General features: G+C 42.1%; 1 protein-coding gene and 1 long non-coding RNA gene across 6 annotated transcripts; one reads left to right on the plus strand and one right to left on the minus strand.

Annotated features, from left to right (window-relative positions):
• Positions 1 to 64,350: 64,350 nt before the first annotated feature.
• Positions 64,351 to 107,302, minus strand: LOC127389957 (core histone macro-H2A.1). Of its 5 annotated transcripts, none has more exons than XM_051631035.1 (9): positions 107,199 to 107,302; positions 99,559 to 99,759; positions 87,185 to 87,291; positions 85,486 to 85,683; positions 82,861 to 82,968; positions 75,177 to 75,267; positions 71,277 to 71,366; positions 67,991 to 68,165; positions 64,351 to 65,083 (listed from the first exon to the last, which is right to left on the minus strand). In XM_051631035.1, the coding sequence occupies exons 2-9, from the start codon at positions 99,728 to 99,730 to the stop codon at positions 64,918 to 64,920; spliced, it is 1,107 nt and encodes a 368-aa protein (XP_051486995.1). In that variant the 5' UTR covers positions 99,731 to 99,759; positions 107,199 to 107,302; the 3' UTR covers positions 64,351 to 64,917. The 5 variants fall into 5 exon arrangements, with proteins under 5 accessions (XP_051486995.1, XP_051486993.1, XP_051486994.1 ...); XM_051631033.1 differs by lacking the exon at positions 75,177 to 75,267 and adding an exon at positions 76,750 to 76,849; XM_051631034.1 differs by having other exon boundaries at positions 82,861 to 82,971.
• Positions 107,303 to 107,439: 137 nt separating this feature from the next.
• On the plus strand, positions 107,440 to 121,523 carry LOC127389879 (uncharacterized). The gene is made up of 2 exons (XR_007890731.1): positions 107,440 to 108,095; positions 120,808 to 121,523. It is a non-coding gene; the product is annotated as an uncharacterized LOC127389879 (long non-coding RNA).
• The last annotated feature ends 22,250 nt before the right edge of the window (positions 121,524 to 143,773 follow it).

Genomic DNA, 143,773 nt, shown 5'->3' on the forward strand with positions numbered 1-143,773 from the left:
AAAGCCTGGCTTTCCTGAAAAGAGCAGCCACAGGAACAAATGGGATCAATTTTAATATCTCTGACCCCTCCCATTTTGCTAAGATTTCTAGCTCAGATGGAGGAGACAGGGGATGGATCCAGCCCCAGCCCAGGACCTGCAGAAGAGGGGCTGCTCTCCAGCTGGGATGCCCGCAGCTTTGCTAGCCTTCCTTTTTTTTATTCCCCCTTCCCAGTTCTTTCTTTCCACCTGTGGGATGCTGGTGTGATGTTTTTTTCCATCCACCCATCCTTCCTCACAAACAAGGCACCTCAGGTACATGTGGGTGTGTTATTTAAATCAATGGTGTAACCCTAGAATATACCAGTGCCTTTTGGGAGATGCTTAGGAGAATAATCCCACCAAAGCTCTGTCAGAAGTGTTTCCAGGATCAGACCTGGAATGATTTGGGAGAAAATTTCTCTGTTTTTTGTTTTTTTGTTTGTTTGTTTCTTTTTAGTCTTCGAGTGACATATGATGGGTAGGAGTCAGTCCCTGAAGATGCTGTGTGTTACAAACAGACAACAGCCATAAAATCATCCCTTGCCTACAGGTCTCTGAGCTTTGCTTTTCCAGCAAGGCCTGATTTTGTGCTTTTAGTGTTTGGAGAGAAGCTGCAGGGGGGCTTGAAGAACTCTTTCCTTTCCTGTATAAAGAGATAAGGTTTTGGAACAACTTTTTAAGTGTTAAACTATTATCGGACAGAAGAGGACATTTTAAGACAGAAAAATACAACAAAAAAAAATCTTAAAGCTGCACCAGCTTCAAAAAGAAACCTACAAAGTTTATTAAAAAGGGCTGGATTTACCTCCCTCCTTCCAAAGAATAATGATGCTAAAATGTATTCTGGGTGCTTTTCAACAGAATTCAAATGGCTCTTTCTCACCTGTCTCTATTTTTTCTTTTAATTTTATTTCTTTTTTTAACTGCAGATAAATTGGTTTAAGTCATTTAGAGCACAGAGTGTCTTGTCTGAGATGAGCGTACGGAGTGGCCAGTTGTTTCTGTGCCTTGGTTTATTCATTGTTCTGGAGAAAAGTAACAAATATTGGCTGCCCACCAATAATTGTTTGAGAAAAGCAGATACATGCTGCAGATTTTGGCTGCGCCGCGAGTCCTTATATAAGCAAAATGGGTTGTTTCTAAAACACTGTGCTCGGCTGAACCAAACCCACAGATGGGATTTGTACTCATCAAGCAAATTCTGCCCTCCACAACATCCGCGCAAAGGCCACTGCCAAGTTTGCAGCCAGACACTGTGAATTTATCCCACTTGGGAAGTGTGCGTGTGGAAAGGGGGAAGTTCTGGTCACTGGTGAGGTACACGAGAGCCTCATTTCCCCCCAAAGTTTCCCTTTAGGGAGCAGAAAGGAAACCTCGTAAATGCTCCAGTGGCACACAGCATGGCTGAGCCCTCAGCTCCAAAACCCTCCCCAGATCCCTCCACCCTCCTGACTGAGCCACAACATGCAGTATCCCACCTCTTTTTCATGGGAAGGGAATCCCCACATAGGATGAGGGTCCTCAGAGCTTCCTATGGTTTGTGACCGATAGGATCTCCTGCACTCACAGCAATCCTTGCAACCGCAGCTGATGCACTGGCATGTCCCAAACATCCCCATGGCCAGCTTCAGAGGGAAAACCAACAATGGTGCACTGTATTCAACACTGTGTGCTGTGGGAAATGGAGAGAAGACAAATGGACTTTATTTTACAACATAAAGTATGTTACACCCTTTGGTAATACGTAACTAATAACTTAAATCCATTAAAAAACTCCATCCTCTACCGTACTGCTCGCAAATGGAGCCAAAGCTGTAAAAATTCATGAAGGAGTCAGTAGCAGGCTGGCTGGGGTTACAAAATATACAAAAAACTGCTAGAAGTCACAGTTTGCTGCATGAAAGTCATGGCCATAACAAATATACCGCACAGCTTGCTCTCTAATCCATTCCCGGGAAGCTGCATTGTGTGAGGCTGAGCGGCTCTTAACATCCAGCAGGCTTGGGAGGCAGCAAAGGGCAGAGAGGAGGGTGTGTGGGGACCAGGCAGATGTGGGGTTCCACTGAGTGCAGGCTGGCAAGGCAAGAGGGGACCCCGAAATGTCCCCGACACTCTAGACCTGGGTTTGCCCGGCGCTGGATGACGCAGAGCTGGGGGTTGACTGATCACGCTGGAGAACAAAAGCTGTGCCTGGAAGAAAAGGGCTCCTTTTCATTCCTGTTCCCTGTGTCAGGCAAAAATTAATGACCAAATGCACCTTTCTCTGATGTTGTCCATCATGCAAATAGTGGTGGCCAGGAGTCAATATGAACTTTAAACACACCTGACACAGGTGACTCTTGCCTTTCAATGCTAAAATGGCCACTGGCCAACAATTCACAGGGCAGCATAAAGGAATCCTTGTGGTGAGCAGCCTTCCCTCTGTTTATATTTGTTATTCCAGAATGAAGCTATTCATTGGGGCCGAGGTGAAACTGCCCAGGTGAATAACTTCCTGAAACCCAGAGCTCCTGCAGGAGTGGGACCAAAATCAACTGCAAAATGAATGTGGTGTGTGAGTTTGAACCTTGGGGAGAAAGCACAGGAAGGAGAGAGATGGTGGGCAGGATGCAGCTGGCAGGAAGATGTCCAGTTGGCCAAGACTCTGCTGCTCCATCCTCCTCATGGTGGTGGCTCTCCAGGCATTGGTCAAGTTGAATTGTTGCCCTGGGGATTTTCACTTAGCCAGTGGGTCTTCTCCTTGTCCTCTGGGCCACATCCTTCTGCTAATGGAACTACATTGACACAGGACAGAAAAAAATAATCAGGGAAAGATATTATGTTTCCTGATGTTAGCAGTCATTCTGTGGGTTTTCCCAAAAACATCAATCCGAAATAAAATTCAGGCCCTTCTCAGGAGAGGTTCTATGGTGCTGCTTTTTTCCTATAAAGCAGTTGCAGCTTATCTCCAGGAAAACAGACACAACTCCCACTGGCTCTACTTCATACTTCTGCAATTTCAGTGCAAGCCTGTGCATATTTTATTTTATTTTTTTCGTTTGGATGAAGCACATCCTATTCTAATATCATTTAATCAAAATAAAAAATAGATTGCACTGTATCCAAAAAAGATATACAGACTAAATATTTTGGTGTGTAGTCACCAAAATAGCTGCAAAGGGGAATTTATAAGCAGTTTGGGAAGTTTTTTTCGGCTTATGCAAAGAGAAATCTTTACATTCTATCAGAGTTGGGATTAATTTATCACCAAGCCCAGGAACTGTTCCCAATCGGAATTAGCCACACTAATGTCTGGAGCTGACAAGCACAGCTGCAACAAGCTCCCTCATGTTTATTATTGTAGTTTTTCTTGTCTTTTAACAGTTTGTAGACTAATGGAAGAGAGGCAGTTAAAACAGCTCATCTTTGCTCTGCTATTGCAATTAGTTCACCAAGACCATAGAGCACCTCAAGGGCTGGTTTTTAAGCCCCTCTGGGGTCAGCAGTAGGCACAGAAAATATCTGCATGCTCCTATGTCTCTTCTGACCGTTCTTTTAGAGAATCTCTGAAAGCTGAGTACAGAAAATTGCATTCAGCTTCACTTTTCTTTGTTGCTTGACTCCTGTTCTAAAACCTGCCTTGGAAAACAGTGGTGTATAGCAAAGGACTGTAGGTACAAGCCTTTGCTGAAAGAGCACACAGGCAAAAAGAAAAAAAGAAGGAAGCTTGAATTTAACTGGTGTGTATATATATTTCAATTATTATGAGCAGTAGAAAAAGTCTATCAACTGAGGAAGCTGGCAGTGATGGGATATTATAGCCCCAAACGTTTTCTTTTCCTTGATGCTTGTGCAGGATGGAAGTCATTCTTCCTCTGAAAAAAGAAATGTATTGACAGCATGAATCTGATTTATTCAAGAAGAAGTTGTCAAAGATCAAAGTGACAGGTTATCAACTGGTGTGTATTGAAATTTCCATCCAACATGCACAATCAAATCAGAGTTGCACAGGGGCTGTGGGCAAGTCTCTGGACTGGGACTCATAGCCACATGAGTTCCTTAGGGGTTTGCTGTGGCTTTGGGCCTGTGCACATCATTTTTCCCCCATGGAAACATGGGAGCAGGGCAAGAAAGCAGGTCTGACATCTGCCTCACCTGCCATAGAGCTGGGATACAGCCAGGACACGCATCTAGACTGAGGACTTGGAAGCGATTCCAGATCCTGTATTTTAGGCATCATGATAGGTCAGTAACATATTTCTGTCCTCAAGTTAATTGTGAGCATCGTGTGTACACTAATTCAGCTGGAAAACATCCAGATTATCTATCCATTTATACAAGAAAACAGCCAGAGGCAGAGCAGCAGAACAGGCAGTGCTGGTGACTGCCAGATGTCACGTATCCAGCAAGTCCTCACCTGGCTGCGGGCCCTCACCCTGCCTGGTGGCACCCAGGCACCTCTGCCAGGCACCAGCTGCAGGACCTGCCTGCTCTGCAGCCCCTCTGCTCCCCACCCTCCTTCCCGGTCCTGTCCTCTGCAGGGCTTTGGGGTGCTGCAGAAGGGAAGAAGAGGTGGGGAGGGATAGAGAGGAAGAGTGGGACAGTTTGCAGAGGGATAGAAGTGGAGGGAGAGGAATGGGGACTTCTCCCCGTGCTTGCATCCTCTGGATGCTCATCAGAGCCCCGAGGTCTTTACCCTGTGTTATCTGTCTCGACCTCTCCTGGGGGCAGGAGCTGGGCTGGCAGGCTGGCTTTGAATCTCTGCTGCTCCCCCAGGTGGGAAAAACCCGAATGAACTCCGGAGCAGCCGGCAGAGGTAAGGAACGCACTTGCCCACAAGTCGAGAAGAGAGACAACACTTCCCTGCCTGGTCCTGAGAACAAATCCATCTTACCAGGCTGTGTGTGTGTGAGCTGCTGATACAGACCGATGCTACAATTGCTCACCATTTCCCATCATGTGTAACTACGTTTTCCCCTCAATGCCCCAGGTTACTGCCCATGGGGATTAGGATACTCCAAGGATATTTTTAATGAGTTTAGGAAGCCCTTTACCTGCAGCTCATCAGCAGTCCAGCTCAGTAAAGCTTAAAGGTTGTTTGTATTTATAACTACAGAAGAAGGAAGAGGGCAAGGCATTGTTTTCAACAGGGAATCAACTTGGAGGGGAGCAGAGCTTAAAATATATTTTGGTGGATGTTTTTGCAGGAAAGCTGTGAGGGAAGAGGGATGAAGCATTCTGGCAGAGCAAGGATAAGGAAAATAATTACATGAGGCTGCTCATTAGGGAGCTGGGGAAGGAAATTAATTGCCTTAACACCTTTGCTTCTTTTCTGCCACCCTTCACTATTCCGCTTTGTCTCTGGCAGGTCATTGCAAATAGGTCAGTGAGGTGCTGTGGATGTAGACATGCAGGTTCTCAGTGCCCCGGGTGGCTGTAGGGTTCAGGCAGCTGTTCATATATACCATATATATATATATGCCATTCCGTATGATATCCTGACTGGCTTGCTGGCCTCGTTCCTCATTATTTGTTCCCTCGTCAATTTTGTGCCCTCCACAAACTTTGACAGTTTGTGGAGATATTTTCATTCAAGTCATTTGCAGGTATTATAAATGAGGGCAGCCACTCAGTGTTCTCGTTTGTTGAGCCTTTACAATGCAGGATTACCTTTTCAAAGCAGTACGTAGGGGTTTAGCAGCATGACTAGTAGTTATTAATAGATACCTCTTGGTACAGATCCTCTGACAGACACTGCTGCTGTCACACAGGCTTTCTCACCTTTGCATGGATGAAGGCTGCAAATCAGAGCAAGGGCTCATGTCTTTTGCTAAAATTGCTCTGGACTGTAAGGTCTGAAAAATGGAGAAAGAAAAAGGGAAAGAGAGCATTAGGAATGGCAGCTGATGAGGGAGTGGGAGCTATCATGGGAAAACAGGAGTTCAAGGCACCTGAACTAATGCTCTGAGATGCAAAGGGGAACCTGGATGTGAAATATGGACAAGGCTGGAAAAGAAACATTTTCCCTCTGTCGATGCATTTAGTTGACCCTGTGCATCACAACTGCTGTCAGCTTGTAGCCCTGCCTCCTGCCTTTGGTCCTCTGGCAGGTATCTTCTCATGTTGCAGTTGAAAAAACTGAATTGTAAAACCAAAAGCTGCAAAAGTAACTGGAGCCCTGAGCCTGGAGTCCTGTCCCCAGCCCAGTGCCACCGTGGGAGTAAAGACACAGCACAGCCTGCCAGCCTGGCCAAAAACTAGGCTCGAGCCCAGATTCCTTATGGATATTTGCAGCCACCTTGGCACCACAAAAGGAAACAACGATGTTTCCGCCTGAACTGTGCAGGTTTTATTAAACATGTGTTTTGGTTTGAAGCCAAACTGTGCTCACTTGTTTTATCACTGTTTATTCCTGTCTTTCGCAGCTTTTATCAGTTATCCACATCAGACCCGTGAGCACTGCGAGGGCTGGGTCACACAAACAGTACTTTTATCTGCAGTCCAATCTATAATCAGGCAACCAAACTGCCCTCATCTCACTTGTATTTAGAGTCCCAACTTGGGCTCTTAAAGGGACTTCACAAAGGAATTTCAGTAATTATCCTCTGCCCTCCATCCCCCAGATGTTGTTGTGTATGATATAGGTACCTGTGGATACTTGAAAAGAGTGTTCAGAGCTGCCGTCTCTCTAATGGAAGACTTCTAGGAAAGTGAACTTTAACTTTTAAACTTCCCTATGAAAAACAGATCCAAGTTAAGTTTGATACCATTTGCCTCAGGATGATCTCAGCTCTTAAAATATGATGGTTTTAGTTGGATTAAGAGCCTATATTGTTGCTGAAGAGAAGGAAGGGTGCCTCTTTAATTGCGGCTCAAATCTACCTAACAATTGCCACATGTTGAACAAGATTTAAGAGTTATTAAATATGAAAGCCACTATTGCTCCTCCACCATGATCAGCCTTTGTTTTTTAAACCTGGAAAGTACTAAGAAAAAGGGGGAGGGAAATGAACGAAACAAACCAAAAAATACCTAGTGAAAAACTGCAGTCTGAAGAAGTGTGTTTATTTTCAGTGAGGGCTGAAGCTGCCGCAATGCATTTCTCTCTGCAACAGCATCTGCTGCATTAACTGACACAAACTGCTGTCATTCCTGATAGTCTTGTTGCTAGGAAGACTCAGCACAAATTCACAACAGTTGTGGGTTTGCTGCCATCTATTATCTGAGGTTATTTACAAACAAAGGGTTGATAACTTGACCAGAGATGTGCTAAGCAAAGTCTCCTCTGACTGTGGTGTTGGGTGTAGCACGCGAGGCTCATGATCTCCACCAAGTCTGCCACATTCTTCTGTTTTCATGTCAGGAATAAACTTCCTGTGGACAGAAGCTCTGCTGGGTTGTGGTGCCTCTCTGGGAATGTCCAGCATGTCTTCAGTCCCAGCTATCAACTTCAGTCCCAAGGCAACAAGCCAGCATGTCTACTCAACTAAATGAGACCACAGGATACAATTGTGTAGGAGGCAAGAGAAGATGTAAAACAGGTTTAGGCAATAAGGAGTATTTTTATAAATTATCTGTTATAATTTGTAGAAAGTTAATTTTGGGTCAAATGGAGAGTTACAGCTACTGCCTCTGGAAAAAAAAATAAAAATAAAGAAGAAAGAAAAAGCTAAACCATGACTTTCAGAGGCCAGTCATTAAATTTCTTTTCAGATGTTTGCCTTCTGCTCCCTTTCCATTCTGCTTGATAGTATTTCAGAGAGATCTTCAGCCTCCAGCAGCAAGATTTTAAAGTTACAATAATACAGTTTTTTGTACAATACATGATTCATTTTTCTAGGTTTCCATTTAGCAATCCTGGCAGCTAAGTAGGATGGTATAGTTTAGGGCAGGGGCCACTGCAGATCTTTGCAATCTGGCAGGAGAACTCAGCTCAGCCTCTCAGGTTACAAAGGAAAAGCAATTTTCATTTTCCCTCCTACTCAGCAAAGTAAAACCCAGCTCCTAATTTTCAGTGAAGAAATCACAATGGTTGGATTTTTTGTGTCTGATCTCAGGCACACCCCTGTAAATCTGGAGACGCTTACAGAGCTGGGAACCCAGTTCCCCCTTTGCCAAGGTGCAGGAAAGGGGAAAGCAATTGGCTTTCCACCATGTTTTTAAGCTTCCCTTTCTCTAGGACTAAGAGAAGCCATTTATTCCTCCCAAGCATCTCGTACTGGCTCAGCATTGCCCCTCGAGATAGGTGCTGGAGAATGCTCCTGCAACACTTTTTCCAGCCATTTTCCAACCCCTCCTTGCCACAGGTTGATGTCAACCTCTTTCCTTCCCAGCTCTCCTGTTGCAGACTTCCCTTCCCATTTGTGCCAAACGTCAGACCAGCCACTCATGGAGCTGGGTCCTTAGCTGAGGAGGCAGAACTTTCAGAGAGATTAGTAGGGATGCAAACCTTTTCCCACTGCTTGAAAGCTCTCCAACAAAGTACAATTTGTGCTTATGAAGCAAAATTAAACCCCTTCATCCTTACAGTAGGTGGAAGCATTGTTTAGAGTATGGGATTGTCTTCAGGAATCCCAGGTTCTGCCTTTGTCCTTTGTGTTTCCTTGGATTGCACTTTTCCAAACATGATCACAATGTTTTGGAAATTTCTTTGATGAACAAGGCCAAGCCCAAACCTTTCTATTCTTATCCATCCCCACGACAGAGCTAGAAGGCTGGAAGAAAAATTTCTGGACTAATTGCCACGGGAAAGGAGCAATGAGGGCACTCAGGGAATTTACCAGCTTTCCTGAACTTTTATTCTTTGGCTCCACCCTTTGCCCCAACAACAAAAGAGATCTTTGTTGTTGCACTAACAACTGTGTGGACAGGGAACTGGCCTTGCTTCTTGTTCTTTTCCTTCCTCTTAGTTTTCTTACTTTTTTAAAAAATCTTTTAAACTTTATGATAAAATTCCAACTTCCAGCTGACCCTTGAATAATTGGTTTTGTTGCAAGGGTTATTTGAGGTCTAAATGAGCCTGATGACATCTGTTTAATTTTAGATGCCTGGAAAATATTCGAAAATTAATGAAATCCAAATGGATGACAAACTAATAGAACAATTTTTCTTTACTAAAAAGATGGTTAAAAATAATTCTAAGCATTTTAAGAAAACAAAAGAGGTGAATGGGATTTGTCATTGTTTAAATTGTACTTATTATATTACATTTCAGTGAAATGCCCTCTTGACCTTCCACAGTTTGCTCGATTTCCTCGTCAGGCTCCTTCCAGCTAATTTGCTTTGACATAAACAAAAAGAAAAGGACTCAGGAATCAAATGCAGTCCTCCAACATTTGGGTTCTTGGTGCTGATTTTAGCCAGATACAAATAAGAATGAATGGAACTTGCTAAAGGCAGGACCATATTATTAATTCTTCATGAATATTTGGATGGTCATGGGAAATGTACGAGGCTACACAAATTCAGATGTGTCACAAAATGTAGCTTGTGTGCTCATTCCTTTTAAAAATGTGTAGTTGAAATGCATGATTTGCCACTTTCCTTTTTTAGCACGTTTTAGTCCACCTCTTTGGGCTGCAGAAACACTAGATGACTTAAGTAAGCAATCACAAATCATGAGTGAGGAAAGGTGATTTATCCATTTTATACACTTGATTTGCTACTTGTACTCTTTTGAAAGGAATGTTTAGCCAGAGGAATTGCACAGACATCACGGGTCTTCCAGGAGACAATTTCCACTCACATTTGCAATATTCTCAGTGCAACTGGTGCTGGGATTCCCTTTAACTGTTGCCACTTTTGTGGCTTAAAACCCTCCAAAACAAATCTTCATGGCCTTTTCTGGACTTTCTCCATGAGCTCTGTGTCCTTCCTATGCTGGAGTTCCAGAATTGGCCACAGTACTCCTGATGGGGTCTCACGAGAGCTGAGTAAAGGGGCAAAATGACCTCCCTGGCCCTGCTGGCCACAGTTCTTTTGATGCAGCCCAGGACACAGTTGGTTTCTGGGCTGCAAGCTCATATTGCCACCTCATGTCGAGCTTCTCGTCCACCATCACTCCCAAGTCCTTCTCTGCTGGACTGTTTTAGGAAATAAAATAGAACACTGTATGTTTATTTACAGTACTTTTGTACACTATGGTATTGTAAAGTGAATGATAAATAGCAAGTTGGGTGGCACGAGTGACTCTGCAGGGAAACATGGCATCAATGAACAAAGGGGTAATTCTCACACATCTCCACCTTTTAAAACGAAATGAAACTTTATACTGTGGATAAAGTCCCCCTCAGCCTAATGGCACATGTCAGGAATATTTAAAATAGATTCTTTAGGAAAGTTTTTACTACATAGAAACAGAATGTTCCCAGGACAGACTACGTGTTTGTCTTTAATTTACAGCTCCACCAGAAATCAGAGCAACCTACTACTCTAAACTCTACTTTTGGAATAGAGAAGTTTCAAAAGCTAATGCTAGAGCTAAGCCTCTGGGTGCAGAAATGTTCAGAAAGAGGATCAGTTTAGTTATCCCCTTTTGTTTGCACCAACCATTTTTCTGAGCATTTTATCTTGTTGAAGATAAAATTATGAATGATTCTGAAGGGTCTTTTGCACTGACTACAAACCTTGCATGGAGGTGATTTAGTTCATGCATGTAGCTTGCTCTTCTTCTGGTCTGCAGGTTAGACTTCTACCCTCCATATTTAGAAAAAAACAATGAACAATCAAGATTGTGTCCTCTGACACCAACCATATATCCAGTTATCATGTCTGAGGTCTTCTACTTTGGTGGGCTTTTTCTGGTTGGTCTTTACAGTATCTTTTTGCATTGGCTTCTCTCTGCTGAGTGAATATTTGACTTTTTTGGTTGAAGGTGCTGGACAAAGGTATTAATATCACAGGTCTGCTTTTGTACTCTGGCAATTTACAACTGTGGTTGAAGGTAACTTTGCTTTCTAGGTAAAGGTTACCCTCAAACCATAACTAGTTACTGCCACCTACAAGCCAAAAGCAGTCTGACCAGTTCCCAAATTCTCAGAATTCTCTTGTCATCTAGTTTGGTGCTTTCTCAAATAGCTGTGGATATTTGAAAAGAATACCCCACCTTCCATAGACACTGCAGGCAACTTTTCATGAAACTCCAAGATTTCTGCAGGGGAAGGCAGAATCCATCCTGGTGCCTGTGAAATCTCCCAGGTTCTTGAGAATCAGTGATGGACTGTTAGCAGTAAATGAGGATAAAGCTGACAAATACAGAAAAGATTGGTGGAATCAGAGTGATCAGCATCATTCTGGAAGCGGGTGGTATTTGCTGTGCTTAGATCTGATAAGAAAGTAAAACTATTTAACCATAGTTTATTGGACATTTCTCTGTAGTACAGGTGCTGAGCCCCAGATAACTGTGTTACGTGGCTCAGTGCTTAACCTTATCATTCAGTCATTTTCAGCTCAGTTGACAGAAGGATCACTGCTGTAGCTGTAATTGGAGTTTACAATGTTTGCAAGTATTAGATGACTTGTAGCTTAATGCCATAACTATAGGGACAATAAATTACATGGTCATTAGAGGGCTTTAGCTATTCATATAGTATTAAGCATAAGGAGGACAGTAACGTTTCTCTAATAACACATAAAACGTGTATTCCAATTAAAACCATAATAGGATAGACTTGGCATTAAATTACAGCCTCTCATGAATTTCACTGCTTAGAAATTATTACCGTTAAAATCATGGCTTCAAAGACTTGCACACAGGGGTAATAAATTCTCACAAGCAGGTTTAGGCAGCAGCATTGTGCCCCCATGGAGAAAAACTGTGTTTTAAAGCAGCAACAATTCTACTAGTGAGCAAAGGTTTGAGGGGCTGGATTTCTTGCTTTGCTTTTTGTTCTCCACATTTGGCTGCCTCCCCAAACCAAGTGAGGCTGAATGAAAAGCAATTGGCCAAACAAACAAACAAAAAACCCCAAACAAAAAACAAAACAGTAAAAAAATGATATTTAGAGGCTTTTCTTCTCCAGAAGCAGTTATGCCCCTTTCTGCCCCTATATGCTACTGTATGTTTTGCTGTGCTCTTGGGAGACTTATTTGAAGAGATGTTGAAACAGTCTTATTTTTAAACCCTCATCTGTTTTCTGCCCTTGGTATGTGCAGGGTTTCTTTTACAGCCCAAAGAAGGTAGTCAGAGGTAGACTTTGTCTCATCTAATATATTCTCCAGTGCTCAAATACAACATTTTTACCTCTCTTTTTTGCTCAGCATTGATGTCCCCAAGGACAGCACACAGCTGCTCTGTGTGTGCATCCAGACATCAGGGCTTGGTGTATTCATTATCCCAAAGGTATGTTTAATTTATGTTGGAAGGTGTTGAGTCCTATGAAAGTCAAGCATCTGTCTCACTGCAAAGAAACAAGTATGTGCTTATATGACCTTCCAGAAGAAGGCTGCTGGTTGTAATGGGATCCTCTTTCTTTATTTGAGATTAAGCATCCTTATTTGTTCACCAGCCACTTCATACTTGTAAAGCTGGAAGAGATACAGAGATACTGTTTGGAAGACAAACTCAACTGCACTTCCTTGGTAATTTCTTCACCCCTCTCTCCCTGCCCATCCTGCAATAACTTCCTTAAGTCTTGGTTGTTAAAATGGTTATAAACTTGCTTTGGGAGATAATGGGTTTGCATCACAGTTACACAAAGACTATTTGAAGTGTGGTTAACATGGACTAGGAGTTATCTCCCAAAGCTGTTTCACAACAAGCAGAACTACTAAAGGCCTCATTCCAGATTGTTAGGAGATTAGAAAGGAAAGTTAAATGGGTCCCCAGAGGGGGAAAACTAAACACCTTTTAGAAAATAAGAATGTTTCTTGAAACAGAGTTGCAAGAAATATTTAGAGATTAGTCGACCATTTTCTTCAGGAATCTTCAGCACCAGACAAAAACAAATAAGCAAAGCTTAAACCACTATGAAGATGAAGAAAGTATCAGAGTCTTGTATGGATTTGGTTGAAAATGCTTCTTTCTCTGCAGCTGTAGCAGACCACTAAACGGGATGATGAAGAGGACAAAGTTGTCCTCTGCTGTATTCTCACCAGGTGCTTTCTATTTATAAATATGAAGTATTGGGTGGGATTGTTGCATCCTTCCTCCATCCACAATCTCCTGTGGGAACCTCCAACAGCAACCTACTCACTGGGAACTAGGAAGACCACCTGCACCTTCTGCTCTTCTTAGCCTAGACCATACAGCATCACACTCCTAAGCTTTTACATGTAGGAAGAGGACTTTGTTCTTTGTCTGTACTCCCTGCACTCAGGGGATTCATCTCCTGACAGCCCAACTTTCTGTCATGGAGGACATCTCTCCTTCAGTTGAGAACAGTGACACAAGGGGCAACTGTGCCTCAAATCTCTGCAAGCACCAGTCCATGCTGTAAAAATTATCCTTCTCGCACTGTTGAGGACTTGGATGAACAATGCAGACTGGATAACACCAATCAGCTGTGCATTACATCCCTCTGACACATACCTCCATAATGCACCTCTCCTCATACTTTAGAAGTTGAAGAGCAAGTTGCCCTGCTCTTCTGTACGAAAGTTTCTGGGACATAATACAAATAATCAAAGAATAGTCTCCAGTGCACAGGCCAGAGATCTTATAGTTGCTGTAGGAAACATACACAAGTATCTTCCAGTGGAAACAAAGTGATGTCTTCTTGCGTATCCAGAAATTTGTCATTCTGTCACAACATTGTAGTCTCTCCACTCTTCTTCATAAGCCCTTCATCCCTCTTTGCTAATGGTTTACAATATAGAACAATTTAACTGTATATATTGATGTAAACCATGTCACCTTCTCTGTGAATTATATAAAATAATTTATACTGAAGAACTCATGGAAGAGTTTTCAAGGCTGCAATTCATCTTCTCTTTTCCATTACCCTGGGCAAGAATAAAAGCCAGATACAAATTTGGCTTTTTCTTTTGGAAAAGAAAAAGTGTAGTTATTTAATAACTGAAACTATTCCACTTATTCATAAATTAGACTGGACAAGCTCTGAGGAAGGTGCATTAGTCCAGGCTCTTCACTGAAATCAGTGGAACTACAGACAGCAGACAACACAGTTTATGATTGTAAAGTGCCGGCTAGTTAATAATACTCAAGTTATTACAGATAAAGCAGCTTCTTATCAATTTTTTAACTTCCTATCCAGTAGGAAAATTTTTGAGTCTAATCTATTGGCACCTGTACACTTGGAAATCACTATTGGATGTCTCCATGGAGAACTGTCCTTTGTCCTTGTACATCTGTGTAGTACAACAGACACCAGTGAGGTTGTACCAGGCTGCATTCTTTGCCTTGCCCTGGACTGGTATCCTGGACTAGCAACCACTTCTCTCCACCAGCTCCCATGGCTATAAGCAGGAATGATCCTGCAGGTTCCCCAAGCTGAGAAGAAACAATTTTGTAATCTTCACATCCTTGTGGTTATTTGGAAAGCTTCCAGACTTCTTCTAAAGGACTCATATTTTATTTGACTTGTACTTCCTCAACCTCCAGTTGCCAACAGGAGCCCACAGGGCACTTCAGATCTGCTGTTGAAATACAGGCACTTAAGCAAGTATTGGGCATTTAAATTGTGCAATTTAGGTATATGAATTAAGACTTTCATACATTTTTTCTCAACCTCACCACTCAAAAGTGAGATTTAGATATCCATTTAGGTGGCCACATCTGAGAACCTGCCACTCAAAACATATACAAGCTCATTAAGCATGCAATTATGGTCACCTAATTGTGGTATTCCACACAGAGGCAATTGCTTGGATTTCCTGTGGGGAAAAATGAGCATACGTCCGCTGTGGAACAGGAGAACTTTCAAACTGTGTGCAGCTGTACTCGTGTGCACAAAGTGCATGGGAAAATCCTTGATGTGGGGCATCTGTCTTAAAAACAGACAAGAGCAACCCCAGAAACTCAGATATTTGGAGTTAGCATTATAAGAGCACAACTTCTGAAATCCCCCCTAGTACTGTCACTTTAAATGTTTTATTGATTGAGGCCTAGATTACTTAACCTAAAGCCCTATATTTATATTTAGCCAAGGTAAGTTATGAGTCACGAGTAATCCTTTTGATCCAGAGGTTGCTATGGGTCACCAGAGAAATGAGTTGAGTTATAATATCCTAGCAAACTAGCTATGTGTACAGAGGAATAAATTAAATAAACTCTCCTTTAGAGAGTCTCAGTGATTCCATACTCTGTTTCTGTTTAACCAGAAAACGTTGTGTTTGTTTTCTTTTCTCCTTCCATCTAAAACCAAAATACAGTTGTGATGACAGATGCAAATATAGTCGCTGATGTTTGTAACCAGTTGAATTGTCTTTTCACAAGGGGTGTCAGCACTTCAGTCCTGATCCTTGGCTGCTCCAGCTGAGAACTGAAGCTTTTAAAAACATATGTGAATAATTTTCACTCAGGTGACTTAACTGTGCTAAACTGGAAGTTGAAGTGGCCTTACTCAGGTGTGTTTGCATCTGTCCAGCCAGATCTGCTGTTTCCTTCTGCAGCCAAACAAAACTGATATTCATAATGTTCAGAACCTGTGAACTACATGAAATACAAACAAGGGTCTAAGTATTCCCCTGTGTGCAATCCAAGTCTGGCCACATGCAGTAAGTTATTTCAGTTCTCAGGCAGGCCAAGTCTGCAAACCCTAAGGAGAACAGGAATTATTTTTTTTTCCTTGCTTTTTATAGTCTTGGACCCTGTGAAACAATGTGGTGAGTACCCAGAGCTCCCTTTCAAATCCTGCAGTCCTGTTTTTGCATTAGCATCTCTGTCCCCCAGGGATTGCTGCCTGTGTCAGATGTGGATGCAGAAAGCACCTTCAGGGAGGGTCTTGAGTGTGTTATGGGTCTGCACACCCACCCCCTGTCCACACAGCTGGACCTTGCACACTCTGCTGGACCCTGAGATCTCAGAGGGCTGAGATCTCTGCACACTCTGGGGAAGGATGTAGAGTTACTCCATAGCCCTGCATGAAGCTGTTGTTGCACGTTCCCTCTTTGGACGCACAGGAAATTTTGTCTGACACTGGCCTGCTGGCAGACCTTGAGATTTAGAGCAGACATAACCCAAGCCATAGGTCTGAATTCACTTTGAACTGAAATTGGTATCATGAACTAGCAGAGCCTTTTGCTTTGTTTGCTTTCTTTGGTGTGGTTTCTTTTGAAAATGTATGCATATTTCCAAGAAGCATCTTGAAAATTTATTTTGATTGTGGAAATGGAATGCTTCCTGACTTTTTTGGGTGTCTTTGTGTAAGCTTATGTCCTAGATCTTGTCAGTGCTAGCAATTGCATACTGAGACCATGTAGCAGAGATTGGAATGGATATGACTTCCTACCCAAATCAGGTAGACTTTGCCCGTGTGAAGCTCAATGACCAGAAACTCAGGAAACTGTCCACTGAGTTCTTTTGACATAGTTTAATAACCTACTGGGCAGTACACTGAGATTTGCTGGGCTTGCTCAAAAGATATCTCATAGTCAGAAAACAGATTACGAGTCCCAGATGTTCAACACTCGTGGATTACTAAGGAAACTAAAATGAGGGAACAACTTTTAAGGACCTAAACAAAAAATGTCTGGTCTGGTTTAGGTTCTCAGTTCACTGAGTGTCTGTTCATATCCAAATAAATGGGGGAGTCCTAGGGCTGTAAAACCATTACATTAAAAACTCTCTCTGAGCTGGGACAATAGATCACATGCAAGTGTGGCAGCTGGCTGTGTATGACTTCACCCTCTGAGTCTCCTCTTAACAAGCACTCAATTTTTATAGAAGAAAAAAACAGATTCATGAAAGATCTTCATCCCAATAACAGGGAAACTGGAAAGAGTGTTGGTCCAAGGGCTTCAAATTGCGTGATTGTCAAAACTTCCATTTTTAATTTATTTGGTCTTCCACCCATACAATATGTGGTTGTGTAATTCACTGGGCTTAGTTGCACTTGAACTTTAAGTATAACTCAATGAAAGGTTTGACCTTGAGAGATTTCCTGTTTCACAAGTGGCCTGTTTCTGAAACAAGAGGATGATAAACAAAGGAGTACTTTACTATCCCAGTTCAACAAATGGTTCCATATTGACAGACTCCAGCATCCAGTGATAGAAGGTCAATTTGCTTCTTCTTCTTTCCATGTATCACCAGCATTTTCTTGTTCAGTCCACAGGAATATGAACATCCATTTTAACCAAAAGTGAAGTTAGTCTGGTAAAAGTTTCCTCCACTTTTTACTTTTGTGTATACCTGGGAAGCCACTCTTTTTCTCAACTTTTATTTCCTTTTGCCTGACCTTGTTTCTCTGCATTTGGTGCTCATTTATTGAGTGTAAGATTAAAATGCAGAGGAAGGAATCAAAAGATCTGATCTGCAACTCACAAAACCTCCCACTTGCATACTTCAGTGAAAACTCGATTCCAGAGCTGAATTCCTGTATTGCAATGCTCAGTTTCACAGGTTAATAGTTTGTCATTTGCTTGAACACACAGGAACTCACTGGCAATTCATCATTCTGCCTTAGCTCCTTTCCTTGAATAGGCAGGTCGTGGTAAAGCTGACCTTTGCACAGGTTTAACGTCTCCCCTTCACACCTTCAAGGCTGAGGAGTTTGACTGACATCAATAATTAATTTTTGAACAAATATGACACACCTTTTGCTATGGTCCCTCTCAAAGATATGAGTCTTTGTGCAGTGCAACAACACGCACGTTATGAAGGGGGGAGTCCAAAGGACACCAGTGGGGATCAAAGTCTCAGATTCAGCCTGTCTCAGTGCAGTTGTTGATGCTGTGTCTCACCTCTGCTGTGCTGACATGCCCTTCTGAGTGCCATAGACCAGACAGAAAAATGTATCTGTATTGAACCTGCAAAGTTCAATACATTCAGGACAGGTACAGGCAGTAACCACCTAGTGGTTCTGGGAGCAGAGTCACTTCAAGTGACTGGGTGTGCCAGAAAAGTTAAAACCAAACAAATAAACAAACAAAAAATCATCAGATTCTGCCCAAGCAAAAAGTTCTGTGGGGAAAAAGCTCTAGCCATAATAATTTACTTTGTCTCTACAAATTTTGACTTCAATTATTCTATTCCTGTATACCCCCTTGAAAATCTGGGTAAGCAACCGTCCCCAATGCTTTCAGCTTGCAGAGTCCTGTGACCTGAATCCTGAGCCATGTTAGCCATGACTTGACCTTGAGGGAGACTGGTCTGGGGAGAAGGGAGGAATCTGGACAACAGGTGCTCTTGTCAGCATCCCTCTCCTTTGAGGGCAGCATAACTTACGATGCAATTTGTGTTGCAACATAAATCATGGCTGCCTCAAGTCCACATAATTCCTCTGGTGCAGTCTGCAGTTCATGTGATACGGTGGGGGCTGAGGGCTGGTGCTGTGACAGATGTTGGTGAAGAATCTAGGTGATCAGTGATATTGTCTCCATAGCTCCCAGCTTCCAAAAAGAAGTCACGAACAAGGGTGATTTTGTGATAGAGGCAACCCCTCAATGGAAGAATGGCAAAGGGTAAGATCTGGAGAAAGGTTTAAGGTCCTTCAGTTATAGAAGAATGTACATAGATACTTTGGAACAGTCAATTCAGATTTCTACTTCCATCTTGAGAAACTGATACACTAATGTTTCTGAACATGCAGCAGGTAACATTACAGGTTCTTCTGGAAGATGCTCAGTCAATCCTATCGCAGGTGGCTATCTAACTCAGCCTCCCTGTGCAGGAAGTGAGATAAACTTTCCAGGTGGAAGGAGCCTGGGCTGAACAGTCTCTGGGAAGAACTGCAGCTGAGTCTGGTGGGGAGATCTGGGTATTATTTCGTTGAGATTCCATGCACACAAACCTGCATTGTAGCAGAGAGGTCCGGATGACGGTGCAGTATCTGTAGCTGCTTAGAAGTGCTGAAGGAAAAACATCTGCTTCCAAACAATGCTCTATATTTCCCTATTGTCAGTGCATCTGTGTGAGTTTGTAGATGCTCAGCACCTGGGGAAAGCCCAGCAACTTCATTCTAAGGATGAGCTGGAACACGCTATCCCTTTACATCTAACTCCGAGGTGCTCAAGTCTTCTTGCACAGCAACCTCAGCACGAAGCCAGACCACACCGGTGACTTACAGAGCCCCAGATCCCAGTGCAAGAAATTCAACCATCTCCATTTTCTTTACTTGAGTATGACAATGCAGCTGTGCCACAAGCTCATGCAATCAAGGGTTTTGAGTGCTGAGGCAGAAAATCCCCCTGAATCTTGTCGTCATGGTGCTTTGACCTTATTCTAGGTTAACTCTTGTATGCTGCCTGAACATAATGAGCTGTAATGTCCAGACACCAAAAGAACAGCAAAGGTTGATATCTCATGGCCTTTGTAGGCAAACGCAAACATATAGGCTATGGCTACTTAACAGTGACTACTGTTATTTTGTTTCTTAAGAATATAATGCCAGAAGGCTGGGGAGGAAACTAAGAAGTAGCCACTACTCCTCTGGATATGAGTGGATACTTGATCTGAAACAGCTGATAAAATAGTTGAGTGTTCTTATAAAATAAATGCTGGCTTCTGAAGAAGCTGCAGAAAATGGATTTTTCACAGCTTCCACAGTCTTAGAGCAAGAATCCACAGGATGGAGGTGGGACATGTTTCTCATCTAGTCATGCTCTTAAGTAACGTTCTTGTCACAAAACCCTCAAAAAATGGCGGTCACCTGGCACTGGAACAGATGTAATTGTTCTTCAGCCAAACTCCACTTCTAATCCTCTTCTTTTTCGTGTGCGTGTGTGTGTGTGAGGGAGACTGTAACCCAAAAAGAAGAGGGTGAAGAAAGTCTGTGAGAAGCTTAGACCTTTACTGCACATACCATGAAGAGGCACCACAGCAGAAAGCACTGCTGAGCTTTGAGGAGCTGGCAGGCTTTGAAGCTTGTAGGAGCATTGCAGGCAGCTTCCCCTTTTATTGGGACTTGGAAAATTCATTAGACCTGAAAATTGCCAAAACTACTCTGAAGGGAGCAGGATCATGTAAAGTTTGGAGAAAATTCAAACTGCTTTCTTTTTTTTGTTGTTGTTGTTTGTAGATTGCGAAAAATTACCCAAGCTTCCAATTGTAAAATTTTGTCTAATAATAAATTTGAGTGGAGCTGACCCAGCCAGGAGATACAGTGATGAAGTGTTGGGTCTGGGCAGTTTCCACTGGCAGAGATCTTCTGGAATCCAGACTGAATTTTGAAGTTCCCCACAGGAGCAAAGCTGGCCACCAACACTCATTCTGTTCTGCTTCTTTATTGGCACTTATCCACTTATGTAGCAGCACCCCAGTTATTTATAGTTGACCTATATTCAAAAGTTGGTTATAATTGTGCATCAAAAAGATGCAGAAGGCAATATGGAGGATACCTAAGCCAAAGGGAGGTGCAGAATGTGTATCCAAAGGGAGAGGGCAGGGGTAATAGTAGGGAGCAGGTTGATAATGAGTTTTGAAAGCTGGGATTTGTTGGCCGCTGATTAACAAAATGAGAAACCGAGGTAGAGTGTAATTAGGAGGATTACTGTGAGCTCAAAACTCCTCCTCAGCTCCTGAGAGAGTGGTTTGTTAAACTGACCTTTCATGGAGCTGGGCTGGAAAGATATGAATTAGCTCATAATGCACGAATATTTTCATTTAATAAAACTGCCTCCAAATTTGTTTGGAGTTCCCAGGCTCTCAGGAGAAAAAGAAAGGGAGCTATTATGTTCTACAAAAACAATGACATTTTACCCTCTGTATTTACTCTTCCAATAGAAAATCTGCAGTAGGCCAAGGTCTCTACCAGAGCAACACTTTGGCACTTCTGCCGTGCATTTCACATCCCCTTACAAACAAATAAATATATTCAGAGAGGGACTTTATTTCATCCACCAGTCAGTGCTTCACCTTCCCTGCCATTAAACAGATTTCCTAAAAGCCTTCCTGACAAATAACCCCTCTTGCCCTGATGAAGGATGGGTCAGAAACAGCTGAGAAACAGACAATCACTCAAAGACACATGAAACCTGGGAGCTGTTCAAACTGCCTCTTGGGAAATCCCGCACGGCACTAGAGGCAGACAAGACCTGGCCAGCAGCTCTGAAAGCTCCACGACAGCTCAGAAAGGTTCATTTGGCAACACCAGCAGCACCCCTTGTGAAACGTTCCTTGGATGAAGCTCTCTGTGCCCTCCCTTTCAGCAACGGTGCCAGGAGGGTCAAGTAAAAGCAGCACCAGGGTGGGGGGACATGGCACGGTGTGAAGTGACCTCTTCCCTCTGCTCGACTCAGCTTCTTTGAGCCAAGGTAGGAGTTTTGGGGCAGACACTGCCCAGGAGGCACAAGCCAGAAATCGGTCCATTGCTTTCTCAGTATTCCCAGTTAAAAACCTACAGCTGCTGGTATGGTCAGGCACGTTCCTCAGTCCCCAGATCATTTTGCAGAGCCTGAGAAGTGGATAGGCATGATCTCAAGGGAAAGCATAAAAAACGAAGGGGCCGTGTTATACGAAGAGGAAAGGGGAGTCCCTAGGCAAGACGCAGGCTCCGCCATCTTGAGGGTCCTGTCTGTGCTGGGAGAGGCCATGAGGTGGCTGTGGTGGCCGTACGGGGAGGAGACGTTTTAGCAGCTGTGTGACTGACGGGGGCCTTGGTGCTAGATTTTGAGGGCAGGGTTGGGCCCTGAAACAGGTTTCAGGAGTTTAAAGTGCTGAGACGGGCTTCGGGGGGGCACTGAAGGCCTGGCGTTGCCACGGCAACCACGATCCTGCCAGGGCCTGAGGCCTGCTCGCCTGCCTGCTGCCGGGGCCTGCCTCCTCCCGCCGGGGTCTGCCTCCTCCCGCGGACTTTTAACACTCATTTTCCCCTTCGGCTGTTTTTTTTGCCGTTATTCCTGCACTGTAGCTCAGTGCCCCGTGGAGGAGAGGTTGCCGCCGATTCCGTTTCCTGCACCATACTCCTCCCTGGCCTGCATCTCCTGGGCTGTTAATGGGGAATGGCTGCCTTTACTGAGGGAAGCGAAGGAAAACTGAGGAGAAATGGGGCCACTGATAAGTCGCTAAAATATCTACTTCCCTTTGAAAACCTCCCAGTGTGGTTTGCTTGAGTACCAAGCAACTTAGTCGTTGGACGTATTTAAGTAATATTAAACTCTGCCTTTTCTTCTTGATGTTCAAAGGGAAAAAGCCTATATCGGTACAACTCATTTTTTAAAGCCTTTTAAAAGTTCTCTTTAGCAACACCTCTTTGAAGTCTAATCCAATCTGCAATATATATCTTCAAAGTTAATCCCAATTTTTTCAGGACAACCAGTAATGTTACATAAAGGCCTTCCAAAGAATAACAAGAGTACAAGGCACAGTATAGTTAAATCTCCTGATAAGGGGGACAATTCTGCTGTTATTTACAACAGCATAAATCCACAGTCCCTCTGCCAGTGGGTTGACTATGCAGGACCAGGCCCCTGGAAACCAATTTACTTCTCGGCTTTGGTGAGTTTATTCTGTATTGGCTACTCAAACTGAGCTTTAAGTTTAAAATGTTAATTTTTAATAAGGCTGCAGTTTTATTTTAGAAGCCTTCAGGAACTGGTTCTGGTTTGTGTTTGTTGCAGAGCTTTATAGCTTTCTCAAGATCTCTATAGACCTTCCATATGCATTTTCTGTGCAGTCTGTGCTGTGCTATGTTTGATCCCCAAATAGTGAAACTGGGGACTCCTTCTGATACAAAAGAAGGCATTGGATTTAAAAAAGGATGGAAAGACCCTTAAGTGGAAGGGAAGATCTGTAAGTGGAAACGAAATTCTCGGTTACTTTATCAGTTCTTAAATATCACAAATAACAATTTGTTTAAGGTTGACAGACAAAACGCCTGGCTCAAAGCCAAAGATGGGGGCATCAGAAAAACACCAGAGCAAAAGCAGTGTCCGGCCTGAGCTGTTTTAGGTTTGGTTGTTGTGCTTTATGTCCCTGGATGGTGGATGCAGTGATATGCTATGCTCATGAGCCAGCTTTTCTGAGCCACAACTGCTTTCCAGGACTTCCATTATGTGATGCAGGTGTTCTGCATTATAACTCATTTTTCACTCAGAGGGCTGTAAGAAGAGAGGGCAGCCCTGCTTATTATTGTCTTTTCATTTTTTAACAAATCATCTGTAGTAGTGTTTGCTGTCTGCTGATGGCTCATTCGGACCTGAATGCTATATGCCTAGTAATATGACCCAGCAGATTTACTGCACAACATTAGAGCAACCATGAGGCATCAACCAGAAACCTACAAGGTCCAGAACAGATTAGGTAGATTGCTATTGCAGATACAAGATACTTCTACAACATCTTTCTCAGGATTCATTTGGATACTGTTAAGTGCATTTGGCTATGGACCATACATCTATTTCCATCTGCATTTAGTGACCTTTCTGCATGTTTATGCTCTTTGTGTGTGCATGTACGTCTGCATACACACATGCCTGTGTGTTCATATGTATGAGTTTACATACAGAGTAGAGTGGTGACAAGGGGTAGTGGCTTTGAACTGGAGGAGGGGGGATTTAGGTCAGACATTGGGAGGAAGTTCTTTGTCGTGGGGGTGTTGAGACACTGGCATGGGTTGCCCAGCGTAGTTGTGGTTGCCCCATCCCTGGAAGTGTTCAAGACAAGGTTGGATGGGGCTTTAAACAACCTCATCTAGTGGGAGGTGTCCTTGCCCATGCAGGAAGGTTGGAACTAAATGATCCTTGAGGTCCCTTCCAGCCCAAACCATCCTATGATTCTATGATTTACCACTGAAGTATTTTTCAGTTCAAGAACCTCACAGGTTATTCCATCTGTTCCCTTTTACTGATTTAAAAGGCGTGTCCGCTGAAAACAGTTAATTTTCCCTTACTCTCTTTCCTGAAGATGTGCTGTTGGTCTGCAAGAGTAAGACAATATAATAAAATTTACTGTTTATATAACAGAGACATGAATGAAGAAATGTAGCATAAACTTCGCAAATGTTTATTATTTAGTGGTTATTTAGAAATTAGTGATGTGTGGAGCTGATAAAATATTGGGCAAGAATTTTCTGCAGAAAATGTGATGAAAACAAAGTTTCCATTAAGAGCAACTTGTTGGCAGGAACTAATGCATAAAATTTGCACTTGTCAGCAGATACTTTTCAGTGCCCTGGCTTTCCATTTTCCAGTGAAAAGACAAAGTTTTTAGCAGAAGGAAAGGACTGTCCATGAATTTCTTTTAGTTGGAACAACAATTTTCCATTGAAAAAAACAGATTTGAATTTTTTTTTTCTTAAAATAAGGCCTAGCTGTGTGGTTTTTTGGCTTTAGACAGTAATTCCAGAACTGGCTTAAACTAATATTTGGCTAGATGAGCAAACCTCAGTTAGAATGAGGTCATGTGTTGAACACTTGTGTCCCAAATTATTGCCTTGTGACTGGTATGACTTCATAATATTTCACCAGCACAGTCTGGTCCCTTTGTCTGACTAATAAACAGTTAATTAGATCATGTCATCTTTGCAGTGGACTGGTCCCTTTTTCTGATCAAAAACCTGCTCACCCCACTTGTGATAAGTACAGGACTCACCTCATTCATTAGTTATGGAATTAGTAAGTTTGTGCAGCCATGGTGGGGATGGACCTAACTCCTACTTCAATGGTTGCAGAAGAACACGGCACAGTTAGGATTATAGGCTGAGAAATCCCAAGTTTCTGTCCTGAAATTGATTTTGCCAAGTACTTCCTGCAAGGAGATCTGTGCAAATCCAGCAGCTGCTGGTGAAGGTCTTTTGGGCAGCCAGTGTCTGCAACAGCTCTGAAGAAACTAAATGCATTTAAATGTTGAAGTCGAAGTAAAAAAGAAAGATTAAAATGGCCAGACCCCAGCAGTAAATATCTGTGTCATTGTCACTTCCTTCTCTAACCTCTACCTCACATGGAGGCTTTCCCAAAATCAAAATGCCTATGGTTCTGGGTTTCTTTTTCCTGGCTGCAAAAGACTTGGCCTTACAGAAAGATAAGTGAAAGAGTTTGGGCAAAAATAATTGCTCTGCCTTTTCCAGAGTTGTATTTCCAAGAACACAGTCCCCAAAGAAAAGAGAAAGCAACTTATTATTTCAATTTTAAATTGAAAACTGAGATTCCCCTTCATGTTTGTGGGTCTCCTCTGCCAAGAAATAAAAGTTAGAAAGGCCAGTGGCTTTGCAGACCTACAAAATTCACCCTGAGCTGTTCTGAAAATAAACAGCATCAAAACTAGATAGTTTTGCTGAAATATAACCCTGCAACAATAAAACAAATGACTAACACTTTCTATTGGTCTGCATAACATAGTACATGAAACATACATGTAAGCAAGTCAAGATGGATGACTCATCTTGTCTTAATAAAGCTTACAAATACTTGCTAGATATTTGAGAAGTCACATGCCAGGAGCCTTCATCACTTGTTTTGTTAGACTCCTGCTTTGCCAAGTCAAAACAGTCAGAAATAATAAAAAATAATCTACCCAATCTGTCTGCAAATGCAGTTTTTGAGCATTATTTTTCTTGGTTTACAGCAGCAAGTCCTTCATTCTGCCATCAACATTTTGCAATTGAGAGCATGACTTCCTCTTCTCATAAGGTAAGCAAATGTTTTGCATTTATCAAGTTCCCAGAGTCTAAATGGAGATAGAGAGTCAGCAGACCTCACATGTTTATGTTTCTGCACTGGCAATGAGCCACAGGAAGTTGCAGTTAAAAGCTGCTGTGTCTTGGGGTTCAAGGGATGCAATAGACTTCAATGCCTTGAACATGGCTGAATATCTGACACCCTGTTTACCTTAAATATGAATTATTAGTGCTCAGAACCTCTGTGAGCAGGGCTAGAAACCAGAAACCTGCATTTATTCATGAAGCCCACTACTAGTTCATGGAGCTGTGTTTTCCTATTGAAAAATCACTAATTACAGCCAGCCGAGCCCACCAACCTGAACACCATCCAATCTAGAGCTTCTCTTACATCTGGCTTTCCCTGGACATATTTTCCCTTTTCTCCTGGAAATTTTGTCTGTAGTTTGGAGAACTTTTTCTTTTTTTTTTTTTTCTTTTTTTTTTTTTTTTTAATGTTAGAGTTGGATATCCAGATGTTGTGCAATCCAACCAGGTTATTGACCCAGTTAAGCTGCTGGTAACCCTGAAATCTCAGCTCTGTCCATTGCCTGTGATTATATCAAGGCAAGCACAGATGTGCAGTGAGATAAGTGCTTTGGGGATAGTCACACCTACTGATCAGGAGCTGGAGACATAGTCTGTGCTAGGGATAAACATGATATAGTCAAGAAAAGTTTGGCTTAGTGTACCAATGCATGCACTGGTACGGGTCTTGCCAGAAATGTCAGGCTTGTTAAATGTGCCTAAAAGTGAAAACACTCGGTGTCTGGAAAGAAATCCTGCAAGGTAACCCAGCTGGGCATGAGAAGTCTGCACAGGCAACAAGAAAAACCTGTTACTTGGAACAAAAGCAGGGAATGCAATTGGACAGGTGGCAGGATTGAAGATTCAGTTGCCAATTTCCCTCCAAGTTAAGGATGCAGGTTGAATCTGTTAGTTCTTAAGCAGAAATGTAATAATCAACAGCCTAACTGGCTGCTCTTCACTTGCAACTGTGCTCCATAAATCAGAAGTCAGGTGTGGCCCTTTGGCAACAGAGATAAATAAGTGATTGAATGTCAGTGGAACAAAACAAGCCATGCGAAGGGCTAAACACTATACATGGAGTTGCTGGGGAATTAAATTAACTTAATTGACCACAGATGGATAAAATTTCTCTTGTTACCTGACAGTTGTGTTGCATTTGCCATCTAGGGGCTTAATGCAGATTTAGTTCTCAGCTGTACACATGCTTAGTGCCTGGGAGGAGCTGGTGCAATGATGAGCCAGAGTTCTGCAGTTATAAACAGGAAGAAATCTAATTTGGCTTTTACTGTAAAATTTGTGTCCCAAAGCCTTCTTTCCATTAGAATCCATCATTTGTCTCTGGTACAGAGGAGGGGCTGCAGCATCATTGGAAAAAGGACAAAAGTTGCTCCTTTTTGGAGATAGCCTGTTTCCAGTTTTGCTCCAGCTCAGCCTTGCAACTGCAGTTACTGAGCTCCAAGGCAGCTGTAACTACAAAAGACAAATTTCTGACTGATTAATCATCTTTCCCCCAAATGGGCCTAACAATAATATGTTCATCACCTTTAATAATGGAGATAGTAATTTGTCCCACACACTGCACCTTCTTTAGCTGCCTTCTGCAAATGAAGGTGGGATGTACTCCACAGACAACCTGTTGGGGGTTTGTCTGAGCACTATAGAGGGCAGTTCTGGAGCAGTGTGAGAAATTATACTATCCAAACCCTTATTCAGAGACAACAAACAATATTTTCCACTGTATCTGTTTATTGCTGAGGTGTTGTTGTGTTCAACATCTTTTGTCTGTTTTGGATCCCAAAGGAGACCATTGATTGTGAATTGAAACTAATTTCCCAGGTCCTGCTCTTCATGGTGCTTACACAGAGAAAACATGCAAAGTTAAGCAACCTGTAACTAGAAGAAAATGTACTGGCCAAGGGAATTTTTTTTTTTGTGGTTAAATGAGTAGGACATCAGAGATAAATTTTCCTGTGGAGCTGTAGGATCACTGACTACTGTCCCTGATGGCTCTGATCCGCTCCACTTCTTCAAAGGCTGATTGCAAATACATGTTTTCAAGCAGCCAATGACCAATATACGCAGAGTTCCATTATTATTATTATTATTATTATTATTATTATTATTATTATTATTATTATTATTTTTCCCCCCATCAAAACCAGAGTACTGTGGATGCTGGGAGGACAGCCCTGATAATCTGTGCCCATTGCATGTCCTCAGGACCTTGCACCTTTCAGCACACATGGGGTCTTTAGTCCAAAAATCAGCTGGTTTCTGACTATCTTTCTTGGGGGAGGTGACCAATGATACAGAGATCTCTGCAAGTCACACCTATTTAAAAAAAAAAAAAAGAGAGATTATATTGGAGGCAATTGTCTGTGGATAATGCCCAGTTTGTACTGTAATTTTTAGTTGAATAATGCAAATTGCAAGTATATACTAGAAATTACTGTTGCCTTAATTGGTGGTTGACTCTTAAGTAAAATTCCTTTTTTTTTTCCTGAACCCTTTGCTAGTGTCTGAGTTAGTTACCTTCCCAAATCCTTGCCTCAGGCCCTTTAAAAATTCATGTTTCTCTATCAGCGGGTAGGTTTTGTATTCTCTTCTTTTAGTTGCAAAATTTCATAGGTGGGAATGCAAAAAGAAAAAATATGGAAACTTGAAAGAGAAGCACTTTTCCCTCCACCAGTGGAAGAAGTGCTTTAAACAATTGTGTGTATGAAACAAAAAGAGCACAGAACTCTTCTACAACCTATTAAATTCCTAAGTTTTAATTTTAATTGCAACAGAAATGAACATAATTTAAACACCACTGTACTGTGAATATCTAAGGTGACAACCAACACTGGCTAATTTTTCACAAGCTTTATGTAAATTATTGTAATTTTTCTTAGGTAAGGTTGCTTGTGTATCAGTGAACGTTCATAAAACATCTAGAAGAGGAAGAGATTTCATTAACTGTATAAAAAGTTCATATGAGCATGAAAAGTGATTTTAGCAATAAGCAAAGTAAAAAAGGACACATTTTATGGGAGATCTACCAGCTATCTGGGATCAGCTGGCAGATTCATAGGGCTCTTGAGGCCCAGGAATGCACCATGTTGTTTCTTTAGTTCTAGTTGTCTTCAGGAAAATCTGTATCTCCCAAGCAGACAGTACTGCTTGTGTGAGGATGGGAAAAAACACAATGATTTAGCCTCTTGGAGAGGAAAGAAAATGTGTTCTTACTTACTCCAGTATCTGTTTCTCAACAGTTAGTGATGCCAGTTCTACTAACTCTTTCTGTTACTTTTAAAAAGCTTATGTACAGAATATGCAGACAGTTATTAAGTAATTTGTCTGTTGCAACAGAAGATTAGGAAGGGCTTACTCTTCACTCACGTAAGGGCATTGTCTTCACTGATAAAAGCTCTTCTTTGAACAGGCAGAGGTTCCTAAACTGGATCTGTATTGCACCCCCACCCCTCCCCTATTAAATCCTGGAAGTGATTTTCCCTATGGATTTTCCCATACATCAGGCAGTCAAGAGGGCAGTAGTTGCTGCCCTCCTCTTTCCCCAAATCCATCATTTTTAATTCCTTCATGGACTGCACTGTGTTTTGCAAACTCCAGGGATTCCCTGGGATCCAGAGAGGCCTGGTTGTTCCCCTGGGAGACCTTTTTCTCCAGATCACCTCTAGACCCTCCCTGCTGCCTCCTAGCATCTCTTTCCTTTGGAGCTGACTGCCAGAGGATGCTCCCTGGACCACTGAAAAGTTTCTCTTTCTGCCCTGGTCAGACAATACAGCCCCCCATGTGGTAAGGTGGAAAAACAGATGCCCTCTTGGGAATTCCTTCTGGGAATTTTTCAGGAATACCAGCAAGTTCAACAGTTGTTAAAAACAAGTAATGTACCCCCCCAGCAAAACAACTGCAACACAGGGATGTTTAAACATCAATTTTGGAATACTTATATATTTGTTGGCTGCTTTCAAGGAAATCACTCAATAATACATATCAATGACAACAACTTCACTCCATTTATTGTGTTTTTAACTACAGAAATTCAGTAGCCAAGCCATGGAGAGTAAGGTTAACATAAATAGTTATTTATTAGTGTTGGAACTGTAAAGAATAGGACTCTCTTTCTGTTGCTGGAAGACTTCAGTGGAATGACGTTTTCCCTTTTTGAACATATCTGCCCTGGTGTCTCCTTCACTTCATAAATAGGGACACATCAAAGATTTTCTACTACTGTAAAATAGTCTGAGTTATAGTAATGTACAGGGCTCCTAAACGCCTGCTTTCTTGTGAGTTTCAGAATATGGAACTTATTTTCATTTCTGAGTATCTTAAAGGATTTAGCACCCCTTGCCTTCCAGTAATCTTTGTGTTTGCTATGCACTATGTTCCTCCTAATAAAACAAAATATTCAGACTCCAATTTTACAAGCTTTTAAAAGAACACCAGACTCCAGTGACTTGGTAAAATCTCTTTTCTACCCAAGGTTAAAAAACCCAACAGTCTAGATAACTTGGGAATGTGTGGCATTCTTATTTGCCTTGAAAGCCTTTGATTTGACAGCATTTGCAACCACGTTTTGTCCTCAGTTGTTCAAGACAAGCAGTAACTGGACTTGCTTATCTTGGGGCTGTGCAACTCCTCAGTGGGAATGACTCTCTTTCTGTATCGTCTTAGATATTTAGCAAAGTGTGCCTTTTCTCCTGTTGTTTAATTGGACTCAGAAAGCTAAGTAACTCTGTCAGTTTTTATATAACCATGGTGGGAAGGGTGTCTTTTTAATTCAACTTTAATATTTTCTTTGTGTTTGTTTGTGAGAAAGATCTTTGTCTGGGCCTGAAGGGGGAATGTTTTGTCAGGATAGCATTATTACTTGTAATGTCAGAGTTTCAGGTTTTTACTTCAAACTCATTTAAGACTGAACGACTTACAGCTTTGCAAGGCTTTAGGATGATCTCAGTGAATTCTGAATCAGGTCCTAAAATGCTTCAAATTAACTGGAAATACAGTATCAAAAAAGACACAGAGCAGAAGACTGGTCAGAAAATTCTACAAAATCTAATGTCAACGTGACACTGAAAGTACATTTTCCATTTTCAAAAATGTATTTAAACAATTTCTAAAATATTTTTTTTTCTTTGAACATTTTATTTCTACAAACTAAACCAAGAAATTTTAAAATATAGGAGTTTATTATCATTTTCACAGAGACACTTCCTCAGGTCCTACATTTCTTAAGTCAGTAAATAAAAAGCTTAAAGTGAGCTGACATTTATCTTCTTTCTTCTGCATGCAGAAACCTCACACAATCAAACAGGCTTAACTTTTATAACTAAAAATGGAAAGGGGTTTTGAGCTAAGGAAATGTTTTTACTACGCAACGGCAGAAATAAAAGACACAGAAACAGCTTAAATATCAGTGGTGGATCCTAAGACCCTTCTTGTGTTAGTTTGGGCAGTTGAACTGTATGATAGCAGCCTGTGAGTCTATAGGATTTTATTGAAATGCCTATTGAGTAAAACATAATTCATGCTGCTGTTCCCCCTTAAAACAGGAAATAATATACCCATTTAACTTAATCACAATTTATATTACATGTGCATATTTCTAAACAAGTGCTGTAGATGGAGAGTTTGGTAGCAATAATATTTATGAATTACACTTTTAGTTAGCAAATGAAAATGTGTGACCTCTTACATGTTGTTTAACATTTGAATTTGGTATCCCGTATATGTGACAGGGGTGATGGATGCTTATTAACACAGTGTATAAACAGGAAATGCTTCTAAGCTGATTTATGAGCACAGTATGTGCTCAGACTAAAATTTGAATTTCAGTTGCAGGGTTTCTCCTCTGATGGCTGCAGAGCTGAAATATAAGGCGGGTTTTCCTTTTTTTTTTTTTTTTTTTTGGCTTCTTGCTTCCTTCCCTGTAGAGAATGGACATATTTACCAGGGTATAATTTTGATATCTAAATCAGTCTTCCACATGGAGCCTGAATAAATATATAAGCACAAAGGCTTTCCTATGAATTGTACAGAATAAGAATCATAGGAAATGTCTCCAATGGAAGGATTTTGTAGAATCCATAGTGAATTTTTCCTCATTAAATAGATAAATAAATGCACCCACATTCCTCGTCACCTCCCGATGTATGGAATAAGCCGTTTTCCCCATTACTGTATTACAGCAGACCTGCAGGGAAGAATGATCACTGACTATACCAGAGCTCTTACAGTTGATCCAATTTGATCTGTCCTTTCACAGGACTGGAGACATCATAATTTTTCATTCCCACTTCATTGCTCTTTTCAAAAAACCCTAAATTACTGAAAACTATCTGAAAAGCTTTTTCAGTTAAATTTTCAATGCTTCATCTTATCAAAGCAGAACTGAAGAACTCCACATATTTAGAAGGATTCTTCCAGCAGAGAGCAAGAATATAGGTTTTCTAAAAAGCAACCCCTCCTCTCCCATTTTTCTGATGATTTACTGGGGACAATATAGAATAATCCAAAGAATCTGTTTCCCTTTCTGTATCACATTTAAAGCCAGGAGACAGAACATGAATCTACTTTTCCTAAGCACAGGGTTTATATTCCAAAGCATTTTGATAAAAAATATTTTTTTCAACAACAGAACTGTGATGAACTGGTAAAGTATCTCAAAGGGAAGATTTCATTTTAAATATCTCTGTCCAAAGAGTTGTACAGTGTAGGTCAAGGAAATTATTCTCTATTTAAAAGTTAGTAGAGAACCTCCATCTAGCTGTTATAAGTAGCAGGTATAAGGCCATCTTGACTGTTACTATTAATATTAAATTCCTTCACTAAATACACAGCTTTCCACATTTCAGGACCCAATCACAGGAAGGTTAGCAACCTGGAAATTGGAACTGGCAGATCTTTAATCTAACATTCTGCTTTTCGGTGGAAAAAAAAAGTAACGTCTTTATAGATGAGAGTCAAAGGTTAAATTTAGTTTGTCTCAAATTACAAAAATATTCTTTTGGTGAGGTTAGATTCTCATGCTCAGAGCAATTCAAACTGTAATGAAAGCAAACACTGAAAGAGATAATCCCATTAAAGATGAACTATTCACTTTAACCTCAAATATTTGGTAACTAAAATAAAACCATCCTAGTAGGAGGATGAAGTTCAGCTCTTAAGGGAAACTGGAGCTCAGTATTATACCTCAGATTGCACAGGGAAAAAAAAATAGCCCTCCTGTTTCTAAAAGAAAATCTTATTTTGGGGGAACAAATGAATTCATGTTCTCCTCTTGAGGTCTACACAAAACAGTGGTGACCCTTTTGATAGCTTGTGCTTGTACACTGCAGGGGAAATCATGCTTTCCTCCCAACAGCAGCTCTTCCAGAACCAGTGAAACCCTGTTGCACGGTGGGAAGTCAGGAGCAGGGGATGAATGTCACAGCTGGGAGCTGGCTCAGACTCATGTGCGACATCCCACAGCAAAGGTCTGTCCCTGCTCCTCCTCAGTGCCTTCTGATACTGACACTGGGATGTCTTTCTTTCATGACAGTCCCCTTAGTCACTCATTTGGTTTCTGAGAGGAAGATAATTCTGCTAAAAAGCTCAATTATTAGTTCAGAAGAAAATCTCAGACAAGCTTAATTTAATTGTCCCAGCCCCTTGTCCCACCCCAGCCTGGCACAAAGAGAGAATGCAGTGGGAAAACTTACCCGGGGCTTGGTCAAGGTACACAGTGCGATTTGGAAGTCCTGGTAGTATAAAATTATCCACTTTTTTAAACTCAAAGGGGAACAAGAAATATTTTTGAAGCCCTATCGCTAAAGAATTGAGCTCTTCATGTAATATGACAAAGCTTTTGACTTTCAAGAAATACCAAAAAGGGTTTTTAATCCCTGAACTTCGGATACCCCTATGAAAACCCACCCCTAAATGCAGCCATAGCCAGAATCTTTCTTCATTCCCAGAGGCCTTGAGGCTGATTTAAAGAATTTGGGAAGAACCTCATATTCTTCCCTTTTACAACTTAAAATAGACTGAAGAGATTTTTTCGCCAAGCTTAAAAAAAAGAAAAAAAAAGGAAAAAAAAGAGAAAAAACAATCATAGACTGATATTTCTTTTTTATGCCAAGTTTCAGCCTGGAGAAAATTTTATGGCTGAGTTCTAATCCACCCCAACCCCTGGTTTATAACAGAAATGCTGACATAATGATAACTATAGCGTTACGAATGCTGGTGCTATGATATTTATTGCTCCCTCGTGCCAGCAGGGGTTAATCCTTATTAAATGCATTCATTTTCTGGCCTTGTGGAGAACAGATCATTTAGTGATCAGGCAGAGTATGAGTCCCTGGTAGAGTTAATGGAAGATACCACACAAGACATAGTAAGTGGGGAGACTCTAAGGGGGCTACTGTAGGTGTTTGTAAGGATTAAGTGGCCTCCTCTGGGGGCTTGACTTCAAATCCAGAGTGTCTATATCCACAAGTGTCTTTGCTGCAACAGAACAGCACATACTGAGAGCAACTTGGTTCTTCTTTTCCACTTCAGGGAAGAATATGAAAGGAAACATGGCATTATAATATATTTCCACAATCAGATACAACAGATTAGGAATTATCAATCTCTCTCACACCTGAGCATTGAAAATCCTCTTCTGCATTGAACTGTCCTGTTTAATAGTGTTGGAAGTGTGGAGAGATAGCCAGATTCCTGGCAAACATCTGCCAGCTGACCCCTCTTTATTTACCAGTGAAAGTGAAACCTGCAGTTCAGTTGCATTCAAAAGTTTTTCACATCCTGTCCTCATAAACGTGTCTTTTAGTGAGTCTAGGAACTGAGAACCTCACAAAATGTTCTCCATAAAGTGATGTGGGGTGATGGGTAGGTTTCACACAGATTGTAACCCAGACATGGTGCTTGCTGTATCAAGGTGACAACCAGGGAAAGGTTCTGATTTGGTTTAGAAAAGAGTAGGATACAGTGGGAATTTCAGCGTTTTGCTCTTGCTCCAGGCTCTCCAGTAGGAGCCTGAAATCACCTGCCAAGCTCCCAGCCTTAGAAGTCAGTTTGCAGACTTTAAGCAAAGAGTTTGCTTGCTATGGAAAAAAAATCTCAGGACAAAAGGAGCGAGCTTGCGTACAAAGTTCATGATGAGTTCAGTGAACGATCATATTTTCCCCACAATAATAAATACTTCTATAATTTATAAATGCCTCAAAAGGCTGAGATACGTGGGGGATGCAGAATCAAAGTGTCTTGACAGGAGAGAGACAAAGGAGTGAGCCAGAGAGTGGACTGACTACTAAAATTCCTCATCTCTGATTTGTTTCTTTTAGTACTTGTCCCCAGAGAAAGAGCTGCACTTTCTAGAGAGGCTTAAAAAATAAAAAGAAATCCTCTGGGCTTGTGAACAGCCAAGGAGAATTTAAAAAACCTTCAATTTGACCAAAGAGCCCAAGAATGATATTCAAGATTTTCTCCTCTTCTTATTGATTTTTTTTTTTTTTTTTTTTAAATATGAACAATGAGACGGGGTAAAAAGGAAACCTTTTATTTAAAAGACTAAAATCAGAGATTTGTTTTCTTCATTTCAAGGCAATGTTCTGCCTTGCTACATGGAAGGTCTCTAGGAAAGGAAAACCAAATTAATTTTTATCAGAACTACTTCAAACAAAACCAAGAGTGTTCAAGAGAACAGAAATCCATGTCTTCTGTGCTGGGAAAAATCTGTTTTCATGAAAAAGTAATATTGAAAGAAAAAGAGGCTACTGTACATTCCCTTGATATTCAGAGGAACTGGAACTGAAAATAAAAATAGCTTTAATTTTGTTTAAAATTTCCACGGGGCAAAAGACAGTGTATGACCTCCTCTAACAGAGAGAAAATAGAGAAATGCTCATGTGAAGGAAACAGGCAGTGGAACATTCAGAAAGGTGCCTCTAACAAGGGGGCAGAGAAGGTTTGTTTCCATTTGTCCTTCTGTCAGGTACAAAGGGTATGCCTTGAACTCTGAGCTCCAGGGAAGCTGGCCAGGTGGAGCAGAGCACTCCAAGGTCCTGAGCATCCCCAAAACATACTGATCTTTAATGGGAAAGGAAAATGAAAGTATAGTTTGAGCACTATGTGGTTGACTTGAGTGGTAGCCTGCTTCCACGACTTCACAAAGCTTCTGGCACAGAGAAATGATTAAAAGGAGAAAAGAACAATATTAAACCCTATTGAAATATTTGCTGGGATGCCAAGAGCTTTCATGGCCTCCTCTGCAGAGTGGTGGGGAAAATTCTGCATTTCATTCCTTACTTCTAGGGTTGCTTAGCTTCACTTGGCTGCATTCATTTTGAAGAAAGATTGAGCTCTACAACTGGGAGAAATGTTTTCTCACCCATTAGCCATTTGACACAGAGATAGATTCTCACAGAAATCAAACACAGCCCCTTATTTTCTGCCCCACCAGTGGAGACTGGTCCAACACAGCTCTGTACATCTTTGAAGTTAGCAGCATAAGTGAGCCAGGTCTTTTTATAAGGTTGCATGTGAAATTGTCAGAAGAATGAAACCATTTGCAGATGGTGGAGTGATAAAGATGGTACAGTATCTCACTTGTGTTTGCCCTTAACTTCCTTGGGAAGAGAAGTAAAAGGGGATGAGGGGGGGAAAAATAGCAGTGGAAGGAAAGAGAAACTCCAACAAACAAAATTCTTTTGACAACACAGTGGTGAAGGAGTAAGTGAGATTTCTGGCAAAACCACCAGGATTCTGAAGACAAGCTGACTGCTGCAATATTTATTACTTTGCTTTGATGAAACCTCTGACATCAAGGACTTTCTTAGTGACTGATTTTTGTCAGAATAATGCTGCAGGAACTGGAAGTGACAGTTGATTTCTTTTGGACATGAAGCCTGTGCATAATGGCATGAGAAAGGGGACATAAAAAAGTCTGCCCTGAAGCAGCTTAACGTGGCCCTGGAGAAAAGAGCTGTTATCACTGCTTACTGATGTAGTCACAGCAAGAGAAACTGTTACCAAAAAATGGATTCTGAAGTCAGACAGACCAGCATGAGGCAGATTTTCTAAGAGTTGTGCTCCCTTATCACAGACTCCTGGAGGCTGGGACTGGCAGGAGGAAATCTGGCTGAGGAATGCATCTCCAGAAAAAATGTACTTCTAGAAAAGAAGCTTCCAAACCAGCCATAGGATTATGTAAGCTTGTGTGCAGCCAACTTTTCAAATAGAAGTTAGTACTAATTACTACAGAGCATGTAGGATTATGTGAGTGTGGAAAAGTTAAGGAATAATTTCAGATGTAGTCTAGATTAGTAGAAGATATATTTTCAAAGCAAGAAATTGATTAAAATGTTAACCATCCTTTTCTCAAGTGCATAGATCTTTGAGATAGCAGTCTTGAAGAAACCTGCAGATAAGTCCTTAGCTTAGGGAAGATACCTGTTCTGCTTTTATTCCCATCAGAAGGTTCCAGCTGAAAATCAGAGACAGAATTACTGTGCTTAGCAGCACAACTGCTGGTTTTCAACCTAGAAACCAGCATGGCAGCAAAGTGCGAGAATCTTCTCTGGGTACCTCAGTACATTTCTCTGTGCTGTACAAACACATCTTTCTGCTTTGATGGCACCTCGTGCAGTGTAATCAAGCTTGATTTCAGTGGTAATATTGTGAGGTGTATCATTGGTGTTTATATATTTTGGTGGAAAAAAGACAAATTCTTCTCAGATCCCAAACTGTGCATTGACTAGATCAGATGTTTTTTTTTTGGACCTGCCTAGTATTGGCTGTGCATTGGCTTGTGAGCTTTATTCAAGGCATAAATCTGCCTGAATGAAAAATAGAACAAAATGCTTTATATTTACTTATATTGTAAGTGTAGAAGAATACCTTCCTGAATGGTAAATACAACTCCAACTAGCATAGGCAAGTAATGTCACTATCAGGCAATAGGTTCCTCTGGAACATGCTGCCACTCCTTCTGTCTCTTTTGTTACACAGAAGCATCTGTGTGTGTGAGGCCTTTAGTGGGAATTTATAATTCATACATTCGTGAAGAATGTGAGAAGATTTCCAAGCACTGCAGGGGCAGACACTTGGAGATGCTGCAAATTAACCCACATGTGAAGCTGCCGACTGTCATTCCTGTTCATTGGCTCATTTCAGTGGAACTGACAAGCCAGGATTTCTCCCTGGATCTTGGTATGTTACATACACCTGTCAAGCAGAAGCTTCAAGCCAGCCGTGGGGGAACATCTTTAAAAGACACTTCTGCAATACCAATGAACTCACCATCCATTGGCAGCCTGTTCCTTTATAAGGATCATCGATTTAAGAACACACTGCACTTCTCACAGCATGCTCTGGGGCAGAGTATGATAATACCTGGGTTTGGACCCACACCTCTTCTTTCACACCCACAAGCAAGGGTGGATCTCAGCAGAAGCCAAAGGACACCAACCTGTTGCAAAAGTGGCGTGAAAAGAGAGCAAGGTCCCCTGGGCAGGCAGCCGCTGGTGTGTTTGCACCTCATGCCAATGCCTGAGGGAAGTGGTAAGTGTGCCCTGAAGGAGATCTGGTTTTCAGTTATGTAAAGCTCCAAGTCACTAAGATTTGACAGTAACTCTCTTGAGTGTTATTGATATCTCCTAGACAATATTGCAGTATTCTGGCCCCACTGCTGGGATAAGAGCTGAGCACGGAGTGCAGCCACCGGTCCTGCTCCCAGGGCTGCCACAAACATCCTGCAGGTTGCTCCAAGGATCTGCTCCTCTGACTTCTTTCTCCCCAAAACCCTTTAAATGTCTCTCAACACTTCAGACACAAACTCGCCTGACCTACAGCAAGGGATACACTAGGGTTTCAGGGACTCCCTCTTGTAGCTGCTGCTCTGAGGCTGGCTTCTCCTGGGCATGGGTGTGAGAAACAAGGGCACAGGGAGCCCAGGCAAGAGGTCTGCATGTTCAGCTGTGTCCAGGGGAGATTCTCTTCCCTCCTCTGGAGGTGTGGAGATACTGGGTCTGCACATGGTACCTCTTTAAATGCTGGATGCCTGTTCAGGGATGTGGATACCAGCTCAGCTGCGGGATAACAAAGCAGGGAAAGTGTTGCCCTTCACTTCAGAAAGAACATCTTAACCTCCACAGGACTTTGCCTACTGCTCTTATGCAAAACCTCTTTTTTTGCTTTGTACAAGATGGGAGAATTCAGCTAACAGCTTAAACTGTGCTAAAATGTGTGACTTTTTTTTTTTTAATTGCATTTTTGCAGTGTATGTTGGCTCATACATTTACGAACTATTTTTAAAGGACTCCTTACAAAAATAAGCATATTTGGGTGGCCTGAATTTGTTCTTAGTAAGTGGAAAGATTTACTAAAACAGGCCTGATGTGATGACTTGGGAGGGATTATTCAACATTGATGGCAATATATTCCAGACAGCCTGAAGAATTAAGGACTCTTGGTGTCGAAAGCAATCTGAATATCACCTAAAACTTGTGCTGAACAGAGCTCTTGTCTGCAAGGAGTGAGGGTGTCAGGAACCCAGTGTGTGTGTCAAGGAGCTGCAGGGCAGGTGAAGGCAGGTAAGACCTAAATTTGCATTTTTATGTGAGCTTTTGGGATGGTGATATAGTCAAACTATGCAAAGAAATCTGTCTGATAAAGCTGTGAGGCAAAGCAGAGCTTTGATAAATGGTGTGCTTCACAACTGCATTCCTACCAAGTGCTGCTGTCACTCACTAAACAAATTTATCCTATTTTATTCCAAAATGTGCTGGACTCCAGGTGTTAGGAATTTTCTCCTGACCCTCTTATCCCACTTGTGGTTTCACTTTTCTTTAAGGAAACAGATTTAACCTCTTATAAACAGAATTTGCTAACAGTTTTTAATGATGGTCTCTCAGAGGGGAAAGGAATCCCAAGGAACTGCAGACTTTCCCAATGGATCAGTGCAAGCAGGTAGCACTGGCATAAGTAGAAACCCTGTGAGAAGGACTTTCCAGTGAAATCATTCAGGCATTGATGTACTGACAAACATGTCAAAGGGAATGCCAGGAATTATTCTCTAGGATGAAGTGTGGCCAAAGCCGGTGTTGGGGTAGGATATATTTTTGCAAAACAAGCAAGCTCAGTTCCATCTGTTGTACCTGCTTGGGTAAGTCTAGGTGCTCTGCAGAAGGCAGAGGTGTCAACTCACTTCATGGCCATGTCCTGTCTCTGATGGATTTTTCTAAGTGAATGTTTTCCCAGATCACAATCCATGGACAGCTGCCAAGCAGCACAAAGCTTATTGTCCAGCAGTGCTGGCTTTCTTCCCCATGTCCACCTGTTATAATGGAATATAGACTGTTAATACCTATTTAAATGTGAGCTTGAGATGTTACTTTTGCTGTAATAACTACAAGGATGTTGTATTATTGTGAATAGAAAGAGGAAAAGTTTGTTTCATTGCAAATGAATAGACTCATTCAATAACAGAGCCTTGAAAATCCTCTTTAGACCCAGTGTGGATTCTAATTTATTTTATCTATGTTGGAAATAATTCTGTACATACCCAATTCTTTGTCTATTCATGAGCTTGTGTAGGTTTCCTGTTATTCTTTTTGATCAAGTGGTCTTGCCATTCCAGACCGCACACGGCCCTCATCACCAGAACAGCACCAGAAATGATACTGACCCTTCAGTTCATCCGACTTGTGCAAAAGTAATAAATTACTGATGTTCTGCTGGCAGTATAAAGGTGCATGGACTCCCTTCTTTTTACCATGGCATTTTGCATGTTTTACTAGTGAGCAGGTGAAAAGCTACACTTCAGGAACCAGACTTGGATGATTATTAAAACACTTGTTTCCCATTAAACGAGGGGGCAGTACCAGGCTGCAGAAATGTGAGTTGGAGCATTACTTGGACTTATGACCAAGGCCACTCCAGTTGATTGCACCATGAATAAGCTACATGATGAGGCTAGAGTATCAAACTTTTCCAAAAGTGTTTCTAGTGGCATTGCTCCCTTTTATTTTCTTGACAGCAGAAATCAGGAAGTCTGAAGTGTGCCAGACTGGGGCCGAGATCTCTCGGTGATCTGTAGAAGGGTGCTTCCTGAGGAGACTGCAGAAAGTTGCACTTGGCACGTCCTCTTGGATGACATAGTTAGTGATCAAAGCACAAATTCCCCAAGTAGTATAACATCTTTCCTTCTGTAGTTATAAAAAGTGAGGACAGTATGAAGTGCTAGAGGTCTTACCCCAGGAAAGAAGACAAGTTTTTTAAACCAAAAGCATGGATTATTTTTAATCTTTGAGGGGGAAGGAGGGCTAGTGTGTTTGTGAGGGGTAATTAAAAGATGACTTGACTACAATGACTAAGAGCTGCTAAGCTGCAAGACAGAAAGCACTTTGACATAATTTGTTGTATTTCCATTTTTCTATATCAGATAGTCACCTTTGAAACCAAGACCTGGAAAGTGTCAGCTAGGGAAATGGTGCCAATTCCAAATCTGGAATCTGCCTTCTGCTACACACACTGTTCTCCCTGTTCCAAATTAGGGGCTTGCTTGGGCTTCCCTACAGCTAAACACTAGACAGGAAAGTTGAGATCCAGATGCCCATTTAGATTACAAAGAATTATTGTCACCACTGTACAACATACAAGGATGTCGAGATCCCAGTTTACAGTCTGGGGAGCAGGTACAGCTGATGTCATTTCATGCTAAGCCCCCATTCCCAGTGTTCCCCCTTGGCAATGCATGATGGAAGACAGGCTGCCAGGGTCAGGACTTTGGTGCATAGGTGTGTAAGGACTCTGTCTTTGGGAACTAAACACTTCAGCTGGAGCTAGGTCTGACTGCAATCTTTGGATCTTCCTGTCTCCTCTCTTGAACATTAAACAATTTTATTAGCTTTGCTTACCAGCCAAATTACTTTGTTCTACGTTATTTCTTCATAAGAAGTTTTTCCACTTAGACAATATGATTCACATTCATCCATTATGTTAAGCATCCCAAAAGAGAAGTAAGTTGTACAGCTGTTTTATAGTCCCTGCTGGTAAGAGACAATCAGCCTTTCCTTCTATCCCAGTCCTTAGGTACTCCAGCCACTTTGCTGCAGGAAAATGAATTGGCTAGAACCACATGAAGCAATTCTAGCAGGGAAAACCATACTCAGCTGAAAGATCCATTTTAGCCTTTTGGAAATAGTTTCAACTTTCAAGATACTATTCCTTTGAGGGGCTCTAACTATAAATCCCAGAGTGCCCGCAAGCATTTGGGAAGCAGCCAAAAATGCCAAGTCAGAGGAAAATAATTGTTTTCAAATGGTGACAAACCTGCAAGGTCGGCAGAGAACAGAGGGACTGTGTTGCTGAACAGAGATAGCCAAGTAACTCAGGCCTGTGAGCTCTGTACACTAAACAGAGCCTAACATCTCCACAGGGTGTTCAGCTGCTGCAAATTCAGAAGGCAACTGATCTGCACTGGTCTAACTCATAGGGTAGAAATGGTATTGAAAGAGAATCTAAAGTCACTGGGTTTAGACAGATTGTGCACTGCTAGTGCTTTGGCTTGTTCAGCTTTTGTTTCCCAAAGGTGAAGAAAATGACAGGTTTTGCATTTTTAGAATTATTGCCATGAAAATAATTTGACAGCATGGTCTGGAGTTTTCTGTGTCATTATGAATTGTTGTCTGGAATTGTGCAAGGCAATACAAAAATTCGACAGCCAAACATGTCTAAGGATGAAGGATTCTTCAAGTGCAAGCTCTGGGTTTGCCACTGCTGTTGATCTGAATTCCTTTCTACCCTGGACAGATGCCCACACAGTATGGGAACATACTGCCAGGGATGCTGAAGCTTCAGGAACAGCACTGCTTTTGAAACTGCCCTTGCAAGTCATGTAGAATCAGCTTGAGGGAGCCTGGTGATTGCTGTCTGAGGATATCTATACATAAAAAAGTATGCCTGATGGTATAAATCAGCATAGCTCTGCTGACTGCAACATAGCTGCATCCATCTACTCCAGCTGAGGATCTGGACAAAAGTACTTAGGCAACACAGAGGGCTGAAAACTACCAGAACACCTTCAAACTAAGGTGCCAGCCAGCAAGTGAGGCTTTCAGCTGTGTGGAGTAGACTTCTTTCATCTGTGGTAGTTAAAGCAGAAAAGTGAACTTTAGATTCTCACCATTTTACTGCATCTGTTAAAGCAGTATTGGCTTTCAACAATGAAATGAGTATTCAGGCCAAGTGTCTCTGCAGAATTTCGGGCAGTCCGTGAACGGATAAAATTTCAATTGCAGAAACAAGAGAAAGTACCAGACACAAATGCACCACGTATTACATTTAAGGAAAGACAGTGAAATGGGCAGGTTATAGCGTGGGAATAGGCAGCAGCTGGTGGCTGACCCTGGTGTCATGACTAAGTCACAAACAAGGCCACAAAAACTTAAGAAAATTAGTAAGTAAGGGCAGTCTGCATTTCAGAAATCCAGAAGGGCTGGTCTGTGGGTTAGCAACAAGGAACTGCTAATATCTGGGTTTGAGCTCCAAGCCGAGTCCCTTGTTCCCAGGCAGATGGGGTTGGCAACAGCCCGTATCCCTCTCTGGTGGCCCCTCGGGCCAGAAGAAGGAGGTATATTGGCAGCCCGGCGAGGGAGCAGCAGCCAGCTCTCCTTGCCAGGACTCAGGTTGCTGCACTGGCGGGGAGAAAAAGGTTACGGCAGGGCCCCTTCCATGCAGCAGGCACGGGGCCTGCAAGGAGACGCAGGGAAAAGATGTGCGACTGTGCCCTTGGGATCTGGGGCCAGGTGGGACTCACCAGTCAGGCTCCGTCCCCGGCTGTCCCCGCTGGCTGCCGGGCAGCAGGGCCGGGCTCTGGCGCGGCCTCGGAAGTGACTCACTCTCCCACCTGGCCAAAAGTCTTTGGGGCGCAGCGTGGAGATTTCCTGAAGGCATCTGTGCTTCAGCGGCTCCTGCGTCTGGAACAGGCTGCAGCTCTGCTTTCCCCATGCACGGGGCTCTCTGCACAGGTCTTTTTCCACTGCTGCTCTGGACAGGCCTCCCGCTCATCCTTTCACTTCATTAAAAGGGGCTCAGCCCCTCCTCCAGCATCCTAAACAGCAGTGCTGGGAAATTCAGCAGTGACAGGAGCAACAGGCAGAACCACACTAACTGCTGCACCCTTTTATTTAAAGCCCCTGCAATTACCATCTCTCTAGGTTGGAATCTCTCTCAGTGATTAGTTGGCTCTTCTGATTTTCATCAGCTGGAGAGCTGCATCTTTGGGATTATCCTCTCAGCATCCTTGCATACCCCTTAATGTCACAGGCTTTGGTCAGCTAGTCCAGTTATAGCTTCTCTCAATTCCAGCCTGCAAGAATAACTCACAAATAATGCGAAGTGGGAGTTGCCATGTTAATGTGCTCTCCTCAAGCCCTCAGGGAAAGGTCCTGAACATGATTTCTTCTGCTTGGATGGAAAGAGGAATTTCTGTTAGAGCCTCCATGAAATTAGTCTTTTTATTATTATTATATATATATTTTTAAATGAAATATAAAACGAAGTAATTACCTTAGAGTCTCTTAGTTGTGTTGCAATAAAATGAGATACTTCCTTGGAAATAAGTTTTAAGACATGAGTCTTGTAATGTTCATATTTATTGGAGTGGAGTTCACAGCTGACCTGAGGTCTGAAGGGTTTGGAAGCAACAGTCTGTGTGAACTTCCAATTCTTTCTCTCCTTCTTCAGCACATGAGGTGCAAAACTGGTCAGTTATTCAGAGACTTCCCCACCCTTTCTAAGCTCATGTGCTCATATATCTCTCATGGTACATAAAGAATGACATATTGCAGTGAATCTGCTGAGAATAGCTTGTAAAATACATCATTATATGAATCAGCCTCATTAGAAGTCTCCTTCTCTCATGATTTAAAACAGACACAGTACTTGCAGGAATGGAAACCAGTGTGGGTTTTTTTTTCTCTCCTGCTGGCGTGTTGTGCTCAACCAAATGTTGAAACAGAAGAAAATAATTCTCTGAACTCAAGGCCAGAAGTAGAAAGCAAGTACTGCATTACCCTGATGCCTCTCTGGCATAATTAAGGTCTTGGGTGTTTCCCTGGATATATGACTTCCCAGCTTCATTAATAAAATATTATATTGCTCTTCTAAACAGCACGAAGCTGCATGCTTTGCATACTCCAAATCCCCTGACTCAGGACCCTGCAACACCTCACATTCAGCATCCTTAGCCATTCCAGGCTTTTCCCTCCCCGCTGCTGCTGTGTTTATGAAGGGGATTATATGACATGGTACCTGGGATAGCAGGAGACAAGGCTTGGTAGCCCAGGAGGCCTCTCTCAGTCCTATTTTATGCAAGGACTGGTGTACCAGGTGCCAGAGCTGGATGACTCAGACCTTGCTCCAATGGCTTGGATGCTGGTGCAGCTACTTGCTAATGACCTCAGTGAAGTTATTTCTTTACCTTAGACAAGACTAAGGCAGATGCAATCCAAGTGACACACCACAGATGACAGCAGCCCTGGGCTAGTGGCCATATCATGCAGGACTCGTGGTGGAAAAGGGATGGCTTTTTGCTCCAAGGCAATTAAATAAACTCTTTAGCTCCCATACTTCCTTGGCATATTGTAGACCTCACTGAAAAACTGCAGGTACAGCAACTTTTTACTGTTTCTCTCTTGTCACTGCAGAATCGGAGAATGTAGTACTTGCTGTTATTTCTTTTAAACTATGCCAACACAAGTTCTCCAAGCCATGTTTTGGCTTATAAGCCTCTGGCTGCACTGTTCCAAGTCACAAGGATTTTTAATTAACTGTAGTAAGCACAGTTACTCAGCTATGCTTGGTTGTTCTATCCTTGCTCTATCTCCTAATGCTTCCAACCATGGAACCCATGATCTCTCTTGTGCAGCTGCACCTGGGTGAGGTGGTGGCATTTCAGGGCATAGAATGAACACGTTTCCTTTCTGTTTCTAGATCTAGACCTGATCATCTCTTCCCACACATTTGCCTTATTTGTCATTATTTGGAAGATTCTTTTTAATAGCAATGGACATAGCCTTTGCATCACTGGTGGTTTTGCTCCTGACAGAGGTGGGTTTAGTTTATCACTCACTTTGTTGGTCAATAACAATTTTACAAGACCAGTCGTGTTCTAGATGTGATTTTTGTCTTGGGACTGGACATCATTTGCAGTCCAAGTCTTGCCTCCTGCCCCTTGGATTTGATGGGGAGGATCTGGTTCCCAAAGCTGGGATTTCACAGCTGTGGTCTGACTGGCTTCCTATCAGCACGTACAGAAGAAGTGAGCACACAGCAACAGCTAAATACCCACTTCCAGCTTCAGACTTCACAGCTGGAACAACTGTTGTGGTTTGAAGCTGTTTTGTTAACTTCTTTGGTTAATTGATAACATCTGCATCTCACCACCCTTCCCTCTGTCTCAAGCTACTTCCAAATAGATGGGACAGATAATACTGTGGCAGGTCTCAGTTTCTGGATTAGTGAGACATCGTTACGCTTTCAGCAAATTGTGTGAGAACTAGGGGGTGTCTTCAAATAATGCCCCTTTCATAAAGGTTTCTTTCACACAGTCACAGAAACAAGCCCAGAGACACTAATAAAACCTCATGCTTTTCATTTGAAATTTATCTCATGATCATGTTCAGATAAAATAACTTTTGATTTCACACTTTTTTCCTCTTTTCTTTTCCCCCCTACCACACTTTTTCAGTTTGAAATTTACATTTGGGCTTTAGAATACTGAAATTAGCTTTCATGTTTTGGTAGTTTTAATTTTCTTTGTATTCCAGTAGATGGATCAGGAACTGGTATACGTGATATTTTAGTAAATAAAATCCTTGGATTCAGGATCACTCTTGAAGTCTGGTAATACAGAGTGACACCATATAGGTCCCAAGGAGACATTATGGTTGTAATGGAAATATCATATATCTCATATCCCAGGTCTGACATATCAGCTCAGCAATAAAAAGAAACAGGATATTTGCAACTATATTTTAACAGGGATTTTGCTGTTACCATGAGAACATGGATTACTCAGAAATTTTGGTGAGAAAACTCTTTAATGGTTTCATCAATGTCTAACCCCAGGAGATTTCAGTTCTTTCAGTGCTGGTGAAATAGCCATTAATGCAGTGAAAATCAGAAATGTGTGTGTGTTTCACTGGTGTCCCACTGTACATCTACATGTGCCTAGAGACACATGTCCACTCTGAGCTCTCTGCTTGACACCTTTCCAGTTTTGGCTGGGAAGAGATTCCCTCCTCCACCTCTCCCTTGCTGTTAACATGGTGAGTGAATTTCTTAGGATTCAGGGAGACTTGTGTTACATACTCTTTCAAAACCAGTATGTGACACAGGAGAGGTTTATCCCCTCTACAAAGTCCCCGACAGAAACTTCAAGATGCTGTGAACACTACTATGATTGCAATGCTTTTATTTTGGGCCATTTCAGCCTCATTAGAATCTCCAAAAGAAGTCAGAGAAAATCCCAAATACAGATCTCTCATGATTTCAGCTCATTTGGTCGTAATCTGAGTGCCTGGACCAGGATGAGTTCTGCAGGACTGTAATAAAATAAATATTTTCCTGCACTGAGAACAACTCAGCAAAAGGTTCAGAGTCAGGTCAGCACAACAAAGGCCTTTAACTACATTTTGCTACAAATGGACAAGGACTTCACCTAAGGAACTGGCACAGCTCCATAGGAGCAGGTGGAGTTAAAGTAGTTTCAACCATTCACTTCTTGCTCTTTTTAAATGTTTGGTTTGGTCAGCATTTGAGGAAAGCTGGGCGGTGGGTACAGCCCAAGAAATAAAAATGTTCCCACCAGAGAAGGAAAAACAAAAGGAAAAATGAGGGACTTTATGCAGAGTTCCCTTTCCTGCTCAAATTGGGTTACTTGCAGAAAGAAAGGGAACAAGGAGCCTTGTTGCAGCAGACTAGTCCCAGGTGAGTAAGTGTGAGCTACTTAACAACTGCCCACATAGTGAGACCTCTCTTAATTGTTCTTTTCAAAAAACCTGAAGCACCTGCTCTGCCATTTTAGTGCAGGAACCAAAGGAAATGTGATTCACAGGTATGTTATAAAAAGGAAGCAAGGGAGGGGTGCTGGGAAAGGGAATTTGCCTTTTTGCTGCAGCATGAGACGGAGCTTGAGGATTTAGTAACTGACTATTTTATGTCATTGTATGGTTAGGGCAGAAGTAACGTGAACACCAGAAGAATTTGCTAAGGTTAGTAGTTTTACATTCCTTTGCAATTGTGTTGTCTATCAGTACACCAGAGATGAGCAAAAAAGCCTAGCCCCCTTCCAGGTCATGCCAAAAGCCATTCCTAATGTCACTGTACTAAAACTTTTGGTAGCCGTGTATTTATTTTTGGCCTCTTTTCCTATAGCTGGATGCTGCTGCAAAATCAAGCTAGTTGCCTTGCTATTTAGTGGGAACTGATTATGAGCTCTATAGAGAAAATTCAGCTTTTTAGGTGGTGATTCCTTAGATTAAACTGGTTTGTTGAGTAATTTTTTGAAAGTTTGATGCTTTTCTAATGTAAGAAGAGATTCATCTTCTGCCCAGCTGTGCATTAGTTGCTGAATTTTTAATTAGTTGCTCCTTTGTGCCAGATAGAAGCATTTTTCTCATTTCCTAACTCACAGTAGCCTATAAGAAGAGCTGAGAGCTTTGACCAAGGTTGTAAAGATGGCTATGAGTAGAGCTAGGAATGAATGCAGGAGTTCTGGCTCCATGTCTTGTATCTTTGACTAACTCATTATTTACTGCTGGGAATCAGTCATCAGAAATACACAACACAAGTTAGCTTAGCTCAAAGCCAAGGTATTGGATTTATGTCTCTGGATCTTGGGCAGCAAGGAAACCAACATGTGCTCATAACAGAACTGGATGATGCTCTACACCTGGGCCTGCAAGTTTTTATACTCAAATTCAGCAAATACATTCAATGTCATTTCATACCTCTTGGTAGAGTTTAGCTCTCTTTGGTTAGTGAAATAGTTCTGAGAAGCCATAGAGGTCACTCTAGGCAGACATGATGTCTCTTTTGGCTGGACTTACTGCAAAAATCTTTTGTGATGTATTTTCAGGAGTGGACTTTTAAGGAAAATTGATCCAGGTATGTGTTGTCTGCTCACTGGCTGCCAATAGAGAGGTTGCTATGATGTGTCCTTGCAGAAGCTGGTTAAGTGAAAATATTTCTTGATGGCCATTGCCATCTATCCTCTCATTTTGGAGCAGTGCTAATCTCCCTCCTTTCAGGGTGTGTCAGTACATTTACACACCCTGATAAGTTGCCCTGCAGTGAAGGGTTTACAACCTTATATATATTTTTTGATTTTTTGGGACACATATAGATCATGTTAAAAACCAGAAATCCATTGTTCAATCAATCACATTAATCCTAGTGCTCCTTGATAACTATAGCTATCACATTTCAGAGTGATTTTACTGGATATTACTGGGATTACTTGTAGTAGCCACTCAGTCTAGACAGGGGTTTCTATTACAGTGAACACAGACAAAAGGGTAAGAAATATTAATGCCCAACATCCATTAACCATGCAGAAACTGCATCTCAGAGAGTGGATCCTGTTCTCTAGGCTGTGGTTCCCCTCCGTTTTGTTTATCTCTAAGAAGGGCACTGGCTTTTTTCATTAAAAAGAAACAGGTTGCCTTAAGAAAGGGGAGAAAAAAAAGAGCTGTGTGAAAACTTTGTCATGTAGAGCTAGGGGCAGTTAGAGGTCTTTTGATGAAGTGTCCCAATATGGAAAGGCCCAAGTATCTTGGCCCAAGAGCTGCCATCAGGATGTCTTTCTCTTCTGACCTGTCTGCAAGATGGGAGTGAAGTCAGGGTGATCTTGCTGAAATGAACAGCTTAGAGACTTGGATCTGAGATCCCTATTGCTGGCAGAAATATGGTAAAGAGGATCTCAAGGCTGTCATTAGGGCTGGATAAAATTCTCCTCCCCCTGGTTTCTGAAACAAAGCCATTCAGAATGACAAGCATTCCAGGAATGCTGCTCCTGGAATACAAGTAATGTGGCAATGACGAGTAGTTCCCACCATCCCCATGAAGACCATTCTGCTTCAACTAAATTAGAACAGTTGGCTGATTAAAATGATGCCTCGTTAACAAGGCCCTGAGTGAGGTAACAAAGTTAAACTCCACAGCATTTCAAATTCTCATTTTTTGCTGCTCCATGTGTTCAAACTTGTAACACATGGACAAACACTGGATTTGCTGCCTAGATCGTTTGTTGTGTCACAGATCTTTTATTTTGGATATGACATATTTCAGATTGTTGTCAAATTGCCCATCATAACTGCAGCTCCACCAGGTCTCCAAAGCACATTAGGAGTCAGGGTAACAGTAGAAGCACTTAAGTTGCTTACATATGGCTTGTCATCCTGTGTTCATTCACCCAAGGGCCCTGATATCCTTTGATTCTTAACATCCTTTAAAGGTTTTGGGAATCATATTAGGTGCTGTTGGAAAGGTTTGCAGATGCTATGGAAGCAGAAGGTTCCAACACCCTTTTTTTTGGGGGGGGGGGGGGGGGCTGGGTGGGGAGAAGAATTAAAAAAAACAAAACAACCACCTCAGTTATACAAGAAGTTTGCAATTCTTTCAATATTCCTGTAATCCCTGGGTGATGTGATTAATTCAGCACTATATAGATACACAAATCAAGGTTTCCCTGCAGAACTTTACCTTGGTATAGACTTGGAGAACATACTCTACATGCCAGTGCTCTGGAACCCCTTTGAGATGACAGCTGATTTCAGTATGTTTGAACATGCTACAGTGGGCACAGGGAGTCTGTCCTACTGCTGCTGTCAGGGTGTCACTCAGTTTCTGAGCCTGGGCCCTGTCTACCTCCAACCTTCCACAACACATTTGCCCAGGACCAGGAATCTTGTCATTTGGCAAAGCCCAACAGTGGGTTTGGTGGGCCCAAGGTACCCTCCAGGCACAAGGGAATAAGAAAAGTGGTGGATTTGGGGATTTTTTTCTTTTTTTTATTGTAAGGCACCAGATGTGTTTATATCCCTGTTTACAAAATGGAAATGCAGGTCAGCTTGCCTTGGTACCCCTCCTCCTCTGAACTCTCATGGTAACAGAACAGGAGTTTCTAGGATATTCCTCAGTGCAGTGTGAGAAAGGAGTGGACAGCACACATTTCTGCCCTCATTTCCAGGAAGTTCATCATGATTGGAGCCTTTCAAATAAGCCCATGGGGACAGCACTCTTCAAGCATCAGCTTCTGCTTGGAGAGTAAGACCCAGCCCTCTTTGGAATAAGTTTCCTTATCTTCTTGTGTGGATGGAGTGTGGTGATTCTTGCTCTATACTGGTGTAAGGAAGGTGTAGGGTGATCCAAAGAAAACACATGGTGTGCTGTTAAAGTCCAGAAGGAACAAGATCAGAAGGTCTCCCCTATGGAAAAGTTGCTGTTTTCCAGGGTGTTTTGCCAGGCACCATAACTTGAGTCTATTGAAAGAGCTGAATTATTGTTATATAGCTTTAAAGACAGCATCAAACTAAACATATAATTTGAGGCTTTTTTTAATAAGCATTTTGTTTAGTCTGTGGTTCCCTCTGGTTTAAATGTTCTCAACTATTTTCTCCAATAAATAACACCCTAGAACAGGATTTTTAGGAAAAGATGCTTGTCTGTGGTGGGGGATTCTGTGGCTTTCACTGCCCTTCCCAGGGCTTGGGCTCATGTCTGTGCTTTTCAAGAAAACAAAACAAAAAAATCAACAACTTGGGAATGTTTTAGCTGGAACACTATCCAAGGCAACTTGTAACATTTTCTTTGATTGTGTGAGTTGATGTGAGGGTTTTTCTTTTTTTTCCTCACCATAACTGAACTTTCTGAATCCCTGTACAACCACCTCTGTTTTTACTTCTCGCTTTTTTCATACTTCTAATTTTTTTCTTCCCCCTTATTTTTCCTTCATGCTTTCCTTTCCCTATGTGTTCCTCCCACTGCTTTTTCCTATTCTGTTAACTTACCTTCCCAGTTCTGCAGTTCAAAACCACCTTGTCTTAAACTGTTCTAACCAGTCCTGGCACAACTCAGCTCCTTGTCTAGGCCAAATTATGCTTTTCATCTAATGTTGGGACCACATCAGAAATGTGCCTAGATTAAAAGGCAGAACATTATAGAAAGGCTGGAGAAGAGAAGGTGGCAGGGAAGCTTGGAGAAGTGCCATGGAAGGTCCCAGGACCCTTGCTTTAGTTCAGGCTCATATCCAGGGGCTATGGACAGCCAAGGGAGGATGATGAGGTGTGAACAAGAGCTGGAAGAATCCATGCAGAAAACAGCACTGTGTCTCCAATCTAGAAATAGAAGATGAGTCTGTTGCTTTGAACATGTAGGATGTGCCAACTCAAAACCTGGATTTTATTAAAGTTTTCTTAAAACATACCTGGGCAGGGGGAAGTGACTGAGCCTATGAAGGCAGTACCAGAGAGGTACTTCCCAAGGAGTGTCTGAAGGTTTTTGGCAGATTCCCACTGGCCCGCGCATGAGGTCAGTTTTGCTGAGGAAATGTAGGAGGCTTCGTCCATGTGCCGGATCCTCTGCAATCTCTTCTGCCTGCTGGACACCTCACAAAGGCTGGCCCTGTGGTTTCAGTGAATTACAAAAACCACCAGGAACCACTTGTAGCTTTGTGGGGTTAACCATTATGAAGGATGACTAAACTCCTAGGATTTCCTCTTTGCCTTTTCTTCCCAATTTCTGCTTCTTGACAAATCCATGCCTTGACTACACTGTCACCTCCCCTTGGTCCCTACCTCCCGGCTACACAGCTCAGGTCTGCATTTTGAGGGAGCAAAATGTTCTTCAGATGTCAAGACAGTGAAGAGCTGCCTTGATTTATGTGGCCTGAGGTAGCAGCCTCGGGCTGTCCTTTGAGCTTTTCCTTATTCTCCCATTACTTCCCAAATGCTGCTCAGGTTCTTGCAAACTCAGCAATCAATGGTGCTATAACAATGCCATTAACTTTGGATTAAACCTTTTTTTCTTCAACTTGGTCTGTGATGAGGATGTTTTGGAAGTTACAGGCTATGAAGGAGGTAATTGGCAGTGGGAAAAGCTGGCTGATGCTGCTTCATTAGCCATCTGGCTGGGAGATCCTGAGTGTCCTACTTCAGACAAGTTTTGAAAGACTGCTGAAGATGTAGATATTTAAATTATAATTAATAACAGTATTCCTCTCAGTGATTCTTTTGGCAAAACTCTTGCTTTAACATTAGCTTTCAATAAAGCTCTGCCATTTTAAACTTTCATTTTAAGCAGAAAAATGCTTTTAAAGTTTCAGATTGAGAAGCTTTTGCAGAGCTTAATAAAAGTTCACTTTTTGGGCAGAGTGCAGTTGACAGCTGTGTTGGTACTGATGGTTTCTATTTAAAAAACATGTTCCTTTAGTTTGCTGCCTCTTGCAGCTGCTGAGATTCTTTGTCTTGCCTCCTCCAAGGCATCAGAGAGTAGGCCAAGTGCCTTCAACAACACCATGGGAGAGATTTAATTCTCTCCCACATGATTCAGCTCTTGTGTTGAAGAGGGAAGGAGCTGAGCAAGAACCAGAGACGCTGGGGAGAAGATTTTCTGTGACATGCAATAGTTGGGATGGTCAAACACTCCTCTGTGCTTTACAAACAGTCAGGAGATGTGTAGGCAGTAGGGTGGCCAAGTGCACCAGTTCTTCAAGTAGGAGAAATACATCTTTAATCCTCACACCAGCTCTGTGACCAACCTACCAGGTAACTGGGCAAAATGCTCCAAAAGAAACCTGTGAGTACAGAGGTGAATTGTTATTGATAAGTCATGTATTTGCTTGACCAATAAGGTGCCATAGAGACAGCAATTACAGTGCTGTGGGAATCCTGCTAAATGCTGCTGGCTTTGGACAGAGAAGCAACAGTGAAATAACAACCTGAGTAAGATGGACTATTCCAAGAAAAAATATAGGGGAAAAATGCACAAATTAATTTAGTAAAACATCTGTCTGGAGAGTCTGGATTCTGGCTCATCCCACTGCCTCATTCCTGGATGCTCTTTCTTTCTAGAAAGAAGTTAGAAACATGAAGAAAGGAAATAAAGAAGTTAATCTTTCTTAACTAGTAGTTGTATCTCTTTACCAGCTTGGCACTTCTGGGCCATATATCCATGTAGGAACCCCAGTTGTACTTCTTTTTATGTGTATTGACTTAGTGAAGTGCAAACATGTTAAAAAGTTCACTTTCTCCTTTATACGAGTCTATAAAAAAGCTCTTAAAATGGAGTCATAGGGTTTCAATGAGACAAATGAATGATCAGCCAAGACCCAACAGTCCTTCCTGATGGATTTAGGTACTTTAGTGGGAGAAATTTTAAGATACTAATCAGCCTGGAGACTTTTCATGCCTCCAGCACTGTGTAATGACCCCATATCTTACAATGCCTCCAAGTTCTGATGGAGCAGGCAAGTAGGATGCAGGAATAGGTATCAGTCCTGATACTTGATTCCAGTTAAAACTGCCTTTTCAGAAGTCTCTGGGCAGCAGAGATTTCTTGTGCATTTATGGGAATTTGAGTAAAACTAAACATACACACACTAGCCTGGAAATTTTTCTAACAGCTATTTGGACACAGCAATGTACAGAAATAATTGTAAACATATGCACAAGTAGATCAGTGTGTGTTTTCAGTGCCTGCTTTTAGGAGAAATAACACATTAACATATTTTGATTTTTTATTTTATTTTTTTTGCAAATGCACTGCAAAATTGCAGCTCAATAAACTGAACTTTATATGTTCTTCTAAACTGATGACACCAGTATAATACAAAGATATTTTCCAGTTGGGTTTTAGGAGGATATGACTGAAGTGTTCATAATAGGGCATTTCAGCATGGATTTTAACTCACACAGAGTTGATCAAAACCCAGCTCTCCAGCAAGGAATGTATCTGTTTACAAGACTGACCGTGGATGGGATCGATCCCACTGCCAGAGCAGTAAAACACACATCAGCTGCAACAGCACAGAGGCAGGTCCCAGTTTACCAGAAGGAACCATTTGTTGCACACAGTTGTCACATTTTGTTTATGTACGTTTGGAAATTTTGAGCTACATCCTGTCCCTTACGTTTGCAGGCATGTAAGGGCTGTGGTTTTGCTCCATGTTGGTCGCTGAGATTACAAACATGATCAATCACTGAGGAAAGAAAGGAAAAAAAGCAGAGTATTTCATCTGCTTTTTTTTTTTTTCTGGGAGTGGTATTGTTTTGAGAGATGAAGAGCCAAGTGGAAGTGATTGAAAACAGTCCCCAGGATAGTCTGTGCTCTGCATGTTCACTGAGCATCAAAGGGATGCACCTGAGCTAGGGCTGATGTTTGCTAACGATGCAGACTGGAAGTGGTTAACAAATAGCATGGGACTTCATTCCTGGCACAACTGCTTCAGGAATCTTGCCAGGGACCAGGAGCTGCAAGCCTCACTAAAACCAATAGGACAAGAGTCTGAAATGCTTAGGGGTTTGTCAAGGTGACACTCTTGAGGTCTTTACTGAAGTGCAAGCTTTGAGGTATCTCTGTTAGTTATAGACATGTGTAACCAAGGCAGTTTGGGAGCATTTATGCTGTCGTTACAAGAACAAAATGCTCTCTGCATAATTACAGAGTTCTGTTCTGATAGGGATTCTCATGTAAGCCCATTACATGCTCCAGCAAAGCAGAAAATCCCTCACTGAGCACCGTTAATAATGGAGCATTAGGAATACACTGTTTTCTTTTCTTTATACACATCTATTTATTTTTAAAACAACCAGGTTTTGGTGCTTTCTAGGATTTCTCTCCTGGATGCTGGAGAGATCTTTTCCCTGGACCTGGCTACAAGGAGGAGAGTCTCTAGAACCACTTCTGGACACGTTCCCTGTGCCTTGCTGGGACCTGCCCCTTCCCTCCCCCTGCAGTCTGTAGCTGGGACAGGGGTTTAGGTGAGCGATGGAGTGAGGGGAGTTTGTCAGCTCTAGGGAAAGTGCGTGGCCCAGAAGAGGCTGATAATGTCCAGAGGTTTATTTCTGTAAAGATTAAACTGAACTTTCCTGGGAAGAAATTAATTTTATTATGCCAGAGGACTAAAATACCCCTGGTTTCCCACCAGCAATCTTATTAGTAGAGTCCAGTGTGGTGGTTATGTCATCAGAGATGTCCTAAGCATGGACCTGCATCTAGCCAGTGCCTCCAGGCATGGGAGAGGTCTCCTGGGAATGCTCCTTGGGAGCCGAGAGGACTTTCCAGGCTGTGCTGGTGTGCAGGGTCTTTGCAGCTGATGGTGAGCAGCTCCTTGGAGTCTCCTCCAGCAATATCTGGAGATGGTCACTATCAATAAGGCTTTGCTTGTTGAGCCACTGGGAATTTGTATCTGCAAGGATTGTGAACCTGGTCCTCCACTTAGTGCTGTGTCTAGTTGAGATTTCATGGTCAGACAGCTCAGAGGGCAGCAAGCCAAGGAACCTGGTTTCCTACAGGGATCCATCCCCAGGCTGCAGGGTCTGGGAGTTGGAGGGTGGCTTAGCAGGCTAACCTGTACCTACACGGCTTAAGGCAATTTGTTGCTAGGATCCATGGATGCATCTCTCTATGCTGTTGGGAAATGAGCTTGTCTCTCTAGGTTTGTGAAGGCACAGCAGTGCATAAAGTAGTGGAGAAAGGACAGAGAATCAAACCCTTCCCTGGGCTAAGCACTTGCAGAACTGGTAACATCAGCATCATGTGGCTTTATTATGGAAACATGAACACTTGGATTTAAAGGCCAGTGCCTCGACTAAGCAAACATTTAGTGTGGATAGGAGGGAAAACATCTATTTTCTTGTGCCAGTACAAAGGATGACTAATTACACCAGGAACAGCTGCAGTGCACTTGAAACTGGAGAAGACCAGCTGATTCCTACCATGCTTCCCCAGCCAACTGGCAACACCTGAGACCTGCCTGTGTTAAAAATCAGACTCTGTGCTTTGTCCGGGTCCTTAGAGCTCTACTTGGAGAGATGTGAGGAAGGAACAGGCTTTGCTTCACTGCTTAAAGAATTACTCAAAAAGAAAAAAAATACCTGGAAGAAATATTTCAGTCCAAAGTAATATTTACTTGGGTGCTTAAAACTTTGTAAAATGCCCTGCAGGTCACAAGCCATTCATCCTGCTGTGTAGTTCTCTTTAAGAAGGTGCTTGTAAGTACTACTAGAACACATGTGTGATGAAGGGTTGCCATGGCAAACAGGTTTTGGCACTATTTAAGACAGAGTTTTATTGCACAGCAGAATAAATAAGCATGTTAGAGCCACATACAGTAACTTGTTGGCACATACATTAACGCTCCCAAGGGCTGCAATAACTTAAGGACCCTCCTTTAAACATTTTTCAGGGTTTTTTTCTTTTTTTTTTATTGACTACATACATTTAGTATTAGGGCTAGGAATGTCCCATTTCCACCCCCTTTTGAAGTGAGTAATTGAGGCAAAAAAGGGGGGCTGTCTAATAAATCATAAAGGGGCATTGTGCACAGACAAGAGGGGCAATTTTCCTTTTCCTAGCCTGCATGAGGATAAGCCAGCATGAGGCCTGGCTGTGTCCTAAATCCTGACTTGCTCCCTCTAGACAGAGGAGCAGACTGGTGTGTTTATCTTGCTGATGGAGCCTGAACCATCAGAAATAGTTTCACTCCATTTTTTGCAGTTTCTGTCTTGCTCTTTTGTGTCAAGCCAGTTTTCTCCCACATCACAGCAACGAGCTCATTTTTTCAGCTTTAGTCCATTTAGGAACCACCTCTTCTGTTCCCAGTTTGGCTCCCAGTTCATACCAGTGAGTCCAGTCAGGTCTGGAAAGGCTCCCAGCTTCAAGGAAGTGCTGCAGGGAAACAAGAGGCAAATCTGTGCCTGTGAGAGGACTCAGGTTTGTGGTACTCTTAAAGGTGAACATAAATTACACCTTATAATGAAAGCTCTGGTTTAAGAAGGGTTATTAGTGTATTAGGCTGGGCTTTATTAGCTCAGAGGTTCCTGAGACATGTGGGAGATGTGACACTGGCTCCCTCTTCCGTGGGAAGCAGTAACTTTGCTGGTTTGGAGAGCTTTGAAGCTGCCAAAAGCAGGCATAACCCACAAAGTGTCCCCCATCCCGTCCCACCCCGGTTACATAAAAGCACAGTTAGGCACTCAGAGCAGGCCCAGCTGCTGGGCAAGCAGCACAGTTACCTCCTCTCCTGTGGGGAGAAGGATGGGAATGGTAACCAGAGCTGGCAGTAGTTGGTTGGTGTTAAAAACTGGGAAATTGGTGAGAGGGATGGACCTGATTCCCTTTGCTTTATCAGTGAGTAACGAAGTTACTGGGGAAGAGCGACAGCAAGTACATCTCACCCTAAAGGAAAATTGCAGGCTGTGCTGGCTCCTGTGATGCTCAGAAGAAAAATCTAGTGTACATGTTCCTCATGGTTTTCGAATGAAAGTTGTAATGTGTTTCATTCTTTCCTCATTGCCAAGGTGACCCTACAGCTTTCTGTGAGGCTTGGGACAGACATTAGAACTACTTGTCTCTCCTAAACTTTCCTGCACACTCAAGCATGCTCAAGCCTTCTGAAATGGGGGAGGGAAAAAAAATTGATTGTTTTATGAAACAGTCATGTTTGTAATGTCATGTCCTGATAGGTTCATTATGAATTACAACTTGCTGAAAGAGAATTCATGAGGAAGGGACAGTGCATGGAGGGAAAAGAAAGAGAACAGGAGGGAGGTGATTTTTATGCCTGTAAAGGTGTCTCCTGAGCACAACTGTAGCTGAAGACCTACCATTTCCTTCTAGGTGTTTGGATTTATTCGCAATTAAAGCCTTGTGGAGCTGTCAGGGGCTGTTGACAAATACATTATAACTAACTTAGGTTAAGTGAAAGTTACTTAAAATTAATTAATCCCTGCCCAATACTCCTGTTTCACTTGAGAAGAATGTGCCAGGAGGAACCAGTACAATCCTGACCATGCTCAGAGAACCTCCTCAAGGTGGAAATTTGCAAATAGGGCTACTGCAGTATGTAATGAGAAGCTGCAGGGCTTTCAATTATCCCACACAGTCTGTCTCTTTGCAACTTGACTGACAGCTAATTATGCTGGTGCCATTTTTTTTGGCCGTGGAATTTAATCTCCCAGATGGAAAGCAAATCAATCTGCCCATCGCTGCAGCTGAGGCATACTTGGGCTCAACTTTAATTTATTCTCCTAAGCCTAAGAAGGCTAGTCATTTCAAGGTACAAAAATATCAAATTTCTGCTGTTAACCAGGCTGGTGAAAAAGAGTGGAAGAGTTGGGATTTCACAGGCTACGCCGTGAATTGTTGTTGCTCCTTCCTTTGTATTAGGAAGCAGCAGTATCATCTGCCCTTGATTCCTGGTCCTGGAACCTGACAGGGAAGAAGCATTTATGAGCAGGTTGCTAGTCATAATGGTTAAACATGAGTTGTGGAGGCATTAAGTGGGATTCTATGGAGGAATGAACTGAATCTCTGAAGAACTTGACACAAAAAGGAATCGGTGGCAATTTTCAAGCACTTTAGCCAGTGAGCAATAGCCTGGTTCCCATTGGGTTTCATGCCATGGATATAAATACAATCCTTCTACTTACCTGCACTCTTCAAGCCTATCAATTATGCTGTTCCCTCAGAGTTGCTCTTACAACTTTAGGTATTACTGTGCCCTGTGAAACCATCGCAGAGCTGCGTATGTGACTAGTTACCACAGGCTACAGACCTGAGCTTCAAGTACTTGGCCCCTTGCAGCTCCTGCCAATGCTTTTTTTCCAGGCTCAAACCCCCAATTTTAGCTAGGATCAAGGTGAAGGAAGCTCACAACAACTTGGTGTTAATGAATGCTGGAAAATTGGAGCCTTGTTTTTCTGAAAACTTTTGCCCCTTCGGCTAACGCTGTTTCAGCCTGTGTATGGTACCTGTGTCTGTGTTTTGTTCTTTTCCCTTTTGAGGGATTCTCTCTGAAACCTTAATCTCTCAGCTATTGGATGTATGTACTCTGTTTTTTTGAGAGTTTACAAATAGAAAGATTCCAATACTTCTTTTTACTGAAAAAAGAAAAAAAGAAAAGCATTTTGAGAAGTGCTTTGCTCACGTCTAATGAATCTGATCCCACACTTCTTCACACTTGAACAAACATGCAGCCATTCCACTGACTCTTCTTAGCATGTCTGGAGGCTGAAAGATTACAAGCTCTTCTATCCAGCTGTTAATATCCATCTTTTTATATTTTCATATTATGCTTATAATTATGTTGATGCTGCTCCTGAATTACATTTTATAACTATGACGAAACCTTGTACATGGAAGCATGTGTTTGTGACAAATCTGTGAGGGACAGATGTTCTGATGCTGTCCCATCCATGGTTACCATTCTGTGCATTGTAGTTTTGCAGTGTGATAGTTTAGAGGGAGCCCATGCCATGGCTTCTCAATGTGAGGTACCATTTAATAGATTACTGGAGTGCTCATTAATCTAGTTTGTGGGAAGAATGATCAATAGCTAGTGAAAAACAGTGCAGGAGCAACTGAGTGTGGGCTTGGAAAGTTACATCCTGAGTGTCTTGTAGCTGACATTTGAGGTTATAATGGCACTTAAAGATGTTAGCTGCAGGCACTGCTTTGGAAATGTGCATGTAGCAATTGGAAATCCAACATAATCTGGAAATAACCAGCTAAATGGAGCATTACAAGGAAGCCCACCACTCTTGGCAGATGTCAGATGTCTCTTTGTAAAGTGCTGTCAAATATTGAGATGTCCTAACGGCCAGAAAAGAGGACCTCTTGCAGCACAGCCTTGCCAGCAGGGACTTCTTTTTCCAGGGAGTGAGTTTCAGAGCAGGGTTGTGACAGTGAGAGGTAAGAATGGACACTGCCTTCAGGGCAGGGATGTGGGGCAGACAATGAGGCTCTTGGACTCTTGGTGGAATCAAAGGTTTGAATTAACCTCCAGTGGCTGCCAGCTCTGTCCCCAGGGCAAAGAGAAGTACAGGGATGGGGAGGACTGTATTTAGTACACGGGCAGGTGCATTACTGGTCAGTTTCCAGATGCTTTAAGAGTTATTAACCTCAAATTAGATTTTTAAAAGCAGATCCATAATTTACTAGTCTTAAACAATTAGAACTATTATTTGTTCTTAATTATCCTTGAAGGTTGAATACTGAGGAACAAATACACAACCAGGGAGCAGAACAGGGTAAAGGCTTCACTGTGTTTCTGTACTTCCCTTCAGGGTTGGTCCTTGCTCAGCACCTTCCACCTTGCTTAGCACCTTCCACTGTGGCCCTGGTCTCTGCTGTACCTCTGAATTAGCCCAAATGCTAGATCCAGAATTCCAAAAGTTGACATCCATGAAAGAGCTGAAGGAAATGCAGGATGTTACAGAACATTAAATTAATTGTGAAGTATGGAGGGCTGATTTCCCTGGAATGTAACAGGAGACTGAAAGTTGAATCTGTCCATCAGCACCAACCATCCAGCAGATACATCCGTGTTATTGTTGGCAAATGATCTACCCTTCCCAAATTGTTTTAGAAAAGTAAAGGTTACACAAATGTTGTTCATTACTCCCATTTTTCAGTATTAAAAAAAATACAGATTTCAGGAAACAAGGATTGAAAGAGGCAGATGAGCTACGGTCTGGTTATGAACTCAGCCTCTTTGGGGAGGGGAAAATGATTCCAAAGTTGCATTTTTGCCTCCTCCCTCTCCTGGGGACAGCAACACTGTCACCAGCTCATTGCAGCTGTAACCCAGCCTGGTGACCTGAGCATGAAGTGGGCAGGATAATTACCCCTGCTCAACAAATCACTCAGGCTGACAGCTCAGAGTGAGGAAAGCCTTGGGAGGATGATGGGCTGTAAAATCAGAGGGAACTCCTAAATGTACACAGTTTGATGCACCCTAATGACAGTGTTACAGTGAATTTTCTCCTCTACTGTGGAAAAAGTCAGTGGACTAAAAGCAGAATATTAGTGGGAAGCAGGATCTGGGATAGTGAATTGAAAATACTATTGGCCACAAACTGCTTTTAACCTTTTAAAGCTCTGAAACAGAGAATGTCTGTTTTAGCTGTTGTGTTCAGGTCAGTCCATGGTGGATTTACCAATCAGAGAACAAGCTGCAGAGGCACTTGCACTGAGGCTTCCCATACCTGGCCTTCCCAAAGTGTGATTCATTTCTTGTTTTGCCAATGGAGCTGGCACATTCAGGTGCCACAAGCCAAATGCCAGGGGGATTCCCAAAGCACTGTCCTGGCTGCAGTGTGCAGAGTTAGCTGGGATTCCTTCTTGTTCTGTCTGTAACCTGATAGGTTACTTTTTAGGCTCTTGAATATATGCCATAATCCACCGGGGCTGCCCCACGTGGCCGGGTTGTAGCTTGTTCTGGGATCTCTGGGTTTCTTGCAGAGCTCGCTGGATTTCAGGCCCTCAGAAGAATGTCCTTCGGGTTGCAAGAGAATGTGGGTGGAGGCAGAGGGAGGCAGGGCCATGGCAGAGCCCGGACAGCTCCTCTCACTCCTCCTCCAGGCACTCTCCCTGCTACAAGTGCTCTGGGGCCAGCTGTGCAGGGGTTCAGGGTCACTGGTGGAACAGGTTGGGTCAAAGCAGCAGAACCAGGGTATGCTCGGAGCACGCGGAGGGTTTGCAGGCTTTGGGATGAATGCTGGGAAAGAGGAGGATGCTCTGGTGCTTGTAGAACAGGAGAATGCAGCGGTTGCCCCATGAGACCGGCTGCACTGCTGCAGATGGTTTTACTGAGGAGCAAAACGTGGTCTGTGGTTATGGGTTAGAATGAGAAGACCCGTTGTGGCAGGTCCTGGGCTGTGACCCTGCCCACCACAGGGAGCAGAGCACGTTCCTTGGGCAATAGGACCAGTCCTTGGTCCCTGGGGCTGGCCACACTAGGACATGGTGCTGAGAGCTCAGCTGCTGATCAGGTGGGGGCTATTTGTGGCCCTTTTCTTTTGCAAAGGGACCTGAACAATGCAAATGGCACATGATGGGGAAGCTGTGTGACATCAACTGTTCATGGAGCCAGTGGCTAAACAGGCAGATGAGATGTTGAAAGACAGAAGTTGGCCCTTCCAGTATGGAGTAACAGTGCAAAAGCCAGATGTATTAAATGCCATTGGAGGCTGTACTTTTAACTATTTGGAAAATACTTGGGGATAAACACTTTGTTTCCTGTTACTGACACTAGAATGACTTTAAAAAAAATGGGACTTTATAAATAATTCTACAGCGCAAAGAGCCCAGGAAGCTGTAATCTGCCCACTCAGCTGGATGTGCACTTTCCTCCGGTGTTAAAAATCTCTGCTGAAAAAAATCAAGGCCCTTCTTGCACCAAGTGTTTCCTCAGGTACCTGCTCGCTCAGGCTTTTTTTCTATTTTTCAATCCTTTTAGTGACACCTCGTGGAATTTGCGGGAAGTGCAGGTTCAGGTTTCTGTCACTGTTAAGAATCAATGCAACTGCACTAAGACCTGTCTCACAATTAAACGGGAAAGTACTGCATCTGATTTCATTTCTTGCCACTTGAACGGCTGTTTTTTGCAGAGTGAGACCAGATTCATTTTGGCCATTTAAAAGAATTAAATTTGAGCCCACGGAGTTGTCTAATACTTTATGTATTTGAGGCACAAAATTAATTTATTCATCGCTCCTTTTGACTTTGGGGAAGTGTTTGGAAGGGCATCACTACTTTTAAATTCTGTTTTCTGTTGTTTCTCTGCAGCAGTCCACTGGAGAGCTGCAAGGATCTGGGTTTCTAAAAAACAAAAAAACAAACCCCAAAACTCTTGCAGGAGCTGTAGCCATACATTTTTAATATTTGTTATTATTCAGATTTGGTCCACTCAGTGCTCTGGATCAATCCAGAGTGGATGTGAAGCAAATGAAGTTTTCAATAGAGATGGAAAACATAACTAGATGGAAAACATATCAGCCTGCTATCTTGAGAGCAGGCTAAAGACTTCAAAGGAAGAGCTTCCTCTACAGAGCAAACATTAATGTGCAATAGCTTTTGAATGTGTGACCTCTGCATTCTCAAAGCACAAACCCAAGTGGCTTCTGTAAAGGTTTCTGTTGGTGTTGATTTCAGCTGTGCAAACAATATAGCAACCAATCCAAGCTGAGTGCACAGATATTTGGAAAATATATAAAACAGCTTCAAACAGGCCATTATTAAATGGCTGGAACTGGCTCAAAAAAATCCCAGGCCTTGGTTGACCTAAACGGCTTCAGCCTACCAAACTGAACAGCCAATTAAGCCAGATTCTGAAGCATCAACAGGGAAGTCTGAATGTCCAGCTGGAAAATGATCCAACTGTGTCACTGGGCATGGACATATATGCAGCCTGCACAGGTAGGAGGCCCAGTATCTCCAGCAAATTTCCAGGCTGCTGGTTCAGTTCTGGTGTTTTATCACCCCCCTCCCAGCTCAACTTTTCAGAATCTAGAAAATGAAGGATTAAGGGAACAATTAATTTGAGCACACTGACTGCAACAGTTCAAACATTTTACTAAATCAATTCACACAATTTCAAAATTGTAAATATAATTAAGGACAACAGGGGTTCTGTATTTTTTCTTTCTTCCAGATTTATCAAGACGATAAACAAACACAAATTAGGTTTATAGCATCTGTTCTTTTAAAAAATGAAAGGAACGCCACTTGATGTATTGATAAAGCACCACAACACAGTTACAAAAGAGGGGCAGCCTGTTTCTTTCACAAGTAAAAGACTACATACTCCTAAGGGCTTTCTGCTTCAATTCATACTTCATTAAAATAAAACTATAAAATCTCCTAGATTACACTAAATTCAGACAATGCCTGGTATACAGTGCATTAACAGCAGTAATGCCAACTATCAGTGCCAACAGAAAACATTTTAGAAAGTAAAAACAAAACAAAAAAAACAAACCCAAAATAAAAACTCAACGAAAACCCCACCTTTCTTCCCCTGGATGAGCAAAGTTTAAAATAAGGGGTGCTCTGCATCACAATGAGTTAAGGACTGGGGAGGATGATGGGCAGAAGAGGGGGCTGGTACTGGAGCTTCCTAGGCTTAGTTGGCATCTAGTTTGGCCATTTCCTGCACGTATATCCCTATACTCTCACTGTCAAAGAGCACGAAGTACACCGTCTTGATTGAGGAGGACATTGTTGACACAAAGTAGCTGGAGATGGCTTTCAGGATCAGCTGAGCAGCTGTTTGCTTTGGGAAGCCATTTCTAGGAGAGACAAAACAAGAAAGAACATCAGGACTTGCAGAACAAGCTCTCGATGGCATAACCTTGCAGGAGCCCCCATCTTTTCTCTACCACAGCACAGTAAATAAAGCTACAAAGCCAGAGTTTACAGGCTGGATTAGAAGTTACCAACTTGTTTGTTTTGGCAAGACTTAAAATGTTCGAACAGAAGGAAAGCATTCTCAAAATCTGAATACAGAGTTCACACACATTAATGGCTTGAACCTTACAATATCTGATGGGTCAATTATTCTCATTTAACAGACAAGTAAACCAAGTGTCAGTCAGCCTGAAGTGTTCAGGGAAGAAGCATATATGGTAAGAGCTGCAGGGTCAAAACTGTCCTGAAAGCAAACTGGCTATCAAAGAAAAATAAAAAGGGATAGCTCGGTGCCTAATCTGGGAACCCTTCCTACAAGCTTTTCCCCATTTTTATCTAGCAGTTCTTGCCTGAACATTTCATCTAATCTTAAAACAGGTCAAGCACAAGTAGAATGGTCTGAACAAAGGCATGACCTGAACTGTGAGTCTTACAGGTCATGGCAAACTCTTGAAATGACACCTAGTAACTGCTCTGCACCAGCTCTGAACTGCTCACAGGGGACTTGAGTCATACAACTGTCCCTTCAGTGGGGTTTCACAACAGGGCAAATTAAAGAGCAGCCTGGTCACAAGAAGGCACACACACAGGGAAGCTGATTAAAATAAATTGTTTAGGATCACTCTCCCAAAAGAAAGGGAAGACACAGAGCAGAACAAATCCAAAGAAAGGTGCTGGCCCAATGGCCACGTGTGGGCTGCAAGAAACAGAAGCTTCTTGTGTTGATCTACTAGTCTGAGTTAAACTGTTGAGAAAAGGCAATTTGAGACTTGAGCCAAGCCAGTGTCAATTCAGATCAAAGTCAGAGCCTCTGAATTAAATCTCTGCTCTGAGGATGATCATATATTCAATTCCTAACTCTCCTTTCCCTGTTCTCCTGCTGGCCCTACCAGACTGAACTCCAGGCTACCTCTGTACAGCACCCAACTCATGCTCTCCACAAGTTGGGTGGAGCTGAGCATCTGGGCCACTGAATGCTCCAAAATGCTGCTTTATTTCCCCCTGTGATTTATTTGAACTGCCCTCATGTAATCCTATTCCTCAACTATAAAAGGGAATGAAACTGTTTATGTGGGTTCATTGGGTGATGTCTGCTTGACAGATGTCTGTACTAGAGCAGATGCATACATGTGGTATTGGCATTTGTCTTTCAAAGCTTTACTTATTTTTTTAATGCTTGTGACTTCATAAAAACAAGTACAGAGCATTGTCAGAGTATATTCAGTTCTCTCCAAAATTATTTTATGCTTGAGTATCTCCAATTTGAGAAAAAAGAAAAAGGGGAAATATATTTCTCAAGACCTACCGATCCCTCTCCATCTTTTCAAACCACCACTTCAACTGGCTGGAGAGAGAATGATGTGCACATGCCAAGTTGAGAGCTAAGCCACAGATCATGCTTGTCAGTAGCCAGATTTCATAACAGAATGTGAATCTCATGATTATTCAGGGTTTCACCATCTTCCAACACCAATCAAATACTTCTCAACACGGGTTGGGAACTGTTCTTTGCTGGGAGCTACCCAGAACAGAAAGGGCTCAGTGGGAGATACTTGACACCGTCTTGCTTTGGGCACCTAAGTAACCAATTCCACAGTCACTCTGCAATCTATGGGGAATTCAGCTTCTACTGAGGAGCAGTTCAGAGCTTCTCACTGTACTGACCAGCCTGGGAACCTGTCAGCTAATTTAACATTCATTAGAATGAAGCCTCTGCTATATTTCTCTACCAAGTTTGCTGATGTAACCTCCTTAAAATGACACCCATACAAATTAACCTTCTTTGGAGCTTTGTCTGATGCAAGTTGCTTTAATTTATTACCCAGTGAAACTTGTATTACTTTATTTTCATCCTCTTCCTGCCCTAAACCACAGAATATGCAGGAATTTATCTAGTGTTGCAACATGGCACAATGGGAAGAATATTCTTGCTGTGCATTAGCCAACTTCTTTCATGGCACATTCAAAAGGGGCAGTTGCTCAGGGTTAAATATACAACCGTGTAATTCAGCCTAGATTTGGCCCTTGGTCTCCATACTGAGCCATTGTTATGGGCCAAGTGTTCCAAACCTCCCTCCCCAGCCCCAAGAGCCTCAGATTAAAAGCATGGTCTGTGTTCAGACTCTTAAGAACATGATCCAACTTCTAAAGGGACTGAGCATGCCATACAAAGCCAGAGGATTTTAGACTTCAGCTTGCAAAGACCTTGGCAATGGCTTTTAAGGTCTCTTTCTCCTGAAAGAGTCCTGTGATGTAAAGTGCATGGAATTCAGCTTACAGATTTTGGGTGAAGGCTTGAAGTGACTCTGCAAATCCTGAGAACTGAGGCACTTCAGGTTTGCTGCTTAAATGAACACTAAGCCATGTCTTCTGGCCATCCTAAGACATATAGACTAAATATGCATTAAAACTAGGTAAACCAGACCCTTTTTCTTCACATTGTCCTCCTCATCCCCAATTGATACGAACAAATTGATACTATTTTAATATCCTATTAAAAAGCATGTTTTATGCCCTTCAGCCTATCTGCATGGCTAAGATTCTGCAGGGATCACTACCAGACCTGCCAAAACTGAACTGATACTCAGGAGGAGACTTCAGGCTCCACACACAGACTCAATAAACCTACAAGAACCATTTCATTCAGGAAACTGATCTAAATGAAGAAGAATAAAGTCAGCTATTGTAGCAAGGGGTTTGTACATGAGAAAAGGCTGGGATGTACGAGATAGCACTGAGAAAATGTGACTTGTTTGGCATCAAGTACAGGGTGTGTGTCAGAGCCTTACCTGCCACTGCCAATGGAAGGAAATGCAATGGATTTCAGTTTCTTCTCATCAGCCAGAGCCAAGCAGTTCTTCACTGTCTTTTCCAGCAGCTCCTCGCATTTGTCTGAGCCCCAACCTGGGCTGTTACAGTGGATCACAAATTTTGCAGGCAATCCATGGCCAGCACTGACAACAGCTAGAAAAGAACCGAAAGTGAAACATCATTACTTTCCTTAGGGTTAAAAGAGTGCACATGTGATTAAAATCTCACACAACTGGCAGACATTCCTTTAGCCCCCATGAATGTTTTGGATTACAAATCACACAGCCTTAAAACATAACAACATGATTACAGAGACTTTGTATTTTCCATTTCCAGCTGCACTTTGCTGTAGTCATTTAAAAATCATAGCTATAATTGAGCTTATTTTAGAGAGAGCAAGAATTCATGGCTGACATCAAAGGAAACACATTTATGTTGGGGACCGTGCAAATTGTGTAACGTGTAAGGAAACAGGCAGTGATCTGTCAGAACATAAACCCACCCGAGGGATGATCTTGCTTTGGTTCATTTTATTGCAGAGCTACAGCAAATATCAGGATGCTGGGCAGTTGCACAGAGTTATGGCTTGTGTGACCTTCAGCTACTCCTGCTAAACACACAGTTTGTTTAGTGAGTTTCTGATCACGCCGCAGCCCCCCTGGATCAGTCAGAGCTATCAGTGCTCTGAAAACTGGTAAGGAAGGCTGGAAAAGAAGGGAATGAAGATTTTTCATTTCCAGCTTTGTTTCTTAGTAACTGTAAAGACAACATTTTGTGTAATTTCAAGGCTTTGGGCTTGGTCTCATTTGAGCTTTTTTGTGCATGGGTCATCCAAGACCACTCAAACAATGCTGGCTTTAATTTATCTCCTTCAGTCTTGTCAGACAGTTGGAGAGGAGGCATTTATAGATTTACAATGTCTAATTCACATTGTTTATCTGCCAACAGGCAACGCCTTGTACACACAAAGAAATGAAGAAGCATTTTTACTATTCTAATCATCTGTGATCACCATGATACTACCATGGACATGTGGGGACGGAGGTGATGGAGCAGAGCCTGCCTACAGACTGCTGACAGTCTAGGATTCTCAAGGCCAGAGACCTTCTCTCAGCAGGACAACAGCAGAACATCTGGGTTCACCACCTCCCATCACAAAGCAACAACAGGCTGGGATCTGCCTGCCTGCACACAAGGTGAGAGGGTCACTACCATTTCTGAACATATGGGGCTGTGGTGGGAAGTAAAAACCTGTAACTTTGGTTTGTTTAAAAAAAAAAAAAAAAAAGAAAAAAAAAGAAGAAAACTACCCTAATCACAACCTGAGGGAAAAAAAATACCTAGAAAAAAAATATCTCACAATAGCACACACTGAATCTTGACAAAGAGTAAGTTTGTAAAGGTGTGTAGAGACCAGAAATCCTCTACTCCATTCTGGAATGTTTATGAGAGATTCTGTTAAGTATAGTAGGAATCACTCCTGGAGCACAAGCATCACATATGGATACTATCCTGTGGCTGCTGCAGGAAAGAGGAAAAAAAGCCTTTGTCCTGTGGCATTCTGACTGGAAGTTACTCAGAAGAATTCCATTTGGAAGGACAATGGAAGCTCAAGCATTTACGTTCTTATGGGTTTGCAGATTCTCAACATGTTGAATAGACCCAGTGTTGGGGAACATTAATTTGTCATAATGTGAAACTAAAATGTTGGCAAGTTCAGGATACATCATAAATCCACGAGAAATCTATTAAAAGCAGCTGACGTATCTCTAGTCAGATGTGAAATGTGGATAATAACTTCATCCTGAAAGAATAAAATACTGTATTGATAGGCATCACCAACTTTAATATTTCTGAGGGAGTGTTTTCTAGGGTATTCATTAATTACCTCATTAGGATTCTGCTGAGGACAACTGTTAATTACTGAAAGCAGTTGTACTGCAAATGCAAATGCTCTGAAAGGGAAAGTAAATTATGCTTCTGCTGTTGAAACAGAAAGAGAGAGAACCATGGACACACTCTGTTAGCTACAATTATATTCCAGGTAAGAATCCTGGTTTTTGGTAGATTCAAGGGATACCCATTCCAGAGAAATCTGAAACTGGATATCCCTAAGACTGAGAAATTCTGTGTATCAGTTCTTCTCTAGAGCCCTCCACCAAGCCCCTAACAGCCAGTTTCTCTGGGTGTAGTGCAGAGGTAAGACTGACAGGCAGCTCTCAGACCTCAGGGATGCACTGATGGCTGAGAAAAAGAAAAAGAAATGTTTTCTCTCCAGCTTTCAACCTATTTGTGAGATGTTTGGTCTGGGCTGATACAGAATACTGTACAGAAGAACTAAATAAATTTTAAAAAGTATTTGAGCCTACATATTTCTGCAGAAGAATTCCAAGAAAAACTTCTTACAAATTCTAAAAAGCAAGAGAAAAAACCCAACTTATTAAACACTAGAAGTAAACAGCTGTAATTTTTCCTGTCAGAGCTGAAGTCTCACATCTCTCCTTCAGCTTCAGTTAGAATTTGTTTACAAAACTGTGCACACTGTATTTATTTTTATAGCATAAACACAGATGGCAGAACCAGCCTTCTATATGAACAACATGTATCAGCAATTTCACAGATGGTGTAAAATTATATATTGCCATGACCAATTTTATTACTCATATAGTAGATTTTTTGCAGATATTGCATAAATTTTGATAACTAGGCATCAAAAAGTCGTAAGTTTTTATAGTGATGATTTTGGCACTGATCAAACCAAGTACCCAAGCAGATGCTTAACTTTAAGCACATGCTTAACTTTAAGCACATGCTTAAGTTCTGTGAAAGTCAGCAGCATTCCAGCAAAGCAGATGTTTAACAGGGTTGAACTCAAATTTTAGGAGGGAATTCCTTAGTGTGAGGCTGGTGAGACACTGGCCCAGGTTGCCCAGGGAAGCTGTGGTCTAGTGGGAGGTGTCCCTGCCCATTCAGGGGGGTTGGAACTGGATGATCATTAAGGTCCCAACCCAACCCATTCTACGATGATTCAACTATTCTGAAAAATAAGCATCTCATTATTTGCTTTTCTGGCCGGTGTCCTTCCTAACCAGCACTGTGTGTATGCAAGTACCTGCAAACAGCCTGCTTCTAATTGCCACATTCCCCCACCACACCATTTCCCACAGCAGAGAATCAGAATCACAGAAGCTTTGGTAAAGGCCACTTAAGATGCAAGGTGCACATTACTTACTGTAACTTCCCAAGGCACAGATCCTCACTCACCTCCAGCTATGTCCAAGGGGCCGTTCTTTTTCCGAAGCTCAATGACAGCTTCCACAAACTCCTTGCCACCTTTCTTTTCCAAAGTGCTCCCTGAACAGAGAATTGTTAGTTTACTCTTCTGATCCCAGGTTTCCACAGCAGACAAGTGCATCATCATTCATTTTTTTTTTTTTTTTATTACATCACTCTAGAGTTTTCTGCCCAAACATTTTTTGGGGACTGCAAAGTAAGATCTAAACCTTTTGGGACTTCAGAATTAGCTAGTCATTAAAAACAACAACAACAACAACAGAAAGAAAAAACCAAAAAAGACAACCCTAACAACCCAAAAACTTCATGTTGGTTATCCTTGCTAACATTCTCAGACTCTGATTTTAATGTTAAAACATCTGACATGACATCCCTACCTCCTTCCTTATCACGAGCATCTGTTAGTGTGAAATGTTCCAGAAGAATGTGCTAGTTCAAGAGTGGTTGAAGTTTCATAATTCCTTCCCCTGAGATTCATTTCCCCTCTCTCTTACAAATTGTTTTAAAGAGCCATTTGCCACAATAAGAATTTGAAACTCACCTGATCTTGGTCCCTGACCCCAACAGGTGGCACCAGGAATGAAACAGTCTCGTGAGTGCAGCGGGCTGCTTTACTTGGTAACTGCCCAGCTTGTTGAGCCACCTTTAACCAAGAGGAAGAGCCTCAGAAATAAGGAGAATCTCTAAGGAACAAATTCCTCCAATGAACTTCTCTAACTACAACTAAGGAGCTGGACAAAGTCATTCTGGGAGAAGAGCTGTGCAGTGTTTCAGGGCAACCAAAAGGTATGCTGTTAACAAAGGCAGTCCATCACTAAATGGTTTAGATCTTATTTTGCAGCTCTAGTTTTAAATATTAAGAAGAACAGCCCAAGAAAGCATTTTCCTAACTACATAAGCATCCCACATCATTTTGCACTGTGCACATTAATTATAAAGGTAAATAAGTAAAAAGCAGTGATATCATAAAGGCTCTGATTTGAGAGATTACTTTGAAAACTGATTTTCAAAAATTCAGAACTATGATCTCTAAAGATCCAGGCATTCACTTGGTGGAACCCCTTGCTTTCACTGATGGAGAAAGAACAAACATGTTTTCTGATGGAAGTGCACATACTGTCTGCTCAAGGAAGCAGAGCCCCTCCTGCAAGATGCAGTTTGCTATAGAGGGTTATAGCTCTAAGAACTAAGAGGACTGCAAGATACTTTTCTTTCATCACCATTGCTAAATTTCCTCCCAAATGAAGATTAAAAGTTGAAAACAATGCATTTGTTTGTTCATTGAAAAACTGGCTCTGTGACCCAGCCTCTATTTTGCTATTGGCAGTTTATTGCTTGTGGGGCACAAAAGCTGAGGACAATTAAAAACTCTGTGCCTTTTCTTTTGCTCTTTTTTTCCATAACCAATTCACAATGGGTGTGAGCCAAAAGCTGAATTGCAAGGTCAGACTGTGTAGGTCAACGTGTAATCTGCTCTTTGTGCTCGTTTTATAAAAACACTTTGGTCTAAGTTTATTTAGACAAACACCTCACTAAGAATTTTCTGAAACTCAGAGTTACTGAGTGGAAGGCAGCATCTTAGAAATCTCTTAGAAAAGACAGTAAGGGCTTTATTTGCAGCAGCAAGGTGTCTCAGGAGAGCATGCTAGCAAAGGGGATCCACCTTGGAAATGTGCTGCCCTTCAACCACTGTGATATGCCAGAGGGCAGGACACCCTGTGCCCTTGGTTGAACTAGTCCAGCAGGCAGGACTGGCACCAGGGTCGTATCAAATCACTCTGAGAAGGAATGGGGAGGGCAAGAAACAGTCTTCCATCCTAGTTATATCCTTGTTGTATGGATTTCCATATCATTCCTAGTTCTATTTGTATATATTCCAGTTATAGTCCCCTTGAGTCAATGAACTCAGATCGGTCCTAAACCCCATGACATTCATAATCCTTAATTTCTCTTATTTCAAGGGGAAACATAATTAAGCCTTGTGCAGAACCTAGGAACAGAAAAGATCTACTAAGTAGGTCATTTCTTTGTCATTGCAAAGCTGTTGTACATTTAATGGAATTTAGCCTAGTTTGGTTTAATTCAATCCAGAAGGATCAGCTTTTTCCCTTCTACTGGGAATTAATTTATAATGAAAGGCAATGAACAACACTGTTGGTTTATTGCACTGATCTCTCTTCTTGCAGATCTTGTTATAAAGAAGAGCAAAATGTCTTATTTGGTATGAATCAGTGAGGTGTTCTTGCATTTACTCCTCAATTATATTCTTCTTTTGATTAATAGTGAGGATTTATATTGGTATATATCATGTAATATCATTATATTACAGAACTATGTTGTAAATTAGCTTAATCTGGGCAAGGACATAATGTATGTAACCATTTTCCACTACATTAGCAAGTTCCTTGATGGAAGTCTTGCTTCACAGCTTCAAGGTTAGTAGCTTATTTGCTCACAGGCATAAATATGTGTCACTCCCATGAGAAGAAGATCATTATCTCATGCTTTCCAAGCAGGCATTGGCATCAGTGTTGAAAACAGCGTTAGCAGGAATTTAGGCTCTAAAATTCTCAGGATAAGCCCCCAGTACATTTAAATTGTTAGGGAAAAAAACAACAAAAATTTAAAAAAAAAAATTTAGATGGGTGAAAGTTAATCATTGGAAGCTAAGCATTTGTGCACTTCTATTCTTTCTTACAGCAGTCAGAGGCAACAGGAACCTACACTATGGAATGAGCAGTGCAACTTTGAGAGACAATTTTCTTTGTAGGGCAGCAAAGTGTTTCTTTGTCAAAGGGGAGGAGACAAGCACATTAGCTACATGAGCCTGACAGACTTTAGAAGCAGATTCAGGGCATGATGATACTTTTACTTGAATGTCTCTGCATTATGTTTAGCCAGCCAAGTCACTGCTGTTCCTGCTCCAACAGTCTCTACAGAGCTACATTTGCCTGTGTGTTACTCCAAGTAGAAGAGCAGGTGGTGTAGGACACACCAGCTCTGCAGCAGGACCTGTGTCCCTCCAAGCCAGTACTGAAACCTGGCCTCAGGTGTGGAGGTAGACCACTCTCATAGAGACCATGTGGTTAAGATAAGAGGCTGGAATCAGGTGACCTTTTGTTTTTAAGCATGGTAGGTCCTCACCCTCATCAGCAACTTCAGTATTCAGCCCAAATTTTGATTTGCCTTCTCAAGTTACCAAAGCAGTTCAGTTCAAATACTGCTACCCTTAACCAAATCCTTCAAAATGCTGTATGCAGAGAGGGGTATTGCCAAGAGTTACTCAGGGGACACTTAGGATACTGAGTTAAGATGTCTGTCACATTTGCTCTCATGCAGCTTAGATGACCAACCAGCTGAAAAACATACGTGGTGCCATGTGAGCCTGTGGGCATGAGGACCCAGAGCAGGGCCAGGGAGGTCATCAGTCCATAAGGGAAAACATGAAATAAGAACCAATCTCAAGAGCTGGGGCTAGATCCAGCATGTCAGATGTGAACATCTGAAACTTGGCATGGAGAGGGTGGACTGGAACTGATTAGAAATCTAAGGATCAAGACTCAAACCATATTCAAAACAGGCATTTAACAGGTCACACAAACAATGGGGTAATTCATTTTCCTGGATCACAGGCCTGCACTGGACCAGCTGTTCCTGCCCTTCCCGTTTTGGCGGTGCATTCCATTGTTCCTTCTGATTTGGTGATCAAAATCAAAAACGCCTACCAGGTTTGCAAGTGTTCATTTCTTTATCAGTCAGGACTGCTGGAAGTGAGAAATGAATGCAGATCTGCATAGCTACACCACGCTTGTGGCTGCTGATTGACCATGCACACACATACAGACTCGGCAGCGCTGAACTTGCCATTACCTACTTCACCACCGGTGTAGAAGTCAGAGTTTGTCGGGTGAACGACAGCATCACTGTCGATGGTGGCAATGTCAGCCTGTACAACTTGCAACTACAACAGGTAAACAGATGTATATCAACCACGTTGGACAGAGACCCAGCACAGGCTCTACATTTACACATGTACCAACGTCCATATTGTCCTACCTTTACATCTCCAAACCTTGCGCCAAAGGAGTATGCTGAGTTGTGTGTGCAGGTGTGTGTAGAGAAAGGGGTGTAGGGAACAGGAGGAGGAATCTTGAGTATGACATGATCAAATAAATGTTAAAATGACAAGTCAGAGCAATCACACGAGATCATTTCCAAAGTTTTAAAATCAGCTAATACCCCATTTCACTTTGCAGAAACCTAGAACAACCAGTTCCCCATAGAGCATGACACTAAAATATGGAATCTGTTTTAAAAAAAAAGAAATTCAGGATCATCAAGCCAAACAAAATAACTAGTTTCTCCATTTTGTCAGCATCAATAAGCTGACAGGCACTAATATTCATTTGCATAACGAGTCATCATTTTATTTCTAAAAATTACAGTCTCCTTCATGTGGAGGAAACCACATATTTTCAGGCAGGGCTGTAAAGAATTTGTCTAAACCCCACAAATGATTGATCTTACATTTTAAGGGTAAGACATATTTGCTGATTTTGTGTTGGAATGGCTGAGACAGGTAAAAACACACATATTTCTGAGATATTTCTTCTTAAAATCTTTTTCTTGTTAAATTACATGTATACATTCCCATAGGAAATGGAGTAGAATAAGAATTATAGGTTGTATTCCATGAAGGAAGTTTTTAAAAAAGACAGCAGCAGGTATAATCAAATAAGAAGACAGTACATAATGAAAAAAAGTTATCTTTTTTCTATTACTTTTCCTGAAGAACAGACTTTTATTGGAGAAGGATTATTTTTAAGGTTTTTTTTTCCAATCTGGAACAAGACAGAAGCTTTAAAAGCTTCTATGATGGTATCTACAAGTTCAGTGTTGGTGTGATGTCAGGATTTGTTTTCAGCTGAATATGAAAGTGACAGGGAGAAACTGAAGCATAATGGAAATAAATAATTTGACTGAATTAAACATGAAATCAAGGTAGGAGAGATTTGAGGACAGTTAATTATTTCATTATTCCTCTTTAAAAATTTTATACCTACTCCAAGTAGCAGAAAAAGCCCCTGAGATTGCAGTTAGAATGGAGAAACTGCTTATTTTGAAAACAACCTGACAAAAAAGTATTTTAGTCCTCAAAGTATCCAAGTAAGAAACCCCCCAAAATAGCTAACAGTCACATATGATCATTATGGAAAAGAATTTAAATGGTTTGTTTCAACTGAAATCAACTTGAAGATTCGCAATAGCTGCAAGTATTCAGATTTGGTGGAAAAAAAGTCTTTTGAGTCTAGTTCTTCAACAAAACAGAACCTGCAAGATTTGGTTTTCTGCTCTTATTAAAGGTATCAAGCCCTAGAGAGTAAATTCTGGGTTCCATAATTTCCATGTGACCGTTAGTTGTGTCAACCCATGCCCCATTTACCTAGGTCATCTTTAAGGTCAATGTCAGCATTGGTAGGATTGATAATGGCCTCCACCTCGAAGCCGGCTAAATTACTGATTTCACTGTGAATAAGGTTCAGCTGAAAAGAAAAGCATGAGGTGGGAAATAACAGGACAGCTGGGAAATCACAGAGAAGCTGCAGAAAAGTGAGCTTTGCAACACAGATGGAGATAGCATCACTGCAAACAAATACGCAAAATAAAAGGCAGGTCATAAAGGAGGGTTATTACCCCCCCAAAAATTCAAACACAAGACTCAAACTTCGTTCACACTTCTAGGACGTGATTCTACCTACCAAGAAATTCTCTCCTGGCTTTTTGCTGACTATTACTTGGGATGCTTGTTTTGGCATTAGAAGAGGGTACTTGTTTCTCCTGGAAGTATAGATGAAGAAGACCCTAACAGTTTCTTAAGTACAGGAATGTGTCATGACCCTTCAAAAGGGGTCCTCCTTCTTTAAGCCAGCAAACACCAACACATTTTTGAGAAAGCACACACTTGTCTCCAGCAATTCCTCCACACTAATGAGGGGACATGTTTCTTTTCCTCTCCTCATCAGTGCTCACCATCCTCTGATCTGCAGGTACCTCTGTTTTCATCTGCACACTTCTGCTGCCTTTGGGAAGGGCTTGTGAAGTCCTGCAAGCAGGAACTATTGTGTGCTTCTAGTTTTTCCTTTATTTACTTTACTTCCTTTTGTAATTTATGAAAACAGAGATTATAACCTCACCCAGTAATGCCTATTAACTCCTCTCATTAACACCCCTGTATTTAAGGCGTGCTTCTCAGTTGCTGTCTGAATCAAAACCACTTCTCAGTGGTGAGGGTGGGCTTACAGTAGTGTGATGAAATTAGCACAGACCTCTAAATATTTACCTACCTCATATTTGTGCTCTTAAAAGAATAAAAATAATTAATGAAATACAAGGAAGTGCAGATTTCAACTTCTAGCAACATTTTGAGCAAGACTTACAGAATAGTATATAAAATCTATATCGTAAATTATGCTTCTGCCTACAATGTGCATTTAAAATGACCCTTTCAGTAGCTGATAAGGCAATATGGAAAGTAACTACAAAAGAGGAAGTTCTCATTCATTTCTGCAAGTCCTGAAGCCAGCTGCAGTTAAGTCAGGCTTTCCTTCTCATCAAGAGCCCCCTGGGTTCAACCTCTGAAGCATAACATATACATTCATGGCCATTTATCTCATCATAACTGAATCTTGTCTCTTGGTTTCTAATCCACATCTTGTAAACTTAACTCTTCACATCTTCTCCTTGTGTATGTGTGTTTACTAGTAGGCAACATGAGCCAACACAAGTGAATGGGTCATTTCAGGAGGCAAACATCCATATATTTAAGTTTTATGAAGCAATTATTTCCATTTTGTTCATGGGATTATATGAATCAACCTTCTTTCTCTTTTTAAAAGCCTGCAATTTCATATCATTTGCATATGTTGCTTGAGTAAACTATGTTCCCTCAAAATAGGGGGATTTTACTAAAAATGAGTGTTTTAAGGAGGGTTCAGTCAGGAATTTGTAATAAAATCTAAGAAAGCTTGCTTTCCAAATAGCTTAGACTCTTTTAATACTTCACACGTGGCAAGTTATTCAGACTTGAGTTTGAGTCTTGGGTTTGACTACAAGCAATGGCTGTTTAAAAAAAAAAAGTCAAATCAAATCAAACCAAAATGTTAAAGAAACCATGAATTTTGAAATTAAAAAAACCAACAAACAACAACAAAACACATGCACACACCAAGACTGTTTTGTGGAAATTTTAGTATGTTCCTAAGCATATTTTGTTGATTTTATAGGTGGCTCTCTTTGTTCCCTAATTCTGTGACCTACAAGTTTTCTGCCCCAGATCTACTACCTGCAGATCATTTTGGCTTCAGATCTTGAATCTCCTCCTGTGCCTGCTCATACCTGGGATTCACACAGCAACCAGCTGGTCATTAAAGTTTCAATTTAACAGCCCCAACAAAATGCTTGAAAAGCTGCCCATCACTGCCAGCATGTGTTAGCAGCTAAGTTTAGATTTGCTAAGTTTGGCATTTATTGTTCTATGCTCTTAGTTATTTGATTGCTAAAAGCAATTTTAACATTTTAACATACAACTAATTTTAACAATTAAAATATCAGAAGTTTTCCCATAGAATTAAATCCTCCAAAGAATAATTGCTGAGTTTTACTGCCCAACAGTCTGAAGCACACATTAGACACAAGCAGTGATCCCTTAAAGGGCCACTTTAATAAAAAAGGAATAACTTGCATATACAAGTGCAACAGAGAATGGATATAACTTCAGGTGACATTTGAACTGAATGTTAGATAAAATGCAGATGGCACTTGGCACATCCAGGACTCCTGTCAAAGCCAAGCCATGTGTTTCTTGGTTCAGACAAAATTACCTTTAAAGTCTTGAACTTTTTTCTGGTGTGAGTTTCATACAGAAAACTAAAGGTGCCTGTTGCCAACAACAGGCTGAGGTCTCTGAAAGTCCAAGCCCTGAGGCTTAGGCTTGAGATCTTGCCACTCTGCCTCTACTCTGTGACTGTTTGAGCAAAAACAAACTAGTGACTCCGCAGGATACCACAGTCCCACTGGGATGACACTTGTGGGATGTGTAATCATTTGTGCATTAACTAGATTGCAAAACTTCATGAGTGTAGCACTAACACAGTTCTACAGGTGTAACTGAAGAGTCCTTTGCTACTCCCTGACCTCTCAGAATTTCTAGCTGAATGCCAGCAGTTACCTAAAGATGTAAGGCAGCCACAGTACTTTTTAAAAACTGAACAATATTAAGGTTTGTAACATTCTCATTTGTATTTTCACTAAGTGAATCTGGGGATGTTAGAAGGATGAAGAGCCATTCTTGCAAATAAAGCCCTTCCCTTCTGCAAACATGGAGCCAAGAAAAAGATTTTTCCCATTAAACAGTTATGAATGACCTGATCCTAGGAACAGGGTTATTTTCTTCCTTCTCTGCATCTAGTGAATTATTTTCTGATCAAGCAGATCAGTTTTGCAGAGCAAAGAGATGTGCTGCAAAGGTGTTCAAGGATGTCACAGGAGGTTTGAAAGATGCTGATGATTTGTTTGGGTTTTTCAGTTTCAGGTTCTGTGTTTGCACTGTAGCTTATTAAGAACACACAGAACACAAAAGTACACTGAAAATCTGTACAAATTCAGGAAAAGTCAAGTAACTGTCATGAATACAAGTACTTTTGCTTTTCAAATGGAAAAGCTCAACATGTTTTAACATACTAAGCTTTCCTACCACTGATGTGGAAGTGCGACTGTATCTCAGTTTCACCAGTGGGGAAGGCAACAGAGACAGAAGAGGTGATTTACAGCATCTCTGAACCAGCCAAAACCAGAAGCCAGGAGTCATGGTTTCCATCCCTTAGCTGAACCACCTAAACACACTCTCCTTCCTGCCCAAGAGACTAGCAGATTTTTCCTTCCCTCAAAATGCTGTTTGAGGGGAGTGAGGCTACACTGAACAGAACAAAGTTTCTTCTCCAGGCAGGCCAAAACCTTCTGCCCTCACATGCTTCAAAAAAAAGCAACATGCACAAGTCTGAGGAATTAACTGCATCACTGCTCTCCAGAATTGCTATGGAAGAAAATTCTTAGTTCATTACTTTTAGGAATACCATGTGGCACTAATTTAAAACAACCATAACAAACCAGATTTTTAAATTTTTTTTTTTTTTTCTGTTAAGCATCACACTTAAACTTGGGTAAATATTTTTAAAAATCAATCTTATCTTTTTAAACAGCAATTGCATGGGGAAATGGCTAAGCAGGAGCATTTCACTGATTCAAAGTCACTGGAGTTTTTATATATAATTGTTATGCTGAACTTGTAAATTTCCAAAATATTTAGCAATTATTTGAGACTTCCATGAGTCACATGGATCATGAATGAGCCCCACTATCAAGGCAGACCCAGTCTGCTCAACCTGCCTGTAGCAGCAGACATGGAGCAGGGAGCTCCTGTCCCAGCCAGGAGCCTCCTGGCCCACCCAAAACACACCTCCTGTTTAGGAGAGAGGATGCATTCAACTCCCACCAATTCCAGGATTGGAAGTTTTATCTTTATCACTAGAAAATCAAAATTATTTTTAACAATGTTGAAAACACATCTTTTCGAAAATAATTTCTGGGGAACGGTCTGAAAATATTTCTAGCAATAAGCCAGTATCCTAAGGCTTTTTTGTTCTTTTTATGCTAAGGAAAATCTCTTTGATCACTACAGTGTAAAGGGGTTTGCATTTTAAGCTTTCCACATTTGCAGTCTTAACGTGAATGCTTAAAAGAATTTAGCTTCATCTAAATGTGCTAATTGAGGGTAAATCAGAACAAAGGCATGAATATATTACTTAGCAGCTCAAACAAGGTAGGGATTTAATTTTTAACTTACACATAACAGGATACAGAAAATTCTTATATTTTTCAGACTGCCTACTTTTCTTAAATTTTTACTCTAACCATTTACTGCCTCTAAAGTCAGTTTCTCACAGGGAATCAAAAGCAAAATATAAGCTGTGCTAGACACAGCTCAACAGCACCTATGTATTCTCTTCCCCTCCAAAGAGAATCCATTTCATTTGGAGTGTTCCCTCACAAGAGACAAATGGCTTTTCATTTTTCTTTCCATTTTAATGTTCATTAAGTGTACTGTGTTATAAATAAAGGCTAAGACCTGGCCCCTCTCGTGTGCAGGGTTAACAGATAATGAACCAGTACGGGGATGAACAGTAATTTTTTTTCAGGGAGCTGCTCTCCAAGAGAATAAGAAAGCCAGAAGGTCTATTTCCCAGTGGAAGGTACCCACTGGAAAGCTCTACAGCAGACCCTGGCTTTGCTCACCACAGTTTAAAGCAGTCTTGGAGTTCATGATCCTCCTCCCCTGAGCAGGACAGCAAAGCCCCATGATTTGCTAGAACAAAAATGCTGGGTCTTGTTACAGGATTCCTATGGTAACTGAAAGGAGTTTAAGCTCAGGTCCAAAAGTCTGATGCTACTTGCTTTCTTGAAGCAGTAACGTAGTTTATGAATTTTGGGTTCTAATTTAGTCATCACAATGTTATTTTAAAAAATATGTTGAAAACCACCTCCCTGGTAATAATCAAGTAACTGCAAACCTGCCAAACCAGCAATCTAGCACTGGCTGTAAAATTAAATGTGGAAAATCAGAAGTCTTGCAAAAAATCATGTTACTCTCATGCATATTAAACTTAGCAAACAAACTGTGGAAGGATAAATGGAGAACAACCTCAGTATGAAAAAAAAATGAGTCAGAGGAGATACATTCCACAATGGACAATGGCTCATCTTTTATGACTCAACACAATGATCTGATTACTGAATGATAGAAGAAAGATGCAGTTTTACTTAACAAAATTTAGTATCATGAACTAAAGGCAGGTTTCAAGATAAAAGACCAAATTAATTTAATGAATTGTCTCTTTAAATGGATCCTCTCTTTAACCAGATATGTATTTGTATTAAACCACCCCACGTCCCAAAGCATATTCACAGGGAAAATAGGATCTTTGACTTCTAGCTTTTCATAAAAGCATCATTCATTATTACACAGCATTAACTTTTGTAAATAACAAAGCAGAACAAAACACAGAATCAATATTAAGAGCAAAAGTCTCAAATAGGTTTTGATCAAACCCTGTAAAGCATTTACATCAGCAATGAAGTGGGCTGCCCACTGGAACAAGACGTGTCATTCTTAGCAAAATCTCATCCTTGGAAGAAGTTCAGCTGTAACAATGATGCTGTTTATGATAAGGTGAGACAGATTACAAGCACACAGGCTTTCCTTCTGGACTGAGTACTTAATTTTGTAGCCATATGAAGACTCATTTATGTCTTTTCACTATGTTCTAAATGTTGTTTTAGGTAATTTCTTTGTTAAAAGACTAATATTATACACCTCACGTGCTCAGTGGGGAAATGTCCGTGGCACCTAGATGTTTTGGGGGAAGGAGGTGGTGGGAGAGGGTGTTCCCTAAGCAGCACTGAAAAACAGGTATTGATTTATAAAAATGCAGGAGCATACCTTCTGGCCAAGAAACAGACTTTTGGTGGACAGGACTGTGAAACCATCTGCAGGAGTTCCCTCTGTTGTGCTGTCAGCACTGGCTGATTTGCTCACTTCTCCCTGCTTCTTCTTCCAAAAATACAGTTAATTAGTTCACTCAAAGCTCAGAGAAAACCCCGCTTAATAACACCAAGATATATGACATGCCATAAATGCTTACCAGGCAATAAAATGCCAGCACAAACACTGGCCTTGGGATTTTCCTTTAGTCTGACTGAAGTGACTGATCTGATGGAATCAATAGGAAAAAATGACCTCAACGTCTGCATATCTACACCAGCCCTGGGATGGGGCACAGCTCAGAACCTGCTTGTCTTAAATGTTGCAGTCTCAAACTTTCAATAGCTTTTTAATGGCTTGTGTGGAAAAAATAAAGTAACTCTTTATAGATACTTATACATACACTTATAGATACACTTGTAGATACAATGTATCTGTGGTGGTTTTGTTAAGGTTAAAACTGACTTGTAGATTGCAGATTTTCTCTCTCTGTGCAGGGAGGTGCTCCCAGATTTTACAACCTGCTTTGAAATCGGACCATTCTTAGAGTCAGAAAAATACATTTACTTTCTACCTCCCCAGTGGAAGGAAATGGGCTAAATAATTTTCTCTGTCTACTTTACATGATCACCTTCATCTCCAGTAAAAGTGTAGGGGGAGAGGGAGCTCCCCTCAACTACCATGCCTTTTTTCAGCTGTGATAGTGAAATAAAATTACAGGTTTCAGGAATGAACTGATTTACTGAATCAAAATGAGAACTAGGAACAGGTAGAAAATGGTGCTTCATGAAGACAGTGATTTGACTGTTGTGGTTATAAACTCAATTGCTGCCAAAAAAGCTTTTAAATTTATTTTTTTTTCAACAAAATTACTACTTAGGATTTAATATCAATATTTGGTGCCTCAGCAATACCTGTCCTGAGCCACCTATTGGCCCTTTCCAAAGTATTTAAGTGAAATCTGTGGCTGAGCAAGTAAAATGACTTAGGTGCAAGGGTACACTGGTGCTTCTAGAAGCTGTAACCACACTTTAATTCACACAAATGTTTTAAAAATTAGATTTTCATGGGTCCTATTGCAGTTCCCCAGGAGTTAACTGTTAGCCAAATACCAATATAGTAAAGCAGACAATACAGTTTATTGTGTGGAAGAAAAACAGAACCCCACAACAGACTTCCTGCTTTTGTAATCAAGTAGAGGGGAAAAAAGTATGCAGATTTAGGGAAATTATTAGTGAATGGTTATTAGAAGCACTGCACTTGAAATGTCAGCTACTAGGCCTTCTAAGAGACAGAACTAAATCCAACAGTTAAAAAAAGTGAAACAATCAGAAGAGTGACCAAATAAACAGTAACAGAGACATTCAGGACGGATACAGCAGCTTTGTTTGCCCATGCAGGCAACTTTTCAAATGCACTGTCCATTTCATGTGAGATTTATGTACTCTTCTTCCTACTTTCATAATCTATTGCTGGACAGTAGCTGTTTTGCAAATAATAATAATAAGAAAGACCCCTCATTACACATGAACACATAAGAAAGTTTCCCTACTCCTACAAACTGAACCTCAGGAAAAAAACAATAAATAAAAATGAAGTAATGTTCTTAGCTTAAAAAAAATTTAAAATGTTACTCTTAGTTTCCCAGTGTAAGAAAAATCACATTTTGGTCCTCTTGTTCCTCTCACCTCCACACTTCATTTTGATTTGTTCTATTACTAGGAATTAAAAAAAAAACAACAAAAAACATGGAAGATTCTAATCTATAAAATACCAAAGACAGCGGGGGTTATATTTATGGATCTTTAGCTCAACCAAATTCTGTGTAGCCACAATAGAGTTTCTCTGATGCTGCAAGAAACTCAGCTACCTGCTCTAGCAGTAGGAGAAAGAGAATTTCACACGCCATGGATTTCATCAGATCAGCTGAGAGGAATCTTATACTAAGCTGGCCCAAAAAACCACAAAACAAAGCAAAAATCCCATATTAATAACAAAACAGACAAATACAACACTTGAAAACAGAACTCAGACATTCTAATAGCTGAGGACATTATTACAACTCAGGGGACGGAGGCTGCTCTTTTCCTTCAATATTTACAGCTGCAAAATGCTGCTCTCGTGTGACCTCCCTTCTGAAATAAATACACATCCCCTGTTTCTTGCAGACACATCAACACCTGAACAAAGTCCAAGGCAGTTCACTCAGTCTAGCCCCCTGCAGGCACCTGTGCTGTCCCAGCAAGGCCCTCCAGCTGCTCTGTAAGGTCTCCTTTGCCCACCAGTCAGGTGGAACTGCTGTGGCCCGCTGGGCTCTGTTCAGCCTCTTGGTGCCTCCAGGCTGTGCTCACCTAATGACTCTGCTGCACAAAGAACAGAGCATTTGCAGCTCTCCTGCCTGTGCTGCAGACCTCAGCTACCTCTGAGGGTTTTCAGATGCCAGCCACACAGGGAGAGGGCTGTGCTCCTTCAGCATTTGCTTTTCCTGCTACTGAACCCCCTTGGAACAGAACATCTCCTTACACCACGCTCCGTACAGCTACCAGCAGCTTGTCTGGGTTCCAAATAAGCAGGTGACTGTACCTTGGATTTCCTTGCCCCTTTCTTGCCGCCTGTTTTCTTTGATACAGTTTTTTTCTGTGATGGAGACTTTGCCTTCTTTGCTGGAGGTGGAGTGATGATGGCTTCCAGTTTGCCTTTTGATCCCCGCTTCTTTGCCAACAGCTCTGGGTGAATGTTGGGCAACACTCCCCCACTGGCTATGGTGACTCCTTTCAATAGCTAAAGCAAAACGAAAAGTTTCCACATTTCAGCATCTACTCACCAAAAAAGAGAAACAGCATTTACTGCAAACTTGGTACACCACTTTAAATTGGTTCTTGCACGTTTCTCAACACACATTATCCTTGAAGGACAGAGCCTTGAAATGTATGAAGTGGAGCTGATCACGTACTGAATTTTAACTCTAAAGGGAATATGTTTTCTTCTTGCACAGACTCTTGGTAGTGTCAGTATCTCCTGGGCTCACACAAGCTCTGTTTCTGTGAAGCTGTGCCATACAGGCTGTCACCCAGCCACCAGAAAACAGGACAGCCCTGCCCACAGACATGAGGGCTCTGCAGGGCAGCCTGTGTGAGTCCACAGTGCAGGACTGCATGGGGCACCAGGCTGGGGAGAACCCAAGACATGACCCAATTGCTCAATTTTCTTGAAAGGGTTTTTTTAAAAAAACAGATTTTTTTTTTCTTTGAAAAATAAACTTCAAATGGAGGATAACATTTATACAAATCTTTATACTTAGAAGTCTTTCTTAAAAAAATCATTCTGTAGTTGCAGAAAAGCAGGTCAATATTCAAAAGTGTGCAGTTCATTCAAGCCTTTAAAAGCAGAGGTGAAACACATCATGTTCTGTATTTAAAATTACTCTAAACTGTATTTTACACATCTAACTGGGACTGATTCTCTAGTCAGGAGGATACAAACAGTGACATCAAAGTCCCTCTGGTATTCCCACCTTCTGGTTTGTGTTTACTGCTCCCCACCCACAGCTCAAAGAGGCTCCAAGCTTACCAAGGGATGATGGCTGGGAAGCATTACCACATTTCAGACAAAGCCAGGAGGTTGGTTTGGTGATATTATTATTCTTTCTTTCCTGCTCCATTATGATACACGGGTTTGGAAAAAGTATCTTTTCAGATGTGTTTTTACAGCACCTCACACAAGGGGACATTAATCCCAGCCAGTGTCTCTGGCTGACAGCAAAACACTGTAATAATAAGGCAAATATTTTTATATTTTTTTTCTTTTGCTAAGTTAAAGGCATCTTGGAATCTGCAAAGGACACAGACTTGCAAGAGTTTCAAAGCTCTTAATTCTGTGGTCACAATGACAGACTTCAAAGGGAACAGGATAGGTTCCACTGAGTCCTAAGCTGCTTAAGGAGGCAAAAAAAAACCAAACAAAAAGCATCTCTAGGATTTTCTCCATGTCTCTGTAGAGTTTATGACAACATCCCACTCTAACAGAATTGGCTGTAACAGTGTGAGCAAATGTCATATGACATTTCCATTGCATTTTCACACATTTTAAGTCTCCTGAAAGACATACTTCAGCTGAGTGCTGTCATTAGTTACACAGGCAGTGTGGTAGTGAGGGAACGAGCTGCTTCCTGGTGGGCTACTCAATAAGGAGATGTCTTGAGCTACAATTCAACTCTATGGAAAGACAATTTTAAAAGCCCTAAAGGAAATCCTTGGCCCTCACACAGTGGAGATTTTCTTACCTGATTTAATTCTTCATCATTTGCTACAGCCAACAGAATGTGTCTAGGAGTGACTCGACCCTTCTTGTTGTCCCTTGCTGCATTTCCAGCCAATTCGAGAATTTCCGCTGGGGAAAAAGTAAAACCCCTTTTAATTACATTGTGATCATTAAGAAAAATCAATGTGTTATTTAGCATCCATGCAGAAAGTTAGCTGAATTACATCATGTCGTTCCTAACTAGTGTAGAATACCCTCAACAGACATATAACCCGAACATTATCATTTTCTTTTTGCACGTCTAATCAGCAAAGGGATAATTCACACTTGATTCCTGAGGTCTAAACAATTTTTCTTTCTTGTCCTTTTAAAGCAGTCCCCAGGATTTTTTACTTTTCCATGCTCTCCTCAAGGGTAATGTGTGTTCATCTCCTAAGATCCCTCTCCTATCAGGTGATGAAGTACTAGATGTACAATTGCTTTTTTTTTTTTCTTCCCCTCAGACCTGTCATAAAAGTGAGCTCTGGCTTGCACTGCTTCTACTTTTTATTACTGGAAAAGATGTATTCTCAGTTTCTCATCTTTAACATCATGGAAGCACTATCCAAGTTAGGACACTAAATATACAGACTCTGCTGCCACACAGACTTAATGATTTTTTCTCTCTTTGAGACCAAGTTTCTGTCCAGAAAAGTAATTGATAAATCATGTTTCTTTGCTCATAGTAAATTATCTCCTTAGAAGAAATTTCAAGCCCTGACAAAATACATGTAACAGCTGTGCATACGATGGCTCTTGTTGGAATTAGGAAAGATTAATTTGAACCCTTGCAAGGTTCTATAAAGTAAAAAGCTAGAGCATTACCTGGTAACTTATCTGTCTTCAACTCAACAAGCCTTAGGCAAAGAATGAAATTAATTAAAAGTCTGGGGAAATTAAAAAAAGTCTGGGGAACAATTAAAAAAAATGACATAACATGTTTATCTGACTTTGCAATTCTGTCTTATTGCTGTCTCCATTATACACAACCTTTCATCTCCCTCTGTACAGACCGTGTTTCACTATTGCTTTTGGCACATTTCCTTTTGCAAACCTAGTAACATTTGGAGAATGAGAGAAAATGAAAATACCTTTTTTAACATCTATTACACATTAATATATTAAAAATTAATATTAGAATATGGTATGAGATTGATTTCACATTTAAGAATTGACTATACCATGAAAGCTCTCCCATAAGCTTCCTTCAGAGGCAAATAGAACTGAGTAAGACATTAATCTGGAAATAAAAAAGACTAAAATTAAAGCTCACATGACCACATACCTTTACCATAACACATAGTAAATCTTAAGTAATACTATGTAGCACAGACCATGCTTTTTCATTAGGCTGAATTTAACATAATTCTACAATTATTTTTCATTGTAAGTTCCATAATAAGCTAGTTATGACAATGACTGGAAAACTTACAGCTGCTTCTGGATTTTCCACAGTCCAGCTTCAGTGAGGATTTTGGTAGGATTTCACCATTTTGTGTTGTTCAAAGAGCACAATTAACTTTATTATAGGGTGAGCTAGAATATTAAGTCTAAGCCCCCAAAACTAACTCAACATTTCATGCTGACAACAATTGCTTTAATTTATTTTTAAAGAAGGATTAGTGGGGTAAGGTCAACCTGACTATGCTTTCCACACCCCCAAAGAACTCAATTAAGCTGCCATGATCCTTTTCACATACTTCTTCAAAGCCACAGCTCAGACATCTGAGGTTTAGCTTGTACTCAGCACTGCACACAGTGCCTGTTGTGACAGGAGACCTGGATCCCCTTCCAAGGGACAAGCTGTGCTCTGCGTTCCACCCTGTGCATCCCCACCAACCTCACCAGGAGTCTGTGTCACTGTAGTAACCCCAGCATCTCCACCTCTCTAGACCAGGAATTGTTTTGCTTGTACCTCAGACTGGCTGAAGAGCATGGGGAGGACCTGGTGCAAACAGCAGACTGCTTTTTGCTTTGCCTCTGCTTCCCCCACCTCTGAACTGCATCAGGCTCTGCTGAACAGTCAGACCGTGTTACTCCCTGCAACTGATCAGCATAACTATGCAGACAGGTCATGCTGTAACTAAAGAGTCTAAGAAAGTGTTATGCCTGTAAAGCACAGAGGAATGTTTTATTTGTTCCTCGTAAAACTAAAATGTCTGCCTTGTACAGTGGAGAACTGTTCTTGTAAGTGCTAAGCCCTCTTCCTTGGACAGGAAACTCATTTTGAAATTACAGTTTTCTAATGGTCCTTTAGGGAAGTTGAGGTACCCCACTTCCTCTGCAGGAACAGAGCGCTTTGCACTGGTGCTGAGGGCCACAGCAGAGGAGCCTGGAGAGGGGGAAGAGAGGAGGAGGGCATGGAGGGTGGAATTTTTCTCCTGGCCTTCTCCTCAGCTCTTCAATAACAACCACGTTTTGCTTGTGCACACGGAGAGACCAACAGCACAGAGCAAAGCAAAGCTCAGTTATGCACACAAGTCTGGTCAAAGGAGGACCCTCCCCATGTAAAAACCAGCTCAGGAGCTCTTGCAGCTGAGACCAATACAGGCAACTTTGTTTTTTTTATTTATTTAGCACTGGGACAAACCCAATCCAAACCCAACAGACCAGAGCACTTCCAAATGCTAGAAATGAAGACTTTCTGGATGCAAATGGGATCCAGACTCCTTGCCTGGATTTTGCTTGCAGTCACCTTTACCTTCACATCTGTTTGATGCTACTTTAATTATAAAGATTTAAATGGTGTTTCACCCATATTTTAAAACAAATTTGAAATTAAATTAAAATCTAGCTCTGTCTGTGAGGGAGCTGACCCAGTTTCCCCGAGTAATCACTCTGGATTTAGATGTGGAGATACAAAGAGTAGTAAGTGGGAAAAGATAGTTAAGAGTTGAGATTGGATCTGAATTCTTAGATCCCAGACCCACCTTTGGAAGTGCCATTCTACCAGGTTCAAAGGTCTGACTGATTGAAGAGCTGTTTCATTAAAGGTAATCTTCCCAGAGTGGGAAAACAGAGACACTCAAAAATCAACTCCAAACTGACCAGTGTCAAGAGAGAAAGCTTTGCTTGTGAAGTGTTGAGGCAAAAGAAAATGTTCAGAGCTTCCATGACATCAGGCTTCACTCAGCTTGCAGTTATCCAGCCAGCAGACCAAAAGAAGAACATTTTCCAAAACTTGAGGCCTCACAAAAAGGATGCTAGTTGCACAACATCTATTCCATTCCTTTCATACATGTACTCAAGGCATTTCCCCCCTAGAGAATAATTAGACCACCCCACTCTGGCAAAAGGCAACAACAAGACACTTTACACAACTACTGAGCAACAACATCTCTTTTTTTTGTTTGTTTTAATGAGGAAAATACACAAGTTACTCAATATTATAAGCTTTTGAAAGCGTAATTCTTCAATTGTTACTTACTGAAATCTGAGGTTCCTAGCAAGAGATACTCTTTATATTTACACAAAGGACTTTTTCTGTGCTTTTGAATAACTTCAAATGAAAAAGGCAAAGCAACGTGTATTGCTTTAACTGCAGACAGAAGCCAATCCAGTTAAAAAGCTGTGAGAAGTATAGAAATAGGAAAAAAAAATTTAGTAGGAATGCTATGTCAGCATGTGATGTATTAATGTAAGGACAAGAAAAAGGATGGATGCCTTAATCCAACTAGAACATGAACATATAAAATTGATTTTAAAAGACATACTTATGATTAATATTTTTCTTCTTTTCAGTCATCACTCAAGTCAAAAGTTGAGGTGGAAAAAGAAAGTCCTAAAAGTAAATGAATTTTCTCTTAAATTTTAATGTAAAGGTAGTTATCATTTATATAAATTGAAAAAATCCTTTGTAATATTTAAAACTAGGCAGATGGGAATGGGTAGGGAAAACTGGTCTATGCCTGTTCTCAGTACTTGAACCAAAACTGCTTTGCTTCTGCTGAGGTTTTTAAAAGTTCAGTTAAATATATTTAAAGGAGAAAAGAAAACAGGTTGTATATTTAAGTCTGAGATAAGACCACAGCAATATCTGTTGTCAGGGCACTTCCTACTCAAGCACAACCAAAAATTGTGAGAAGTCTCCACAGAAACCTCATCCTGAAGCAAGTTTTCAGGGCAAGTTTCTCATAATTTCCTTGCAGACACTCTGATCTCTGGTTATCTCTTGGACATCTCACTAAGTTCCTAATTTCATTATTTCCGTTTCCCTGTTTCACAGTGGGTCTACTCTGCCTTGAATACTGCTGCTTTGGTATTTCACAACACTTGCAATTTTGGAACAAGAACTAAACACAAGGTTAAAATGAAACAAATTACTAATTACTAGGGCAGAACAAAGCAGGCACAGTAGCAACTGCTGCCCTGGCCAGCAACAAAAGCAAACACATTCTTCTCCCACTCCTGGAGAATCCTCTAGTTCATTTACTCTAATGTTCAAACAAAATATCACTGGTCATTAATGAAGAAAACTCCTTTAAAGCCTAAATGAAAAGGCTTTTAGCTTACCATGCATTTCAAGTTATAATATTTCTAAATGTAGTACTTCATTTATTCTGGTCTGAGTTCATCCCCAAAATGTTTTTCCTTTCCTCTTTTTTTATTTTGGTTTACATCTCCAGCTAAACCACTTTTGTTCCATTGAATTCCTTTATTCACCTTCTCTTCAGGGAGATGAAGTCATTGCTTTGAAAATTAAACTCTTAACAACTAACAGGTGATGTGCTGACACAAGGCCAGTTTCTGAACACTCAAGTTCCAACAGGAAAAAGTCATGGGTTTCTAAAAAAAAAAAGTGAAGCTTCTTCTCAAAAGAAAATTGATAACAATATCCAGAAATGAAAGAAAAATGAATGTTGTTACAATTCCACTGAGAAAATACATACTTGCTACAAAGCCAACTACATGACAAGGAGTCTGTTTATTGTACTGTAAATTAATCATCCGTCCATCAGCATTTTATTGACTTCAGAATCATTTCACATGATTCCAGAAGGTTTTAACCCAATCAACCCCAATCAACCAAGACTGTTAAGAGCTTCCTGCATTCTTCTCTCTCTCTCTATTCCACCCAGTCCCAGTGGAATCTGCAGTTGCAAGAGTGAAGGTAGAATAATTTAAAAACACTTTCCCTCTTATGCATTCCAACAAAACAGTTCTCAGCCTTGGTTCAGAGTCATGGAAATGTGATGCAGTGAAAATCAGTTCAAGAAACTTTACTGCTTTAAACAAGCCTTGATGAAACCTCAGCTCTCAGCAGGGCAATCATTCCCTTTGGATGTGATAAAAACCCCAAACCCTTCAGTCTTTAGTGTCTGAGCTGTATCAAAACTACGGCCCTTAAAGGAGAAACTGTGAACTTTGCCAAGTTTTTTGAGTTTTGCATTTCTGTGAGGCAGATGACAGACTGATGTTTACATAAAACTCAAGTTCAGGCCACAAAAGCCACTTCCACTTAGAGCCTTCTGATCTGACTCACACTTCTTTTAATTTCTTTCCTACACTTTAATACCATCCATTATTTTTCTGGTAAGAGATCCAAAGTTTTATTGCTTGGTGTTTTTTTAAATGTCTTGGTTTGCTATTGATCTGTTAAAGGCAAGAGAGCTCACTTTTCAAGGAAACCTGAAAGTCAGTTTCACCTCAAATGTTATCTATCACAACAGTCACAAGCTAAGCACAAATTTCAAGAGTCTATTTCTTCTCCAGTGACTTCAAGAATCCTGATCTAACTTAAACTTTTTTTTCTTTTTCAGTGGGGTTTCCTCTAGCTAGCAGTTTACACTTTGCTGTTACTCCTAACAGTTTACATATGTCTTAGAAACGCACTCTAACATGATTAAAATAAATGCTGTCAGACATTCCTTGTTCAAGTGCAGCACGTCCACTTTGGTCTGGCTGCTAGAGGAGAGGAGACTACTCATGTCTTCAGACTTGGTCCTCACTTAAGTCTGACCTTTGCAGGCACATGGTAGGAACTTGCATTTCCAAACATTAAAAAAAGTTGGGTGGCAGATGCCAATCAGCTGCTGAAACTCAGTCAACATAAGATTATTAAGGAAAAATAAAAAGAGATGACCTGATATTGAAATTTTGGATTTGACTGAAGTGACCCCAAAGCCTGGGCTTGGATGAGGAAATGGATCAGTGTATCAAGGTGTGCCCACAGCCCTACAAGGGGGCAAGACACACAAGTCAGTGTGAAAGGCTTTCCTAAACAAGGTCCTGAGACAATACAACCCATACATGCTGTGCTCTCCTGTTTACAGTGCATTTGCTCTTCTCAACAGGAGATACAAGTTAAGACAAAGTTAAGGAGTAGGAAAAAAAATGTGTAGCAAAACCAGCCTTATTTTTGTTTTACACTTCACATAAACTCCAGTCATCAAAACAAAGGGTGATACCAAGACTAAATTGAACAGCAATTGATATTAGAAGCCATTATTTTGTTGCAGCTTAACCAAACAGGTGTAATGACTGTTACTACAAAAAAAAAATTTCATTCTAGATCTCAGAATACTAAAATATAACTTAAATGTAAGTTTTCAAGGGAGAAAAATATTCAGTGGCCATGATGAAAAAAGAAACCAGTCCAGTGCAGCATTTTTTACATTATCTGAATATGACATATATCACAATGCAGATTCTGATGCACATTTACCCCTCTGAAATAAGAGTCTATGCTGACATATCAGTACACACTGCTTGGGTTTTTATTATGAGAAAACACTTTCATTTTTATCATTTTTCATCAAACCTGACCCATGTATTTTGGAGAGTACATTAGGACCCTAATTGGGCAAGTAACTTTGTAACAGCTTTTGTAACTCAGAGATCCACTGAAGTTTATGGCACTGCAAGTGAAGGCAGGCACATAGGTGTTTCCAGGGCTGGAGCCAAGGAGGAGTTTATCACTGAAAGAAAACTCTTTCTTTGTATAGATCTGAAGCAGCTCCATCATGCAATTGTAAGTTCAGAAAGAAAATTGGTTATTCAATCGATAACAATACAAAATTTAAAATCTGAAGAGGCAATTCTTTCAAGAATTACAACTTTAAATTGTGACAGTCTCACTCCTGTTAAGAGAATGACACAAGTCTCCTGGACCAGAGGAATGTTACAAAGGAGCTTTGTTATGATGATACTTTCCAAAGGTCTCTGCTTGCAAGGTTATTGCCATAAACAACCCAGCTGTATTTTAGCTCCAGTATTAATCCATATTAAAAAACACAGTGGATCTGAAGAGGTGGTTTCATGTTTGCTCAAGTAAGCCAGAGGAGCTACAAGCCCCTGTGTTATTTTAAACTTCTTTTGGAACACAGTTTGTGGCACTAAACTGTACTAGGGACTAGTGTTTCTAAAGCTGCCTGTTTAAACAGAAGCAATGGATCTTGCTAGTGAATGCATGTTTCAATAGTATCAAAAAGATACTGCCCATTAATTATCTTCTAACATGTCTTTACTCCCTAGGGACAGTTATTGATGGAATTCTCAGAATGCCTGGAAGTTGAATCTACTTTTAACTTCATGCTTTTTTACTGTGGACCCCTGAGCTCCCTCTGCTTCCAAGCAGAAGTTCAGCAGCACATCTGCTTTGACAAACAGGGCAAATCATTGTTTTCCTCTGTGACCCTGTAAAAACTTTCAGCAGCAAGCAGAACACAAGAGGTGAACAGCAGTTCAAGTTGATCAGCTTGCACATTGGAAAGTGAGCATCTGAAGTGAGCAGTTAAACTTACTGCATTCAGGAAGGACTTTCATTTTGCAGCCAATCAGCAGCTGGCTTAAGAAAGTTTTCCACATCGAAAATTAACCAAGATGAAAATGCAACGAACTGAGCTCCAGCACATGAACCTCCATTAAGGGATTCTGGTGACATCAGAAAGCCTGGAAACAAAAACTCAGGTAAGCACCAGAATGCCTCAGATGCAATTCTAACCCTGGGATTCAAAAGGTGCTTATTTTACATTGTAACAAAATACATGAGCAACAGTACACAATGGGCAATAAAAATCCAGTTGAGAAAAAAAACCTAACGGAGAAAACAGACATTCAACATTTTCTCCTGCCTCACTTCAGTATGTACAGAACAAATATAAATCAAAGTCTCATTTCTTCTGTATTCCTGTTCTCCTGCTGTTTTATAAACTTCTCTTTCTCCTCATTTGCTGTGACATTTTGTCAATTGAAAATTATTTACAATGTAAAGAAGACGATGGGGGGCAGGGGAGCAGAAATCACTTGCAGGCCTGGCTCTTGCTGCCTTTAGATATGCCTAAGAGATTTCTATTTTTTAAGGGCAGAGGAGTGTCTCTTCCAGTTAGTGTGGACTATATTGTTACTGGTGCAAGCTATACATCTGAAGGGAGCAAGATGTATGGTGGCTTGATCAGTGCTGACAAACACAAACCACACAACTTCACCTGTGGAAGGAAGTCTGTGGCCATCCCCTCGGCTGAGCTAGTATTTTCTTTTTTGACACAAACTGATACTAATGTTCTAACTACTTTGCAGGGAAAATAGGGAGTGGATTGCAGTTTTCTGAAGTACATGTTAGGGAAGATAAATAGGCAATGAACCATTGTAAAACAAGTGCTGCAATAAGGAAAGAAGACAAAAGGAATAATTAACACTGAACTTCTTGCCAGCTTAAAGTGGTTGATAATGTTTAAAATTAGTTCTGCTGCATAAACAGAAATTAATCAAATATTCTGACTATTCCCTGCAAGACAGGCAGCACTGCATGAACTGCTACTGCAAAGAAGGAAAAGAATTAAGAAACATGCATTACAGTCCTTCAGCATCCACACTATTCCTCCAGAGCAAAGGAAGGAAGTATATTCACCTGCTTCAGTACAGGCAAAACTCAAGAGGTACTTTCTGCACTTTCCCCCACAAACACACATTTGCATCCTATTCACAATGGACATTGCACTCTACTTACTCAAATGAAAAGCAGGAAAGAATAAGCAGGTGGTATGCCTAAAGAGCTAAACAGCAGCATACACTGGCTGTGCTGACAAGAATTATTTTGTAACATTACTTGTAGGCAACAAGAACCTTTAGTAAGTAAGAGAAGAACCCTTGCTGTGGAGCCTGCTTATGTATCAAGTACAATGAAATGTGAGATAAGGAAAACCATTTTATTAGCTGAAGACCAGAAGACAAATTGTACATCTAATAATGTAGGAGTTTTATTATTATTACATTTAAAGTTACTATAACAGACAACACAGGGAAGACGTAATCCAGCCAGCCCCTGTAGAAGTTGTCAGAAGTCAAGAGACTGAAAAGTAGCACAGAGGGATGTTTTTTAGTTCACAGCAACTGGAGCAGTTGGGCTAACCCTCTGTGCTAAACCAGAGCTGTTCCTGCTAGTGGAGCTGTACCCCCTATACACACACTGATACAAAAGCACAAACCCAACATAAATATACTTTGACAAAGCACTTTGTCAGGCACAGACTGAAGAAAGGCTTAAATTACAAATGGGCCCATACACTACAAGGAATTTTAGGATGTGTATTTTTACTTCCTGATGAGCAGCCACACAGAGATGGTAACACTAAGTTTACCTTCACAGTACAAAGCAGCTAAAGTTTTAACTACAGATGGATCCAGAACAGAACTCCAAGTCTGAACAGCTGGAAGCATTGTGGAAGTTCAAATCTCAAACTGAACCAAAGCAAAATCCCAGATCTAACCATATTATGGTCTAATTTCAGATTTACATCAGGGCTGAACTTCAGCAAAGGCCAGCAAAATTTAGCACCTCATCTTCTGAAGGACTGGAGTCAAAGCCATACTCTGCACACACATGAACTAGTTCAAACCTCAGTAGGTTCCTTTCTGCAAGGTCACATCTCTATCATTTCCCCTCCTAGTCTTTTCTGAAGTGCTCCTGTCCTACAACTGCTTTTGATATTTTACATTTTTCCTCTCCTTCCTGGATGCACAGGATAGCTTTTTTGATTTAGCCAGTTTATTAGCATGCCACTTCACATGGTGTCCTTCCTCTTATGTCACATTCCTACTTTTATTTTGAAATAGTTGAAATGCTTTGATTTAGTCTTAGATCATGTGCTGACATGAGCATGTTTAAAGACTCCTGGAGAGAAGTCAGGATTTCTCTGGTTTTGTGAAGCATTAACTGTCAAGAGGTAAAAAGAACACAAACCAAAAATCGCCAAGCATCCCATTTCAAGGGAGTGTTTCTGAATTACACTGAAAGAGATGAACGACCTGAAGTTCAGAAAACACACTGAGCATTAAAGGTTAAAAATTACACTGTATGGAGTGTGAAAAACTTAGTGAAAGAGAAGAAGAACCACCCCACACCAGACCACAACAGTCATTACTGACTCAGTGAGGAAAGAAGAGTATCTGTGCTTTGGAGATGCATCCAGGGATGTGAATGAAAGAAAACCCTGAGATATAGGACACTAGAACTATCTACCTAGCCTCATAGGAAGGGGGAAAAAGCCCCAAAAAGCAGCTTAAAACTATTTCAAGTGGGGAAAAATAGAAGGTGCTTTTCCCCTTAACTCTCCCTCCCCCTCCCTTTTTTCTTTTTCCTAAAGAAGTCATGTGTGCAACTTTTTTGGTGTGGTTTTTTTTTTTTTTAAATTGTTAATCTCCTCAGACAGTTTCCCAGGATGCACAGCAGTTAAAGAAACACCTTTACTTCTCCAGCCTATTCTTAGCTGCCTAAAACCATCACTGCCTCAGTAAACACTTTAAATCAAAGAGTTAACCAGTAACATGTGCTGCTCATTAGCAGTGCCTTAAGCTCACCTGTATTGTTCTGCTTCTTTAAAAAGGCAGCATTCAAAGCACCCTTCACCCTAAGAAACATTTTATTTGAGTAGTTATTGCTGCAAGCAGGAACCTAGCTGAAGGAAATGTTAATTTTTAAGGCCATCTATGAAGTTTAAAAGCATTCTTTTAAAGGAAATACCCAAATAAAGAAAACTACAAACAGGAAAAAGTGAAGGGAAAAAAAAAAAGGATATCTGATGGCTAAGAAAATTCAATACTGTAATATGAATACCTAACAGAAAGCAAGCACTCAATTATTCTTAATGTTACCAATATTCATCTTTAAGGGAGGAAGAAACTTTACAGAAAAAAAAAAATCAAGCTATTTCTGTTCTTCAATGTCAGTATCCATTTTATAAGGTGCATCTAAAATTGTCTTAAGAGTCAGGTCACTTCTGTTTTAAATGCTCTCAGCCAAGTTAAACCACATGCTTTGCTGCTCTGTGCTTAAGTCAAGAAATGAGATCCAATTCAAGTTTTCCTTAGTCATGCTAGTAGAAACTCCCTCTAAACACTAATCCATCCAGCATTTGTACTTTAGCTAAATCCCATAGTACAGGTATACACTTGCAAATCAAGCTGGCCACAAAAAAGTGACTGAACTAGTGGTTTACTCTTACCCATTCTTTAAAATTTGTTTTATTTTAAGCAAACCAATATTGTGAAAGGCCCATATGTTTATGCTATTACAGCTGGGGTTCATTTTTCATTACAAGACTAGTTTTGTAATGTTGTTTGTGGGGTAGACTTGCAATGTTTCAAAGCCTCACTTGTGAGAGCTGCTCTGTAGAGATCTTACTTGCACGTCAAGTTGTGTGTCTTTGGGCAAAGCAATTTCTTCCTAAATGGAGGAAAAAGAATACCTTTGTCCTCCAAGAACATACTGCAAGGACGGGATCATTATTTCAGGTGTTCTCATTCTCATGTAATGAGAGGAACAGAGAGAGGACTACAAATGTAAGGCAATAAGCTATGTTGATCCAGGGCAGATGAACAGAGCATGCATTTGTACACAAACTCAACCAAACAAATTGCAAACAGCATATGTAATCTCAAAAAATAATCTTTAAATTGAACAAAAATGTTTAAACAAGGCTGTAAGCAATCTCAGCCCTGTGTAAACACTGAGAAGCTCTCCATTTAAAAGGAATGTATACACTTCACAGACAATTATAACCCAAACAAAGCCATTAAGCACAAAATTGGAGCAGGATGGGTTGTTAAGGTGAAGGCCCAGCCCATATACTCCATGTTAGTAGGAATCCCTCTGACTGCCCACACGGAATGAGAGTGTTTACAACAGGTCAGAGCAAATCCAGCACTGGAATGCACAAAAGCTGTGAGGCAGGGGTGGGTGTACCTTGGTTTTGGTTTAGATGGGAGATCAGATTAGCACTTCCTTCAGCTACAGTTCCTTTACTCCTCTATAGATCAGAAGCTCCGGGTTTTTTTGTTTGTTGTTTTTTTTTCCTGTGCAAACTCAGTTTGTATTAGTACTTTCACTTCTGCCATTTCACATTGTTAAGCAAAACCTACCAGTCAGATATTCCAGTACAGCAGCCATGTACACTGGAGCACCAACACCAATTCTGTACTTCGGGTGGCCTTTCTTAATGTAACGTAGCATCCTTCCAACAGGGAATATAACCCCAGCCTTTGCGGAGCGGGAAGTCTTGGTTGACTTCTTCTTGCCACCCCTGCTGGACATTTTGTCTGTATTGGGTCTGGACCAGCACTCTATATATTAGGAAGAAAAAAAAAAGAAAGAAGTTATCAATAAGGACTGATGCTATCGTACCACACACTAAACTTCAAGATGAATCAGTATTTTGGAGCAGGCAATGCACTAGGGTGCCCAAAACATACAGCTGCCTTTTTAATAAACAACAAGAACCTAAAATAATTTTCCACAGAATGTTTACTTGCCATTATAATCTCAGCATACTTTTATACAGTAAAGATATGACTCAGAGAAATTATTTCATTTAAACCTGCTCTGAGATTACTTTCCTGAAATTCCTAGCAGATTAAAGTAGTACCATTAATGGAGCAAAGTGTGCTAAGCATTTAATGCAAAATAGAGCTTCTGCACTGGAGCAGAGGATGCTTTCTGCAAGGAGACTGACATGGCCCTCTGCCTTCTGGGAAAAATTCTTGATTTGGCAATTGAACAACTGTGGTAGGACTGCTATGCTCATGAATAACTATGTTCCTAACTAGGACAAATGGCATCCACTACAGGTTTCATTAAGTGTATTCACCTTCCTTTAAAGAACTAGATTTTCAAGCACATGTGAATTTACAGAACAAAGACCTAAACAAACTACATCTCCTGTACACTAAATGTTCCATGTTTAGAAAGATCTGAAATGAACCCCTTGAGATGTGAGCACACCACAAACCAGCTAACTCCACATCGAAGGCTGTACCACTTCAACATGCCCTCTGGGAACCTGACAAACTTCAATCTGCCACCTCTCCTTAATGTAACAGTGGTCTGAGCACCCAGCAGATATCTGACAACTGTATCACCATTTATGTCATTGAAGAAAACTACTGCTGATACAGCTGTCAGACATCCTTTTCTCTTTGATTTCTGCTCAGGCTGTAAACAGAAGCTGACAAATCCCAAGAGGTGGAGGGTTTGCAGGCTCTCAAGGTATCTGAAGGTTTAGGCAATGCACCGGGTCTTGAACTGGACTCAGAGGAAAGGAGACAGTCCCCATCTCTCCCTCCCTTGTGTCAGAACTCTAGAGAAACCAGTGACATGCATCAGTGATACACACCTCAGTGCCTCCTACTTCTTTCCTTCCTGCATGAATCCTAATACAAATGCAAATTCCCTGGTGTGTTTGTATACTTCACAATGAAGCTTTTTTAAGTATGATTTCCCACCACACCAGTTCTCTGCTTCCCTTTTAGTTTGTCTCTTATTTATTCTGAATTCTGTCCTTTCCCTTCTGAACCTAACTGTATTTGCCGTGCATCTGAGTCCACAGCAATTGAGGTCAGAATTAGGCAAAACAGGTTCACCAACCCCACTTCTAAGTTTTGCAACTTCTGCTCTGTGCTGACATGTCCTGCAGTATTTAAAATCTCAATGAGTCACTGAGATTCAGGCTACATAACTATGAAATGAACACCACTCAGGGTAACTGAAGAAACACAAGTATCAAACATTCCCTCTCCTTTCCACTTCCACACTCCATTCATCAAAGACTCTACACTTGTGTCAAACATTAAGCAAAATAAATGCAATGAGCTGACTGCTTGTTAAAGGTAAACAAAATAATCCCATCTTAGAAGCTTAGATGAAAGTCACACTATATTTATGAATCATGTCAAAAAACAGACAGGAAGGGGGAAGCCAACAAGGGCTCCTCCTCCTTTCCTCTCCTCTTAACTCAGCTCAGTAACAACTATTATTCTGCAAAGAGGACAAAAGTCAGTTTTCTTGCCTTGAGAAACCGCCTAACTGGAGCTCACAACTGATTGCAAAACCCTTCCATTTAATTGCTTGTTGTCATCTAGTTAACTCTCTGTTAGCAGGAAGGCTGGGTGTGGCTTGGAACTGGCTATGGACTTTCTGCCAGAAATTATTGTCATCGGTCATAAACCATTTTCATCAATGCTACAGATGTTTAATCTCACGAATGTTAAAAAAATGCACTGAACCAAACACCTGGGAAAGCAGACGTGGGAAATACCCGTGCTTCTAGTTTCCTCATAAACCTTTTGTTTTGTAACTGAGAGGTGAATGATGAAACCCATTATTTTTCTACGGAAAACCCGAAAGACTTAAACAATGAACTTCAATTAATCATTCAGCTTACAAGTTTATAGGATAGCTGGAAGAGGATATGGAAATCCTTGATTCCTCATGGTAGGGCTTTTCTTGTTTTTCCTCTGGGAGAGGGTCACCCAGCCATCAGCTGCTGTAACATTTGGATCAAAGCGTTTCTCCCATTAATATTTAGGATAACCCTTGACCTATCATGACAATTAACCTGATCCTCTCATACCATACATTAAAGAGCTTTCTAGCTGTAAGCTTATTTTTGAGGAAAAACTTTGCCTGAACTAAGGAGGACCTGCATATTCAAAAAAGCGAGAACTTCTGGAACTTTCAGTATTAGAGGTAAAATTGATAAAGAAGAGTTTCAGAGCTTCCTGTTCCTACAGAATGTAGTGAATCACTGTACCTTTAGATGCTGGGGGTGAAGGGAAAGAAATTCCAATTAAGTTTCAAGTACCACTTCTAATTTTGCCCATCATTAGACTGGAAGGTGAAAAACAGCCTGACAAGGAAGATCTATTTCAGGCTCAACTCAGTATCCTTACTTTGCAGAACCTGTTTGTCCTGCCTTTGACAGGATGGCTCAACCATCTCTCCAAGTTTTTCCTCTATTTCTAGTTCTCCACAGCGAAAGTGAAGGGAAAGAGATTTCCCTTGCAACAGCACAAAAACAATTACTGAAGTTAAATGTAAAGGGCATGGCAACCGATCAAAAACCAATGAAAATCTTGTGCCTTACACATTCTCAAATGGTTTATCTCTGTAACACCAGAAACTCTGGAATGCTGCCAACATTAATGAACCAGAGCTGTTTGCTGAGTCACTGCTAGCCAGCAGATGAGGGAGGAGACCAAAGGGAACCTTATCACATGTGCCATAGTTCAGACAAGATTTGAGCAAGATAATTTTAAAAAAGAAAAAAAAAAATCACACACAAAAAAATCACAGTCAATGGACCAGTTCTTTCCTTTCTTTTCCCTCTCCTGCCTCTGCAATGGAATTACCAAGAAAATTTACCAGATAATTTTATTGTGAAATCTTTGAAGACTATTTCATTTCAGTGTGACAGTTCACAAAATTACCACTGTGATACTCAAGGGATGTCACTGAGAAGTCAATTTATCTAAGTCCACCTTTGACTTCAAATCAAATTTAATGGTACATTCTTCAGTAGCCCTGCTGTGCTTGGACACAGATCACTCTCTTTGCAGACTTCAGCACTGGATTCATACCTTTTGGAAAACCATTTGAAGACACTAGCGAGATTCTTACTGCTTTCTAACATCTCAAAATTCACATAAATGAGAATTTGATGTTATATTAACTTGGCTCACAGCTAAGACTCAAGCTAAAAGGCTCCTCTGTTGTCAGGTCTTTGCGAGCCAGAAATACAGTTTCCAAGAAACAAGATAATATTAAGGTGAAGCAATGAAATCAGCATAATTAACAGTTTTCTGTTTGAAATCAGTTATGGTAACTCTGGCTGGCCATATTTTTCTGTGTGAAGATAGATGCTCCACTAAACCACACTTTCAAGCATGACCCTCCTAAAACACACTTAGGCATCTGTATTTCTGAAAGGTTTAACATCACATACTCTGAAAGTACAGCCTGTGCAACCTGCTAAAGAGATAGCTCCTGTCCAAAGACCAGGACTGCATTAGCTCAGTCAATTTGACAATTTCATCAAACAATAGTAATAACCTTCTCCTGCTATTAATAGTTTTCAGTACTGGTTCTTAATGTCTTAACAAATTACTCTGAATGCTACTGTTGTCAGGCAGGGACTGTCTGGCCATGGGTTTATATTGGTGTCTTAAGTCACTCAGCAAACAGATGATTTCATTTAGATCTACATGATCAGTCAATGTAGTGGAATCCAGGAGATCATTACTACAACAGGATAAATACTAAGATTTAGTAATTATTTTTCTCTTCTTTCCAGTACAAATACTAAGCTGGAAAGTTCATTCTTTTTGTATCACAAGGGATTAACTGAAATGCTATTGTTCCAAAAGATTAACAATGTAAATGCTGCCAATCTCTCTTAAATCTATTTATGTAATATAATCATAGCCACTAGCTGAACTCTTTTTGAAAAGGTGCATTTGAATTTGCTTTGACAACTAACTTGCTCTGTTCTTGGCTAATCAGAAGCCAGTCTGGCATACTGATAAGGTGCACTGCTTAAGGACTCAGTATAAAATGGTCCCTAATAACGCTCCCCGAGCACAACAGTGTCTCAGCCTGTGACAGCCTGTTTCTAGGTGAGACAGTCATAAAGGAAGAGCTAATCACTCAGTTATCGTTTGATCCGATGTGATTTCAACTTTTAGCTTCAATGTTTTATGGAAGCAGTAACTCTTTGTGGTCTGAAACTGACAAAGGAGTGAAAGCAGATGTGAAACAGAACTACATTCATTTCTCATCTGGAAAGGTATCACCATACATACAACTATTTTCCCTTGGAAAACTAGTGAACATTCCTCATCTAGGAATGCCCAATAGATGTGTTTCTTCCTGAAGATTAAGAAGACTAAAATTCCCCTAGTGATAACAAAGGATGGGAAAAAGAACAACCCTTCCACAAAATCTGTGCGCAAAACAAAATACTGTTGCGCAATTGTATTCAACTGGCAAAAGTCCCTCCCTCCCACAATGGGTCTGAAACCCGAAACAAATATCCCTTAATGTGCAAACCTCCACTCTGAACAGTACTGGGAGCATGACAACAGTTTTAGCTGGGCATCCTGCCACCAATAGTCAGGAAAACGTAAATGCAATTGTCTTCACTGACCACTGCTGGGGTCAGTGAAATCAACCCCATTTCTGCAGTATAGCTGTTTATATAGTAGGCAGGAAGCATAAGACTTGATACAGGACCTTAAATCACTAGGCCATTTATGAATTCCATGCTCAGAAAAACTGTTTCAAATAACATTTTGAAAACTACTTTGACCCTTGACATTTTTGGTAGAAAGGAAACACACAATAAAGAGTTCAGGTGGATGCTTCCAAGGCAAAACGCAGATGTGGAATGAAATTTCGGCTAGATACTATGCTGCTGATGGAAGAGAGTGCAAGAACTCAACCCACTGAGAAGGCCATGAATGGCATGACTCTACCATCACCCCTCTGCAGCAAGGACCATGAGCTGAACCCTGCCCATCCTCTCCTTGGGGTGGGTCTGGGTGAGGAACTGTAACCTCTTTATACATCTATAGCCTCTCACCCTGACAACTAAGCAAGCACTGCACTCTTTTCACAAACACTGAATGTTTCTTTTCCTATGTTACCTCTAGGAAGCACTAAGCTGACTGAACCTAATGCTTGCTGGCTGTCTACTGGGTCAATATTCCCTCTCACAGGGAGGATGTCTCTGGAGACTCTTTTTTCCCCTAGTGGCATCAGTTCCAGATTCCTGCTCCTTTATCACTACTTTCTAAGCTTCCTGGGGCAGGACTACCTTTTATACAGAATGGACTACAGGCCTTGATCCTGGTTGATGAAGTGGTACAAAAATACTTCTGTTTCTTCTTTGAGAGTACAAGATTTTGATGATTCTTCAGGAATGTGCCCATATCACCTCCCTCGTATCAAGGGAGTATCTTTTACAGCAGCTCATTGCTATGTACTGAATTTCACCCACAGAATCAGGCAACTCCTAAGGACAAATTCAAACATGCTGATTTCCTCTAAGAGTAAGAGTTTGCAGTGGTGGGTTTTTCCTTTTGCTAATGCTGGTCTACAAAATCAGCAGAATTAAAGCATTCTTCCTATATGACTGTCATTAGGCCAAAGTCTAATCTTACTACTAATTCTTAGATCAGTTATGGCTTAATCTACAATGTCAACATTTGGCTTCACTGGCCATCAGCAGAGTATGCCTTACACACAACAAAACAAAGTGACTCTTTAGGAACCCAGAAGGCCTAGAAGACTTCAGTGTGAAAGGTTATGATACAAAACACAGCAATATAACCTGCAACAACTACTAAGTAAACAACAATGTAATTCCTTTCTTTCAGAACACTTAAAAAACCCACAACCTGCACAACACACTGGGGAGTTTTCTAGGGACCACTTTATACAAAATTACTCATACTCATTTGAGCTAAAATACCTTTTTCCAAGCAACTGTAATTGTCTTTTTCCCACTTAAATCTTTTAACTCTTGGTCGTGCCTGAGAGCCTAGGTTCTGCTTTTATTAATTGCTCTCTTGCTCTTTAGGCAATTTTTTTCTTCTTCTCTTAGTAATGGGGGAGGCAGTGGATCTGCAAAGTTCCCTACAGACCTGTTGCTAAGTGACAGCCACACACAGTCCTAGGGAAAAAAATGGTCGCTCATTTGTATGGTCAAGAAATAAACAACACGCCTCATCCAAGTGTATTCCAACAACGGGTCTCCTTCCACCAACAGAAACGAAGCAGCCTCAGTTACACACCAGCCTTCTCGCACGGGAGCTGGTTCCCAGTGCCGGCTTCTGATACAAATTCTGCAACTTTTAAAGCTTACAGAGGAAACAAAAGGATTACAGGAAGATGCAAGTTACAGAAACACCTTGTTCCCCTTGCTTTTCTCCTACAGGCACAAACACGGCAGCCTTGGCTCTGAACCCGGGTGCTCCCGGGACACACCTGGTGGGAGCTCAGGCGCCCGGGGCCACCCGAGCCCCGCAGCCCCCGCAGCCCCCCGGGAACACGCACAGCACAGACAGCCCGGCTCGCTCAGCCCGGCAGGCAGACATATTGCAGCCTCTACCAGAAGTGACAGCTCTAAAAGAATAAAAGGCCCCGTTTCTAGCTGAACATTTCACCCCTCTCGGAAACCTTTGCTTGCAGTTTTGAAAAAATGTCATTTGCTTTTTTTCCCCCCCTTTCTTTCTTTTTAATCACGCGGCTCACACGGAGCAGGTAACTTTCCTGCCGCGGTTTCTCCACCCCGAAGCGAAGCACCCGAGAGCACGTCCCGCTGCGCTCCCCGGCGCTTTTCGCAGTCTCTCTGGATTATCCTCTCCTGCCCGGTGACCCGAGCTGGGAGCCGCTGCGTGCGTGTGACCGCGGAGAGACGAGAGGGGCCGCGGCTCGAGCCCCCCGGCCGCTCCGCGGGAGCTCCGCGCAGGGAAGGGCCCGCGGGACCCCCGCCCCGCAGCCACCATTTCGCCGGGGGCGAGGCTCCCCCGCCTGTCCCCGAGGCACAAGGCGCAGCCCCCGCCGCCAGCCGCACGCAGCCCGCTCCCCCTCCCCAGCTTTCCGCAGGGAAGGGCCGAGAGGAGCCGGCCAGGACCCACCTCCCGCACAGCCCACCCTGCCCGCCTGGGGCCCCCCAAACACTGCCGCCCCGCCGCGGCAGAACCCCTCCAGGGCGGCAGTGACTTACGGCGCGGCCTCCGGCGGCACTATGTCTGTCTGTCTGTCTGTCTCTCTGCCTGCCGGCGGCGCGACTCCGCTCCCGGCTCCGCTCCCGGCCCCGGCCCCGCTCCCGGCTCCCGGCTCCCGCCGCCTCCGCTCCGCCCGCGGGGCCACCGGGCACGGCTGCACGGGCTGCCGACCAGCTCCCACAATGCCCCGCGCGCCGGCGCGTCACATCCCCCCGGGCGGGCCCCGCCCCGCGCGGCGGCCGTTGGCGGGGGGGGGCGCCTCGCGCGCCGCTCGCGCTCCCTCAGGGACAGCCCGGCCCGGCCCGGCCCGGCCCCGCTGCCTCCCTGGGCGCCCCGGGGCCTGCTCCGCTCCCCTCCCGCCCCGCCAGCCCCAGCACGGGCTCCCGCCTTGCCCCCGCGGCGGCTGGCTGCCGTGCCCGGCCTGGCTGCTGAGCCCTGCGCGCCTCCGCAGCTGCTGGCGGCCCCCGCTCCCAGCCGGGCCGTTGTGCAGAGGCGCGATCGCTCGGTCCGCGGCGGCGAGGCAGGGAGGACAAAGCCGGGGGTTAACGCCGCGTCTCCCCTGAAATGAGGTTTCGCTGTTGGGGAGGGAAGAGGATGAACAACAGGGTCGTTGCTGCTGCTGTGAGGCGTAAAACGCTCTTTCTGCTCTCGTGCGGGACAAAACCGGCTTGCTGCCATTTTAGAAAGGCCCCAGATGGAGCTTTTGGAGGAGTTTCTGCATGGGAGATGCGAAACGTCCTTGAGTGCACCTTGCCGGGTTGGGAGAGCTCGGTTGCTGCTGCGGGCTGTCGGCATGGGCAGCCGACAAGCGGAGGATGCACCTCCTCCTCCTCCTCCTCCTCCTCCTCTCCATTGCCTTGCCTGCCGGCTGCCTGCGGAACAGGGCAGCTGCCACGGTGAGTCCTGGCTGTAGGACACACGAGTTGTAAGAGATTGCCTCTGCATTTACAGCAGTGGGACTGGAGGCAGCGGGATTTGTTAATGTCACGGAGCTAACATTTTGTTGATGTTGCTGACGTTCCCAGACCCTTCTACTGCTCCCAACTGAACAGAACATCCCCTTCTGTGCCCAGAGCGGGATGCAAGCCCATAGCCTCTTCCCCACTGTTCCTTGCTGTTCTTTCATGGCTAGAGCTCTGACAGGAGACCTTGACAGAGGGGTGTAATATCATTGCAACTACCAACAGCTGGTAGAAGCAAGGGGTTTCTCTCCCCTGCTCTTCTCATCAACCACCCTGAGCTCCAGCACTCTTTATTTTGCTCACTATCAGCACATATTCACAGTACCTTAGTCATACAAAAGAGAAAGCGGGAAGGGACAAAATGGTTTAAAGGAAGAATGAAAAGCAGGGAACTGGGGATAGCCTGTATAAAACTTGAGGCTGATCTCAGGAACATCCCTTCAAAAAGTGTCCCTGAAATAAGGGGTGCACACAAGGCTTTGTGCGATGCACGTGGCCTACAAAAGCCGGCCAAGCTCAGGTGTTTCGGTTGTGGTGTTGTCAGCCATATAAACGGCCAGGTCTGATCTGCTTTTTAGCACAGGTAAACTGCGTCTCCCGAGACATCTCTCATTACATTTCTGTGCAGCACATGGTCAAATGCAACCTTGGCTGGCTCTGTCTCCCCACACCCACCCCCAGCTAATTGTAACCTGAATGCTGCTCAAACACAAAGTTTTGCCTAACAAAGACTCCCTACTAAGCAAAGTGCCCTGAAGTGCCCTGATTGTCCTTAACCGAAGGATATGGATACAGTACTTGCTCAGCCATCTGCCATGGCTCAGTCTTACACAGCTGAGGACATGCTCTTCTTTCCCTGTGTTCCCATCCACACACACCATCTCCCTCCCACCTCCTCCTCCTCCATGTTCACAGCACAGTGGAGCTCCAACTCCTCTTGCTTTTTCCTCGCTGCTGATGCTACCCACACAGTAACCCTTCCCTGTGCTGAGCACCAAACAGAACTGGTCCTCTGCTGCTTGGCTCTTCCCACTTTGTTTTGCTGTCACCCACACAAGTTTAAGTTTAAAAAAACCCAAAAATCTCTGTTGACATGATGAGCTGCAAAGGCCCATGAGAATTTAAAGAAACCACAACCTTGTGGTTGGATCTAGATGATCTTGAAGGTCCCTCCCAACCCAAACCATTCTGTGATTCTGTGGTTGTCTAATGGGGTTGATAAAAGGCTACAAAGTGAAAGGAGCTGACCTGCAAGGGCAGAGATAAGGAGTTATCCGGGAAAGCAGTGAAAGTGGCTTTCTCTGTTCTTCTGCTATTAGTGTTCATTTTGTCTGTTTTTTAAGGGGAGTCTCTGGATTTTGGGCTCTTGAAGAAAGCCTTTAATACACAATTGGTGAAAATTTCGGGAGTGAGAGTTGCCTGACTTTGCAGAGTGCACAATTTGTCCTAGCAATAGGATACTAGCCTGGAGATTGCTGTTGATGATTTTAATGTTAACACCAACTGGCTCCCTTCCCACCAAAGCACAGATTTATCATACTGAGCATCCACTGGGTCTCCAAAGAGTGTCCATTGTGAAAACATGCAGTGTGTTATGAATGTCTAGAAGGGAGCGTTGCTACAAATGTCTGTGAAACTGCACTACATAAATTACCTCACTAACACAAACCTTGGCTTAGATTTTATTCCCTTTGCCAGTTTAGTGATGTATTTATTTATATATAGAATGATAAAAAGCACCCTTCCAGAGCTCCACTGTCTTTATGGTTAATATAAACAGTTCATATTCTTACATTCTTATGTTCTTACTTCATCTTGACACCCTGACTCTGTAATCAATTTCAGAAACCACAACAGACGATTTGCGGAAGATAGTTCTGAGTGATTGGGAATTTAAACACCTAACTTGTTTATGCAGCATAGGTGGCAGAGAGTGAAATATTACTTGGGAGGGGGGAGAGCAGTGTGGGAAGGGTTGTGGCTAATGATAATCCTCTTAAACTTAGATAAGCGTTTTCACTTTCAGATAGCTATCTTAATTCTGAATGCGTCATCTCATCTGTCACTGGTGTTTATTTCTCATCCAGTGTTTATTAGATTGGATATTCAGGATACTTCAGTTTGCTGAACTCTCTCTTCAGGATGTGATGTGCCCAGCCAGCAAGTCCCTGCTGTTTTCCTTCTGTCTTCCCATGGTCAAAAGAAAGTACAGATTCCTCAAACATTACCTACTTCTCTGAAGGGGCTGTCTGAACCTCCTTCAGCTCCTTAGTCTCCTCTCATTTCACAGACTAATCCATTGATTCCTCACAGCCAGATGACAATCACATTTATGCACCTGGAGTGTGTGTAATGCTGTCAACGCTCTTGCATTGTGTCATACGGGCACAGTGACCTCCTACCAAATCTGCTCAGTGCTCATCATGCTCCTAGGGTGACCCACAGATCCAGGATCTGTCCCAGCTGAGCATTAACTGTGATTTCCAGAGGACTGACACTGGTCTTCCTGCAACAGGCTGTAATCCACCCTGGTTGTTTTCTCACTGCAGGTACTTGAATGTGCGTGGGACAGGTTTGCTTCTCTTTCACTTTGCTCTGCTTTCCAGCCATCATACACATCTGCAGCTTCCCCCTTACTCAAAATTAGCCAGTCAAGATCAGGAGTTTCTGCAAGTGAAATAGACCACAATCTGATGCTGGAACCACAGTGTGTTTTGTGCAGGATCAGAGTAATTGACATTGATGATCCATTTCATCTTCATTATCTAAACAAACACAGAACTGCAGTTCAGTTTCCAGCACATTTCAAAAACTAACAGCTGACTTCGATGAAATGAGCTGCTGTTTCTCACTCAGCCTTTGTGTACCACAGGTGAATAGAATTAATTCCATTTTCAGATGGTCACTCTGCTTTGACATCCAAGTCATGACAATTGTGAGAATATTCCCCTTCTTTTGAACGTGGAAAACAACTCTTTGTTCTTGCCTTGACATTCTCAAGGCACTGACTCTACGTTATTGCCAGGCACATTGTTCTATAGCAGAGATGCCAACTGGTGGTAGTATGTTATGGGGAGATTAATACTTTCAGGGCACAAGAAGTGAATGTCTGGGATTCATTTCCTAGACTGTCAGATAGAGATAAGTTGGTACAGATGATTCACTTCTTTTGTTCCAAATTTTTGTAGACAGACTACCATGTATTTTATTTTTTTCCAAAAATGAAATTTGTGCCAAGCAGCATTTACAAATATCTATGCCATTTTGCTAATTCCTTTTTTTATAGAAAAATATCAACTATGGACATTTTAATCAATGTTTATAACCCCCATAAAAAAACCTCTTAATAACATTGAAAATGGTTTAAAGAAAATGTCACTTTTGTTTAAAAGGAAGGCAAACTTTTTCCATTTTTAAGCTGGAAAATGAGAGCCATGATAGTAATTGCACTTTTTAACCTAGGTTGTGAAGTCATTTGTACAACTAATGGAGGCTGTGACTAAAAAAATGCCCCAAATCTGTAAAATCCTAATTAATTTGTTCATTACAGATAATATTAACCTCTGATACAACACGTGTGAAGTTGAGCTTCTTCCAAATAAAAGCTAAATGCAGGTTTGCGTTATAAAGACATGTAGCCCAACAGCAGTAGTTGCTGGTTTCCCAGCAATCTAGGAGATGTGTGCTCTAAAATAAGACTGAAGCACCCTGGGGCACACAGAGGACAGGCACCCTTGTCTGCCTCTCGTGTCCTCAACCTTCTGCTTGGGGCATAACCTGGTTCCAGGCTGGGCATTAAGTAAAGCAGTTCATTCTCTTCTGGTACTCGAAATGGCCTCTTACATGACTGCTTTGTTAATGTCAAGTGGCTGGGGAAAGTTCTGGGATATTGTGCAAAGAAAGTATTAAATCTAAGAGTTATGATGTATGTTATTAAGTCAGAGTATTCAAAATTACATCCCATGATAATGTACTCAATGGTTCCTGGTAGCTGGTGAAAAGCTTGGTGGATAGGCATGTAATAATAACTCATATTTCTTATTTTTAGCTATTAAGTCCCATTGCTTCCCCAACATTAATTTTCCACGTAAGCAAGAGCTATAGTTGCCACGGGGATTTTATATAATTGCAGATGGTAGGAGACATAGTTGGTAATTGCAGAAATGCAGAGGGAGAGGTCCAGGAGATCATCTTCTATTAAGATGTGGCTGTTGCTATGGAATGTTTTATTAACTGCTGTTCTGCATGAGACTGTTGTGATATATCATTTCAAATAAGAGGTTATTTTTAAAATGGACCCATTTCTGTGCCTGCCAAAGCAAAATCAGATCACCTCTCTGAGGAATAGTAATTTAAAAAGCTCCTGTGCTGGACAACAGACATTATATAGAATATAGTTCATGAAGGAGTCAAGAGAATTAGAGTCAATCATAACAGAGGCAGCAAAGAAATCTGGAGCTTCCATATCCATCTCTTGAGGCAATCCCAGTTCTTTAAATTAAACAAAACTTCTCTTGCAGATACAAAGATTCCCCCCCTGTCATAGCAAAAGATTACTAGAGGCTAATGTCCTCACTTGAAAGTGGATGTAATAGATTAATTCATATCAGAGAGACCATAGTCTCTTGTATTTATTTTGAAGTATATTCTCTGCTCAGAGAGTGGAGCACAGAAGGAAGAACTGATGGTGCTAGGTGCTTGTTTGTGATGGACACAGAGATATGAACTGTGTCTGCATGTTCGTGTCAAATGTAGTGCCCAGGTGTCATGGTCACACCAGGCTCTGCTGAAGGACCCAAATGGTCAGTAGCTCTGGGAAGTGAATAGCTGTTTCACTTCATAAGAAGTTAAAAATCCGTCTCTGTCACTCCTTGGGAGATGTTGTAAGGATAGGTTAAGCAAGCAGTAATGAACTGTAAATTTAGTAATGGTATCTCCACAAGATTTGCCAAGTCACTGCTGTCACTCTGCAGCAGCTACACTCCCTGTGGAGCAGAAATGTGAAGTGAAGCTACCTGCCAGGACAGAGGCAAAAAACGTAGCTCTGTTCTAGTTGTGAACGACAAGTTCTAGTGATTGCTTTGCTCATCTTAAAAATCTGCGTGTAGAAAAGTGTCTGTATGATAACTGGAGCACATCAAGCTTTTCACATGGCATGGACAGATGAAAACTTGACAATAAGGAGGAAGCAAAGCAATATCCCCCCCTGCGGGAGTCACCTGGATTGCAGCTGGAGCCTCTGGCAGTGCTGTCTGCCCAGCGGGCCAAGCCTCCTGGGTGGCTCCTGCTGATTCCAGACAGGCTCTGTGTGCTGACAGTGAGCAGATGCTGAGGGGAGGAACCAAAACTCATTATTTTTAACTAAAGTTCTGGTTTCCTGACAACTACCCAGAATTTCTGCTTTTTACACGTTAATCAGGAACCCAGTAATTATTGCTGGGTTTTGCTTCCCTCCCCCCCAGCAGGCTTTGCAATATGATTGTGTCTGTGTGTGCTGCTTTTGGTGAGGTAGTAGTTGGTGTAATTAACTGTGTATCACCAAGTGGACAGGTCTGTCCTTCTGCGCTCTTACAGTCCAACCCTTCTGCACATAGTCCCTGAAAGAAGGAACCACATTGTTTTTGCAGTTACAGAAGGAAGAAAATGAACCCAAACAAAACTCTAGGGACTTTTATCTGCCATCTTCAAATTATGTCAGTGGGCTTAATGAGAATAAGCAGGTGCCTGTAACATAAATATTTGTATTTATGGTGATTTTATCATTCATTGCTTTATTTACAAAAGCCCTACAATTTCTTTTGGGATATGTTATTCCTTTCTACTTGCTTCTAGCTAATTCATCTAATGACATTTTTGTCCATAAAAAGTGGCTTATGGAAAGCACTGAGAGTGAATATCAATGACAAATATGCCAGGATATTTGTTTGAAAGTGCTTGGAGGGTCATTCTGAAGCTTGTGGATCAACCAGGGAAGCAGAGTTAGTCTCAAGTGTCAGTTGACCTGTCCCACCAATCGAACTATGGAAAGCAAAGCATTCTCTGGGTAATAGTTGTGAATACTTTCCAAACAATTCATACAATAGAAACACAATCACATAAAATGTTTATTGGATAATGAATGAATACAAAATCTGAATATCAAACAAAATGAAAATCTAAATCTTTCTATGTACTATTTTGAGAGGAAAATAGGTTGTATTTGGTGACTTCCTGATTATTGTGAACGACCCCTATGGCTTGGGAATATGGCTCTTAAATTAATTTTTTATTTCCCTGCATGCTGTGCACTGAATTCTCAGAGGTTTCTCTCTCATTAGTATCATAACATTTTTCTAAGGTCTGGCCAGTTTTGAGAAAATTGTGTAGTTTTAAGCTAAATTACCCTTATCACACATGGAAGCATTTACTAGTGCACGGCATTTCTTCTGAATGCACCTCAACTGCTCCGTGGGGTGGGTTTTTTTGCACTGAAGTTGCTTTTTAGGTACTAAAAACAAGAAGAGAAACCAAAATCCTCATTTTCTTTCAGTGTATGGTGTTGTAAAAACATAGGCATGTATAATCCCAGCAGAAATAAGTGGCAACTTTCTGCACCAACTCCGTTCCCCTCATTATCAGATGAATGCATTGTGTTCTGCATCTGGATGTGCAATTAGGGAAATCCACTCTTATACAATTACTTGAAATATACCTCTGGAAGCTGAATTTGGGGAGAAAAGCAACATTTGGTCACTCAAACTATTATTTCAATCCATTTATTTATTTATTTATTTTTACTGAGAGGACATGTATCGCTTCTGCTTAGAACAGTTGGTGTTTCAGACTACCTCTGGGCTATTGTGGCTCAAACCAGGACAGTTTTCAAATGTGATTAGTGATTTTGCAAGTCAGACTTTTTAGACTTGTTTCTACTAAACAGAGCTATAGAGATCATGAATCACTTTAGAATGTCTTGCCTAATATTTTTCTTAATGGGGTGTGTCAGGAGATCTTTCTTCAGCCCCGTTCCACTGAAAGGGGAGCATCTTTAAGCACCTTCACCGTGTGCATGTTCAGACATGATGCCATGAAGGAGCTCAGCCAGCAGGTGGAGTTTAAATTGCATTTAAAAAGCAACGCTTTAGACTCTCAATAAGGTTTAGCTGGTACTGAGCTGCTGGAAATGCTTCTTTCTGTCAGTTCTGGAAGCGCGTTGGGTCGTTAGAGCTTTCACCGACTGTCAGACCATCGACATGCGGGCCACGTCCCTTGTGCACATACTGTTTATTAACTTGTTCACATTGACTTTGGAGTAATGTGGAGAAGTGCTAAATAATTGTCACTGTGTAAATTAATTTTAAAAAGGTCAGCTCTCAATTTTATATATACCTGAACAGACAGTAAGGAAGAAGAAGCATGTAGAGGAACTGAATTCCCAGTTTAAGCTTATTTATTTATTTATTTATTTTGCCTTGATGGCAGAAAATAGGATTAGGATAGGATTAAGGTAGTATTTGATGGCAGTGTTTCACTAGGAGCTGAACTGAGCACTGGAAGAGATGAGAGGGTCAAGAAATATCTGACAAAAATCATAATGCTGCCATGGTAGCAATGGGAGGTAGATGAAAGAAGGGTTTATTACATCTGTCACTGAGCTTTATGGTAAACCTAGTGTTGAACAACAGCCAAAGCAGGAGGAACTGGAGCTGGCCCACCCTTCTGAGCAGGATATGGCTATGGCTGGCATGTGCCTGGGAATAGAGCCAGACTCCAAGGCTTATACCTCCATCTCAGAGATGAACTGTGTGGTCTGGCACCACTTTATCTTTCACTGTGAGTTCTAGCTTAAGGTCAAAGACAAGACCTGATTTATAAATGCTGATTTATAAGTGATAAGCTACTCTGTTCTAGAGGCAGTTTCTGCTGTTATCCAGAAATCAGTGTAAGGAGTGTGTAAGGCTGCAAAGAAAAACAATGATGGGATTTGCTCTGGCTAATAGAGATGTGAGCAGTGCTGGCATCCAGGGAAGTCCTTATGTCACAGTTTTCAGGGAAAAAAAAAAATTGGAAAAATAAAGCATTACACCACGGTGTGGTGATTTGAAGGGCAAAATTTTGCACCTTCCTTACAGGAATGGCTTGCAGAACCTCATGGAGATGCAGTCTGTAAAATCTAAAGTCATACTGGACACAGAAAAACAGGCAGGAACATGCAAAGAGCAGAGGGAAAGGGAACCAGACGGGCAGATCAGGGCCTGCCAGGTTACCCTGACTTCCTCCAAGCTATGCAGGAGAAGAAAGGGAGTTGGCAGCCACTAAAAGCACATGATGACACAACCCGATGGCTGCAGAGACAATGAGAATTATAGTCAAAACAGTGGAGAAAAATACAGGCTACAGAAAAATGACTGCTTTTTAATCTAAACCAGGTCTGTTCCTGAACTGGTGACACTAAACTTGCGACAAAGGACTGAAAGGAGAACTGCAAAGCACCACTAAAAGTATGTTCACAGCAGATGATGCAGGCTGCAGGAAAACTGCTGGAAAATGCCCAGGAGTTTGGAGGAACTGCAGTGTCTTTCAGGTCCTTGCATCTGAAAGCACTCTCGTGTCCTCAAGTCAGTCAGGCACCTGCTCAGCAGAATGGCTGAGAAGAGAGAAGGAATAACAGGAGCCATAAAGCCAGCAGCTCAGCACCCATAGGGGACAGAGCAGCCAGGGAGCAGATGGACAAGCTTCACTAGACCCAAGTAACATTTTTTAAAGCCCCAGCAAGGATTTACTACCAAATTCCCCTAATTCAGTGCAAGGAGAATTTTCTCCATACTAAGCACCAAAAAAAGGAAAGTTAGCAACTGATGCTGGAGAAGGAGAGCCACTGTGGCCACTGAGGCTGTCAGAAATCCTGCTGGGAAGCATTTCAGGAAGCAGGCCATCCCTGCCTGGGTGGTCGCAGACAACAAGCCCTGGTTTGTTCCTACCATCTTGCTGGCTGCAAAAACTGAGTATTTTTCTTGCCACCTTAGAAAACCTCAGTAATCTGAAGGGCTGGATGATGTGCTCTCTGCCATAGCAGAAGATCGGCTTTGCTGATCTAAGGATCTGCTCCAGTCCCAGGTCTGGTGCTTCAGTTTCACATCCATCACTCTCTCATAGCTTGCCAGGAGGCAATGCTGAATCAGCAGCTCACTGCACCAAGGCTTCTTAAAAAAAGCTACAAAAAGCAAAGAAAATAATAAATGGTGTTCCACTCTGGAAATGATATGCTATAAAATGCCTTTCCAGCTTCCTGCTGCAATGCTTCATGCCTGAAGTCAGCATCCTTGTGTACTTTGATGCTTTCAGTATTGACATTATTATACCTGCCAGGATGGAAAGGAGTTGCAGACTCAAAGGATGAGAAATGTGCAAAGGATGAAGGCTGCAACCACTGGCAAGCTATAACCCTCCCTAAACTGTAAATGGGAAATTCTGCCAAGATCAGGCTATTATTTTTTTTTAATTAAATACATTTTTCTCATATTATTTTTTTCAGGTTCTAAACAAAATCTAGCTGCCAATGTCTGGGGTATGAGGTCAATGGGTTGCACCTGAAATCAGGTGGGATCCCCAGTAATGCTGTGCTTGGATTCCCACATAGTAACTGCATTATTTCCAGCACACTGATTTTTATTTCAGACATCAAAAGAAATGAATAGGCATTAAAAAAAAGAGAAGAAGGAAGGAATTCAAAATCAAGGATGATGATTTGCCATATAATATAAAGAAGGGATAGTGAAATAACATGATTTTACCTTTAGAGTTGCATCTGAACCTCTGTCAATCAATTCTGCCATAAACTCCAGTTTTTCTTGGGTTTGCTGTATATTCTGTGCATTCCAGCCACTGGGAGAGAATTTATGATTAGAGTATTGCAAAACTAGCTCTATTGTCAAGTTTTCCAGTGAAGGTCAAACTAAGTTTGGGGATTTTACATTTGCCAGGGGAGAGGAATGTTTGGACAGTCACCTGGTAGGGCTGAAACACCACGGCCTGTCTGTGCGCCATTGCACCCAGAGACTTCTCAAATAAACCAGTGGTATTTTAGAAAAGGGCTAAAGAAATGGCAGATTGCAGTGAGGCTGGGGAGAGCAAGCCTTCACTTCATTAGTCACTAAATTGCAGCAGATGGTTTAGAAATTACTTCATCAGCAGTGAGTTTGTGTTTTCTGCAGAGATCCATGCCATCAATCCAAAGACAAAGGCAGACAGTGGGTGCTTTATTATAATCATGTCTTTGCTGACTTCTACCAGTCAGAGGGAATGAGCAGGAAGGAATGTAAGATGGGGAACTGGCCATGGAAGAGGATTATAGCAGATCAACACCGGTAGTTTCTAGGAATTTCGTGGGTTTTTTATTAATAGCTCATTGTTTCTGTGCCGAAACTCCTGCTCTGGTGCCATGTAGCTTTAAGCGTGCAGGAGACCTCTGGTACCTCATCACCAAGGGGTATTGCTTTTTTTAGGTGATTCTCCTCAGTGTTTGTTGGTGAAATGTTCACCTCTCCCCAGCAAAGATTGTGTTTGTTCCTTTCCTTGCTGTGTGCACGTGTGCCTTTCCTCTGCAGGTGGCTGTGCTGCAGGTTGCTGTGACACAAATGCAGCTCAGCTTTGCAGGGCTTCTTGCTTTAAATCCAAGAAATAGTCCAAGGGCCATGAAAAGCTGTTGTTCAAAAGGCAAGGGGAACCTTCCAGTTTTGCTGTCTGGCTGGGTTAACTCCTGAAGTTAAAATGAGGAGGTTGTGATCTTGCAATGTGCAATTGACTGTTTAGAAGAGGGGATTATGGTGTGAGAAGCCAAGGAATGTAACATTGTAGCTGTGAGAGGATACATCGGAAGAAAGTTTGCTGGTTTCATTGAATGAAGACCTGTCAAACACACATCCTGAACATGAGTAGTTTCTTGCTGTGTATTGCACGAGGTATTCATTGTTTTGCTTTATATTATTGTTGGTCAGTGCTCTGGATTGTGCAAAACATGCTGAAGTACAACTTCTCCCTGGCTCTGGGACTCCCATTATCCAGACAGCGTTAGCTGGGCTATATCTATTTCTTCGGAAGGCATCCAGGAGACATGGTACTATATTAAAACACTTAAATGTACAACCCCAGTGACCTGATTTTGCTAACAGCTATAAAAGCAGAGTTAATGTAATTAAACAAAATTTCATTGATAAAATAATATGGAAACTTGCAGGGAATGTAGCAGAATGTGAAGACGACCTCTGCACAGGGCAGTGATGTAGTGTGATTGTGTCTAGGACTTAGTCTGTCCTTTCAATAGGAAATAAATCCTCAATGGAGCTGCAGAGCTGCCAGGGAAAGGGGAATGAAGAGATCGTGGAACACTTTCCACAGGGTCTGGCAATAAATAGTAAAAGGGTTAGAGAAATTATTAATAAGTCCAATATTTTACTGCAAGTTTAAGAGTGCAGGAGGGGGAGAGTGGCATGACAGAAGGTCATGTCCCATGCACAGTCAGCATTACAGGAGTTCTCTGATTTGCTCAAGAGCTTAAACCAGTTGAGTTCTGCTCAGCTCTTTTTTTCTGCGTGAGCAACAAATCCAAAGAGGTCTTGCTGCAGGAGGTTTCCAGTTTCTTCCATTTCATAATCTGGTTGATGCCCATCTACGAAAATTATTAGTAACATGAGGTGATGCTGTCCACATCCAACTGGTGTTATCATCAAAGAGGTTCAGATGCAAGATGGAACTAGTGCCTTTGGCATCCCAGAGACACTCGTTATGGTTTTAGGCAGCTGACAGCAGGATAATGCATGTGCAGCAAAGACTTTCATATAGGTGTGTGGAAAGCACAGGGACAAAGCAATTTGTTAAAGCAGATTTAATCCAAGCCTTGTCTTTTAAAACCTCTCAGCAGCATTGTCATTAGAATGAGAGTCTAAAGCAGAGCTTTCTCTGATGCCAGGAGAGAAACCAAACTGCATTTTCCTGAGTCACCTCCTTTGTGAATCTGTGAAGACATGTTGCAATTCCACCCTTCAGGAAGCAATGATTTCAAGACACAGCCCTTTTATTTTTCCACTGTGGGTTGACAGCCTTGCCACACATTATTGTGTTCTTCCAATCTGGACTAAAGAAGACTAAAGTAAACCAAAATAAATCTGGAGAAGAAGGACATTATTTTTCCTTCTTTTTTTGGCTCATTCCTTCCTAGAGGCATTTATTGTGTTCTGTAGAAAAACCAACTTGTAGCAGAGCTAGTGTTGCTTCAACTTCAAACAATTAAAGGGCTTTTTGTGGCAAGCCTGTGCCACCCTGCCAAGCACTCGTATGCAGCAGTTGGCTGCCTCTGAATGGCATATGAGCATCAGCAGAAGAGTTACTTTATTATCTGTTTCTTCAGATCAAATTTGACCTCCCCAAGGAGACTAAAAAACTGAAACCCCCAAACATACCAAGATTTACAATAAATAATGGAAACAACTGAAAAGCAAAGCAGAACAACGTGAAGGTTTCCCTTACATGTCTGTAAATTACTGCTCCAGAATCACAGCAGCTGGCCAGGTCATGAGGTGGATCTTTGCAGTTCTGAACGCATCAAAGTCTAAAGCTGTTGTACAAATGGCAATAAAACCAACTTACTTTGGTGTGGTCTCATTTTCAGGCTGACAGCAAATGGAATAAACAGTGAAGAGTAAAGAAGTTTTAAACGGTCTTTGATTAAACTGATTCAGAAATAGAACCAAGCAACTATACTAATTGGAAATACATGGCACCAAGTCGTCTGTTGGGGTAAACTGGCACAGCTTCATCAAAATGCTGTGCTGCACCTTTTGACACCAGAAGACAGTGTGCTTATGGTATATTATCCCGGTGACATGCTGAAGGTTGCAATCCAGGCGTGTTAGAGATGTTCTCCACTTAATATAGTGCAGATTGCATCTACTCCTGTCTTCACTTCCCATGTGTGACCTACAAATGCTGCAGACTCTGTGCAGTCACATCTAGGAGTCCATCACCAGGGTGAGGAGGCACCAGCAGTGCTGTACATCACCTAGTAGGCATCAGATCTGGGAGAAGAAAATTACAACTGCGATTTTTATTATCACTTTGCCACAACCTCTTTTCCTATGATTCATATGGCCTTAAGAGATTAGTTTTCTTTACCATTTAACCTTTCTCAATATTGCTGCCTGAACCAAATTTATGTCTAGGATAAAGCTATGTCCTCTTTTTATTGAATCCAGGTACTTTTCATAATGAAACTAAGGTCATGTGATCTTTCATTATGGTACTTTGAATTCTTTATTGAAAATGTATATTATATATTTTTATGACATTAATTAAATGTCTCAAAATAAATGACGACATAAAAAATAATTAAGGTCTCTGTTTGGCTCATTATCTCTTGGGATTTGATTTATGTTCAGAGAGCTGGAAACTCATCTGACCCGGATAGATTTAGATAGCAGGGAGCACTGCCTTGTGGCAAAATTTAAAACTGAAGAGAGAGGGCTCATTTCTTGTGTATGGCACAGCAATTTTTTTTTATTTGCTTACAAGTTCCCAGGGTAAATTGCATTCTCATCTATCCAGGATGTTATTCCACCTTCATCACCAGAGAGATCTGAGTGCCTTCCAGCTAAGCATGATGTGATCCAGCTAACATCTGCCATGTTCATTCCCTCTTTCATCCTTACCCAAGCGTGTGCCTGTGTTGTTGTTGGGTTTAGATCTCCACGCTGCCATGTGGCACTGTTACAGAAACTCATTTGTGCATCAAACACTCTTCTAAATAACTTGCATATTGATCCTGCAAAGACCCCTCTGGTTTATGGCCTGGCATTCAGAAAACTGAAATAGGGATATGAAGCTATTGCAGTCTTGCAAGACAGAAATAATTATACAATCCATCAGGATTTCATTACCTCCAGGTCCATTTTTATATTATCCCTGCATCTTGGATATCTTTAACCATGAATTAGACCATTTGTACAAGAAGCTGTACAGTCTGTACTTTCAAATCATTTACAATCTAATTAGAAGACAACAGTTCTTGTCTTTTAATACATTGAACCATCCTATTATAGAAAAAGGATGCAATTGCCCATTAAATCTCATAGAGAAGTTCCAAATGTCAGCAGAACTTGATTTCTGTTGTCTTACAAGTAATTTCTATATTAAAAAAATACTACTAATAATTAGTATTGTTTTTATTTTACTTCAAAATAATGACATGCTGGACAAATACACAGAGCTATGCCCAAAAGGTGTTTAAAAGCTCTTTCTGGTGCATGGCAGGGAGTTCAGGTGCTGCTCAGATTCCAGCTCAAGCCTTAGGGCTTCATGAAAGAAAGCATCTGAGGAGGTATTTGCAGTGGAATATGGAAGTGCTTGAAAGACAAGTCCAGTGCTAGAGGACGACTGACATTTATTGACTTCCTGCACCATCTAGTGGGGATTAAAATTAATTGCTGTCTTTTTATGAAGACTCAAGCTGTTCAGAATGCCCGTGGCTTCCTCTCCAGGGCACTGGGAAGAACGCTGGAGGACCCGGTTCTCATCATCTTTTGCACAATGTGGCCAGGCTGGGACCATCAGTGCCTCTCCAGGCAGTGGGTAACTGCTGCTGGAGTACCCTGCACCAGTAACACACATGAGCCCATCCATTTATATTAAAGCCAAGAGGACCATTGGGAAGGGCAGATGTCAAGGAGCATTTTTGGTGTGTCATTCACCTGTGGGCATGCACAGGACTTGCAGCCAGGCAGATCTTCTAGCCATGGGAAGCAGAGAGTACAATGAAGACCTAGAGAACATAGCTGCAAACTGTTCTGATAGGCTCATGTTGTGGTTGGGATGTTGTGATGAATTTCAAGAGGTCTGAGTGTAATTCCTCTCACTCTCTCTCATGACCTGGTTGGAGTTACAGCTCTGAGGCTGTTCTGAACAACTAGGACTTAGAAGCAACAGTTTTCATCAGGCATTAGGTTTTCCAGGTTGCTCAGCAAACCACAAAGGAGGAGCCAAGATCTGATTCTGCAGGTGGATGCAAAAACATAAGGCATTTTCTTGAACATAGTTTCCTTAATTATCAGTGAACAGGATGACATTAGGTGATTACACTCCTAATTTTCAGTTCAGGAAACAGCAGCCAGCTTTTTTCTGTTGCTGGGCAACACAGAATGCTTTGAAATTTGGTTAAAGCTGTGAGTTATAAATATTTTTAAATAGATATGATCTCACTACAGAGGCAACCCTAATTGCTATAAATAGCTAGGAGGCTGGAGAATCCCACCTACAGAATATAGTTTATGAATTAAAAAATTGCCCAGGCTGTGAAGGAGGGATATACAGAAAAGCTTGAAGAAAGGGAGAGAGATCTCCCCTGAGAAAGAGAGCTAATAACTTTCAAACGACTGTGTTTGTTATTCCTGGTGCAGTCCTTGTTTAGTCAACCCATGGCCCCTCTTAGAGTCTTTTGTTTGTTGGACATGATCATCCCTGTATCATTATAGCAGTGATGACAAGCACACTCTGCCTAGGAAATCAGGATGTCATAGGCTGGAAATGGGTCTGTGGAAACTGTTCTTCACTGCAGATGTTCTCACCTTCAAGACCAGGACTTATTTTGACCTGTCATTTTTGGCAGGTTTTGGTCTGAGTAATGGGGAGCAAGCGGATTTGAAATGCTGCCCTTGTGGTTTGACACATCTTCCCTTGGCTTCACTTGAACAAGATCTTGAAGAGTTAGTTGATTCATGAGGATCTGGGCCCTACAGAGGTATCTGCTTGAGATCTTCCTCTTCATTTAGAAGGTCCCAGCAGCATATCTGAGATGAAGTGGTGATGTGGTCTCTGGGAGCCTTTCCTGGCTGTGGTCAGTTTTGTAGCATGAGAGAAATCAGACAGGGTGAAGACCTGGGCATGGTATCTGCTTTGTTTACTCATTGTGAGTACAGGATTCCACTTTTCCAACATGAATTTCATGCTGGCAGAACATCACTCGCTTGTTACTGCCACATCCCATACTGTTTCCTAGTTTGAAATGGCAGAATTTCCTATGCCTTTGTAGTAGGTTTGGGGTTTTATTTCCATATTCCTTTTGCTTGCCACTGCCTATCACTGCAGGCACTGACACCTACTTTGTTGTTGTGGCCCAAGGTTTGGAAGGAGCTCAGTTGCCTTGCACTGACCTTGATGTAAGAGGCAACTGGTGCATGAAGTTTGTAAATGAAGCACTGAGAACAGACATTCCAGCTGCCACACTGTTACTCTTGAAACACAACATGACTGCTTTAAAGTAGTGTTTACTTTAAAAACAAATTGCAATGTGTCAGAGCAAGTTTCTTCCTTAAAGATGCTGCTGCATTCACATTGGTACCCACAGTTGTCTGTTACCATAGCCCATAAGGCCATTGTCCCCTGCCCAGAGAGGACAGACACCTGCCTGGTCCTAATGGTCTTCAAGTGTGTTCAGAAGCTGCCAAGCAAAGCGTTGCCTTGGGATAAAGAGTCTAGTTTTCATAGATGTTTGTGAATATTCATATTTAGATTTACTGAGAATTAAAAAGGAGTGTCAGGAATTTTGGATGAATCTTATATTCAATCCACTTTTTTTTTTTTCTTTTTTTTTTTTTTTTTCCCACTCTTCAGCTTTTTTTTGTGGCAAATTTTGCCAAAACATCCTTTAATTGTGTGTGTTGCTTTGACAGATCTGGCAGGATTGCAAACAGGAATGACTGCAGTTGCCAGGCTGAGCATGTAAAAATGGAAACCCCATGAATATCCTTCTTAAAAAATCTGGCTTTTAAGAATTGGTTTACTTTTAGTTATTAAATGAATTAACCCAGGTGGTGAGAGGCTGAGAGTGCTGATTTGAAATGCCCCCTCTTGCCTTAACCCCAGACAGTTCTGCCCACATTTCTCTTTTCTAATTCATGTCTGAGTTTCTTTGAGGAATAATGTCATGCTGTTTGTGCCAAATTCTCAGAAATTTTTGCTGCTAAGACTATTGACCACAAAGAGAGGTGCCAAAGCTCTTCTCCAGGCCTGGTCCCAGTAAGCACAATAGCCCCTTCCCAACCCCAAACCAAATAAAAATAAAAGATCTCAAATCTGCCCTGTTTATACTTTCTGTTTGTTCACTTTTGTTGTTCATGGCTTTCCACAGTAACACTGTCAGTGTGTCCTTAGTGTATCTGCCCAGCTGATACGTACAGACTTTGCCTTCTTTGCTTCTCATTTGTATTCTGATCACAAACTCAGAAAAAAAGCCATTCTGGAACTTGGACGGGCGTTAATAACTAGCGGGACCCCAACAAATCGCCTGAAATACAAAGGTGGGTCAGATGAATGGTTCATATAAAAGTAACTCCCGGTGAACCATCAGGTGGGAATTAAAATTTAATTTAGAATGTACTATCACTGCTGTGGTGGTGGTGATTTACTTGATTGACTGCTGGTTTCTTTCACCTTTGTGAGCCTTAGGTTTTTACTGTCTGAGGAAATTAAGGCTGAATTGCAGCAGGAAATTCCTTGTACCCAGGTGTTTCTGGTTATCCGATGGATAACTGGGCTGGTGGGGAGGTGAGGGGTAGGATGGGATGGTTTGGAATCTAAATGATTCTCATTGCTCGGTACCACACATCAACATTCTGGCAGTCACTGTATTTGTTCTCGGGCAAGGATGGGAAAATCCTACTAAGTATCAGGTCCAGGCAGCACAATAGTTTCGTTGTTCTTTTTCCATTGTTAGGGTGAGAAGTTGGTTTTATTAAGTTGTCCTGATTTAACAGACTGAATTTAAAAAGCACTATTGGATTCTCTTGGGTCATGTTTTGAGCTGTCTTAATAATGCAACTGTTCACTCTGCTGCTCCCGTTCTCCAGTCTGACTTGTGCTAATTTTCCTTCCCAGATGAAAGCATGAAGGCTCCAACCTCAGTTGCACTGACTTGCTGGAATATGGATCAGGCTGTAAAGCCTTCAAACGGCTGAGCTGCTCTTTTGTGAATGAACACAATCAAAATCAGCATTAATTCAGTGACTGATGACCCCCTGCTGGACCTTGGTGGTGGTGGTAGACTTCATAATTTAACTAAGTAGGTCAACAGACAAACAAATATGCCTGGAAGAAAGTAGTGCTTTCTCACCTTAAAATTCATGATCCAATGGACATTGGATGGATGGCCATGCAGTGGCTGGCCATCTGGGCATGTGTGGAAAATACACACTAAATTCCCTTCCCTGCAAGGCTCTAGGAATGCAGCTTCTCCAGTGCCAGGATGATCTGATGGATCTGGTCTGTTAGCCAGTCCCACGGCTGCTGTGACCTCTGGATGCCTGTGATCTGCATGGGCCATTCCAGGGGTAGGCAAAGGTCACCCAAACACAGGCTTTGCCTTCTGCCCCGGGGCTCCAGAGCCCTCCTAGTTATGAGACCTTGGCCAGGATATTCCTTAGCAAGAGTGGCAGAGTATGGAATAAATCTCCTAGAGCCTCCATACATTTCTCAAAATTATAATCCATTTCCACTTCAGCTGCTCATGAGAAAAAAAGGGATTAAAAAAGACGGAACGTTCTTCCCTTTGGCCAAAGCAGAAGAAACCATCTTTCATTTACTGCAGTGAAGCTAAACAGCTGAATCTGTGAGACGTGGATGTGAAGCTGGCAGCCTGGCTTGTAAAAGAAACAGAAAGCAAGCAAGAGAATTAGTTCCTCATGCCTTCGAAACTCTAACTCCTGCAGACCCCTGGGCTTGGCGGCATTGTCAGAGCTAAGTGGGTGGAAACAGGATCATTTCCCTTAAGAAGTCATTAAGGAAAACAACTTCAGACTATTCAGGGTTTCAGGTACTGTTACAGCAGCCTAATGGAGAGATAGCCAGTTACATCTTCCTGGACAGTACCAGCAGACACAACCTAAGTTTTGTGGAACACCAAAGGTATCAGCTCTCCTCCCCAGTGCCACAAACTGCACATGAAATAGCCACAGAACAGAGCAATGCTACACAAACCACCTCTGGTGCCAAATGGAAATGTAATTTGCAGGCATGTGTCAGCAAAGTCCTTTCCTACAGGAGAAAGAAACTCAAGCAGCCACATGGAAATACTTTCAGCATTAACCATCAGAGGAGATGGCTGGTGCAGATCACAGGAGCCAGGTAATTTAGTTCTGAGCTTTAAATATGTGCAGTGCCAAGAAATATTAGGAGACGTTGAGTGTTGAATGCAGCCCTGCACATCAGTGCTGCAGAGTCAGGAGGGGAAGCAGAGCAAAGCCCTTACTGAGCTGCTTGGTACCTTCCTTGGAGCCACAGCCCAGTGTTCAACCTGCGAGCTGCCCTCTCTGCTGTTTGCTGCTTACTCACGAGATATAAAAGGAGACTGGAGGCTGCCACTTTCTACATGATGTGATTTTGACAGCAACCTGTGTCTGCCAGAGAGTGAAGGATGGAGCTGATGTCCCCTTCCAGTCCTCAGCCCTCCCTCCCTCACTCCAACATCACTATCCCCAAACCTGTGAATCCAAATAGCTCCAGGGTAGGTGGATTTTTCCACCCTGTTTCAGGTCTAATTTCTCTTTCAAACTAGTACCATATATCTTTCCCCACCTCCCACTTGTCACTTTATGGCTTGCTGGATCTGTTCCCTTTAATGCTTGAAAATATACAGTTAAAATTGCCTTAAAATTTACTAATATGCCTTTTTATTTGAAAGGCTTATTTCTCTAAAAGGCTTGCCCAGTCTTATATGAGGGCATGCTCTCTAATATTAAACATTTTTTTTTTTTTTTAAATAGGTGCACATCTGTTTGATATTTAACTCAGAACAAATGGTGAGAGTGGAGAACATGAGCAGAATTACACTTCAGATAGCTATAAAAGGTCATTTTTGCTTTAAACTACAAAGGATGAATAGGAGCATATGACACACATAATAAAGGCAGAGATAGGTTTAGAATGCCCTCAGGCTACACTAAGGTCAGCTGCCAGCTCACAAGAAAAGACACATTTTGCTCTCCTTGTTTTTTTTTTTTCCACCCAAAAGTGTAGAGCAGTAAGCTGGGATCTGTGTGTGAGGAAGGTCACTCAGTCTCTGCTTTGAAACCCATCACATTTTTCTCTATTATTTTCCTAAGGGATACTGAACTCTAGAGCTTAATAATTAAATATTTGCCCCCAAACTAACCCAGCTTTCTTCCTGTCTGAAAATTAAAGAAGGGTTTGGCTTGTCTTGCTGAAGAAGCCATTGCTTGTGCCCTGCCATGTGATGAGAAATTTCTCACTATCAGACATCTAGGTTATCTGCAAAAAACGTGTGTGCTCCTTTCTGAAGTGGCCAGGAGGGTTTCTGGTGGAGATGCTGAAAAGAAGCAAAGCTCAGTCACCCCTACAGTGGTGTCTGTGCAGCAGGGATGGGCAAAATAACTGGATTTTGCCTCTGGTTGTAGATTCAGCCTGTGCTGGGCTTTTTGGGCAGGGCTTGGTTTGAAAACTGCCAAGTCCTCACTGTGAATTTTGAAGGGGAAATGAAGTGGGAAATAGGCCATCTCTCATTTAGAGCTGGCATGGGACCAAACCAATGGGAGCAGATGAGGTTTCTAATAAAACCTTCCTGAAAGGCAAAGGGGTGTAGAGACAAGATGCTGGTTGTAATCTGCCTCCAGCCATCTGCTCCACAAGCACTGGAAATGCAGGGCAGGGTATGACAAGCACCTTGTAGATAAAAGGGAGATGGAAACATGGGCTCAAATTTGGTCATCAGGTGGCTTTTATATCTGCCAGAACATATTTTCTGCTATTAGAGACAGATTAGTGAAAAAAAAATATAGAACAAGAAGGTCAAAACCTTACATGGAGCTCCATCCCTCTAAGGCTTATTTGAAGCCTTGGACTTGTTTCTCTCCTGGGGGGGCAAAATTTGAGTCTTACTGTTTCTTTGCAAAGTTATGCAACTTTTTGGTTGCTTTCCCTCTTCTTCCCCCCAAAACACAAGAAAGTCCTTTATCCTGCTGGGAGCTGTTCAAATCCTGTTGGCAAATCACGGAGTATTTCTAAATTGGAGAGATGAGATGTGCATGCACATTCAAGACATTTGGAGCAGAAACTCAAGTCTATTTTCTGAGTATTCCTGAGCTTTGTAGTCCAATCTGCAATCACTAGAAAGCAAATTGTCCATAGCTCCATTCCATAACGTAGGGTATTAATGGGAACCAGGTACCCTCCTTCAAAGGAATGGGAACATCAAGAATCAGATCTGTTTCTCATGTTCTAGAAAGCATTTCACAGTTTTAATGATTATTCAAAGGGTGAGGGGGGGAAGAGGAAAAGCTGAACAATAAATTCAGGAGCTAGCTCGGTTACAGAGAGGTACAAACACATCCTCTGGCTGAAATGCCTCTTTTTAAAGCCTGATACTCCACGCTTTGTGGTACCAGGCACACGAGCTCTCAGCTGCCAACACGAGGGCACGCTGGCAAACAGCCACCCCAGCTGCCGCGGCTCCAGTGCCATTGTGAGCTTTGGGGTTTATGCTCAGCGTGTATTGAGAGCGATCCCTTTGTTCCATATGGCTTCCATATAGTGACACTGCATCCTGTGTAGGAGAGGTCAAGGAGTGGATTATCAGCAAGTGTTTCCAGTCGAGAATGAAGGGAGCTGGCGGGGCAAATCTGCACAAAGCCTGTTCTGTGCTTCTCATCGGTGGGGTGACCTCGGGGTTTCGGTGCCTCCGCGTTCCCCCGCTTCTCCCTTCATGTGCTGAGCACAGCAGAGGGTAACGTGTTAGCACAGCATTTCCCTGGCAGGTTTTTAGAGGCAAGAAGAGAATAAAAGCAACCCTGAAAGCCTGGCTGGAATGTTAACTATGCACAGGGAGGGAGCAGTGCAGGGAAGAATCTGCTCCCATCCTCAACCACATTCTCATTCCCATCCCCACCCCACTGTCCTGCTGCCCAGCACCTTGGGGCCAGTCATCAGGCTGCAATTGCTGAATACTCTCATGGGTATTTTAACCTTGCTCTGATTAATGGTGAGGAGAGGGACAGGCTTGTAACCCTCCATGACACGTTTCACCATCTTGCTCTCCTCAGAGCATCCCCCTGTCCTCGGGGTGGGATCAGGAGTGACCTCCTCTCTGCAAGAAGGTCTTGGATTATATCCCCACCTCCATCTCCAAGCATCAGCAGGATGTCACAGCAGGGAAAGTATGCAGGGACAGCCAGGTGGGCTCAGCCACAGCACTGCTTCTGTCCCTGCCCCGGGGTGAACATCCAGAGCAGAGCTCCCTGGTTTCCCTTCCCAGCCCAACACTGCTGAGACCTTTCTCTGGATCCCAAGAACAGGCAGCAGGTCCTGGTCCTGCTTGGATTCTGCTGAAATTAATGCTCCCCACCAAAAATCTCTATGGGTAGTTTTGGATTTGTTTCTCCCTTAGAACAGTTTGAACATGAAATGAAGAGCAAGTTCCTCTCTCTTCTGCCCCATGGCTGGGGAGAAAAGTTTGCAGAGCACAAGTCTGGGGTTGATGCAGAAGAAGGGAGTTCCTGGAGCCGCTCAACAACCGACTCCTTGCTGCCCATCCCACTCCCACCATCTCCACTCTCCCTTTCTGCCACCTCAGACAACAGCTCTGACTTCTTTTCCAATCACCAACATGTTTCTTGTGTCTCTCAGAGCATTCCAGCAGACATTGCTAGGTATGCAATGTTAATAACTGCATTTTAATAACTCATGACCTGCGAGACCTGAGTAATTATAAACCTCATAGGGTTATTACTGACCAAGTAAAAATTATATTCCATTTAAACATTCCTTATATAATATCCCCACTGCAGCCAGCATTTCAAGAAAAACAGTGTTACCACTGCTGTTTCTCTGGTGCCTAATGAGTTAGCTTTGGCTGCAAATCAGGAGCTTTTGCTGGGTGTAGTTTACATTGACCACTCAAAAGCTTTAGATATTCTGGACTGTACCTTGTTGTTTAATGATAGAAAATTAAATTGGGTCTGGGGGGAGTGTAGTCAGTTGGTTCCAGCAGTGCTGGACAAAGTGCACTGAAACCCTATGCTCAGCCCTCCTCTGCAGGAGCAGCCTGGGAAGGGATGGGGCTGGGGCAGGGTTGAGAACAGGGCTGTGTCTGCTGGGGCAGCAGCAAAGGGACAGGGATTGAGCCTGTAGCATGACCCAGGGTGCTGGGTGCTTCAGGGATGTTTGTGGGGGACTGCACATGCTCACTCTTCATCCTTGCAGCATCCAACAACAGGGAAAATAACCTCTCCTTCAGTCTGAAAGTCCTCTGAAGTTTGGAAAGAAAGTCTTTATGAAGACATCTCACCTCTTGGATGGGAGCCTGGAGGGGACAGGTGAGGAGGGGCTGCTGCACCCCTCCTGATTTAGCAGCTACACCAGGGTGAGGAGGTTGGTAACCCATCTCAAAGGAGAGGTTTCAGACTGGGAATAGTCTGGAGAAGAGTGATGCAGATAGTTGGGAATATGCAACCACTGCCATAAGAAGAGAGGCTAAACAGAATGACAGGCTTCAGTAAATCATGCACAAACGGAGTAGGGAATGATTAGTTCTTTTTATCATAAGACAAGAGGAGGGAGCACTCAGTGGAATCACAGGGCAGTAGCTTCTGACCAAACATAATTCAAATAAACCCTGGAATCAGCCCTGCAGCTCAGCTGGTGGGTGGGGAACATGGTGCCTGGGCTGGAGCCTCAGAGTAGGAGCCTCTATCTGCAGCTTGCCAGGAGCAGGAGGGGATGCTGGGGACTCATCACACTGTGCTCATCCTCTGCCTCATTTTTTTTGCAAACCTGAGCCCCAGCTCATTCATCTTTGGTGTGACCCATCCCACACATTCTTATGTACTTCTGATTTATTTCTATTTCACAGCTAGTTTTTTGCCCATGAAAACAGATTCTCATTCCCTGTGATTTTGTGTGTCAGGAAGAACATATGCCAGCAGTGAAAACAAATCCAGAAAGTTCTTCCCTTATGCTCTGTTTACACTGCATCATCTTCTGTCTGGTTTGATTTCAGTATCAATATTTTCCTTTTTACCCTTGTGCCATGCAAAAAAATGAAGATACTGAAAGAGGTGGCACGATTATTTCCCTGTAAATAATGTTATGTTGACTCTAATTTATTTGAGCTAAAAAGAAATATTAATTACCATTTTGCCTGGTGAGTCTGCAGCTCATTTAGAATAATAAGAGCCCACTTTTCAGCTGAGTATTCTGGAATGTTGAGCATTTTGGTTTTAATGGTGTGGGAAATGGATCTAAGAGGCTGCAGATATTTGGTGTTCAGGTGCTACAGAAAATCCTGCTCAGGGACTGTGCCTTTCTAAGTGCCCGAGTGTCCAGGTGGCTCCCACAGCATTCAGCTTGGCAGAAGAATTAAAAGTACAGGGGGGAAATGTCTTTTCCCCTCTCCTCTACTTTCCTTGTTTGTTTCTTTCCAAGGAATGATGGAAAAGTCCTTAGCAGGTAGCATTTCACTCCATTGCTAAAATATATCGAGTTGGTTTTCTACCCCAACAATGTTTGCTCCTTTCCTGTGGACAAGAGGAGCTGGCTGAGGTCTGTCCCTGTGAGAACAGGTAGAACCAGCTCATTCCATTAAACAAAAAGGGAATGTTGGGAACCTTGCATGGTGTGGGGGGTTAGTGCCTTACCACTGTGCCAGGGCATAAAAGCAAACACATAGGAGACATCAGTCCTGCTTCAAGTATTTGATTTGCTTAATTTAAGCAAAGACCACAGATATTTGATTTAGACTTCCTGCGTGAAACTCTTCATGGATTTTTGTTCAGAGATTCATGGTGCTGGAAGCTGGAAGCACATTAGATTAGGTGCAACTCATCTATCACCAGCCAATAAATGTTGCCCAGCTCATTTCTGTATAGAACCTCATAACTTCTCCTTTGCCAAAGCACATCTTCCAGGAAGGCATCCTGCCTTCTTTTGAAGACCTCAAGAGATAGAAAATCCAATTCTTCCTTCCATAATGTGTTAATCACTTTCATCACTCAGAGCCTGTACCTTATTTCCAGCTCAATTTAGCTGACATGCAAACAGCCATTAGAGCTCATTAGCACATTCTGACTAATGGGGTTTTGCTCTGGACTTGATAGGACCAGACTCCTTTTCATGAAAGTGTTGCTGGTATTTTAGCATCTCAAGTTTGTGTCTCTTCTGTGTGTGACCCTAAAATGTTTGTAAACTTCTAAAGAATGGTCAAAATCTGCTGGTTTGTCTGGGAACAAATAATCAGTTAATTCTGTTCAGACATGCAGCTTGTTTCTTGGTCGTGGTGTAACTGAATCATTAACATTTCCAAATTCTTCAGCATATTAAAATCTGCAAGATCTGGAGCGTTTATATGTTATTATTTATGGTTATTTATTATTTAACCTAAAAATGCCATCTGGATCCTGATAATACTCTTGCTTGTTGATTCCAAAAGAACTTGTTGCTTGTTTGCTATCTAAAGCTGTGATTGTAAAACATAAGAATAAAATGGGAGCAATTTATTTTCCAGATCAAATTTTCCCTGGGCAGGATTAAAACTGCCACAGCAGTAAAGAGTTTACAAACTCACTAAAGAACTGTAATAACTTCCCTTCCCACTGCTGGGTCAAGGAAAGGTAATACATGTTTCCAATCAGCTTTGACTTGAACTCAAATTGTAGGTTTTATTTCACTTTAATCCATATGTGAGTTCACGTTAAAGGTAAGAGAAATCACAGGACTGCTAACATGGAGTAGAGTTAATTAAATTCTGCAGCTCCTTTTGGAAGAAGCCCTGGATCTCCTTGTGCATAAAGACTTCCAGGGTGCCTCTGAGGGCAAGACCAACTGGAAAATGTCTCTACTGGTGCAGCAAGGACAGTGGCAAATTAAGTTGTAGCTACCAAGTGAAGTACATTGAAGAAGACCTTGCAACACTTGGGAAATCTTTCCTTTTGCTGAGCTAACCACAAAAAATTAAAAAGCTTCTTTCTTAGCCCTTCTCCTCCCTGTCCCAGAAAAAAACAACCAACAAACAAAATCCAGCCCCACAGCTGAGAAGCACTGGGAGGGCTCTAAGGAAACACGGCACGTTCTCGGCTCAGACCCAAACAAGATCTTTCTCCAAGGCAGCCCCTGCTGCAAACTTGCTTTTAGAAATGATAAAAGCTTGTTAGCCCTCCTTCTCTGCTTCCTGCTTACGGCAGGAATTGGGCTATATATTTTTTTAATTTCTGGTTTTCTGTCCAGTCTTGTTTTAAATGTGTTCTGGAAAAGAGCTTCTGCTAAGTAGGAGAGACTATTCACATGCTCAAAGTTAAGTCTGCATTTCAGTGGCTTGCAGAACTGGGACCTGAGCTCTCACCATGCAGAATCAAGTGCACTAAGCCCTTGGCAGGTCTTGTTCAGCCACACAGTGTGCAGACCTCAGCCCCTGCCTGTGTGGACCTGGGAGGAGATTCTTCTTTAAGCAACAAATATTTATTTTATGTTCTTTTTCTTTTTTTAATGTTCTTTTTCTCTTTTTTTTTAATGTTGGCTCACCCAAAATCTGGACAACACTGGAGGCCTGGCTCAGGGACACATCAAATGCACAGAGTGGCAGGATGTGGGGACAAGAGATGGCTGGTTACTGCAGGGAAGGAAATGAACATTTACTTCTGCATGTGAGCTTGAAGCTGTGTCCTTACCAGGGTGCCAGGCTGGTCAGCAGGGTACAAACCTCAAGAAAAATGTGTTTTGAATGTATTTTGTTGAATGGTGGATTTCACTCCTTGTGAATGGTTTGGGAAGCTGAATATTCACCAAACTACCCAGCAGAGAGAGCTCTCTTGATGCTCTGGTTTCTGGCTTCTATCTAGAGTAAAAAAGTGGAAATTGCATCCAGGGAAACAAATTTTTCTTCCCACCTGAAGCTGGCAGCAAAAAGGTTTTCTGTCTGAAAATGAGTTGTGTTCCACAAGGAATTACACACTGTGTCTGAGATTCTGGAAAAGCAAGCAAGCCTTCCTCTAGCACTGAAATGGGACGGTTTAAAAGTGAATTTTAGAATAATGCATCATAGAATCATAGAATGCCAGGATGAAAGAAACCTCAAGGATCATCTGGTCCAACGTTTTTAGGTAGTACTGTAGTTTACATGAGATGGCTCAGCACTCTGTCAAGCTGAGGCTTCGATGCAGCATGCATTCACTTTGCCTCAAGCAATAAAATAAATGTCTCCTTTAAACAAATGTATTATTCTTAAGCTTCCCAGAGATTATCAATGAGAATGAGTCCCTTAAGCATTAAATGCCAGATTCGATGTCTCCTGAAGTGTTTCTTGGTGGCCTAAATAGGCCTTGGATCAGGCTCTGACAGGTCATCCACTGGGATACCAACAGCAACTGGCCTTTTCGTGTAGGCTTGGAACTTCACCTCCTGCAAAACCTCATCCACTTGACAGCAGAGTGCTTCAGACCTTGCTGAGAAGAGCTGAGTTCATGCCAATGAGTTCTTCAGTTTGTCATAGCCATTTTAATAGCAAATTATTATTTTTCTGTATTCCTCTACTTAGATGCTTGCAAGAGTGCTTGAAAGTTATTTGTCCTCAAGGCCACAGATATGTGAAGAGGCTGTTTCCATAGATGTGTGTAGCAGCCTTTCCCTTGTTTCTCATCCTAGCCACTTAATTTTCCCTCTATACAGAAATGTCCTTGGCTATTCTGAGGTTCTATTCCCTGAAGTTTGTTTCCTGGCAAACTTGGATGCTCAAGTGCTCTGTCCTCTGTGTTTCGAGGGGATTTCAAAGCAGTTCATCACAATTCTCTTTTTTGTATAAACACTTCAAAGTTACTTCAGCAAACTTAAATACTTGCACGTCATCAAAACAGGTTTTGATGATTATGGTTTTGTGTTCTGTGCAGCCAAGTACCTTAGACTTAGATGGCGTCTTTGTATATAACAAGCTTTTCTCTCTTAATAAGCTCCTCACTGCAAATTCAAGCTTTTCTTTTTGACAAATTTGGAGATATGAAAACAGTTCTGTTTTCTCTGTTAACACTCAGGGGTGTTAAAACAACATCCTTTTTCTCACAGGCTCTCATCTTGGAATTAGCCTGGTGAGTTTTTTATGTTGCTTTGGTCTGTAGAATTGTCCACTCAGGGAAACAAAGCTAATTCAGCTCTTGCTAGCCCAGCTTTGATTAATACATAATATGTCAGGGGTTTTTTTACATCAGTCACCTCTGTTTTAGCTGCATTGATCTATCAGTCCAGGTCTGAGGCAAACAACTCCAGGTTTGAAGCAAGAAGAGTCTTTTGTGAAAACATCCATAACTCCATCCATCATACCTGGACTCCACAAACTCCGCAAACACCTACCTGCAGGCACAGTCTCTTCTCTTCATGCTGGTGACTTTCCTTGGTCACATTTCTGAGGTCAAATGCCAGGAGAAGGTTAATATCAAAAGGTTCAAGGCAAGTAGGCTGACTCCATGGCCTTCAGCCTGAATCTGTATGTGCTCTTGCAATGAACAGATCATCAACTTGGCAATGGAGCTGCTGAGAGATGTATTGAATAGTTCAGCTCTACAGTCAGGGTGAGAGCAGCTCATTAAAGTGCAGGATCTGAGCCCTCACTTCAGAGAGGGTTTGGAGATCCTGGCTGTTTCTTCTCTCTGTTCCTTCAGAAACAGGAAGGAAATAGAGCTCAACTGATATTTTATGTCCTTCTGCAGAATGTGGTGACCTCAGAGTTCAAGCACTTGCAAAGACATCCCTGCCCTGTACAAAAGCAATCAAGGTTGCATTATCCAACACAGGGACCTCAGTGCCTGTTGGGTTAAACTGGAAAAAGACTTCCTTTCTAGGAGCTACCTTAGGAAGAGAAATTTATAACAGCTATTTGATATTCCCTAACAAACCAAGATTTAAATTTAAACTAGCAAAATCCATCCTTTTATTTCCTTCTTCCTCACCACTGCTGCAGCTTCATGCAATCCAGAGTGGAGGGAAGGGGTGGCCTCCAGGCCACTGCTCCTGAACACATCACTTCAGAGGAGTCTTCCCATCCAGGAAAACCACATAAACAGCTGATGAAAGTCCTTTTTATGAGCTGATTATAAGTGTTGTCATTATTCTGAGCTGACTATCTCCATATTTTTGGCATGTGTTTGATCCAAGTTGGATCTGAATCTTTATAGATGAGAGTTAGATGCTGGTGGCTGCAGCTGTTGCTCGTGAGCTGCCCCACTGGGAGGAGGAGGAGTACTCCCACCAGTAGTCCCATGTTTGTGCCTCAAGTGGCTTATTCCTGTTACTGGTTGTGAGCAACAGATAGTGGCTATAGGGGAGATTTGCTTAAGGGTCACGGTGGGGTTCCTGGAGGGAAAACTGGATAGGAAAAGCCAACTATTCCATGAAGAAATACAGCAGGATTGTATCTATGTCCATCAAGTAAAGGAAAGCTGGTGAGTGTGTTTCCCTGAGGCGTCTGCAGGAGGTGAATTCAGCCTTGCTCCTTTTCAGGAGTGCCTGAATTATGCAGCAGGTACATCTTGGACTCAGCTCCCATTTGCCATGCGTGGAGATGTAAGCGTGGTCCTTTGTCACCAAGGGTCCACGCTGCTGTTCCTGGGGGCTGAGCAGCTCAGGGGCCAGGGGAGCCCTCGCAGGGTTCATCCCCCCTCATTAAACCAGATTTCACACCCTCCACCCATCAGAGCAGAGCTCTGGGGTCAGCGCGGCTGCCAACAGGTTTCTGGATGGAATTGCAAGTCTGGAGCAGAGCTTGCAAAGCCTTAACCATTCTGTGACCTCGGTAGTAAAGAGAGGGAAGGGGAGAGGGAGCTCCTCCTCCCACATGGACCTGCAGCAGCCCTGGATGTTGGAGGGGCTCCAGCTGAAATCCGTAGTGAGCAGGGGGAGATGCTGGCAGGGCGTCCTCAGCGCAGTCCCCTCTTTCTGAAACGTGCTTCCTCTCTTGGTCCACCAGATTTATTAAACTCGCAGGCGAGCTGCAAGGACCATCTGTTTTCCAGGGACTTTAGGGATGAGTGGAGCAAGAAGGAGAAGGTGGCTTAAGGGGTAATTGAAGGTTTTGCAAATGTGTCTGGTTTTCTTTGAGGGAAGAGTGGTTTTAGGCAGGCCCTTTGTCTACAGCTACATATTGCAAGAGATGTGGTAGATTTTAATGCATTACTGGGTGGTCGGATGACATGGTAAGACCTGACAAGGTTGATTTCACAGATCAAACAAAGGTTTAGTGCTGCTTCTGCAGCACAGGTCTGTCAGAATTGAGGGGGAGAGGAAAAACAAGAACAGCCCAGGGTTTGGCTACGCACCAGGCAACTCTCCTTCAGTTGGACTTCTGCCTTAAGCAGGATTTATTCTGACTTTAGATTCCCTCCCTTCCCTGCTTCCAGGCTGACATGTGGTTGGAAGGAAGCTGAGCAAAGCAACTTAAAAGCAAAAAGGGTGACATGGAGATGAGTTGAAGGGGCCATAACGGACAGAGGGAACCTAAGACCCAAAGCAGTGATGACTTCAGAGGTTTAAAAAAAATGTTTTCTATCTAGTCTGCTGTCTCCAAAGATGACAGAGGAGTAGAATCTGAGCTATACCTCTCTGTTTGATGCGACTATTGCCTTAGGGAATGTTGAAAGCATATATTGTATTAATTTTCTTTCATTTTGTCTGAAATGACTTGAAATATATTTTTGTGACCAAACAAGTTCATTCTTAACTCTCCCTGCCATGCATTGAGCAAGAATTTATAGGCAATGTTGGAAGTATTCATATCCTTGCCTATTGTTTGTGCTGAAAGACTCTGTCCTGGGAAAATAATTGTGTTTCCTAATGCTCATCCACAGTGCTGTAAATCAGGAGCTGGGGTGAGCACTCCCCTGCTTTCCTGCACTGGCCATAATGTTCTGGCAATGTTTCTTTTAATGCATAAATACTGCTTCTCTTATCTTGATCCCTTGATCATCTGGGAAGAGATTCCGTTTGGTCTCTAGGTGGAAAGATCTGCAGAGCTGAGCAGATGCTGTGGGTTGCTTCCTGAGTGGGCAATGTTCCTAGGCAGAAGGAGCAACCCCAGACCTTACATCCCTGCCACAAGCTGGCTGCAGACACAGTGTGGGATTCCATGCAGACACCCTGCATCTGGCATGTGATGCTCAGGGCTGGGAAGCAGCTGGGGACCTGCTCTTGATGAGCCTTGCACCCCTCCTGGCATGGTGCAGGAGGATGAGGAGAAGCTCTCAGCACAGTCCAGAGCCTCCTCTGCAGCCCAACCTTGTGCTTGTGCTGCCTTTTCTCCATTTCCTGTGGGACCTTCCATCTCTGGGACATGACATGTAGCCAACAAGCTAATTGAAGAAGGTCACAGTTAATGAAGCAAACCCTGGGACAAGTGAGGAGAGGAGGAGATCCAGTCTGCGAGGGGAACATCAAAGCTGGAGCTTTCATCATTTTCATTCAATTGCTCTGGGCAAAGAAAGGGCAATTTTCCTCTCAGGGTCTGTCACCCACAGGAGGTGTAATGCTGTGTTTGTCTTCTCTGCATTGTGCTTGGAAGCTCTTGTGTGGGGAGATGGGGGGCACCAGCCTGCAGCGCCCATAGGTGCTGAGGAGGGGGCTGCAGTGAGATGCTCTTCCCTCCACAGATGCTTCAGCCAGCAGGATCTTTTGAAATCCCTGAGGGTGAGCTGGGCTGTAAGACTGCAAGACAACATTCTCTGTCCACACAGATAAGCCATCTGCATTCAGAGGGTCCTGCACAGACTCCTTGGTGCTGGGACATACTGTCAGATCAAAAATAGTGACTGCATTAGTTTTGCCAAGAGATTTAACATCTTCTTCACCTTGATGATTGACTTCCTGACGAGTAAGTAACGTAAAACATGCTACTCTCCTATGTCATGGTAATCCTTGCCTTGTGTTGTCAGAATGCAAGCCACAGGTGCACATATTTCAAGGAACTGTTTGAATTACTTTTCTCATCCTGATTGCTTTTCTTCACTTTTGCCTTCATCAACCATCCTTTGGGTATTAACCTTGTATTTATGCTCATATTAACCAGGGTCAGCATCAGAAAGTGTTCTTGCTCTTGCTTTTGCACAGCCACCTGGAGAAACAGAGAAAGGAGACAGTACCAGACAGGCACTAATTTCTAACATGTGTTTCCTGCCAGTACTGGCCTCGGCAGCTCAACCACAGAAGTCACCATGGGAATAATTGCCATTGGAATACAGGCTTTGGATGTGCACGAGCCTGAGGAAGCTCTGCCATGGAGTCAGTGTCCTGTTGAACGTCAGCAGGCTGAGAGGAAGCAGGAAGCCAGCCTTGGTACAGACTGGCACTGGGTGATGCTCCAAGATTCAAAGTTTGGCTTCATCAGAGCTACTTGCATGAATTGGTTGAATAATAAAATGAAACAGCTGTAATTTGGTATGAATATTTATATCTGTGATAAAAACACTCTCTGAATATCAGATGAGAAGCCTGGGAGGCTGGGCTTCCTGCTGACCATGCTATTTCCTAAAACATCCAGCAGAATCAGAGCTGGTTTGGGTTGCTTTCAGTGTTTCCTTTTCATGGAAAGGACATGCAGTTGGACATGTGGACTTGTGGCTCTTGCTGTGCCCTGGGGTCTGCTGGGGCTGTGCTGTGTCCCTGGCTCTGGGCAGATGTGGCTTTGGTGCCAAAAGTCTATTTATCACAGGTGATGAACCTCCATCTCGCCCTCAGTACCTGGCACCCAGTGGCCAGAACCTTGGTGGCCTGGAAAATATTCTGTCAAGGAACCGGACAAATCTGTGACTGTTTATTTAGCTTTTGTCTGCAAGTGGATAAACGATATCACATCTAAGAAAGCCACAGATGACTCACTCCTTCTCTGCGTGTCTCATCTTCCTTGCCGTGTGTGTCATCCTCACACTTAGATCAAGTGGGATTTCTCCAAAGCATTTTGCTGTAGCCCAGTTTTTACCCTTGCTGGAGCAGATGAGAGTTTTGCTGTTTGACTTCAGTGTCAGTGGAGTTTGGGGTTGGAAAGCCCATCAGTCTCCCATGACACATGTGGTGGAGGTTGTTTTCTGCCTGCAGAGGCAGGGATGTATTTAGGGATATGCCCAGTTCAAACTGGGAATGCTGCTCACAGCTGAAACCATATTCCTCATAACCTTGGAGGGGATGTTGCTGTGGAAAGGTGTTTACCCTTCAGAAATGGAGACACAGCAGCCCCAAGCCTGGTTTTGCATGGAAGTGAGTTTCCTAATGCTTGACTCCATTATATTATTTGTTACACCTTTTATTCCAGTAGATGTGAAACCTTTTTCCAGAGGTAAAAGGATACTGTTGGAAATGTGGTATTGGAGGGAAGCCCTTCCCCACCCAGCTCAGTTCCTCACCCCCTGGAGCAGAGGGGATCATGGATCACTTCTGACTCTGTTTCACCCATGCAGTAATTCCTAAAGTAACTCTTCTTTAAGCTGGCTTTCTTACTTATGGAATTTCACTCCTCCTTGCTTCACTGCAGGGTCTGTGAAGCCTTTTTATAGCTTTTCTTTTCCCTGCTTGGAGTTTTGGCCAGTGCTGCTCCCTTGGCTTTCCCAAGGCAGTTGAGCTCCAGTCTGGGATCTGCTGCTGCTCCATCCCAGCTGCCCTAACACCCTTCCTTCACTTGTCACTCCCTTTTTCTAGAATTGCATGTTTGGAGGATGGAAAAAATGAGGAACATAGATTGGGAGGAGACCTCAGGCCCATCAGAACCACTCACTCTTTCCATCAGCTTGCTAGGCTTGTCCAGCCAGCACAGCTCCCACAACAGCTTCTTCCCTTCTCTGTGTAAAAACCTGGGAGCTGCAGCCGTTTCTGTCAGTTTTGTTGCAATGATTGGATGTGCTGGGTCCCTCACAGTAACAATCCCAAAGGCCAGTTCTTGTCCAGATCTTCACAGGCTGATCTCCATGCAAAAAGGGCTGACATCTTTGCTTTTGTTCTCAGTGGGGAAACTGAGGCACAGAACAGGTCTGTGTGATACAGAGGGACAGAAACAAGATCTTCTGCATGCCAATTCTTTGTGTCTCTTAAGCCACACTGCCCAGAATCCCCTCTTCTGTAAGGGACACAGAGCCAGCAGAGCTGCTGTTAGCCAAGGCTGGCTCTTGATTAACCTTGTGACCAAGGCTTGCTGCACACTGAAATCCTCAGCCAGTTTTTAAATGCTGTCTGTCAGTCATGCTTTATGAGCCACCAAGCAGGGCTTTCCCATGTTGAGTCAGTTTGTAATTAGCAAGGTTGCATGGTTTCATCAGCCTGAAATAAGGCTTTGCTTTAGTGCAGATGCCCTGTCTGTGGTGGCTGCAGTCGGGACACACAGGACTCACACGGGCAGCAAGGGCTGGGCAGAGGCAGCAGCCTTAAATACACTCAAAATCCTTCCTCTTTTCACCTGCTGGACTCTCAAGGTACAGCTGGAGCCTGGGGAAGGGCTGATCCAGCTGCACATTCCTAGTGTGGGTTTAAGCAGTTTCTGGTCAGGATTTTAAAGCTCTCATTTCAAGGCATATTCAAACCTACAGTTACTCTTTTATGTCCCAGCCTCTGCCTGCGATACAGAAGCATGTAGTTTAGCACTAGCATTACAGTTTATCACTTCCACAGTGCTCCAGTGCTGCCATAAATCCCCAACACTTCAGCCCATCCTTTTTCTGAAGAACAGGTTGCCCAGCCCGAGCTGGGCTCCCTGGGGCAGCCCCAGCTCTCCAACCATGGGGTTGTATTCCATTTGCTCTCCTCCTACAGCTTTAAAAATCTTACTTCCTACTGCACGATGAATGGGTGAGATTTTTGTGTTTTACTGTAGCTTTCTTTTAGTGTTCTGTTCTCATAACCACTTAAAAAACCTGCTGACATGAGCATCCTGCTGCCTGCATCTTCTCCAGGGACACCGTGCTGCATCCCCTTGGTGATACCCACACTTTCCCTGGATGTGGATGTACTGCTTTGTTGTCCTGGGTTTTCTCTCATGTCCTGGGGCTGACCCCAGTAATGAGAAGTTAATTAATCCCACTGGCAAAATGCAGGGTCAAAAGCTGAGGCTACCACGGGGTGTGACGTGGCCATGGAGACAGATCTGCACAGGTGTTCATTGTGCTATTTAGTAATTTGTTTCTCCTAATATATATATATATATATGTATATTCATACACACACACACAAACACACACATATATATAAATATATTCCTCAGTGTTCATCCAGGAGCAAGCAGATTTCCACTGCTGGAAATTCACCCTATGGATTTCCACCACAGCAACTCAGTGCCAGTCACAGAGGAGGTGGGAGAAATGTTTTTTGCTAAAAATAAATGCTCAGGAAAGCCACCTATCAAGACCTTTTCTGTCTTTCATTGGCAGCTGAACAGGCTCCACCCTGCCTCATCCTTTCCCCTCCAGGCCCTGGCAGCTGAGGGATGCAGACCTGACCAGGTCACTGCTTCCTGTAGTGCCATCCCTTGCCATCTCTCTCACCTTTGGTGGTCCCCAACATCATGGAGGGACTGTCTCCCAGTGTGGCTGCTGAATTTCATGGGCAAATGGAGGCACGAGACCATACACATG

This window comes from Apus apus, chromosome 13 (genome assembly GCF_020740795.1).
Source record: "Apus apus isolate bApuApu2 chromosome 13, bApuApu2.pri.cur, whole genome shotgun sequence".
In the NCBI taxonomy this organism is placed as follows: domain Eukaryota; kingdom Metazoa; phylum Chordata; class Aves; order Apodiformes; family Apodidae; genus Apus; species Apus apus.

What these genes read in the sequence shown, in the direction of transcription:
- LOC127389957 (XM_051631031.1), bottom strand. Translation starts at nt 99,730, where the DNA reads ATGTCCAGCAGGGGTGGCAAGAAGAAGTCAACCAAGACTTCCCGCTCC. An exon ending in ATGATGAAGAATTAAATCAG is followed by an intron (nt 85,684 to 87,184) that starts GTAAGAAAATCT and finishes GTTTTGCTTTAG; the next exon opens with CTATTGAAAGGAGTCACCAT. An exon ending in AAGGGGCAAGGAAATCCAAG is followed by an intron (nt 82,972 to 85,485) that starts GTACAGTCACCT and finishes TATTTTTGGAAG; the next exon opens with AAGAAGCAGGGAGAAGTGAG.